Below are 144,179 nucleotides of genomic sequence, written 5' to 3'. Positions count from 1 at the left end.
TTGTTAGAGAAACACATAGCCGCAAATCCGCCTGTAAAAAGGACGATTAGTTTGGAAATAGCAGCCTCAAAGTTTGTTAACTTTTACGTACCCGAGATTAAGAGACAGAAGTAAACACTCAACCGTGTTTTGATAGTGTTTTAACTTAGATAACTTCACAGCTGGAGTGTAGCTTGAGCGAAATATCACTAATGGTAAATTTAATTGTTAGAAAACACATCTCAGTTCTCACACTGGATATATTACGTCCACACCACTGGTGACATCATTAATTACCTTTTAATAAGTACTGTAACTTCTTTTAACGATATAACTAGATTTTTTTTAAAATTTCTTTACCAACCTCCATAGAGCAAGAGCCACAAAACCAAGGAGAATTCGGTTTCAGAGGGTTCCCCGGGAGAAGCAGACCTCGACACTGAACATCGGTACAAGGCAGACAGGATAGCATTGAACCAAACTCCTGTGGAACCACAGTAAAATTATGTGAGAGAATTACGAAAAAACTTGGGATAGAGATCTTTCCAGTCAGCAGTAACAAAACTCAAAAAAGGAGAAAAAAAGTAGTCTACGTATTATAAATTGAATTTAGTACTAATATTTATAAGAATTAGAATTAGAAGAACAAAATTGAATTAAGACCTTAAGGAATGCTAAATTTAAAATTTTAGTTCATATTACATACAAAAATAATTTTAACAAAATTACATTATCAGTTAAAATAGCAATGGTATCATAAACTAATATTTTACACTTAGTAATATTTCGATAACAAAGTACATTGATGTATTCAATTTTCAACTCTTCTCACAAACTTTAAGGGGTTACTCTGAAATAAAACCTCAAAACTTCTAGAAAAGAGAATTTACCTCAATTCTTAGATCTTTTTGCTCTCTGCAAAGTTCATACATACACTCTCATAAATGAGAATGATTAATACCAGCGTTTGATATGGTTTTCTCTTATTCTCATAACAATATGGTTACTCCATAACTATATGTTTTAAATATTAGTTTTCTACATAATACTACCATGTAATCAAAAAATATTTCATGTTGGAATACAACATTTCTGTTAAATCTGTTGTTGTTAGCTATTGTCATTTGACAATATGCTTACTAAAAGACCATTGACTATATATACCATAACGTTATGGTATGTAGTCAATGAAAGACTACTACTGTACTGTTTTCTCTCCAGTACTGGCGAAAATGCCTACTAGAAGGACTTGGACTTGGCCAAGTATTCGGCATTCCAGAGATGGGCCACTCAGCAGCTGAGACGATTTACAAAGAGCAAAAGAATAAACAGACAAAGCTTTTAGATACATTTTATGGCCTTAAACTAGACTCATAATGGTAAAATAAGGTTTATTTGTTTCAATGTATACAAACATAGCTTACAAGGACCCAAAGAAAATAACTCTCACTCTGGGAGATCCCCTGAATTCATAGCGGTTCTACTGCTTTTAAGATGACCTTATTGTATAATACAGTTTAACCATAGTATATATTAAAGTTACTGTTTAAGTATAATATTGACTCACTGTGGGGTCCACACAGCGAGAACATCTACAAAGAAAGTGTTTTGTCTTGGCCAGGTTTATCCTGCGGATGTTTGTGCTCCACAGCAGAACACTGTAAGAGGTCGTGACTTCTTCTCCTTTGGTAATAGCCCTGGCTGCTACTACCTGCAAACATTAACAATTTGATAAAGGTCCACTGAAGTAAATATACATGGAACAGATTAAAAGTTTTGACTGTTGAGTTACCACAATGAAAAGCCTAAACTGACACATATTCTTCCAAAAATTTGTTTGATGGGTGAGTAAGTGGTGTAGAAGTAACTAAAGATATTTTTTGTGTGAAATCAAACAAAATTTGAATAATAATGAATTGCAGTTCTAACACAGGGATTGTACCATTTTGTTTAGAGTCAAAAGGACTATTAGACCATATACTATAGTAAATACATTTTAATCAACCTTTCAAGCTGTTTTAGTGAAAATCCAATTTTTGTTATTTGATGGGTTAGTGATAAAATCACAGTGGAAAATTTAAATTCTGAAAAAGTGAGAAAATACATTTAGATATCGTAGATTAGTAGGTACCCTCATAAAAAATTCATCAATATTATGGACTACTAACAGGTGTAGTCTATAGCTCAGTACATCTACACTCACGGTACCTACGTCCAGAGTGCTCGCCGATTCAGATTCAGATTACTATATGAAGGTATTGTAAACCATTTTAAGTATACAATAACATTTAAAGCATTTTAAGTATGATCCGGAGGCTAAACAACTATTTTTAAACTCAAAACCCAAACTCAAAAATGTTGACACTAACAATACTTTCTCCATATACTTTGTATAGGGGAAGAAAATATTAAACACTTTATAAAAAACTAGAATATGGAATAGAAAGCCACTTCTAATACCTTCATAATTCCATTAGCGTCATAAACATGGCATGTGTTAGGACTGCACTCGTTGTTCATTATGGATGCCAGAGGGTACAGGCCTCGAAGGCTGGTTTGAGCACCGTCCTCAAACACTCGAAGAAACTCGAAAGAGTTTGTGTCCATGACACAGCAACACTGACGCATCCACTCCTCGTCTTCTCGCTTCAACTTGCCTTTCATGTGGTGCTTCATCAAATCAACCTTTAACAGTGACAGGATTGTAAGTTAACAATTTTAAGGAAAACAAATACAGATTTCAAATAAACGGTACTGAAAATTCCACTTAATATCTATTAATTTTTGTACGCTATATTTGTTCAAAATATTCACCTTATTTTTTTAGTAACAAATTTATGAGAAATTATCGTAAACAAAATTAAGGTTCATGGGGTAAAATTCCGGGCGATCCATTAGGTCTACCTATCAAATCTGCTTGACTTGGTTAAAAAGTTGGGGGTATTTGACTTAAATAACTAATTTTCATCAGCATCAGCGAATTCTGTCGTGGCTCAATTAAAAACTGTCTAACCTTGATATAACGAAAATAAACATAAATATAACATTTTACATGATATAACGAATTCTATCTCCTAGAGCTCTCCATAACAAACAAAGGACAACATTTTTTTCACCTCTATACATAATTTAATAATAAAACTTTAGATAATATCTAACCAATATATTATATTGGTAAAAAGTCAAAGTAACTGCCCTTTCCCTACACCTAGGTCAAATAACCAGGTTTACACAACGTATAGTGTAAGAAGTAATTGAATACTTACTTATCAGTTAGGTATAAAAATATGGAAACCTAACCTCAACACCATGGATCTTCCCAGTATTTCCTTGAAGACACTGAACAACTTCCCTGTCCTCTGGAGTTAGGAATAGGCATCTTAAGGGAGTCACAATCCCTACAAGATCTAGACGCCAACAGCCAGTAGGAAGGTCTATGTTGGAACTGGCTAGGCGACACTCCTCTATGTGAAGAGGAGATGCAGCACAGATGGGGCTGCAGACAGGCAGGGGACATCCAGCGGGGCAAGCGGCGACACGCCCCCGCCTTCCACAGGAACTGCACATGGGCTCATCTGGCTTGGCTCTGGGACCTGAATAACACTGATAGTTAGAAAGGCAGCGATTCTTTGCGTTGTTAGTTTTCATTTATCATGACCTTCAAAATGAGGGGTCACTCGATGGGCTTAGCATTCAACATTTTGAGTTTCCTCCGAAATCCCCAATAGGTTTGCGAACCAAGTAGCAATCAGGCTCAAAAAGTACTTTATAAAGTTGTTTTTTTTTGTTTTTTTTTTTGGGGGGGGGGTTGTATTGTAACGTCCGCAATAACCCTTTGAGCAAAATTAACTCACCATCAACAATGAAATTCAAACAAAGGATGCCATAAAGGTGTGCAGAGTTTAGTTTTTCTACTGTGAGCCGTACAAAATTTTCAGGAGGTCACAGACTTGGAAAGCTGTAAGTTAAATTTCACTTCTGAGAATTTCAATTGACTGCCATTTTTTACTGGGTTGAGATAGAGACTCCTAGTTTGCGTTGATGGGTTTCTTTTATCAGGATCTTCAAAATGAGGGGTCTCACCGTTTGAAATTTTTGAGCTTCCCCTAAAATCCCCCATCTTGGAGATGTACACGAAGCAGCGCTTATGCCCAAAAAGTACTTCATAACATGCCATAAAGGTGTGCAGAGTTTAGTTTTTCTAGCGTGAGCCGTAAAAAATTGAAAGGGGGTCTCCAGACTTTTTATTAACCCTGTATATATCTTCAAGAAGAACTGATAATATTGGAATTAATACTAATTTGAAATAAGAACTTCGCCAATATTTCTGAATTTTTAATTTTCATGAGGCCTTTCGCCAGCTATGCTGGCATCATCAGACACATCACAAAACTGAAGGTTATGTTTATGTTTACAAATACAATTATAAATTTTAAAGAATGTAACATATGGGTAGTTAAAAATAAAAACTATTCTGTTAAGTACATTTAGCTAAAGTTACAAAAATAAATCATATATGTTACATTACTAAATTCTAAATTTACAAAATTATAAGTTAATTCTACTTGATATTTCATTTTTATACATATATGATTTATTTTTGTAACTTTAGCTAAATGTACTGAACAGAATAGTTTTTATTTTTAACTACCGGTACCCATATGTTACATTCTTTAAAATTTATAATTGTATTTGTAAACATAAACATAACCTTCAGTTTTGTGATGTGTCTGATGATGCCAGCATAGCTGGCGAAAGGCCTCATGAAAATTAAAAATTCAGAAATATTGGCGAAGTTCTTATTTCAAATTAGTATAACCCTGTAAATTCATCCAAGTGGCTAATCCTAACCAACTAGTTATCTCGATCTGTGTCCTACTGAACTTCTACATAAATTTTAATAAAAAAATTCACTGAGTTTGATAAATCTATCTAAAGTCTGATGATTGTTGGCCATTAGTTTTTGCCAATGGTAATTATGTAACTATGTAAACTAATCCAACCGAACCTAACCTAACCTAACTTAACCTTACCTAACCTAACCAAACTTAACCTAACCTAAACTAACCTAACCTAACTTAGAAACTTAGGTTAGGTTGGGTTAGGTTAGGTTAGTTTAGGTTAGTTTGTCAATAACATGAGTACTGTACCTATGTAAACTAACCCAACCTAACCTAACCTAACCTAACCTAACCTAACCTAGGATAATAACCTTACCAGAGTTAGTGGGTGGGTGGGTATAACTCCCCGGCGGCCGTGAAAAAGTAGTGAGGGCGAAATCTGTAGTGGTAGCGTGCTTTGAACAGGTACTCCGCCAGGTAACCAATGAAATGTTTTTCAGCCCTGCCGTACTTAGGTATAGCTGCCCGGATATCGCGCCAACGTCTCTCGATGTTATTAGTATGTGCCCCAGAATCCGGGTCCACAAAGTTCTTACTGTGGTTCACTGTTAGATATCTGAACCTGCTTCGTAGCGTATAGTACGCCCGCCAACAATCAGTAATTATTATTGATCCCGGTCATCGACATATAAAACTAACTGGATCGGCTGCTAGGCTTTGCGACCCGAGCCAACGCCCGGGGTTGCGTTTTAGATTTTGCAGGCGTCATGTGGGATTAAGCGTCTCGCTGCGCCACATCTTAGCATTGTCGCGGCCAGGACGGTGCACTTTATCCAGCCCTTTACTCTCTACTAAAACGTTGTAAGGCATTTTAATAATCAATTTTCATGATCTTTTGTACAAGTAATAAAAGTGTAAAAATAACGCTGTGAGTAACCGAGTTTGGGTACCACAATTAATAAATATTAACTGACGGCGGATATTTCACACTGAGGTTTCTGATCAAATATAATTTTAATTCCGATTTTATTTTTTTTTATGATGGAATAAAAGTAATAAAATAGTACAATTAAGAAACCTTTATGACTTGGTTCTTTCTTCACTTACTACTCTAACGAAACCAATTATGTTTCAATGTTGCAATACAAAATAGTCTATGTTAAAAAATGGGTTTTATGAGTTTCTCGTAAAATACAAAATATTCTGGGGTAAGGTATTAGTAACAACAAGGTTAGATTGTATAAAAAACATTTTATTTAGGAAACTTTGTAAAACAAAGAAACATATTTAGCCTAAACATTGCTAAAAAGAATAAGCTTATTTAACTTCTGCCGCATACCAAGCTTTGTCAGAGAAGCTTCTGCTGTTTTAGGTTTACGCTTAGAAATTTTGTGGCATATAATTTTGTTAAACATAATACCAATTAATTTGATTAATTTCATGTCATGGCTTTCCTCGCTAAATTCATTATTACCTTTATGATTAAGAAAAACGTTACCAGCAAAGGTTCTACATGCTAATAAAATAGTTTTTGAAGCATCAAATATTTGCCAATCCTTGGAATATGCAACAATTTGATTGTACATGAACTTAACAATTTTCAGTACATCTGGCGAAGCCCTGATTAATTTTCCTTTTTATAGAAAATCAGTAAAATTAGTGCAAGTGCTTGGATTTGAATCGCCAGTTACCAAAAGATTACACTGCATTCTTCACATTTCAGTTTAGGATCCAACTTTCGAATAACATAACCACAAATATAATATAGTACATTGTCTTTATAGTAAGACGACTCTTCTATGCCTTCTAATTCTATATCATCAGCATCATCGGTTTCATCACTATGTCCAACTACTTGGGAATTCGTTGAAGCTCATTACAGAACTTTGTTGATAGAAGTCAAATGATAAGCAATTGCCTTTATCAGATGGCTGGACACTATAGCGAAACATAAGTTTTCTCAAAGCCCACTGGAACTGTTTCACATTTGGATTATTGTTATTTCCTCCTTGAGATCTTATACAGGAAAATAAGAATTCCAGGTGGTCTTGAGAAAACTTGTACGTTAATATGTACTTAAATTCATGCTCCTCTGATAAACTTTTCATCAAAATATTTATCGTGAGGATGTTGGTGATAAAGCCGAGAGCAAACGTTTTCCTGGCATGATTGAGAATAGGAACTTTTCCAATTTTCAAACAGGTTAAATAGTTCAAACATTTCTGTAGCATACCATTTATATACTCTAAATTGTCATTCCGTATCGGTGCTTTGAAATTTGAAAATTAAGACTGAGGGAGGTTATTGTAACACGCACTTGCGCCCAAGGTCAGGTGTCGACAACACGGTTTCGCGCGCTATATCCCACATGCTGCCTTCAATTTGCCCATGCGGCAACCCCGATACACACCTGTATTGGCTCGGAAAGCTCTACACGAGCCTTACGGCCTGCGCGCAATCCAGTTAGTTTTATATGTCGATGATCCCGGTCGGACGTACTTTCGAACAAGTTTAACGAGGGTCTGCCTGGTACGGTCGGGCACAGGGATAAAAAAGCTTTCCCCAGTTCCTCTTACTACCCCTCCCAGTACCCACTGCCCTTTGACTAGCCTACCTCGGTTGTACTTGCGTTTGCCGAATTTTGCTTCGTCGATTTCGACAACGCAACCGGGCCCACCTAACCTTTTTTGGTGTTGTTTATTGTGGAACTGCAGGACCTCTCGATAAAACGAAAACCAGTCAACAGCTGTGTTTGGCCCAATGTCAAGGGTGGTTTGGAGGAAAGTTTGCCGGGGAGGATTTTGGTGGAGCAAGTAAAGTACTATCCTCCAAACTTTAATTTCACATTCAATTTCACCCTTAATAACACGGTGTTTCACAAAAAAATCAACAACTTGTCTTTCGCTGTAACCCGCCCCGTCCCAAAAGTTACACTCACAGTCCACACATGGCAAATTGACAGCCATTTACGACCAAAAACGACAAAAACTAACTTAACACACTACATTTACAACAGAATAATACTAGGGTTGCTTTCAGAGAGGTGAAAGCCAGTTGAGCGGAACAAACGTGATTTAATATTTGTATAAGTAACTAAATGTAAAAAGGTCAATAGATTTATTTACTAATGCTGGTTTTAAAGATTAAAATTATAATAACTCAAATTTACCTCTTCGAGAAGTGCATTATGGTAGTTTTGACCAGGAAAATATTACAGTAGTTGGAATCTGATATTAACATCCAAAAAGTAAAGTATAAAAATGAGAAAGGTAATTTAACATTCAAATGCAACGGCTACATTTTTCACCCTTACAATCGGTTAAAGTATTTAAGTATAAACAAAACAGTAACTATAAAAAAACGAGTATTAAAGTATAACAACAGGAGGGGAAATTTGACATTTAAATTCAACCGTGCAACATAAAATGGCTGGAATGTAGGCCTAAACATAAGTAATAAGTAAAATCGCATTCAGCTGATTTAAGTGAAAACAGAATAATATAATAAGTAGGGAAGACATGCCTTAAATATACAATGTAGATAATATAATTAGAAATTAGTAGCCTACTTCTGGACAGGCCTAGACAATTATCCATACCGTGGTTAAAAGTGTACTTCTATAAGCCCAGGTTTACTTATCAACGGTTGTAACTGGACGTATGTATAGTCCGTGGCTTGGCAATCAAATAACAGTATTTGTATAGGATGGGCTACTGTTAGACTATCAACATTTGAAATAACTGAATTGTTACCAAATTACTGTTTCACAAAATGCAGATTCCATTTTCAGCCCGAGCCATTAAAATGAGGATTTGCCGAACAATTATTAATATTACAGAATAGTATATAATGATATACAACTTTTCACATTCCATAATTATATGTTAGTTTTGCTATGGTCAAAGGTACAAATCCAAATGTTCTCTTTTCTTTTTGTCAGTATGTAATAATTTGCTAGAATCATTGACTTTATATAAAGTCAAAGCTAGAATACTGTAGATGGTTTGTTAAGTTAAGACCATATGCAAGCATTTTTGAAATCGTTTCCCCGTTTAACCTTAACCAACTATTCCATTCCAAAAGTTAAAAAATTATATGGTGCAACACAAATAAACAACCCGATCGCCTACCTATAACCTACACTATACCTTCCTAATCTAACCTTACTTCAAAACACTTAATGTAGTCACGAATACTCATAAACCCCGACCTACCTCCCCACATGCCTAAATCAGTGTTCAATCTGCGTTTTATCAATAAGTGTAATAACTTACTGTACCGTCGATGTAATTAAACATAATATAACCTATGAGGTATTATCGGATTAGATACCGATTTCGATGCGGTTCGATATATCGCTTATTAAATCCTGATTTCTAACATTGGCTGTTTCTAATCAGCTGGCAACACAAATAGGTTCCCAAGAAAGTAGTCACCGGTCCGTATCCCTCCGCTCCTTGTTTATGCTCCGCGCATTGAGAAAGTAGTTCAGTATATTTTCTCGATTTTCAGTGAATTCCGTGCCTTAAAAAAATGTTTTAACGGCATTTTCTTGTTTATTAAAATCATAGGAATGGTTTAAAATCGTTTAAAAGAAAAGTATAGAAAGTTCAGAAATACCTTATGATTCTCTTGTTTACATTTTTCTTGTAAACAAAAAAACTGTCATAGCTACTTTAGTCCCATAAGCCCAATGTTAAAAATTTTAAATTTTAAGTTCGTTTTAAATTGCATTAGCATTATCTAATTGAAATTTGTTTGTTTACAAACCATCTCATTATTAGTCTAAGTAGTCTTGTTAAGTTTGGCTGAAATGTGTTCAGCCGTTATTGAGTGATGGTGTTATATTGTTTGCATTGAAGTTGATCCCAAAGAGCTTCGCTCGCTTCGCTCGCTCCGCTCAATTAAGGAGTGAGGAAGGTATGGTACTTAGAACCAGAAATGTTTACATTTATTAATTTGTATTGTTGTATTGTTGCGTGTTGCAGACATATGGTTTGTGAACCATAACTTACTCTCACTCTGAGTTATCAGCTGGCCTGCTAATGAATACTTCAATAATATTATATTTTTATAACCTTTGTTATTTAAATATGGCCCGCTTTTCCGGTGATGTTTTACTTAATAGTGGTCCGATCGTAATAAAAATTACATATTCTTGTTCAGGAGGAAATTCCGCACAATTTGAGTACCCACAACATGGGTTTTGAGCAAAAAAATATTTTTCCCGTTTTTCCCATTTTCCGGGAAAACGGGACGTTTCCGAAAAAAACGACAATCATTTTTGAAATCAGCGTGAAATTTCGACCATTTTGAAAAAAAAAATTTAATTTAGCGTGAGGTCCGGAGGTCGATATAATTACCAATTGTTGTACAATGCATTCCACTGTTGTAGTTTGCGATTAACATAAAGCTAAAACAATAATTAGAGTTTCTAACTTACCAATGCATGAAACTCAAAAATACCCATTGAATTAATCAAAATGAATCTCACACTTTAACTACTAACAATTGATTAACTTAATATTGTAGGGGGGAAATTATTATGGTGCTTTCCAATAATGATGGGTACTGTTTGTATTTGTAGCCTATTGTAAAATTCGGAAAAAAAACTGCATCAAAAAGATTCTCACGTTTACAAATTAAACCTCTATGTGTGAGATGCTAAGTTTCCTGGTGCAACCTCATTGACCTTTCCATTTCCTGGCAAATTTTGTGCCAAATCCAACCAACTGGCTTTAACTTTTTGGCACCTACCTATCAACACGACCATCAAGAGCGCCTTAAACTTGGCTGTCTGCTCAATTGCTTAGTCTTCTAGTGGATATGGGGCGTTTAAACTGAACAATCATAAGACAATTAACACTTAATAACAGATGGCAGCGTCAGTAAAATATTGCTCTTTCAAGTTAGAAATTTTTCACACCAGTGAGGTTTTATTACCAAAGTCATGATTTAATTTTAGGCTAACACTTAAAATTATTTGTAACGCTTGCGACAAACATAACCCTTCAAATATTATCATCACTTCATATATAGGGATTTTTAGAGTCGTATAACATCAGAAAAATTATACATGTTTAGTAGTAAATCTACTGGATAGTATAGGCTACTGCTACTGCAATTAAGTGGATGAAAATTAAATTTATGGAATATTTTTTAGGTAAACTTTTTATGTTAGAGTATTTCCCTCAATCACAAAGTAGGTTTGCAACCTAAATTTAAAATATATTTCCCTGATGCAATCAGTTAAGTGGTATACCAAACCTACCGCTAATGATGAAAAGCTTTTTCATTGGTGTAGTTTGTCAAAGTTGTGGCCTAACCACAAGAGTAAGCTTCCTGAGTCGGTGCGACAATATTTGCCTCTTAAAGATGACTTAAGTGGTTAATAACCTATTGTAATAGCTCATTGTTTTAAGAACAAAGTATAGTCATTCAGAAGGTATGATAATAAATTAAATTTACAGAAGGTGGTGTTATCCGCACTTAGGAATGAACAAAACTCAGCTCAGGATCAAAAACTAAATGTATTAGCCAAAATGAACTCACAAACCTCAGATGTTTCACAAATATTTCCAGCTAAGTATGCAAATCAAGAGGAAAAATACTCTTTAACAAAGGTGGTTGTTAGAACTGTTGAAACAAATCAATGACACATTTTTCTTCACTTTCAAACAGTAGGCTACAATTCTTCAACGATCACACTCCCCAGCAGCGCATGCCGTCTTCAGCACGTGCTCGGCCTCCTTCACCCCTACTTTGGCCGCATGTTTGATCAACTCATGCGCCTCCCCCTTGCGCTCCAGCCGATGGAACCCCTGGATATGCGCCACCCCTAGGTTGTAGCTAGCATGGCCGTGGCCCTGCTTAGCGGCCTCCTTGAACCAATAGAACGCCGTCGTCTTGTTCCTCACCACTCCTCTTCCAGTGTAGTACCGCTGACCTAGGATGTGCTGCGCGTCCTGGTCCCCCATGGTCGCGTAGAACCTCAGCGCCTGGACGTGCACGTACTCGTACTCGTAGATCACGTAGCCCATCAGGCCAACGAGGAGAATCATCATCGCCAGTTGGAGGTTGGTGAAGGTCACTTCGTCCTCGAGGTACTTCTTCTGGACCGGCTTGGCGTGCACGGGCTCTTCAGACTCTGATTCGGAGGACATTTTAACGTAAGTTCACACAAGATCGATAGACTCAATAAAATAATTGTGGATGTTTGTTTTTATAAATCAGATGGTTAATTATTGTGGTGTTAATTTAATCACAGGTTAAGAACAATTTTTCAGTCGTCTGCAGATAGACATTTACGTCGTTGATTAAATAGTTTGATATTGTGATGAGGTTACAGAATGTGATTACACAATGTGAAAACATTGAATACACATGCATATAAACATTACGTATTGGTAAAGGTATATCATATTCTATAATTTATATGTTATACCTCATATTGCACGTCGAGTACATAGTCATTACTGGTTTGTTTTATGATATTTACGTTTAAGAGGTATTATGGTGCAAACCTTTAGAAATCACACAATTTGGTTATAAATCCATATAGTTACAGTCAAACAGCCGATCAAGGAATAATTGTGTATGCTATCTACTGTATTTATGGCGTATAATACTGTAAAAGAGTTGATAAACTACATTAAACAGGAATATTCTTTCATACGATATTAAATTTTTAAATTTCCACTGTATCCTATAATAGTCCTTAATAAAACTTTTTACCAAAACATTCTTAACTTTCTGATATTTCCCCTATTGTATTAAAAATGCCAACAAATGCAGTACACATACTCTGAATGTTGAAAATTGTCCTAGTGTTTGTCCTAGTTAAAAAAGGCCGAGTGAAATAAATCCTAAAATAACACAAACTAGCGCACTTGTAGATTCTCTCATGGATTCTCTCCATAAAAATAGCAGAGAATAAGCACATGTGACACTACAGTATAAAAACAATCAACCTTTTCAATCATATTCATGTGCACTATTTGCAGCCAAGTTGGAAATATCTTTCCTATTCCAGCTCGAGCCATTGTTAAGATGAGTTTAATCAAGTTTAATGGTCTGCCGATTTCTTGGGAGGCTTTTTGGCAAAGGGCGGCCGCAGGTCTGATTTAAGGGCCAGAAACAGGGAACAAACGACGTTGCCCTCGATAGTCAAACATCAGCTGTTCACTGCCATTTACATCTTACAACCGACGTTGGCATTGTATTAGGCGTCACTTGGCATTCCACTTACATGCCAAATTAGAGTTGAACCGCGCGATTAGCAAGATGGACACGATAAATAAATCTAGTCTTTGGCCTTGACAAAAGTTTATGTTGAGTTTGATGCAGTCTTGTTGAGTTACCACTTTAAGTGATAAACTGTGTAAATCTGTTGCTGTTTTTATATTTATTGATCTGAGTTTTAGTTTCAAAGTAGTAGTGTGGCTAGTATAGTCTGTAGATCGTTGAAGCTTCGTCCATAAGAGCCTGGGTTAAATAGATGAACTCACCATAATAGCTTTGGCTATTGCTAGAAGGACCATTGATATCGTAATCCTGTAGCCAGTTAAAATACCCCCGCCGCAGCAAACCTGCAGACTAAAAGAATTTAAACTTGTCTGATTACATTTTTACTAAAATATTTCCATAAATAACACATATTTATTCCCAATTAAAATACAGTAACATTAGATTTAACGAGTGCATAGGTTTGCTGCTACGGGAAAGGTAAAAAGTGTTTTTTCCAAAGGTCAATAGTATAGGATGAAATAAATAAATTTGCCAAATTTTATAAATATACATCCATAAACAAGTAAACTACAACAGTTTTCATTTTCTCCATAAGAATAACATAGGAATTTTTAATTACACTATTTTTTTTATTTTCTCCGTGACCGTTAGGCATACAACAATGCTTCAATATACTACATTATTTCCATTTTAACCTCTTCAAAACGGTTCCAAAAGAAATTGCAAAATTTGTAGTTTTTAGGGTAAAAAATGGGAAAACCCCATTTTTACCCCATAAACCCCCGTTCCCATGTCCGATTATGCTGGTTCGCGAAGTTTTTCGGCCTCAAACCATAACATTTCCCAATTTCTCTCTAAACCGTTTTGTTGAGCTTGAAAACCAAATAATTTAGTATACCTATTTAAGTATTTTTGTACGGTTATTAGTTTCGGAGAAAATTATGTATAGTTTTAAATTGCTATGTTTCTTATTCAGAATAAGTAAATTGATGCAGTTTATACAGATTTATAGATTTTTATTTCGATCAAACTTGGCCAAATTATTTATTTTATATTAAGCTATTAACATTTTAGTAAAAAAACACACTTTATTACCTTCCCGGTAGCGACCAATTAAACCCAATGTTATTTAAATAGTGACTAAATCTGACATGTTTAAGGAAATATTATAGTGACAATCCAATCAGGCAAATAGAAATTAGCTTACTGCAGATATGCTGAAGCGGAGGTATTTCTTTTTCTTATGAACCATGCTTTATTTTAATGGCTATGCAGTTAATTTACAAAGATCTGATGTAAAGTCTAACTTGCTCACGAGTTATATAAAAACGTCTTTGTCTAGCAGCTCAGAATACACCATAAACTGAATGTAAACCAATTTCTAAAAATAATATAATTTTAAGGCAAGGAGAGCTCTCACAACTTAAAGTCATACACTATATCCCCATACTTGAAAACTTGATGATTTGCGTTGTTTGCTATTGCACCTTCTTGGGCCATTATGTATCCATGATCATAGACAACAAGAATTAAATATAGACCATCAGCTGTGCTGCGGTTACCATAGGTTCTAGCGCACACCGCTGGGAGCGCCATGTAGTTACGTACGCGCTACGTAACTAAACGGCGCTCCCAGCGGTGTGCACCAGAACCTATGGTAACCATGGTAACCATAGTACAGCTGACAGTCTATAGTTCATTCTTTTTGTCTATGCCATGATGCAATGCATTTTAACAATCAAATATTTTGTTCAATTTTCATACAACTTTTGATTTTTTATACAATATATTAGTCACTGCATACAATAATTTTCATACAACTTTTGATTACTTATACCATAGTCATATTAGTCACTGCAATAACATACTAAAACAAATATACAATCAAGTCACAATTAATTCTCATTCCTGTTAATAAGCTTTTTGTGAGCTCAAATGGTATCGGCTTCGTAGCCTACTGTCTTGCAGGTATCCTATGGTTTTATGTAAATCGCAAAAATATACGTAGGCTATTTCTTTAACAACTGTGTTAGTGTAGGTAGTCTAAACAAAACAGCTGACAGAAACATTATTAAAAATGATGTAGTTCGTTTGTGTATGTATACCCTAATTTAAGGGGGACATTTACCATTTTACATATCTCCAATGTAAATAAATTATCGCTAAATAAATAATGCTAATGTTTGTTGTAACACGGAAGGCAATTAGGTGATGTTTCAAATTTTTTTCTATGTTTTATTATATTTGGTAATGGTATGATTGTTGGTAGGCCTGGTATATGGTATAATTTTGGTTGGCATAAAATATGCCATATACCTATTTTAAATTAGGATGAATACAGGTTGGCATGACTAAAATGCCCCCACAGCAAACCTGCAGACTTCCCGAATAGCGAATTAGCATTTCCAGATAGTTATTTGAAATAATGAATTGTACACAGAGTTTATAGTAATATCAATTGGATTTATCAATAGACTACCTACATAATTATTTTCAAATATGTTACCTTAAGATAAAACATTTTTAACACCATTTATTTTAAAACGTACTCTTGAAGTTTTGCAATTATTCAACTCTTCAAGTAGTTTTATTCGGTACGTTTTATTCAGCAAACCAACAAAATAATTTAAGGTATGAAAACCTATTCAGCACTAATGCTGTAATTCATAAACAATTAAGAAAATAGCTCCTCCTCAAATCCAAGCCAATAGAATAAAAAAGGTACTTACCCCAGACTACCGGCCTGTCATGGAACACTAGGTCTCCAGGTTTCAAGTCCCGGGTGGCGAAGACCCCCCGGCCACCGATGTTGGAGGGTTGGATGGTCCAGGAGTCCTCGTCTACGCCAAGTGTTCGTCTCAGGTAGGCTCGGAGGGTAGCCTCTGTTCGGCCACACATTCTCACAACTTACTGACCACTAATCTATGCGCGCCGATCCACCCTGGCGCATGCGCAATTCAGACCACAACACATGACAACTATTGCTTTAGATGTCGTACTGTGCTCTAAAACTATAATCATTAAGTTCTACACGGTATATATAAGCAATACAAAATTGTTTTGAAAATAACTCAGTCAATTAAAATAATATCCGGTTCGAAGGACCAAATTCTTTACTTATTAAGTTATCGTTTCGTTTTTATTATTTTGTGCGTTTCAACGTCAGCTGATATTTTAGTTTTAAAGGGAATGGTCTGGAATAAGCCAAGTTTTTTTTGGAAAATATATACTGTACTTTGGTTTGATAATTATCTATCTTGAAGAATCAACATTATAAGTTTTGGATACAGAAGTAGTCATCCTCTATAGACTTGCTGAATGCAATCTTTTTTACAAAAAAGGACATAGTTGATTGAACAGCTTAACGAGTGCGCTACAGTCTAAAATTCTGTATCGCCCTTAGGTTTTGTTTCTGTAGTTAATGTGATAAATGATGCTATGGTTTACAATACGCATTTTTCAGCTCGGCTTGGTCAAAAAGTATCACAGAAATTGTTAATTTTTGTCAGCGCACTTTGCCGGTGACCCAATTAAACTAACTATGTTTTAATTTTAAAATGGCTACCTACAACCATAGATGAAACATATCCAACCATTGACCTTTCGATGCTATAGCGGACATCCTATCTATATCGGAACAGCTGCAGCTAATTTATTGACTAAAAAAGGACATAGGTGAACGAGGCCACTCACCGTTTCCTAAGGTAACAAATAAATGGTATTACGCCCTTAGATTTTGTTTCTGTGACATTTTATGCCATTGCTTTGGTGAACGATATCTTTCTTTCAGTTTGGCTTGGTTAATTGTGTAAAGTGTTAGCAATACTTCAAACAGGGTTATTATTTACCCAGTCATCAATACATATGTGTTCGTTACTTAGTAATATATTCTACTAGCAGAGTACCCGCCCTTCGTATGGGGTTGGTATATAAGTATAAAACTAGTGAACCTGTGCGGCTCAATGCCCCGCAAAAACATATGAATTTAGAAAACAAATTCATCGTGTTATATATTGACTCGTCGAAAATTAAATACAGTAATAATAAAGTCTTAGAAGGGAAGCAATCCAGCCATTTTCTAGCTGTATGCGTATTATATTTAGTAAATTAATAAGTGTTCAAGTTCAAGTATGTTACATGGTAGTTATTTTTTAAGATTCTTAAAAACACATTTAACAAAACATTTTATCATATCAAACCAATAGGCAGTGAATGTAGCATATACCTATGTGAGGGTCATAAAATGCTGCTTGAAGAAAACACTTTTAAAAATAAACACTGAAAAACAATATTTTTATCACAAAAGCACTTCCATAAATACTACGATTTTAGTCTTAAAGTTACCTTCAGGAATATTACCCTGGTCAGAATTTTCCGTAATGAATATGCTTATCCTACTATTAAAAGATGTAGCCTTACTTAAAACAACATATACAGTATATAGTTGTTGCTCATGACTGAAATTGGTCTGGCTAAGAACATTGCTGCTCTTTAATTAAAGTACTTTTGCTGCAAATGCCAAAGATAACAGAAATTAGCATCTTTCCATTTTAAAAGGTAACTTTGTTTCAGACGGGCAAATCTTTTATCATCGAAATCAAAATATGTCCCTACTCACTTGTTCCATGTTAGGACTTTACTTTCTACTTTACATTGTTGTTAACCGTTCTGATCACACGAAGCCTCGTGCCATTAATGAGCCCCTTTTTGATGTATTAATATCAATAAAACCGCTGACTCCTTTTATTAGTATAATCTGTGTCTTGGCAATCCACTGACCTCTATATTTAAAAACTCAGTTGGATTTTCTAGATGGGTGCCTCTGCCTTCGACTGTTTTCAAGGATCCACTCTTCCCCTTGGCATACTGACAATTAATTACCTAACTTGTAAAGTTCATGTAGTAATTCATTAATACTGTTAGTATATAAAGAAAATTAGATAAAAAGTACTTGGCTTGGTGCTTTCATAACTGCAAACTCAAAATACACCCACAAGTAAAAAAGAATCAAGTTATTGGTTAAAAAAACTATGTTTATGTAAAAACATTATTCACATGAAGTAGATGATTTGTTTGATTTCTCGATCAGCTGTTTCAAAGATTTGTGATTTTAAATACATCAATTATTATAGTAAAGTTTTCTAAATATGGTAACTTATTCTCAACTAAATTTTACTATTCCCAGCATGAAAATAAAGTAGTGAGATCCGTTATGAGTAAAGTTTAAGGCACACAATCATTGATTGAAATGTAGTATACATTAACAGTCATAATACATAGCAATTATTATTTAGTAGACTTTGACTATTTTCAAATAACAAACATATGTTTCTGTAAATAAAAATTATCTCCCTTGTTATCCTTATGGAGAAATACGAAACTTTAAAGGGCCCCAGGGCCTCACTCTCTAATTATTTCCTTAAAAAGAAGGTTTCCTGCACAACTTCACGTTACGCTCTTTCCAATGACACCAAAAACATGTCAATCGGTTCAGTAGTTTCGGAGGAGTAATTGTCACAAAAATCGTGCTTGCGTATTAAATAAGTACTAGAGGTCGTCCAGTGGTCGAAACTCGACCAAAAATATTTAATGTACAGACTTCTTTATTTTCATTCCACACTTTGAATAGAACATGTGATTGGAGTTTCTTCCATTTGTTTTGATTTTCTGTTTATATTTCGTTGTTATTTCGTCACCAGCATGGCAACTCATAATATCCATGTTAAATTTTTCAAAATTTTTAATTCATTTTTTGTGCTTATTTTTGAGCCTATTTAAATTTATAAAGGGATTCTGCACACCTACAGGAAAATAGCTTTCTAACAGTATGCGTGGATTTTCCCTACGATGCACACGAGCTGAGAAAAAAGGTTTTAAAGAAACATGCTTGCCTATTAATATATAGATAGATAGATGCTTATTGCAGTTATACTCAAGCTTTGTGTTTGCAATAAGAGAGGACACAATTTGATAAAATTTGCTTTTTTAAATTTACAGTATTCTATAGTATTACACATACACATCTACCATAGCACAATACAATACCATAGCCATAAACAATCCTACTTTGACAGTTCTCATTGCGAATCACCGTTTTTTTTTAGCGAATTTCCCATATAGGGAATAAGCAATTACCGTAGTACTCATGGACGCGACCTGGACGCGGGACCGATTTTTTTTTTCGTTTTGAGGTCCCTAGAGGCCAAAAACACCATCCGTTCAAATTCATATATATATGTGTCCGTCAGCACGATAACTCGAGCAAAAACTATCCGATTTGGATGAAATTTGGTACAAACGTGTAGACGTACGTTTATTCGAACGAGTTCGCGATCCAGCATGATCGGACCATGGGAACGGGGGTTTACGGGGGGTTTTATGGGGTAAAAATAGGTTTTTCCTATTTTTGACCCAAAAAACATAAAATTTAGCAATTTCTTTCCAAACCATTTTGTAGAGCTTAAAAAAACAAATAATTTAGTATATTGAAGCGTTATTATGCGCCTAATAGTTACGGAGAAAATTCCAAAAAATTGTAAATTTAAAATTCCCATGTTATTCTTATGGAGAATAAGTAAACTGTTGTAGTTTGCTTGTTTGTGAACATATTTTGATCAAATTTCTCACTACCTATTCACATTTTACAAAAAAAAAGTTTTACCCTCCCTGATGCAGCAAACCTAAGTACTTGTTAAACTAATTCTATTTAAATCAAGAATAAATGTTATATTTTTAAGTAGACATTTCAGTGTAAATCCAATCAGTCAAATGGAAATTCGCTTAGTCTGCAGGTTTGCTGCGGCGGGGGTATTTTTTTGTTGCTGCTTAGTTCAAATTAGCTGTTTTCATAAATGCAAAAAAAATAAAGTGCTGCACCCTGTCGGTAAATCTTATAACTTTTTAATGCTTTTCCATATCATAGTACCAAATTTTTTAGTCGAAACAGCTGACTAAATTCTTTAATTCCCTTTAAATGTGAATACTCATAAGGTTAACATGGGGAATTACAGAGCCACTGGGGTGGAGCCCGAAAGGACTTTTGAGATAAGAATATGCCTATATGTTAATCGGGAATGTAAGCTATCATCATGCCAAAGATCAGCCCAATCCGTCCAGTGGTTTATGCGTGATTGAACTTCAAACACACAAACAAACAAACACACAAACTTTCACATTTATAATATTAGTAAGATTAATATTAAAAAATAGTAGATGGTATAAAAAAAATTATAGAAGAAGGGAACAAAAAAAATAAATAACTGAATATGTGAGATGTTTAAAGATGTTGACCAGCAAAACAACAAGACACAATAGGGAGTAAACTTATGCAAAAAAGGAAAAAACAAACAAGAAGACTATTTAGTTTTCTTTATACAATGAATTTACTTCGTGATATTGTCGTTGATTTTTTCGACGTCTGATTTCGTATACAAAATTATGCCTATAAAATAATATGAAAATGATGTACTACTTTTATCCGCGTTTGAAGAGTATAATTTATAAACCCCTGGTCGAAAATAGCGCAAACAATTCTTTATACACAGATGACGAAGGTACACTAATTTTAGTTTGAATTCAGATTGAAATTTGCACGTGCAAATGAAATGCCTTGACACATGAATAAGACCAGCATTTTGGCTTTAGTCCAAGCTAAAACAGTTTGACATTCGGCCTTGAGGAGGGAGATTTGATTAATTCAGGAACCGGAAACGTCACCTGTTCCTCGTCATCAGGTGTGCCAACTTAGACGTATTTAAAATAAACATTCATAGGAAAACAAATTCAATTAAATTATACTTCACGTTGATGATTATATCATTTTGTGAGCTTGTAAACGTAACTTATATTTTCTTTTGTATGACGGATTAGTAGACCATAACCTTGTTGTGTTTGTTGACAGATAAAAAAATGTGCCCGAAAGGTTACAGTTATTTAGAAGGTTTTCATGATCTTCGTTAAAGGTAATTCTCAAATACAGAACACCTTAAGTTGAAATTGTTGCAACATGTCTACCATCAATGATGCAGACAAAATTTTTTATTATTTAACATTCTGCAAAACCTTAAAATAAAATACTATACTTGTAACTACCGATCTACTAAGTATTGATACTTTAAAACAAGAAATCAATTGTGATACAATTTTATGTGTTGAGCATGATGAGCTTCTGTTAACAGTCTAATTAGCATGGCAAACGAAACTGTGACCACAAATGGAGGTACTTCATTATCCAAAACTAATGCATTATGTTAGTGGCATTGTGAATAAACTAATTATAGTGATACATTACAGACACATTACTATTTTATAAATGCAAATTAGTCATTGACATGGCGTTTGGTCACCACGTGATTTGCTCGGTGTGAAAGTACACATAACAGTATACAGTATAGGAGCATTAAGTACTCTTTAAATCCATAAGGATTTAACAATGTCCAAGGTATTCGATAGTAATTTTACAAGCTAGCATATCATTTACTTTTTTTTACAAAGGGTTAAAATGTAGCAGGAATTACTAAACATATTCGTAGAAAGTTACCTGGTGACATCCAAACAACAGACGTATTTAACTCACCATCACAAGAAAAACTAGTAGGCCTACCGATATGGAACAAATAATGTTTCACTTTTCATCTACACCCAAACTTGTTATAAACATTTGTTGACATCATATTAAAGTTATCAGAAATTATGTTGATTAAGGTGACCAAGGGAACCATAGTAATTTATACAGTATATCATTAGAAACTAGATTTTTACCTTAAAACAATGGTGCAAAGATAATTGTGCTGTCACAAAAAATGATTAAACTATATCTTTTGAATGTTATCTATATATAAAGCCAAAAGTACCCATGAACTTTTGAGAAAACTACAAGTCACACCCCCATAAACCATATACTTAAAATGTTCGTCATGACGAGAAACTTTGCCCAAAATTATCCATTATTTCATAAATTGCTTTATAAGGTCGTAATTGCTTTCCAAAGGCAACTTTCCATTTGCCTAATGTTAAAAATACCTCAGCTGTTATTATTTGTTTGTATTACCATTACTGTATTCTGTTTTGTTTATTTCATCTTAACTTAACCAATCAATAGTTTTATTAATACTAATGTAGTAAAACGGGGTGGAGCCCGTGGGTAACAGCTAGTTACTGTAATGCCTCTTGTCTGCTTGTTTCTGTCACCATTTCTGTGTTAAGTCAATTGACTAACACAGACATGAACGATTGAAAGAATCGTCTAGGGAAGAAGAAGGAACCTAAGACAACAAACATTAAGTTTGTATAAAGAGAACAAAGAGGTAGAGGCATTTATAAATTCAACTGAGTGTTGATTATGAACTACTTAATCAGTTCTTATTTAGACGTGTGAGGTGGGTAGGTCGGGTGTTATTTGGATTCGTGACTGTATTAAGTTTTTTGAAGTAAGGTTAGATTAGGAAGGTAAATTTTAGGTTGTAAAGAATTGAGTTGTTGATTTATGTTATCTCTAGACTGTTTTGCACTATGTAAATAGTGCTATAAACACAATAAATGATAATTTCTAAAATGCTTGCATTAGCAAGTTATCTTCAAGTCAAAGACGATGTGAATTACACGTATCATTTCAAATGATAGACTTTGAGATACCTGCTCAATCAACAACTTTATAATTAGTTTGGCAAACTCTCATGTGGATAATTGGCTTAATCGAGAGCACAAAAATAGTTAAAGCGATTGGTCCGCCAAGTGGTGTCAAGGTCCGTGACCGGGTGTGTGTGTGTGTGCGTGTGTGTGTTTTTACACTCTAAACACAGTTTTGAGAATAAAATGTTATGAACAACACATTTAAAAGCTTTTGGCAGATCATATACATTCTCGCAACATTCTTCGTGTCCATTTTTTACGATGGCTAGACTAGTGCCGAATTCCCATAGGAAGCTAGACAGAACCTGAACTGTGTTACCGAGATCTGAACCCATAATGTTCTTTGGTAAACATGTTTTAAAATTAAAAACCACTTAGTATGTTCCATGATAAGTTTTTTCAAATACTTTTGAACATACAGGTAAGATATAGAGATTGAGCAATAATTCTCAGAATTTTATTTGCTACTATGGTAGGCCTATTATTCTTAAAATGAGGTTTAGATTGAACCTTATAAAATGTTTATTGATAAGGAAAAAATACTGCTCTGTAGGTATTGTTTAATTATTTGTAGTCGAAGGCTTGGCAATAATTTTATATGTTCATTTCAATATCTTAATTGGAATTTCATCCCAACCTGTGGACATTTTTTTATAGGAAAACGTACTTTGCAAACTTTTTTACTTTTCTAATATACAAGTAAACATAATTTTCAAACTTAGGGTTTTACGGGTTTTACAATAGGATAATAAAAATCTTCCTAATGGTAGTGCAGTATCTAAAATCAATGCTTAAAGTAAGTTGAAATGATCTATAGTTTCACTTTTTCCAATTGTTTTCTAATAATAAGTCTCATTACCATATGATTTCTCAACAAATATAAACACAAATAAAAAATAACCTTAAAACACAACAATACATCTATTCAATACACAAACAAGAATCAAGGTATTAATTCCAAGTATGAAATTTCACAAGATCTAAAATTATCAAGAAAGTGCTCAAAATTCAAGTTATAATTGCGATCTTGGAGTTTCATCTTCAGTTGAAAGGTATGCTAAGGATTTCTAAAGCTGACCCAATCCAAGCATAATGCTTATTTCTTTGACAAACACAATAGTAGTTGGAAGATAGTATGTTGCTATGATGACAGTAGACTTCTAAGATAACATTATTGATTAATGCAAGCTAAACTATTTCTAACCAAAACCCTAACCAAAATAACAGCTAGTAAATTTATATCCACAAGATTTTATAGTTTAGCAGTGAATGGTCTAAAAATTTCAAACCAATAATTTGATTGTACAGGGTGTCTTGTAAGCAAACAGCTAAACTCAGAATACAGTTCTATGGGTTACATATTTGTGAAGTTCGTGTTTTTGAATAACAAATATTAATCGTTCTTGCCTTGTTTAATAAAAAAATGGCCATTTTTGTAATTTACGTCATGAAAGATGTAAATGTAGGTACACTATTTTAAGTGAAATATAAAATTTAAAATTGGACCAACTTAAAATTTTTCCCAACACAGTTCTATTCCTGAATAAATACTAAGGCTGTACTTGGTTGTATTTACTTATGAGTTATTGTCTTGTCTTATGAGTTAACAGTATAAGTGCGTTGATGTTTGAAGAGTGTTAATAGACATATTTTACTTACTTTCCGTTAATTTAAGAACACGTACAAGAAGATCAAGAAGATACCGGTACCTCACTAAGGAGTGCGTATCGTGGTGCGGTTACCAAGGTCTCATAGGTTCTGGCGCACACCGCTGGAAGCGCAGTGTAGTTTACCGCGTACGCCGTAGGTACATGGAGCTCCCAGCGGTGTGCACCAGAACCTATGATAACCCCAGCACAGCTGATTCTTTTTGTTTATGGAGGTAGGTTGGTATCAAACGTAATTATTGGATTTTTCTGTTGCAGTGTGATGCAAAATTCACAGAATATTGACATGGTAAGTCCACTCAAGTATTAATAGTACCTAAATTAAGATGAATAATACACGGTGTTTTCTTAACGCAACCCAAATTACAAAAGAATTTGGTACTATAAGACACTTTTTAACGACCAAACAAACACATATATTGGTATCTCTGATTCCCTTAATTCATTTCCTATCAGCTGATATGCATTTGCACCTATGAGGTTTGGTGTTATTGTGAAGTTATTATGAATCGCAAACCTAAGTACTTTTAAAATCTATTGTTATTTAAATGGGGAATAAGTATGTCTTGTTTATGAAAATATTTAATATTTTTGTAAAAAATCTATCAGAAAAAGTGAAATTCGCTTAGTCTACAGGTTTGTTGCGGTGTGGGTATTTATTAATGTGGTTCAAAAACGTGCACTTACCTTTTGTGGTTGATTAACCATGGCCATTGTTTGCTATTCCATTATACTTTGTTAACAAAACTTATGTGGTTTGAGGGCAAACGATTTATTTCCCTCCACTCCACTCTAATATTGAAACAACAGTCGACCAGCTGATATATACATAAAGCCAAAATAAACGGTATCAGCAATCTAACACATACTTTCTCCCATTGGCTTGTAAACAACCTTTATCATGGATAAGTGATGAGAGTAACTGATGTAAAGCGATATGGTCAAATCCATAAAGTCACATTGACTTTTGACCCTTAATTTTTACAGGAATGGATGGATGCACTATTTTGTTTAGAATTATACTAATTTCAATTAGAATCGAATTTTTCTAAATATCTTTTTGATATTTCGGTCGAAGTACCTGTTTGATTTGAAAAAAAAAACTCATTAGCTTTGATGGTTCAAAACGATTCTTAGCTCTCTTTTGATCATGAAGCTCTTAATACATGGTACAGGCTAAGAAACATACACTATTCATTTCTCTCTTTTGTATCAACTACTAGTCAATCACCCTGCAGCCATATTCCGTTTATAATATACACCTAAGTGTGCAGTGGTGTCTTGATTAATTGATTAATTGATCAAAAAGAAATGTGTTCAGCATGGTAAGTCCACTCAAGTATTTATAATACTTAAATTAAGATGAATAATACTTAAGTAATTAATAATACTGCAGTTTTTTTTAACGCAACCAAAATTACACGAAGTACTACAAGTCACTTTTAACGGCAAAACAAACACAGATATTGGTATCCCTGATTTCCTTCCTTCATTGCCCATCAGGTGATGTGCATCATATTCTTGAGGTACATTGCTGCGGCTGTACTGCTGAATTATAGAAATACAGACTGTTCAAATATAGAGGTTCTACTGTAAAATTTTTCTATTTTTTTAGTCTCAAGATAACCAAATGCCACTTAAGCCTGGTGTCTGGCTGAGAAGAAGAATTGTAAAAGTTACTTATCCTGACGAAAAAATGGGACCCATACAAGATGAACCTGGTCCATTCCTGGGAGGGGAAGCAGAAAACAAACTTCGTTTCTGTGGCACGAACGAAGTCAATGTTGCTAATGCAGAAACAATTGCAAGAATGGCCATAGGTCTAAAAAAAAAGCTGCGACTCATTCAGGAGAGATTACATGGTGGCTTTGATCAAATTGAGCCTTTTGATTCAAATATAAACACGTTGAAGGTAAGTTTTACTATTTGTCATGGAAATATTGTACATCATGGTTATAAATCTGCTCTTATGAAATATGTGTGGAGTAATTAATTTCTGATTGCGGTATCTTTCTAAAAAATAAGGAATAGTTAAGCACGATAATCCAAGTTGTCTTATACCAAACCCCCAATAAAAATATTACTAGAGGTCGGCCAGTGGTCGAAACTCGACCAAAAATATTTAATGTACAGACTTCTTTATTTTCATTCCACACTTTGAATAGAACATGTGATTTGAGTTTCCTTCATTTGTTTTGATTTTCTGTTTATATTTCGTTGTTATTTCGTCACCAACATGGCAACTCATAATATCCATGTTAAATTTTTCAAAATTTGAAATTCATTTTTTGTGCTTACTTTTGAGCCTATTTTAATTTATAAAGGGATTCTGCACACATACAGGAAAATAGCTTTCTAACAGTATGCATAGATTTTCTCTACGATGCACACGAGCTGAGAAAAAAGGTTTTAAAGAAACATGCTTGCCTATTAATATATAGATACTAACATTTTAAACAATCTTATAATCAATTGTTTTCATATTAATTTTGAATTCAAAAAAAGTGTTTGGCGTTTATTATTATTTGGTGTATGATCGGTAGGAACAAATCAATTTGATATAGAAGAAAACAAGGCAATTTGATTTGTATATAGTCTTAAACACTCATTATTTTTTACTTAAAATATGCATTGCCTAAGCACATTTCACAAATGAATACGGGTTTTACGGATTATAATAATTTTCTAATATGCCACCATTTTGTATTTACAAGGGTTAGAAAGCTGAAGTTTCCCTGAATTTTTATAAGCATACTTTATAAACTGTGTAAAGTTTCAAAATGATCGGTCTAAAAATGGGCAAGAAATATAAAATCAAACGTTTCAACCTTTTCGTGAGACACCCTGTACAATCTTGGCTATAGAACAGCTGATTGAGCTGAAAAACCAGCAACAACCCGACATCTACATATCAGCGACATTGCTTGATTACCTACCAGACGGCAGCACCGTATTAGTTGCACTTTTCATTAACGTTCTCTTATGAAGAACTGGATCAGAATCGTACAAAAATACTAACACATTGATATTTTACCATCATTTCGGTTTTTGCAGAACAATTAACAACCCATTTGTTTGTTTTAAGGCTTTGGCACCAGGGCAAACTAAGATGTCTAAAAATCAAGTAAGTATCTAATTACACTCAGTTATATTATCAGTAATATTTCAGTTATATTTTGAAATAAAAATAACTTTATGTTAAATAAAGGTCTATAGCTCTTTTTAAATTTATCTATATATTTAATACACAGTTGTAACACTGTTTTCTCAGTAATTACTGAACCGATCCACAAGATCTATGTGTCAAATTAAAGGGAATAATGCATAGATTTGCCGAACTTCATTAGAATTAACGTTCTTTCTAAGGGTTAAGGCCTACAGCCCTTCAAAGGGTGAGTCAATACAATTCTTATTGAAGAATATAATACACAGTTTATAAATTATTCGTCAGCTGTTTAATTTTTGTCAGACATTTGAATTTTGATCAAGGAAAGTGTATTTTTGTACATTATTTGTATGTTTTGGTGTAAATTTTGTATTTTTGAAATGTTTTAGTTTTCCTGCGAAGTGATCTGAAGGAAAGTGGTAATTGAGTTTAAGTTTGAGTATGGAATGTGAAATAATACCCATAGTAGGGGACGGAAACTTATTGTTTTGATCAATATAATTTATTCTTCTATAGCCACCAGAACAATCATGGGGAAATCCGCTTGCAAGTTGTACAGATAATTGCTAATGAGTGGGAAACATTTTATCGTAGTGATTAATCTTACTCAAGATCAATGTTTGACGTTCAGCAGTACCAAATTTTACCTTCTCGAGATGTCGAGTACGCTGGGAATACGTGGAACTACAATTTATCAGTGAACTATATCCTATTTTTCACTTGAGTACTCAGGGAAGTTGCTTGTGAAACTGTGACTTACAATTTCGGTTCTGGCGAAGAAGTATGTGACTTGATGTTTAATGGCAATGTTGACTCGGGTCATTATAGCGTTATAATACTTTATAATTAACCCCAAGGTGTGAAAAGTGCAAAAAGAAAAAGAAAAGGTTTAATCATTAACTGGGCGTAAGAGACATACAGAACGAAAAAAACACGTAGAGAACCATCGAACTAAAAAGGTAAAGAGCAGTGATGGTGTTAAATGTGCTCTGGAAGTCCCTAAAAATACACCAACCAATTGGGGTAGTTAAATTGGATTTTTCACTACTGCAAATCTATGAATTTCCAGTCAGAGCAGACTAAAAAGGACACAAACATATTCTCCTTTGTTGTCACAAAGGGAAGGTAAAATGAGCTCCTTATCAACATTTTGAGCTTATGGAAAATCTTATCAACAAGGCTACAGCGACTATAAAAAAGTATTAAGGGTCAATAGAAACAAAAAACTAATAATATCATACAAATCTGCATTTGAAATGGCGAGTTCTAAGTCGCATCTGAATCAACATCTTTCTGGTAGTGTTAGTCTATACATCGGATTGAACCGTTAATACCCTCTAACATTGAACAAAGTATACCCAACTTTATGTATACGATGTAAATACAGCTGTTACACACAGAATGGGTCAAAGATTCGTGAAATGCGACCGACTGCTGATGCGTGATTTACATGTAAGTGACTATCTTTATTCCTTAACAACAAATGTAATGAAAACAGCGAATACAGGAATATACTTGAACAAATTATCTCCTTAGCATAAGTAGCTGCTTATTAGGTTATCAGCATTGCGCAGTTCGTATACTATTTATTTTTCAAACGAAACTCGAATTAATATAAAACATTCATTTGGTTAAATTAATATATCGGTTTGATTACATAAAATAGTTTACGCAGGCAAACTACCTGTTCTATTTCATATAAAAAATTACGCAGCCCCTAAATAAAATACAAAGATAAACAGTATTTGTTAATCATTATGTGTTTTATTGCTGACAATATTCCCGTGGCGGAGCACGGGCGGTTAACTAGTAATATTTTATTTAGTGGTTGATAAAATGAATACCAAACATTTACCGAGTAATTTGGGACCAGAAAGGACTTGGTGACGTATTAACATCCCGAGATATATACTTTTTAATAAAAAAATGGGTTCTAAAAAGTTAAATTTAATACTGTGTCAGTTTTTGTATTTAATCTCTAACTAGTCCATTGTTAATGATCAATAGCTCAAATGAAAGCCTTTTTTTTAGGCCAGAACGAATACAATAAAAAGTGCCTTAAAATGTATTGTTATTTTAAAAACAACTAGTGCACCGGTTGCTAAAATTCAAGCAATTGCAAAGTATTACAGGTGTTATTTCATAACGAATAACAGTCATAATTTCCGATTACTTAAAGGGTCAACTCGGAAATAGTTTTTTTAATCACTCCACTCCAGTTATCAAAACTGAAAACGAACTCACACTGAAAAAGAACTCTCTTAAGTGTATCATGCGTTTACTATGAACCGCTGTAATTAATACAAATTATTCGTCTGTATCTGTCTGCAAGTAAACAAAATATTTTCTTTATAAGAAATACATTGGTGTTTTGATGGCCTGTGGGGCAAAGCTCAAGCACTTTTATTACACAAATTAGTGAAAGTTGGGGCGTATACACAAAAAAATACTTAATTTTGACACATGTTTTGTAAAAATCTATCCATTATTAACAGAGGAGTAGTGTTTCGTAGAAATCACCTTCACGTATTGTACGTATATAAGGATCCTTATAGCACATGTTTCCAATTGACCACCGAACACAGTAGTCATTTGGACAAACTGAAGGAAGCTATTACAGGGGCTGCTTTACTTAATCCCTTTGATTTTGACTCTCCAAGAACTATTCAAGCAGATGCAAGTAACTATTCTCTTGGTTGTTCCTTGTCCCAAAATGGGAAGCCTGTTATGTTTGGATCCAGGTCACTTACTGAAAGTGAAAAGAACTACGCACAGATTGAGAAAGAGCTTCTCGCAATTGTATATGCTTTTGAAAAGTTTCATAACTTAGCCTATGGACATTTCAGCATTGAAGTACAAACGGACCATTCTTCTTTGCTATCAATTTTCAATAATCAAATTCATCAAATAAAGAACAATCGTTTAAGAAGGTTGCGGCTGATGTTACTTAAGTACTCATTCAATGTGAATTTTGTTCCAGGAAATAAATAATGAGACTATGGCAATACATCGTTTCTTAACTCGTAAACAGAGAGATGGAGTAAGTTTGGATAAATATTTTATTGATTTAAAGTCACTTGTAGTCCCTTGTGAATTTAGGGATCAAGAAGATAAACTCCTACGGTCCCAAATCATAGTTGGAATTTCATCTGTGAGCGTTAAAGAACGCCTTCTAAGAGACGATGTTCTTTTAGAAAAAGTAATTGATTACTGCAGATGCGTAGAAACAGCAGAAGAAAACCTGAAGCAATTATTGAAAAATGATCAGCCAACATACATTGATGACGTTACTATTAACAAGACTCAAAAACAACAGACGAATAAGCTACATTACAGCCAAGCGACAAATGGTCATTCCTCAATGATCTGTCCTAGAGCTTATGATACCGATAATGAAGTTACAAATGTTCAAGATGTGGATATTTTCACAAAGGTCAACCTTGTCCTGCACAAAATAAAGTATGCTTAAAATGTCAAAAACCCAATCACTTTGCTAAAGTATGCAAGACAAAAATATACAATGGCCATCAATTAGAATCTACTGCTAGAATTGATGAAACACAGTCAGAGGGGATGCTTAAAAGTTACATAGTGTTAATAGATTATTACTCAAGATGGATTGAAGTTGAGCGTATTCGAGATAAAAAAGCAACAACTGTCATTGCTGCATTGAAGCCAATTTTTGCTCGTTTTGGAATTCCAAGTATTTTTGTAAGTGACAATGTCCCATTCAACTTTCAAGAATTCATTGCCTTCAGTAAATTGTGGAAGTTTGAAGTAAAGTTTACTAGTCCCCATTATCCTCGCAGTAATGGACTCGCAGAGAAAGCAGTAGGCATCGTTAAGTCAATGTTACAAAAGTCAAAGCATGAAGTATAACCAGCTGTTTCAAATATTAGTGTAAATTTCAAAGTATTCATCTGTTCAAATGTAAACAAACATTTTCTCCCTAAGACTAAAATGGGAACTTTGAAGGCCACTGGGGCAGAGCTCTGATGGAATTCTAAAGTTTTTTTCTTGTTTTATGCCAAAAATGCATGCTAAGACCTTTCTAACGACACCTTGGACATGGTGATCGGTCGCACCACCGCTCCAAAACAATTATGACAAAAATGACTAGCGTATTAAATATATAAATTATCTATAAATGTTCCTTATCAAAATACCTTTTAACAACTGGCCATAAAAAAAGTCTCTTCTTCCTTAAAACACATACCAAGTTTTATAAATACCGGTTGAAAAAATCCAAATATAAAATTGTTTATGTAAAAAATACAAAATGGCGAATATTAGGTGAACAAAGCGATTTTTGAAAAAGTTTTATCTTTATTTTAAATTAAGGAATCACTACGTAAATTATGTGCCAACCTTTTTTGAACACACTGTATATAGTTGGTCATGAATCAAACATAGGTCCAATAAATATAATGGGAAATGCAATTACCCCCGCCACAGCAAACCTGCCAACTAAGCGAATTTCCATTTTGAATTGATTTTCAATTAAATTTATTTAAATATTAGATTTAAATACCTAAAAAAACAATGTTACATTATTTTTGTTATAGGCCTATTTTGAATGTCAGGTTAAGTGTAAGAAAGGGCCATGTGGCCCTAACTTTGCCTGAAAAAATAAACAATTTTTCATTTCATTTAAAAAACCCCCCTACTTTCCCTATAGGGAAATTTTCTAAAAAAACAGTATGAAGAGGTGCTGTCTTTTGGCTGAGCAATAACATACACATAAAGGCGAAAACAGGATGTACAATTGTATAGTGATTCAGTGGATAAAATATGCTGTGGCTCGTGCGTAAAAATCTCTCATGTGAAGCAAAGGAACATTTCCACACTAGTTACACAAATATAACTGTTGTACAGTGTCAAGTAATAATATCAGGCAAAAATTACCATAGGTAAAACAAATAGTTGATTCTTCAGATGTGTTAGGGCAAGGAATTCAAAATTGGGATGGTTTTCGGACAATATTTACATAAGCAGTTACTGATTTTTATCTTGACAGCGCAGAGTAGGTTTGCTATGGGTTTGTTGTAAGGGTGGGTGTTTTTTATTGAGAAATATTTACATAGTTATAAATTTTCATGGTTTTTCTAGTTTAGGGTAAATACAAACGTTACAAATATAATTATTGTTTTAAATTTATTTCTTACTGGTGTGTAAGTTTTTACTTTTAATATAAGTTTTTACTTTTTTCTAAATTATAAGTTTTTTTACAGGAAGTGTGGATATGTGAAGATGATTATGTAAGTAAAATTTGAGTTGGTTATTATTCTATTTGAAATTAATTATCCTAAAGTAGTGGTAAGTAGGATCAGAAGAACGTCTTTTAAAAGTGAACATTATTAACATCTAAAAATAGTCCTATGTAAGAGTTTATGATTATGAACACACAATAAACTAAGTATTGTTGATAAAACGGATAAACTCTTTATTATGAATAATTCTGATTACAATTACGTTTATTTTCAATATTATGTTACAAAAAGGGAAATTTATGACAAAATGACTCTAAACATTTTTCATTTTTAATTTCAATAACAAATTATAATGCCTTTTGTTTTTGTATATTATAATCGGAAATAAGATACAATAGGTTTTTGATTAATTAAATCTTAAATTTTACAGAATAAGGAGCAGCATGGTGAAATACTTCAAAGAGCTGTAAGTATATTCAGAAAATAATTTTTATAGTTTTGATGAAACGATCTTGTAAAATGGTAGGCTCGGTTTGGTTCAAAAACTTAAAAAAAAAAACAAACCGATTTTGGTCTGCTATCCCAGGTAACATTTTTGAGCTGATCTAAAGTAAACAAGTCTGGCCTGCAGACCCCTAATAGTATTATTTGGAAATAAAATGAAACTATCCATTATGCAGGGTCCTAGCTACGTAGGTTTATTTGTCGATCCGGTCGTTGAAAACAAAGGGCACTTAGTAATTTTTTTCAGGCGTTATTTAAAAACGAATAAGAGTAATTAAGAGAGAGTGAATAAGAGTTTTGATGAATTAAAAGATGCAACTCGAAGATAATGTAATCAATCACTCCACTCTAGTTATCGAAACTGAAAACAAAATCACTCTGAAATTTAACACTCTTGTGTGTATCATTTTGTGTTCACTATGAACAGCTGAGATTATTACAAACTATTCGTCTGTTTAAGTAAACAAAACCTTTTTCCTACAGTCACCCGACAAAGTTGGCTTCCTTGCACTGATTATAGTACATAAAGCTGTTAATTGCTGCCTTTACTTACTTTGTCGCACCGTTTATACTTTGTCGCAACTTTTACATTTTGTCGCACGGTTTATACTTTGTTGGACACCAGGATTCCAACCAAACAACACAAAACACTGAGGTTTTCTTATGCACGTAATCCGTGCACGCTTGGAAATAGGTTGGCAACACTTAGAGACAATACTACTATGATCAGCTGATTGACTATTGATACTACATTTTAACATGTCATTTCGTGTTTATATTCGTTCGACGCTTGGTTTAAACATAACCTAAAGTGTAGCATTTAAAAAATTAATTACAAGTGAGATTAACATAAAAAATAACGAAATCAGTGATAGTGATTGTGAATATATGTATAGACTAGAAGAAATAGCAGAAACTGCAAACCATATTTCATTAAACCTGTTACCTGAAAAATCAAGAAATGAGTATGAATGAGCGTACGAACTGTTTTTATTTTGGTGCGTAAGTAAGTAAATTACAAAATTGCCAGAAAATGTTCTATCGGCATATTTTGCAGAACAATCTACTTGTTTATTCTGTTTATACTATTTATTACTGTTTATACGTGTACTCTTGAAAAAAGTAAAGATACAACGACTACAATCAGCTGGTGCAGTATTTCCCATTCCGTTCAACGCTTGGGTTTAACCATTGACTAAGGAAACAAAAGGAAACTTTGTTTCCCTTGTCTGTGGTTTAACTTAACTAAAAAAACGTGTTGTATAATGTTTGAAAGAATAATTATTTATATGCTTTAAAGTGGTTGTAGGAAAAATATAATGTGTAACACGAGCGCCACATCCAAGAGGGACATTCCAACGAAAGAACAGGTTACATATATTCACCTATATATATGACGCTATTGTCGGTGATAGCGTGATAGGACATTTACACTTTATATATATTGTCGAGAAGCAGACATAAGATTAGGTGTTCTATTCATTTGAAGATAAAAAATTCTATCTCACTTCTTATTCGGTTCTTTACCGATGGACTTAAAACGCTCTGTTGTACCCATTGTAACCTTTGACTCATAAAACCTTACAGATTCGTCACCTCATAAATCTATGCTTGTAAAAAGGCTCTAATGTCTGTTAATCAGAAAGCTAAACGCTATAAGCAGGGCCCAAGTTTGGTTGTAGCTGACTCTGGCAACTACACTATCATAGTGAATTTGGCTGACTCCAGTCAGAGTGTTGTTGTCATACCTATGTCATAACACGCGATAGTCCGCAATCATTTCAAACTGACTAGGAAGGAGTTTTACGTAAAAATTTCCATTGCCATGACTATCCAAATCATGAACAACACAGACATCTCAAACACAGATGAATTTCATTCTTGTGAACACATGGACAGATGCGAAGGAAGTATTGCTCATCCCAGAACCCGTTTTTCACACGTACAGATTTTTTAGGTTTTGTCAAGCGTTTGCTTTTAAGTAGAAACTATATCTGCATCAAAAACCCATCAACAGAAAAATCGTATATGACCATAACATTACTTAAAATATGGTGTTCAAGGAGGTCCTGTAAAAGATGTAAATAACGCAACACTATGTTTTAAAAAGTTAATGACTTAAATTTACCCCCACGTTTGTATATTCCTGAAAAAAGGACCCATGCCTGAATGAACGACTCAGTATTAACTGTATGTTCCATACTTGAGCAGAATACACCACTGAAAAGTATGGGTACAGTGGTAATACTGCGCTTTGGGTGGCTAGTCAATATTTAAATCTTATTTAAGTTAAAATTGGCAATGTATGCCTAAGCTTGTTAGGCAAATAATAAAATAGTGATATAATCATATCATTAATGATAATAACTTAATTGATTTTTAATAGTAGCTCAATATTACAGAGGAACGCACCGGCAATGACAAAGGCAGCACCATTTTATCAGGCAAGTTAAAAACTACTTGATGTATTGTTTATATTTGTAGCCCCTCATTTAATTTTATATTTCCAATTAATTGAATATTTCCATCTAATTTGAAGATTAGATTTTTTCTACCAATCTTCAGTTTATAACACTAATTTAAAGCGACAGATGGTCATTTAACGGTAAAAAACCTTATTTTTAAATTTTTACATTCCTTAAAATAGCTCCAAAATTGTCACAATAATACAATACCCCTGTCACAGCAAACCTGATGACTAAGTGAATTTTCATTTGCCTGATTATATTTTAGCTAAATCTCATGAACATGTCAGATTCATCCCCTATTTATATAACATTACTTTAACGTCTACATAGGTTTTACTGTTCAAGGGAAGGCATTAACGCTTTTTTCACCACACTATGACGCTTTTAGCTTACGTTAATTGGTGGCTAAAAGTTACGTTTTGCTGGCCGTGCCAGCTGTCATCGTCATTTGGGAAACGAGCAGGTTTTTACATTCCTAGGGCCGCGAAATCAGCTGCCCGCTTAATTTCTTAAAACATTAATGCATATTAAATACACAATCAGTATCCATAGCATTGCAATTGTTTTATTGTCACCGCTGCCTAGCAACTATTTATTTTTATTTTTGCTGATTCCTCTCATGTGTGCATTATTATTGTGGTGAATAATGGTATTAGGGTATAGTGTGGTGAAAAATAGCGTTCGTACCACGGACCGAAAATAGTTGTGCAGCTCTTGATCGTTTTAAGTTCTCGACTTCGTCTCGAACTAAAAAATTATCTAGAGCCGGCAAAACCTAATTTTCGGCCCTTGGTACGAAATATACTATTTTCATCATCCAGCATTCAAAAATAGCCCATTTCCATATTTCTGATATTTTCAAAAATTTTCAATTTCCATACACCTAAATCAAATAGCGATCAGCTGACTTTTCCTTAATAAACAATACTTTCGCTACACAAACAATACTTTGCATCATCAAAGACGTTGTTGATGCCATTTGATGATGTCAACTTTGACATCATCAAAGTTAGTTAGTGATTTATTTGTTTGTTTTGGCAGTTTTTTATGAAGTGTACAGCCATTTTGTGTTTAGATTAGAAAGATGAATGGATTACGAAATTCATATATTTTTAAGTTTGACAAAGTATGTGATTGTGTGGCTAAACCACTATCGCTTATAATAAATAAATCCTTCAATGAAGGCAAGTTCCCAGACAGGATAAAAACATCGAAAATAGTCTCCATAAAAAAAAAAAAAACGAGAGAGATGTAGTGGGTAACTATCGACCCATAGCCGTACAATCTGTGTTCTCAAAAATTTTTGAGGTAGCCTTTCTACGCAGGCTGATCCCATATTTAGAACAACATCCTATCAAATAGTCAATTTGGCTTTCAAAAAAAGAAGTCAACCACAGATGCTGTTTTTGCCCTGCTTACTGCAGTATATAACGGAATTGATTGCTCAGAAGTGGTTTGCAGCCTATTCTATGACATGACAAAGGCTTTTGACTGTTTACACCACGAGACCTTAGAAAGAAAGCTGATCAAACTAGGCCCAATAGACGAGCCCCTAAAATGGATTATGTCCTACCTAAAAGACAGATCTCAAGTTGTTACGGTGGTTGTTGTCAAGGGTGGTAATGGAGTAATGAAGCACTATAAATCTAAGATTCAACACATCATTAGTACCGGAGTTCCCCAAGGCTCGAATCTGGGACCGATCCTCTTCCTCTTATTTGTCAACGACCTACCTGAATCTATACATGAAGGCAGAATATGGATGTTTGCTGATGATGTTTGTCACTTAATCACTGATGTAAATGTTAATAATGCCATTGAAAGAACACAATCTGACATAAATGAAATGAGTAATTGGTGCTCTGAAAATATGTTAGTATTAAATCAGGGAAAGACTAACCTACTCCAATTCTACATTACAAAGATCCCAGACTTCAGTGAGTTAAACTCAAGAAAATGCTGAAGATATTCTTATTAAATAAAGCCTATTATTCAGTAGAAGAATTCTTGAAGAGTGAAGGCCAACAACTAACATGACGACCACGGCTGAAAAAGCTTCCAGTGGGATACATACAAGTATGCAAGTAAGTAAGTAAGTAGGCTTTTTCATCGTGATAAAAAGTATCGTTCCATACTCGGCACGAAAGTCCCATTTCGGGGCGAGATAGTGTATTAGTAGTGAAACATACTATTTTCTGTGACATTTTGATAGTCAATAGTATTGTTTTATTAGCCTAAAAGAAACTTAAAGATAGAGAAAGACGTAGTACTGTGCCTTATTAAGCTTGTTATACTATTTTCATATTGGAAGTCAAACTATAATTTTCTTGTATGGCTTACAGGGGACAGAAAACAAGAAGTCACAAACTGGTGTAGATGTGAGGCCAATAACAAACCAATGGAGAGGAAACCAGGGGCCACAAACTTGTGTTGATGTGAGGCCAATATCAAACCCATGGACAGGAAACCAGGGGCCACAAACTTGTGGTGATGTGAGGCCAATACCAAACCCATGGACAGGAAAACAGGGGCCACAAACCTGTGCTGATGTGAGGCCAATACCAAACCCATGGACAGGAAACCAGAGGCCACACACTTGTGTTGATGTAAGGCAACTACCAAACCCATGGACAGGAAACCAGGGGCCACAAACTTGTGTTGATGTGAGGCCGATACCAAACCCATGGACAGGAAACCAGAGGCCACACACTTGTGTTGATGTGAGGCCATTACCAAACCCATGGACAGGAAACCAGGGGCCACAAACCTGTGCTGATGTGAGGCCATTACCAAACCCATGGACAGGAAACCAGGGGCCACAAACCTGTGCTCATGTGAGGCCAATACCAAACCCATGGACAGGAAACCAGAGGCCACACACTTGTGTTGATGTAAGGCAACTACCAAACCCATGGACAGGAAACCAGGGGCCACACACTTGTGTTGATGTAAGGCAATTACCAAACCCATGGACAGGAAACCAGAGGAAACCAGACTTATAACCTTCAAAGGTCCTAAATAGTTGCAGGTCTCAGTATCACAATGTTTGCACTAATATAAGTGGAAAATGTACACATAAAAGTGGTTTTTCTAAAATCTTCAGTAAAATACATTGTTTTTTACTTTATATCTTTAATTTCCAAACTTTGCATACATTTAAATCACGATTAAAAAGTTTAAAATTCACTTCAACCCATAGTATTAATTTTAGCTACATCCGTGATCACCTAACCCACCCAAATCGTGAACTTATGAATTGCTTCATTCATAAAAAAATCTGCTCAATTGGTCAAGTAGCTTTTACGTTATTGACATCCAATATTTTACATAAAATATTAGTTCCTCCTATTCAAGTTATTTACTTGATCAGACCAGAAGTATTAACAGGTTACACAACCCAGACATTATTTTTGGGGAAATCATATAGAAACAAAACAAAAAAAAAATTGTATAAACATATTGAAGGCGAGTTCAGGATAAAACTATATTTAAGAATATACTCAGAAGTGATATTACTTTATTAAATGGATATTAAAAAATCTTTAGTTTGAAGAATCTGTTTGTAGGTTTGTAAGTATCACAGAGCTTTTTCGTTTGATAACTAAGAGTAGAAATAGGGAAAAGGTAAAACACAAACACATTATTTGTTACTTTATGTATACAGACTTGTCATAAATATAATTTACAAGTGCAAAATTCAGTGAAAACAACCAAATAAGTACAGACTCGTCTTTTAAACGATATGTAAATGAGTAGCAATAGAAATGTAAATTTCTGAAACTATACACAATTCCTTAACCTAATATCATTGTTCAGCTTAAGGCCAATACAAAGAAATCGGAACGAGAGTTTAGAGTTCCAAAGCAATAGGCCTAGTTATTTACAATTCCACACGTGAAACAGACAGTGGTTACGGTGGAAAATGTCTAACTTATGTAATTAAGGATGACTATTCTATTTCTAATTCTGAAATACCTTTAGCAACGAATCAATCGTGATATGCTCCTTACTGCAAATAGTGAACTTACTGGTCCCTGACGCAATCTAAGCCTACGCCTTAGTGTTCGAGTTGAAAGCTAATACAATCTGAAGTAAATTTTGGAATTTAATTTTTTAGCCTCCGGATTGCCAAGATACAATATAAGCGGTATAAATACCTTTATTGTACTTACTTACTTGATACTTGATACTTGATACTTGGTTACTTCATCCTTAACCAACAAAGTTGGATAGATTGCGTTTATTTACATTTAAAACACAAAACATATATATACAACTAAGCAACAATGGCGGGTATGGCGGTATTATTTACAAAAACCAGAGGCTCGTCAAACATTTCTTGCCAGGAGTATAGCGGTCTACTGAGCAAACTCTGGCGTAGCGTTAGCTTAAATCTCTTTTTGTCAAGTGCACGAACTCCTATCGGCAGCGTATTAAAAAGCCGAATAGCAAGTGATGGGTAGGAGTTAAGAGTGTGACTGAGGCGGCAGCGGGGCAGGTCAAGATCACATGCTCTGCGCGTCCCATAATCATGCTGCACGCTTCTAGTCATGAAGGATGGTTCATTTTCTTTCAGGAGGGCTAGGATGTTAAGCACGTATTGGCTGTGAATGGTCAGGATGCCAAGCTCCTTGAAAATAGGCCGACAATGGTCAGTTGAACTTGACGATGTTATTATTCGTACGGCCTTCTTTTGAAGTAGCAACAGACTTTGGGTAGCGGGGCTATGCCCCCACACAGCCAGACCATAGTTTATGTGGCTATGGAAGAGAGAGTGGTAGACCATTAGCAGATAGGGACGAGTGATCTGGTACTTTAGTTTTCGTACAAGGAATAGAATTCTGCTTAATCTAACGCATACCTTCTCAATATACTGACTCCAATTGATCTTTGAATCAATCCAAAAGCCAAGTAGTTTGACTGCCTCATCGTCATTACCTTTCTTGAGAGTGCAGGTGATGGCTTGGGTTTTCTCATCATTAAGTTTTAACCGGTTTCTTGCAAACCACTCCTTGGTTTCCTCAAGCAAGTAGGATGCCTCAGCCTTCAGATCAGTTAGGTTACTGTGCCTCGTTAACAACGTAGTGTCGTCTGCAAAAAGAAGTGTGCGTCTGTTGAAAGATAGGTCATTTATCATAGGATGGGTCCTAGCACAGATCCTTGGGGCACACCATGGTGTAGGTCTTTGATTTGAGAGGAGGCTCCTTGTAATGACACAAATTGTCTCCTGTTGTGAAGGTAATCACAACCGGAGGTTGCCAATAGCAGACTGGACTAGCGCGTCGTTGCAACATCGCCCGTTCAATAATTTTCGAATCTAATAAAAATATACTAAACAATATTTTCAAATTAGCTGGTATTATTAAAATTGGCAACAGCGAGGGGTCCTCATTGGCTCCTTCAAAGTCACGTGGTAAATAGGCACCTCAAATGCGACTCTCGTGAACCGTACTGTAGGTTACTTTCTTGTTAGGTTATCAGTAGTTGTTTACTATTAAATTCTGATGGTAGAGTAGAAAACCAGTTTGTATGGACCAGTTTTATACAGCTTTTTGGTAAGAAATGCGTTTATTCGGACACGTTGAGAGTTTTCACCCTGTATTGTGTGATTTGATGTAGATTTTGATCTATATCTTAAGTCCGGTTAAGTTTAAGTACGATAATTGATATTGAGTCAAGAAAACCATATCTTCTGACTAAACTGAGACTAACTGTACAAAGGGGATTCCTAAATCTCGATGGTGTTTAGTTAAAGCGGTTATAACACTTTTCAACTAATATTTTTGCTCTTATTAGCTTATTATCTTTATTTAAGTTCTGTTTTCTAGGATATATACAATTTTGTAGCACTTGGTATGAATTGCAAAACAATTTAATAATCTCGAAGGCAAAATGTGGTAGACAAACTCTTAAATTTAATTGGTGGGAATGAACTTGGCAAATTACCCCGGAGTGGTAAAACTATTGTTTTGAAAATTCGGTAAACTTATCAGAAATTGTAGTAGCTTTCAACTATAAAACAATCACCTTTACATCGTAGACCAATCAGATCCTAACAAGATTCAATATCTATTCTATTAGAAAATGAAATATTGACGGTCACACCTCTTATATTCACTTTAATGTGTTCACCCTGTGTCCAAAAACTGTGGTTGAAAATCTATTTACAAATGAATACGAAACTAGGATTTTCACTTCAGGCGTTCCACCTTCCAGTATTGAAGAATGAGGTTTGACTCTATAGTTAAGTTTGTCGAAACTGAGAATTTTATCAAAGCTCATAGAGTCATAATGTAGAGAACAATTACTGAAACACAGGGATTTACCTTATGTTATGATTAATTTGATATACTTTTAATACTTTTTTTGAAGACAAGAGTACCAGAGAAAACTCTTTCAAAGCTGTGGATATTACAATATTCTTATTCAAACGTTTGTTTTTCACTACTAAGAGTGAGCTGATATAACTTAACATAACAGGCTTAATAAAGCTATTTAGTTTTATGGATATAGTTAAGAATGTAAAAGAGTCTCAGTGTCGTCAAACATAGAAATGAAGAATGTTATTATTTTTATATTTTTTCCTTCTTCTTAATAATTTTTACTTGTTTTCAATTTGGACCGTAAGCTTGTATACCTTAAGAGATAACTATAATATATAAATCTGAAAAGCGTAAATTAAACACAAAGTTCTAAAGCTTGGTTATTCGACACATACCTAAAACCTCAACAAAATTATAGGAACATCATTAACACTAAATTAATTTAAGAAGTTAACAATATTAAACTTTATAACATTATCTACAAACCCATAAAATTATTAAACTTTTCACAGTTAACGAACATGTACGCTTAGAATTAATTATTAAAATATGCACAGTAGATAACATATCACTTTATAAATTTCAACAAGGTATTAACCTATACGATCAAGCGTTTTACGCACAGATGGTAAGCTGTACATATTAATAGGCCCTATATATTACACAATCCTGGATCACACGAAAGATTTTATTTATATATAGTTTTATTGTAACAACGATAGTAATTTATCAGTGGAACCCGCTCTTTCCAAACCATGAGCGTGTAAATCTCATGCATAACAATGAACAAAATCAATGTGACTGCTACACCGATAAAAAATAAACTGCACGAACACAGAACATTAAAACATCTATTTTCAAACATCCATGATGATGCAAAACTGAAATGTATGTCGTAAAAGTATGATGGCGGCTCTATTTTATATTTCAATGGAATTTGTGGATTTTATTAAAGATAATTCCATATATAATGTTTTATTTAAATTAATTCTCAAAAAATTATTTTATTCATTTTAAGCTATTCAGGTTCACTTAAACTGGAAAGCATTATGGATTGAAAAAGTCCAAATTATTTTAATCCGTATACAACATTTGGATCTATAGACATAACATAGTAGTCTATGAATTATGAATAGAACAAATTCAACACATGATTATTTTGTTAAAAAATATCAAATCGGATTTTGGTTATTGACTGATTTCTGGGGAAATACATTATTGATCAACACCCTTAATGTATTGCACGAAGTACGTGGTTGCCAGTAGTTATGTGGTAGTTATCAGTATACATGTTCATGTATCACTGTTAGTTCAGAATAACAACTGTGATACAATCACAATATGTATACTTTAGTCACACTGTAAATGAACCAGTGAAATGCGACCGACATGTAAATTGTCCGCTTTAAGGTAGGGAATGCAGGATGCATTTCTTTTAAATTCTCAAGCTAAATAGCAAAGAATAAAAGTTTATCTTAGCAGTTTATCATATTGGCAAGGAATTGGGTAAAATATTAAATATGAAATATAAGGAAGAACTATAACATGAATAATTTGATAGTGTTGGACAAAGTTTTTTTTTTCACATTATCTAGCACACATTATCTTTAGTAATGGTAAGTTAAACTCTTGAAAAAATTAGAACTAAACAAAAAAAATATTGTGTTGTGACATTTCAGTTTTGTTCTTGGTATTATTTACACACGGATACATAAAGATTATAAGCGTACGGTTTCGACCAAAATATAAAAATACAAATTTAAAAAAACCAATCACTCGTTTTTAATCGTTATCTTCAGTATTTTTTTCGAAAGTTCATAATACAAAACTGATTGTTTCATATACAAAGAACACGAATACTTCCTGTTGCTTATAGCGGATAGAATCAATTCTCCGAAACGGAACTAACCAAGAAACCAGAGCTTTCAGCATTGAAAATAACCCCTAAACTTGTTAAGTCTTAAAATTACATTATTTAGAACGACCCTTAGTACATTTCGTAAGAGATATATTTTCTACAAAATAGCTCTGTATATACTATGAAAAGCTGGTGTTCTTATTACCACTCTAAATGCACAAGTGAAAACTGGCCTTACGCAAACGATAACGGTATAATATTGCAGGTAGGAAAATTACAACGAGAATCTCTAGTTTATGTACAAAGGAAGCTGTACAGTATTACTCACGATTATGTAGAAAAGGTTTTTTATGAATAAAAGAGTGATTAGAAAGATGTTTTCAAAGTTAACTAGTAAACGATTAAATTTAAAATACAGTTTATTATTTGTATTGTTGAGGACAACGTATTAAAATAACTAAACTAAGCTTGAAAGAAAGTTTGATTCGTAAACCCAATTTTTACTAGTAAATAAAATTTTTGCATGCCACCTGCTGAAGTAAGTCTTTATGTGAACTCTATCTATGAAATATCAATACGACGATCTTAAAGTTTGGTCTATTGGCCCTCGTCACATTTTTAAACGTATACAGTATAAGCAGGGCTACTTAATGAAAGTAGGAGAAATTATACACATAGTTATAAACAATGTTGGATGAATTATCAAAATGTTGAAAAAACGAGAACCACACTGCATTTCTGGACTTTCGGATAATCTAAGTGTACTAATCAAGTGTATCGTATTAGTTACGAACTATTTTCTTTAATTACAGTACCTTTTTCATACCATTTCGCAGTGGTACACAACAAAACAAACTTAACTAAAAAAAACAACGTTTAATAGTTTTACTAAACTACTTAAATCTTGAAATTTGTCTTTTATAGCGTATTAAATAACAAATCTGAAAACTACAGAGAGAGAAACAATGAAGACTTTTTACAATAAAACTTTGTACAATGCGATTGAGAACATAGAAAATTCACTATCTTACATTGTTCAGGCTGTGAGAAGAAGAAGTGCATGAATATATCAGCCTACTTGATATCAGTCTAGCATGGTAGAATATACACATTATACATAAGCGTCAAGCGGCTTAAGGATAAAGCTACACCATGGTACGCAGCCAATGGACGAAGGCTGTTTTGATGCTATTCTTCAACCTTCCCCTCGCTTTTCTGACCCTCTTCTTCTTGTTTTCTCCTTTCTTCTTCCTCTGCTTCTGCCGCCGCCGCCGCTTCTGCAGCTGCTCTTGCTGCCGCATCTAAAAACAGTAGGAATTAGTCTACTAAAGTAGTCATTTTTGATGTAAGATATTTGTCATCCTTTTTTTCTTTCGCAGTCTGGACTTTTAGTTCAGCTTCATGCCTTTTTATGTCATAAAGCTGATATAATAAAATGATCTATTCCCAAACTCTATTTTGGAACAAAAGAAAAATTTATCTAAGGTCCATTATTCACTACTAAATTGTAAAGCTTGGTTAATTACGGCGGGCGAAAAAGGAGGTAAACCCCTTATTGTTTTGAGTATAATAGATAGATTGATGTTTCTACTCATAACCATAAAAACAAATAGTAGTGTTGAGAGAAATAAACTCAAACTATCTTTCACATAAGAGGTAGATATCCTCCCGAGGAGGAATTAATAGGAAGACTACAGGCTTTCATCGGATGCCCGAATCTGTAGGGTCTATCAATGAAACAACTGTCTGGGGTGTGACATTTTTCGACTTTCGGTTTCGGATGAAGTGCTTCGTGGTATCGGCCTGTCCCTGTTGGGTAAGATAAGATCTTTCCCATGGTGATGCAAAGTTTCATAGCTTGTACTGAAAGTGCATATCCACTTGTTCGGAACATGTCTCGCATCATATGTGAATCTCCTCATCTACATAACGTGAACATTTTGGTGACCTAGTTGCTAAAGGCTAATTGAATCCTATTAAATTGGAATAAATTTGAGCTATGTAATATTGTATAGACAAAATTCTTTTTGTCTATGGTAATACACTTTTTTTGAAAAAGTTATAGAACACCTTCATTCAAGAAAAATATATTTAAGTAATTAATATCATTGTCAAGGAGTACTTTAAATAATAAGAATACTTTAAAGTGTAGTGAAAGAGATTGAATTCGTATCCTGGTATTTGAAAATGATTTCAAAATTGGCTTAGTCAAGGAACTCTTCTTTCTCTAGACCACTCAGCTTCTTTTGAAATAAACCTTCTCTTTCCTGAGTGATTTCTTTATCCAATCATTAAAATAAATTAAGTATTTTGTATAAAAAATATTATAAAGAAATAATGTTACTAGACATCGTGGTAAGTTGAAATTACTTTTTGTATGCAGATTCCGTTTATTAGGAATTACTAAAATAATAATGATTTAAGTTTATGTTGTTAATGTTTATAAAAAACATTTAATAAAACATTTTTTTACAAATATGTACTTTCAGATGTATTATTACAACGAAAACGCAAATTCAGCCTTTTAAACTTTACTTAATCACTTTAGGTATTAACTTTATACATATACAGAATGTTCCGTAAGGAAGTATTAATATACTTTGAACAGTTCAAATAAGGCAAAACAAAATTAAAATTAAGATAAACAGTTTTTTTCCAAAAACGCCTGGGTAGCAAGATATTTACAATAATTTAATTTATTTTTTTTTTAACTTATATCTTAAAAACTATATGCTATTCTTATGAAATTTGGTACCGGCATACGATTTTAAGAAGCAATAAGTTGATAAACAAAAAACTACATATTTTAAAAATAAAAATAAGTAAATAAATACAATTTTTTATTTTTTTAAACGGTGACTGTTTTATTATTTATAACAACTATTTAAAAAAATAATACTGATTTTATGAAAACTGTTTTATGGAACTTTAAATAATCATTTAAATTTATATATCGAAAACCGAAATACAGTAGGCCTGCAATAAAAAAATCTTGATTTATAGGCTATTTACTATTTTCAAATTTGTAACTTGGTATTGTTTGTTAGATGATCTTACAGTAAATGGTAAATAATCGCGTACTTGAATTTTTTTCACAAACCCAACCAATCTATAGAGATTTAAGTTGTACAAACTAAAAACGATATTTTGAAATCCAAGTACATATAATTTCAATGGTTATTTTAAAAAAAAAAAGATTAGCATTTCCTAAAACCATTGTACACAATTTTATAAGGATATCTTAAATACTTTTAAAGATATCAATTAGAAGTACAGTAAAAAAACAAAAGAGACGGATATTGTTTCAACCAGAAGTTTCAGAAAAATTTACTTTTTATTTTTTTTATCGTTATCCATTAAACATATTTCTGAAATTTATTGCACTTACCTACGAGACACCCGTAGATAAATATTTACGAGTAAAACTAACAGATCAAATACATACCTATAACTGCTCTTTCTTTCCAGATCTTCTTGTTTTCCGCGAGGCAGGTTAACCAAGGCTTTTTTATTGTGAATGGAGGCGGCGCATCGTCACAATTGATTTGTTCTGGAAATTAAACTAAAACTGTATATATTATGTATGAAAATATAAATATTTTAATAAAACTGTGACAAAAGGTACTCCTTATAACCTGTTATTAACTTCTTATAATTTGTAACACACAACTAGACAATCGATAAATACATTTGTTAAACTATATGCTTAATGTATATAGCTTGTTTGGAATAAGTTTGGATGGTAACGTGAGATCTAATTACCCTTTTAAATTTCAGACGTGACAAGTACATGGTTCTTTCCAGATGAAAATGCTATTTGAGTTTATATTTTGCTTTTAACTGTTAATTAGAAACAGATAACGGACTTGATACTTTACACTGGAATAATGAGTCTATTTAGCATTACTCAAAGTGAATGAGAGTTCTTACCATGATGTTTTCTCGTGTCTTCCGAGACTGACACTGATCTCTTGACTTCCTTGGCGGCCGCAGGGGCGACCACGGGGGCGAGGATGGCTTCTAACATGTCACTACAGACTGACATGCTAGGGTCCACGATGAACTCTATGAAACCTGCAACAAAAGTGGCAAATTCAGTTTCGGCTCTATGGATATTTTTATGTTTCCCATCATCACTTCTCGAGGAATCACATATTCTAGCCCGGAACTGTTTACAAATTATTTCAGGCTAGTCCTAGAGGGTCGTGGCATTATCACATAGATACAATCAATTGATTGGCGGGATTTGAACCCAGGACCTCGGGCTCCGAAGCGCCGATCTCTACCACTAGACCAGCTTAATCCCCACTGAAGACTTGCATGTAGAAGAATGGGCGCAGCAGTAATAGGTAGCATAGGTTCATTTAATATCATGAAGTTTATCCTGTTAAGTGTTTTGTGTCTTAGCCACAACTTCTTACTTTTAACTGAGTGGTAATATTGCCCGCCTTCAAACCTGAAGGTTGTTGGTCCGATCCTAAGAAATGCTGATTTTGGATAGTTTTGTAACATAGTTTGTTCAAATAATGATTTAATATGACGAAAAATTTAGTTCATCACAAGGGCAAAATGTGTCTTTTAAACCCACGCTAATTTTCCTTCAGTAAAACTTGAACTCCGGTCGAAAGGAGTCACTTTAGGCCATAGATGAAATACAGTATGTATTAGTCTAGATTTTAATTTAGGTAATTCTGAGCAATTACTTGGTCAACCACAAACTTTTTCATACTTTACTACGGTCATAAGGATGTTCTCAGAAAACAAGAAACATATCATTCAAGCCCCGCAAGGTTAGGTATGGCTAGGTTATGTTTAGGTTAGGTTAGGTTAGGCTAGGTTAGGTTAGGTTATGTTAGGTACCTATATGTTTCTTGTTTTCTGAGAACATCCTTATGACCGTAGTAAAATAGGAAAAAGTTTGGGGCTGACCAAGTTGACAAAGTTTGGGGTGGACCAAGTAATTGCCCAGAATTGCATTAATTTACGATGCAAGTTTTGTTTCCTACAAACCTATTTGAGACTCCGCGACCAAGGTGTTTTTCCTGTCACAGAGAGGGCTGAATGGAAGTCCTAACTCCTTCTCTCGGTCTCCTTGCAGGAAGAACTCCTCCAGTAGCAGCGACGTCCACTGGAAGTGCAGATCCCACTTCTTGGCAGGATGTGAGATATCACAACAATGGAGAACTAGAGATAACGCCTTCGCCTTGTCGATGCTGCCATTGAAAAAAATTAAATATTAATAGGTAATTCAAAATTAAAAAGAGTAAGGATACAACTAGTAGCCTGACCCGTACTTTGTAATGAGGTGCGTACCTAGAGTTATGAAAAAGTCCTATAAAGCTGATACTAAAACAGTAATAATATTACCAGTGATTGTAAAATTTCACATACTCGTAGTATCACTAATAAATTATGTCACTACACAATAAATAAACTTAATAATCCAAATAGTTTTACGGAATATCCATCGGATTAGGCCATTCAAAAATAGTTTCATAAATTAAACAAAACTACCATTTTGTAGTAAAAAAAATTCTGAGACATACTTAAACAATGAAAAATTTAATAAGGGAACAGTTATTTTATTGGTAGTTGTCTGAATTTTCATTGTCCTATGTAATTTATTTATTCTTCTTGTTATTATTAATGCAATTGGGTTACTCTGTGCAATTGGGTTATTCTATGCAATTTCTTTTAGTTTATAATAATGTAATAAACAGAACAATTGTAAATATTTTTTCTATGGACTTTGCCTGTTAGATTTTGCAGGAGGAAACTTGTATTCTAAATCAATGTTAAACATGATTTTTTACCTTTTCTTTGGAAATTATAGTCATAGTTTTACTCTTATATTAGTTTAATAGATTGTGAAAATATTACTTAAGTTATAAGTTCTGTTTCATAGGACAGATTGTTTTTAAATTCACTGAGATATTTCAACGCAAGAAGGCATTTATTGAGGCACAATTCAAAACAGTTTGGAAAAAGGTGTATTTATATTGGTTGATTCTTAAAAATTTGTATTAAATTATATACAATTGTGACCAAAATATTAATTTATTTACCTTGGTTCTTGAAGAGAAAGTAAATTCTTCATGTTCTTGAGTTGGTGAAAATGACAGCTCATATCCGTTGCCAGTACTGTTTCTATCACTAAAGATCGGAATTCCCTGTATTCTTCTCTCGACATATTACTCAAAATATTGCAATCTTCTTCTTTAAGAACCCTACGACATGAAAACAAGTTCAGAAATGATGCTGCACAACCCAAAGAGAACAGCAAAATTAAAACATTCAAAATATATAAATATAAGTAATTCAAGCCCCAGTTAACGTATTATTGGTTCCCCCATATGCAGTATTTTGAATTTAAAACTACTCTAAAGCTAAAAAGAGGTAATTGCTTTAATAAGTTGGAATAAAAATGTGAAACAGAAGAAGCGGAAAACCTCCATAGGAGGGCAACCTGTTGATAAATAAAAAATAAATAAAAATGCCTTTATTTCCGAGCGTTTCTAAGTACAATTTAACTGTTTTACAGAGTAACTGAGGTAAAGTACTAACTAAAAATACAATACTATTATAATAAAGACGTTGATCGAAACGATTTAATGGTAGGACTAACAGGCATACTACTGTTATATGAAAAGAGCTATAGATAGTGGCCTAGTGGCAATATGGTCGACAAACCAGGTGTATGAGGAAATAAAAAAGAGGTCGGTAGGCACCACCTGAGGTAACCCAAGTTTTTGTTTAAATTATTATCACACGCCGGTTCATATAACCTATTTGAGATTATTTTCGCATTGAAATATGTGAGAGTTTTTGTAAATAAACATGATTTTCACCTGAATGAGGCACTGAGGTGGTGGTTCTCTAGAACTGCCTTGTCGTTGTACAAGAGCGCCGTGTCCGTTCCACTCATGACGTGGAAATTGTTAGTCGTCCCCGTGTGTTCGTAGTCGTGTATTAGAGCGGCGATCAGTGTGGCGAAGATTTCTAGGTCCGTCATCCAGTTCTGCAAGCAGGGATCAGTCAGTAAAGCTACAAAGATGATCTTATTCTACACTCAAAAATTGGGTTAAAATACGCGAGGTGGCGTCTCCATCTCAAATAATTGATAAATTGATAAATGTTGAGAGAGTTAAAATATATTTAATAATGGTGTCAATATTATCCACTCGGCTAAGAATGTTTTACATTTCTTGCAGTAGAAGCGTGAGTTTTTTTTTAGCGTGTTCATTTCAGATTTTTGTATAAATTTGTAATTTTACCACTTAAATTTATCGATGGCAACTATATACACTTATTTCATGATTATTTCCAACTTGAATTCTAAAAAAAAATTAATTTAACCTATTATTGTCTTGATTTACAAAATAATACAGTAAATAAGAGTTTACTAAACAAAAACAAAAACAATCGGTACGGACAAACTATAAGTGACTATGTTCCCAACTTGTTTTATTCAACTTATCTTTAAATTTTCAACAACCCTCATATAAGTAGTTGGTGAGAGTAACTATCTATATATTAATTTGAAACTGTTTTTCTTTGTGACAGCTATTTTGAGAGAACGGCTGGGCGTAGAAACTCGGTAGAGGTGTCAAAAGAAAGGTCCTGGTCTGTAGATGAGCCATCAAAAGAGAAACATGGAGAATTCCCTCGGGGCTCTGTCCCAGTGGCCTTTAAATTCCCATCCCATGTTATTCTTATGGAGGAAAACGAGGTTTTTGTCACAGCTTATTTGAGAGAACGGCTGGGCGTAGAAACTTGGTAGGGGCAAGACCCCACTACACTACAGGCCGGAGCTACCCCCTCCATTTCGGGTGCTACGTCACACCATCGATCTCTATTAATTAATAGAGATCGATGCGTCACACATGTCGCCGAACTGAGCCCGCCTCCGCGCCTCGCCGCCTGACACAACGTTGTGCGGCACCAATTCCCACGTGCTCTGTGTTGTTTTTGTTGTTGTATGATGAAGTTTAGTGTATTTAGTCATCATGCCATCGTCGTGTTGCGTCTAGGGGTCTCAATCCCGGGATCCCGGCCGATTTTTGATACCTAGAAATCCCAGGATTGGTGACTTTTAATCCCGGGATTAACGGGATCGCAAAACCTATGTTTATATTTAGTTTTTTGTGAATTTGGGGACTTTTACTTACGGAAAATAAATAAAAATACGTCCAATAACACTTGAAACACATATACTCTTTATTTTTAGGACGATACAGTAAATATATTATATGAAATGGTATAATCAATGATCTATTTTGATTGGAAAATTAAATTATCATTAAACTCAATAGGTGAACGAATGTAAATTTATGTTTCAGTTTTTAGACGATTTGGATATACTTTCTGCAAATGTTATTACATTCTAAGAACTTAATTAAAGTAGGCCTATAAGTTATTTTGAGTTTTACTTTTGACATTAAACGTAAACAACGCAATTGGTGTAGCAAATATAACATTGTAATCGGAAATTGATGTATTATATTCATTGAAGCCATAAAATATAACTATAAACACATCATTATAATTTCATTATAATTATAAAGATTGCTTATATTTAGGGTCTATAAATTTATCTTCGTATTTGGTTATTAGTGTGGTGATTAAATTTCTTACAATCCTAAATTACGTTTTTCATATACACGCTACTACATAAGCAGATGGTTTATTGTTTTACAGTATCTTTATTGTTTAATTGCTGTCAGTCAAAATAACATTTTTACGCTGCTACTCGTGATTCTTCCCATTTAATCTTTTCATCTTAGATATCTTTAATCTGTATATTAGCATAACATATAGGCTACGTGCGATTGCGATTTTTAAATGTACTTATTATATTCTAGAGTGACATATCAACATGTATACACTGTAAATAAGAAAGACGGGTGATGAAAGTTCTGGCGAAATTCCGCAGTGTAACACTGGTAAGGCCAGTTTAAACATTAAAGTACTCAACGAGGGGACTTCTCGCTCATTTAAAATGGCTAAAAGTTAAAAAATCATAATATTGTATAATCTCGGGATCGGCTGAGACGAATCCCGAAATCCCGGGATTGGATTGAAGGCCCGGGATTGAGACCCCTAGTAGTTAAAAAAAGCAATTATACTACGAAGGACCCCTCAGATTCCCGCACGACGCTGCTAATCGTGAAAATGGTTAAAATCAATTCATAGGTCTAATTTTCTCTTTTCAATAGGTCTGACTTATTCCAAGTCTTTCAATGACAAATTAAACAGGGATAAGGCAAAAAAGGAAAGGATAGTAAAAATAAAAAAAAACATTAAGAAAATGAAATCAGATAAACTAAACCCCGAGCACAACTGAATTAAAAAGTACTGTAATAGAATTTCTACAGATAAATAATATATATGTATATTGACTTTAATATGTCTTTATTGATGTATTAACAACGGTAACATATACTGTATTGCTGTTAAGATTGAAATTTATGTGATTTAATAAATATAATGAGAAATAAAACGTTCAGATATATTTATTTAGTGTTCCATAAAACAAAAATGTATTTGTTTAAATTAGTTCTATATAATTTATTTATCATAGGCCTACAAGATAACAAACTAATTTATAGTACAAAATATTATAGAGGCAATTATGACTGTGATATAGTATTTTTTTAACCATCAAATATGAAAACATACAGTTATTACTTATATCACACGTACAACGTTCTTAAGTGTTGTTTTATTATCAGATTAAAAAATATATGTTAATCATTGGAGATCCAAGAGTTACACCGATGCAATCGTCAGTTTATGCAGATTACAATGGTATATAATACATATATTTTACTAATTTATTTTGACGATCAGGGGCAGTTTTATCGAAGCGCGACACCAAACCCCGCTTTATCCCCGTGTATTGCTGGCGCTGAGTTTCGGCGACTTGTGTGACGTCACCGCGGCTTGACTCCGGCCTGTAGTGTAGTGGGGTCTTGGTAGGGGTGTCTAAAGAAAGGTATTGGTCTGTAGGTGAGCCCTCAAAATAGAAACGAGGTAAATTTCCTTGCGGCTCTGCCCCAGAGGCCTTTAAAGTTCCCTCTGCAATTTTGTTTCCATTTCGACCATATGGATAATTTTACACTAATTTTAATGAACCAGCTGTTAATATTAAAATTGTATTCAAAGGTCTACTGAAACTGTCAAAATTAAATGTTTACATTATTATTTATGATTTTAAATGGATTCTCCACCGCATGGCAAGTTTTTTATAGTTTCAACAAAATGATGAATTTATGATACGTTTTAAATGTTTTGTTCAAAAATCTATGCATTATTGCTCTTAGAAAATTTTAAATTATGACATAAGTGTGACATATCAATTTCAAAGGAACATATAACTATTTCTTATCGGGTTAGCTTATATATTGTAAGGTTGGCACTTGCTATTTTCCTACTTTCAATCACCATTTATTTTTAAATTCAAGAAAGAACACCTGAGATTCATTTATTGGTATAACAGTTTTTGATAATCGGGTTGAAAATTGTGTCATAAATGAGTACGTTGAGGATGAGAGCTGTGTTCAAGTTTTGGAATAGACTAACTACGGAGTCTATGGTTTTGGTAAAGTATGTGAACTAATGTCAATTCAGGTATTAAAAAAAAATGTGTACACAGTTTTTACTTTTATGTACACATGTAGCTAGGTCGAACAACGCATCTAAACCTCACTACATACAAAACATTCGGAAACACAACAGGGTTCACATCGTACACATCACATCTCATCGCATTTTCATAATTTGTTACCAAGGCTGGACTAGGTTATGGATTTGGTTCCGCAAATGTTCAAGATTTGTGATAAAATTTCCTACTATTATGGTTCATTCCAATCCACGAAATATATGCACAGCTTTATGTGATCTATAAGGCCAAGGCAAAACTACCCTATAAGTTAATGAATTATCAAGTAAGAACAGGATGATTAAATGCATGGGTCGATGTGGCAAGAGAAGGAATTAAAATTGCTGACATCGAAGTAAGAATGTTACTGCTTTCTGGAGAATCAAATATTTTTATCAAACAAAAAAAACTTATTTAATATGCTGATAGAATTCTGTATTTTTATGACCAAAGATGAATATTACTTATAAATCCGGATACAATCTGAATGGTTTTCCTAAAGCAGATGGAATTAGTGGTTAGTAATAAATATTGACTCTTTCCGTAACATGATAGATTAATTATATGAACTCATTCTCCCATATAGTGAAAGTGGCCTTGGTATGAAACAAACCCATGAACAAACAATTATAAGACTCCTAAAAACCTTTTGGGCAACCTAAAGCCGATAAAAAGGTAGGAAATATTGTGTTAAACGAATTCATCAATCACTTTTTTTAGGGAACACAATCGTCATACTTATTATTGCTTATCTTCCCTTCATTTAACTAAGATTTTAATGACTTCACTCTATCCATCACAATTAGCTGAATTTACATAAAACCTCAAGATTAACCGTCGATTTCGACGGGGTTCCACTAGTGATATATGATACATATTTAGTATGTAGATCTGTTCACATGCACATACTCACAAACATCACTTTAAAACATTTTTTTGGGGTTCAGGAGTATGTTCACCGAAACTTCAACTCAAAAATCTTGACGAAAACAGTACTTTCTCCTTATACTATGTATGGGGGGGGGGGGGAGTAAAAAGTGCTATATTTACCATGAGGCCTGTTTGACAGAGCATATAGTGGACGGACTGGGCCACGTCGGCGGCATGAAGATTGTTGTGGTAAGGGTTCCCATACCTCAAGTACCCTTGTTCGACCCTGTTGAGGAAGTTTTCTATTGTCTGAAGACTTATCTGTTTGGGACAAAATAAAAACATTAGTGCAAGAATGCCTTGATCATAGGTAAATAAATATATAAACACACATTTGGAGTAGGGCACTTGTTAGAAAAATGCCTGGTTATGTAAGGTAATGGATGTATGTATAGGTCAAGCAAACAATAATTGGCCTATTGTTCAAATGGATTAAAGAAACCACTAATTAATTAACGAGCAATCAGAGTCCAAAATTGCATTTTGGATGTTGCAATACTTCCCAATTATATCTATATGGACTTTTCCCTTTTTTGTCCTGAATGCGCAAATGTCCTAGGCTAATAACCCGGTATTGTTTTCCCCAATACTTAAGGCTAGGCCTAGAGGTTGCGGTAATACTACTAAGGTCTAAAAAATTCATTGGTGATGGCGGGCTGTGTATCCAGGACCTGAGAGACCAATGTCCCGCGCTCTACCACCGTAAAATATATTTTTAAATAAATAATATAAAATAAGCTATCGATAGCAGAACACTTTTTGAGGCTTAATAATTTAAGTACTCTAAAATTTTATCTAAAACTCGCAACAATTATAATGAGGAAATTTTTTTAATATTTAGGCCTTGCGAGTGTCAAATGAACGTTTTTATCCATAGAAATGCAGAAATGCAAAAACTTATTAAGAAGTTAAACTTGGTATGCTTTCAGACGAAATTATCTTATTTCTAAGGGGTTGTTTTAAGGGATATGTGTATATTATGTTATAGTATGTATGTTTGAATTACTAATGAATAAAGCACTTTAAAATAAATTAGACCTTTTTGATTGAAAGCCACATAAAAAATTAATAACATGAAATAGATACGTGATAAGTAAAAATGATTATAAAACGATTCCTTAATACTTCTTCCTCTAATGAGTAATATAAAGGTGTGATAATTTCTCCCTAAGTTTAGGATGGAAATAATAAATATTTACATACGACGGTGAAACATCAATAGTAAACAATTAAATTGACCTTTAGATACTGTTAGTTTATCATTTAGTAAGATCTAAAGCTTTATTTATGTATTCATTTACAGTTTTGTATAAGTCCGCAGATATAAAATGCACTTTAAAGTAAATTTTACAGTGCGGTATATCAATCAATGGCTACAAAATTTGAGGACTAACAGATTTAAAATTATGTTTAAATATTATAAATCAATCTAATTCATTCATAGCAATTTTGATCACCAAGTTTTTAAAACTTGTTGAGGGGGCTTGTACTCAGAGAGAATACAACTTTACATTGATTTTGTATTCATTTTCTTAAAGAATAAGTAACGTAAGTCTTGTAACGTAAGTAAGTAAGTCTGTATAGATTTATTAATATATTATTAATATTGTTAATGAAATGTAAATAAGTAATTTTATTTGTGCTAAATCACCATATATTTAGTGAAGTAACAATAAACTTAGACAATAAACTTAAATTTTTCTTCAACTACTCAGTTGAAGAAAAATTTAGGTTTATTTCTGTCCGGGACATGTAGAGATTGTTTTTATGTTTTCTATATGTTTATTGTTACTTCACTAAATATATGGTGATTTAGCACAAATAAAATTACTTATTTACATTTCATTAACAATGAGCGAGTGCTCAGGCTAATAAATACAAAATAGACTATAAATTTTCTATCTTATTTCAGTAGAAAACAAATATTCACTCTTAATTAATTTTATACAAGAAATGAATTTACTGACAATTAACACAATTATTATTTGAATATTTTTATTGAATATGAATGTAAAATTAAACCTACCTTAAACTTAGACAGGCAGCCGTATCTGTTAAGAAGGTCGTATCCGAGATATCTGACAGGCTGGTTCTGCGCCGCTTTGCCTAGGGAGAATACGTCGAATGACCAGTCGTCTAGGGACTGAAACAAAAAAACAACTTTAAGGTAATCAATTACAGTGGAAACTTGTTAACAAGACCATCGTTAACAAGTTACCCTCGATAACAAGTGTCATTTCCAAATTCCCTATAACTTAATACCCCTAATAACATGACAAACCTCGATAATAAGTCGTCTTTGATAACAATTGTTATTTAATATTCCCCGAGAGTCTTGTTATCAAGGTTTTACTATTATAAAGGCCGTGTAATTTTCAATGTAAATGTCTGTAAATGTGTAAGTGTGTGTATGAATGTAAATGACTTATGAGACAGTTAACTAATATAGAATTAGCCGTTATCACATCGATTCTCGTTAAATTACTAACTTTAATCCTAAATTTGGGAAAATATTTTATCAGATTTGGTGTAGTTTAGATGTAGTAAATGGGGTGGGTGGCGTTTCCTGTGAGAAATTAAAAAAAATAAAATCTGCATTCCCATTCTAAAGAGTCCTACTCTTATCGTAAAACTTTGTTTAAATAAGTTTATTTATAAGAAAGTAACTATTTTTAGGTCAAGTAGCTTCAACTATGCTCCTAAAAAGGTGAAAGACGTAAAAAGAAGAGAAAATAATTCTTTGAAGCATGTGAAAGAAATGTGAACACCAATTCAAGAAATGTATATTGCTTACTCTTAACACGATTAAATTAACTGTCTGTTGGATTAAAATTGATAAATATCAAGCAATTGATGCAGAGTAGAGGTGAATAAAGCACATATAATTTTAAAAACAATTTTGCATCATAATACAAAGTTGTTTCGTTAAATGTATTCAGTTAAGTATTTATACAATTAATTTCAAGTTTAACGAAACGGAAATGGTTGCATTATTAATTATTTGGTACTATTAAAATAAGTAATTATAAGTTTTAAGGTAGATTTTTATTCCAATCTCATACATAATTTAATTTATGCTTTAACATTTTTAGATTTGTTTGTCATTATATCTTGTTTTGTTGTTGTTGCCATACAATCCTGATCTTGAGAATTTCTAATCCAAGGAATGAACCAGGATAGTAATATATCTAGACAAAATATACAACAACAGCACATTAGTGTGGTCTAATGCAACAAATAAATTTGGGAATAAATATATTATGCTTTTAGAGTAGAAATCTTTCAGATTATTTAATATGATAGTTAGTTCAGTACTGTATCTAGGCAACAAAAACATGTTAGTTTCAATGAAACAAATTGTTATAATATGGTCAGAAATATTTTATAGTCAATCATTAAAGTAAATATTTATTTACATTTTGTATAGGATACCTGTAATAGTAGTATATACACCTTATTCCTATTTTTAGTTTTTCTCACTGTAGTATTTGTGTCGATGAATCAAAATAGAATTTAAAAGAATTAAAAGTTAAATACTAATTAAAAGAATTAATTAGTATTAAAAATCTATCCCATTCCTCCTGTACCAAAGTCCATGACCGGAATCCTAGGTTAGCAACCCCCCTTTAAACTATTCACCATTATCTTATGTGTCATTGTAGGTTTTGTGGGAAATAAACGCCATTCGCGAAACGAAACCAATAGTTATAATGTTACAAACTTTCATTACACATACCTTGCATGGTATTGTTTCATTTACATCACTATTTAGTAAAAGTTGTGTAAACGAAATATACGTTTTTGTAAAGGTGATATATGGTAAATTATTGCGCGTAAAATTACATTTCGGTGTTACAAAATAATTCCTGTAATAAAAAAAAAAACTATTATTTTTAGTCATTAGAGTTTGAATCCGTAATTATATATTAATATAACTTACATTTATAAAAATCTAGCAGTATTTATTGTTTCTGATCTTAATTATTTTGTGTTTTAAAGCGTGAAAATTACTATACTCCAATTTAAAAATTGTAATGACTAAGCCGAACATACTTTGATTTAATGATCAGTACAAAATTGAATCGGTTAAATCGTTATACAGTATAGAACTATTAAAACTAAAAATTAGATATGGTAAAATTTTAAAACTTTTAAATTTTAATATAGTGAAAGCGTGAAAGTAATTAACAGAGTAACCAAAAGCTTCCGTTGTGGAGCCTCAAACCACCAAACCTGTATTACTTTGGTGGTTCAACACCCCACATCATATGATGGCTTGACTATGGAAAAACTTGCAACAATTTATAGGATCGCTTAATAGACAATGTTGGTTGGCATATTTAAAGTTGGATTGCTGGCTTTTATATTTCAGTCTAATCACCTTAAGTTAAAGTTTATTTTTTTTACAAACCTACGACATAGCGTAGGGTTTATTGAAATACCTTCCTTGTAAATTTTATTGCGACTTATTGTTAGCAAAATTGTTTATTCATATTTTATTAATAAGACCAAATGAAATACTTTTTAGTTCCAACTAAATTTTAATGGATGATAAGTTATTTGGTAAACGAAAATTTTCGCCATGCCGAATCGAAATGTAACTGGATGGCCACTTTTTAAAGTTGCATCGTATAATTTGGCTGTAGATATTATCTATGTAATAGATTCTACAGCATATTCATTTAAAATGAATTTTCAATATAGCGTTCTTTCCTAATCTTAAAACAAACGGATAATTCAGTTTTCAGGATGTTATGTATGGCACCTGTTAAATCAAGTTCTGTGAACGTAGGATTAATAAAATACCCCCGTCACAGCAAACCTGCAGACTAAGAAAATGTTCATTTGCCTGATTTGATTTTCACCTATTTTAATAACATTAGGTTTACAGTAATACCTAAGTAGGCTAGCTATGTTCGCTACTTCAGGTAGGATAATAAAGTGTGAGTTCGTAAAATATCAACAGTTTAGTAAAAAATTAATAAATTTGCAAAGTTTGATCACAATACAGGATGGTTGAAAAGTAACTTGCACCCCCCCCCCCTAACTTTTCAACCATTTGAGATATTTGAAATCGGTTTGCGGCAACTTGTTTGGATATGAAATAATTATGGTAAATTTTGAAAATTTTGCCCTTAGGGGTTCGGGGGTAGGGGGTAGCTCAAAATGTTGAAATAGCAAGTATAGTCGAGTTTGGTATCATTTTGTAGGTCTTGACGAAACATAACAATTAACATAAAGAAAATAGAAATCGAAGCATTAATAACAAAATGGCAGCTAAAAATGATTGAGACAATGGTTATTTAAAGTAATTTTGAACTGCCATTTTGTTATTAATTGTCCGATTTCTATTTTCTTTATGTTAATTGTTATGTTTTGTCAAGACCTACAAAATGATACCAAACTCGACTATACTTGCTATTTGAACATTTTGAGCTACCCCCTACCACCGATACCCCTAAGGGCAAAATTTGCAAAACTGACGATAATTATCGTAGCCCTTTATATCCAAACAAGTTGCCGCAAACCGATTCAAGTATCTCAAATAGTCAAAAAGTTAAAGAGGGTGCAAATTAATTTTTTTACCACCCTCTTGGTTATTTGGATTTGAAACGTTTTTGGGCGCAATTTTGTTGTTAGTGGACCGATTTTGGTTTTCCTTATGTCAATGTTTATGTTTCGTCAAGACCTGTAAAATGATACCAAACTCGACTATACTTGTCATTTGAAAATTTTGATCTACTCCCTACGCCCGCTACCCCTAAGCGCAAAATTTTCTAAATTTACCATAATTATTGTAGCCTCTCATATCTAAGAAGGTTGCCGCAAACCGATTTCAAATATCTCAAATGGTTGAAAAGTTAAGGGGGGGTGCAAGTTACTTTTCAGCCACCCTGTATCTATCTATATATTAATAGGCAAGCATGTTTCTTTAAAACCTTTTTTCTCAGCTTGTGTGCATCGTGGGGTTAATCTGCGCATACCGTTAGAAAGCAATTTTCCTGTAGGTGTGCAGAATCCCTTTATAAATTTAAATAGACTCAAAGATAAACACAAAAAATGAGTTTGAAAATTTGAAAAAATTAACATGGATTTTATGCGTTGCAATGCTGGTGACGAAATAACAACGAAATATAAACAGAAAATCAAAACAAATGGAAGAAACTCCAATCACATGTTTTATTTACAGTGTGGGGTGAAAATAGAGAAGTGAGTACATTACATATTTTTGGTCGAATTTCGACCACTGGACGACCTCTCGTATCCATAAATAAGCAAACTGAAACCGTTTACTTTTTCTCCCTAAAAATAACACGGGGATTTTAGTTTACCATATTTTTATTTTATCCATAACAAAAACTGTACAAAAACACTTCCATCTATATATAAAGCCAAAAGTACCCATGCACTTTTGAGAAAACTACAAGTCACACCCCCCATAAACCATATACTTAAAATGTTCGTCATGACGAGAAACCTTGCTCAAAATTATCCATTATTTCATAAATTGCCCTATAAGGTCGTAATTGCTTTCCAAAGGGAAATTTTCCATTTATCTAATGTTAAAAATACCTCAGCTGTTATTATTTGTTTGTATTACCATTACTGTATTCTGCTTTGTTTATTTCAGCTTAACTTAACCAATCAATAGTTTTATTAATACTTATGTAGTAAACGGGGTGGAGCCCGTGGGTAACAGCTAGTATAACTTAATTACTAATTTATTTTTTATGTTCTACAAAACAGTCGAGAGAGAAATTAGAAAATTTAAGTTTTGAGGGTGAAAAATTGTTTCCAATTTTTAACTTTTTAGTGAATTTTCCATTATGGCTGCGCGATAACTAATGCAAAAATTATCCGATTTTGAAGAAATTTGGTACAATTGTGCAAACCTACGTTTATTCGAACGAGTCGGCGAATCAACGTGATCGGACTATGGAAAGGCGGGTTTTATGGGGTGAAAATAGGGTTTTCCCATTTGGAGCATAAAAACAAAAAATCACAATATCTTCCCAAACCATTTCGTGGAGCTAAAAAAAAGAAATAATTTTGTATATTGAAGCGTTGTTTCATGCCTAATGGTTACGGAGATAATTCAAAATATTTTAAATACAAATTTCCTAAGTCACTCTTATTGAGAATAAATAAACTGTAGTTATTTATGAATATATTTTAATTAAATTTGGCAATTTTGTACATTTCATACTAAGCTATCAACATTTTGATTAAAAAAATAATAAAAAATAAAAAAAAAACACACCTAAATACCTTTTGTGTAGCAGCCCACTGATGGACGAAATAAAATTAAATGTTATTTAAATGGTAAATCAATCTGACAATTTTAACGGAATATTTCAGTAGAAATCCAGCCAGGTAAATGGAAATTCGCTTAGTCTGCAGATTTGCTGCGGCGGGGGTATTTTAGTTATCTAGGATCTTTAAAACCACCTAAAGTGAGATTGTTAACAAATCCTATCCTTACTTTTGATGTAAAACTCGTATTTTTTTGCTTGATTGAAACAATGAGCTTGAATGTAAACTACATGTAACTCTGCAACAACAATCAATAGCAACTAACTATCGACTACTACAATCGAAAAGTTCAACTGACTCACGTTTGCTGGTTTACTGTAGTGATTGGAACGAACAACAATGTAACAGCTGATGACCTCGTCACCAGCTGATTGTATTTGAAACTCATGCACCACAATGAACGTATTTGAAACATGATCATCAGGCTAATATGACGAGTTCTAATAAAGTTCACACATATTTATTTGTCCCTTATATTTAACAAGCGTTTAGTTTGACTACCGAAGTCATGTCTTTGCATAAAACCAATTATGTTTTCAATTGCTTTAAGTTAAGAAGTTTTCCTAAGTCTAGAATTAAGTTTATCTAGAATACAGCAATCCTATGGGAAAAATGACATGTTATTATTCACTAATTTTATTTAATATAACTGCAGGGCAATGGTCCTATTGTATATTTCCTGGACGTAATGGACTTGCCAAAACCAGAAAAAACTCTTGTAAATAAATTGTACAACCACTAAACTTTTTCGCCCTGCAGTATCTTGCATGCATTACAATTCTACTTTTGAGGCTTATAAAATTCAATATGTTCATTAATTTTCAACCTTTCTAATTGATTTTTGTGAATATTTCAACAACAAACTATTTATGACATTTATGTTTATTTTCGTTGATCATTTTACAATATGTTACCCTTTTAGCTTATCCTAAAAAATATGGCGTATTCGAAAAAGAATTTCATCAGCACTTTTCGTTGGTAGCTCAATTCAAATACGCTCATATTTATTCCAAAAATACCTGCAAATTTAACATGAGTATTGCACCAGTAAATTATTTTACATAGTTAAAGCTATTGCCCTAGTTTTTTTTTATAAGAAGTGTGACTAAGGTTTCAAACTATCCTGTTCCGAACATTAAAAGGTAGATATTACAATTAAAATGATAAAGCTTGAATTTAGTACTTATCAAGACACACAAGAAAGCTACGTACATGTCAAAGAAAAACAAATTAGTTTTACCACTAATAGTAATAGGATCTTTTTAAAACGATATATGACCAATGAAAGTTGTTATGAACATATGAAGCTATTGACACCATAGCAACCTGTAGTCTTTATTGTCAGGGATTTTGTTCTAAAATAATATAACACAGTTTACTTTTATTTCAACACTCTTTTTTACTTTTCTGATATTCCAATCGAGTCATCTCAAAAATGAAAAACTAATAAATTGACGATGGAAAAAGAATGGGAGAGGTGTGAGATTTGTTACAATGGGAGTTTAAAAGCTAATCTTCAGCAAACATTTAGCCACTGCCTTGGGTCTTATACCGCCACCTCAATACGTTCTGCATTCTATTGTGTGACTTTATAAGGGAGAATTCTTTTATAAAAAGTCATTGGTCTTAATGAGGTGTTAGTTCTCACTTCTTCTAGTTACACATTTTCTTTTGTCGTTTAAAAAAGCTATGGCTGATGATCGAAACCCGCAAACAAAGAGGGGGGGGGGGTCTTACCTTATATTTTTGGCAGAACTTTTCTGTATGAATAATAAATGTTTTCTAAAATAATTTTTTCATAAAATCTAATACAATACTAGAGATACATGAACTGTTTGAGAAAAATATTCATTTAAATATTAAACATTCATGAGACTCTCTCGGACTAAATATCATTTATTGAGAACCACCATGATGGCTTAACTTTTTTACCTATACGATCTAGAAATGGATGAGAAACAATATGTAATACAAACTTTAATATATTATTACTGAACCTAAAACGGCTTTGTATATATATCCAATTTAACGGAAGGATATCTATGTCAAGATAGCTTGCCTGAGAACTGCAATACAAACTGTCCACACAGAAACTATTTTACCCCCCCCCCAAAAAAAAAAAAATCTTACCAAAGTTTGGAAAGCTATTGACCTGTTCCTGGGAATCAATGTTCTATAAAAGCGGTTACACAAATGAAAGTGTATAGATCAGATACTACACTTCGATGAACATCTCGGTAATGTTTTAAGGTTACAAGATAACTTGTTGAACCAGAAGTGCACAAGCCCTGGAGATGTACAGTTAATCGCTTCTCAGTTGGTTACAAGCTACAATTCGCAACAATACGTGTCTAAACACATCTAATGCTATTAGATTAACGTTTATAATTTGCCGTTTGAAACGAATTGTTGGTTGTAAAAGAAATGTATAACTGTATTTACTCATAACTTGGTTTATTTTTTTTTGTCAATAAATTCAAGTTAAATGACTGATAGTCGTAAATCAGTATGTGAAGAAAGAGAACATATTAACGGATTTTGCGATTTAGCGTTCCCTAAGATAAAGGAGACATTCCTATAAATTGTAAATATAGATAATCTTAGCCTGTAATATTATTAGTAACTAGCTGGGTAGCTTGGTGGTTATAGTGCTCGCCTGGTAATCAAAAGGTCACCGGTTTGATCCCGAGAAAATGTTAGTAGCTTCTTGATAGTTCGAAATTGAATCCAGCTGTCCTTGATCATCGAGCTTTTAGTAAATGATCCTGGCTAATGAAACAGCTGATCTTAGTAACAAAGCTACAAAAGATATCCATTCTACACTCCTCCTTCACTTATATTTGGGTTAAAACACGCAGTTATGCACCCAGATAAACAGTTGATTTAAATAGGCATACCACTATCATTTCCAAAATAAAAATTTAAAACATTTGTCACTGAATTGTGATTTTAAAATTTTGGAATTGTCAAACAATGTTTCATGTGTGATATACAACTTTATATTTTAGGTCCCAAAGCAAATGAAAGTTAACTATGCTTCAAGATCACCCATATACGAGTACAGTAATTAAAAACATAGTAGAGGTTTTACCTTGGAGAAAATATATTTAGCACAGCCGCATTCTCGACTTGAATTGAATATTTGAAGAAAATAATACATCTGCATTATGATTGAGTAACTACTATTACCTGTTAAATATTTAAATCAATTGGCAAACTCTATTAAATAGCTATTAACTAAAGAAAATTAGGTATCGTAGAGGCTGATTTTATACTATATGGATGGGTTGCAACTGCAAGTAGAACAGGCCCCAGATCAATCATGACAATGAGGGGCTTAAGCTTAGACAATTAATCATACATTGTATAGATATGATATACAGGGTGTCCCGTATGTAAACAGCGTAACTCCAGGAAATGGTTTTACGGGTCAAAATAAAACTAAAATAATCGAACAATAGTTTTTTTAATGACTCATAAACTAAGTATATAAATTATTTTCTACTTTTTAGTGGGTTTAAAAAGTTTTTTTAATCATACAGGATACGGGGTGTCTGGTCATTAGTGTTAACTAGGTGGCGTTCGCAAAGGCATCCACAAAATTGAGCGGAGTCATCAAGGGTTCATATTATTGTTTTTGTCATACTGCAGTAAAATCGGTCGTTTTTAATGCATGCGTTGTGGGTCTAAATTCCAACATATTTCCCTTTAGGGAGTAAAAATACTTTTTAGCCTCTATGGAGTAAAAATCAGCTATTGTCAACTCAGTTGTAAATTTCTATTGTAAACGATTGCTTGTATCAAAATATATATCGATTCATGCTTCGTAACAATTTTAAACTACAGTCTACAGTCTCTTCCCATAGCATTTTAGCATTGCAGATACATTAATCCATTCCCACACTCAACACTGCTCACCTTTACCACTTCCTTCACCACCCCCAACGTCGTGGATCTGTTTCCCTCTCTTCCCATAGCATTTTAGGATTGCAAATATATTAATGCAATTGCCAAAGACTGTTCCCACACTCTGCACTGCAACCCTTACTACTTCCTTCATCACTTTCTACGTCTCGGACCTGTTTCCCTCCCTTTCCTCAGCATTATTGGATTGCAAATACCTTAACCTATTGGTCATAAACAGATCCCACACTCCGAACTACTCGCCTTTACTACTTCCTTCACCACTTCCTACGTCGCGGACCTGTTCCCCCCCCCCCTTCCCATAGCGTTTTAGGATTGCAGATACGTTAATCTAATCGTCATAAACAGTTCTCACACTCCGGACAGCTCGCCTTTACTACACTCTTCACACTTCCTACGTCACAGACCTGTTTCCCTCCCTTTCCATAGCATTTTAGGATTGCAGGTACCTTAATCTAATCGTCATAAACAGTTCCCACGCTCCGGACAGCTCACCTTAACTACTTCCTTCACCACTTCCTACGTCATGGACCTGTTTCCCTCCCTTTCCACAGGGAATTTAGGATTGCAAATACCTTAATCTAATGGTAATAAACGGATCCCATACCCCGAACAGCTCACCTGTACTACTTCCTTCACCACTTCCTACGTCGCGGACCTGTTTCCTACCCTTTCAATAGCATTTTAAGATTGCAGATACCTTAATCTAATCGTCATAGACAGTTCCCACACTCCAGACAGCTCGTCAGCTCACCTTGACTCCTTCCTTCACCACTTCCTACGTCGAGGACCCGTTTTCCTCTCTTCCCATAGAATTTTAGGAATGCAGATACCTAAATCTAATAGTCATCAACAGTTTCCACACTCCAGACTGCTTAACTTTTTCTACTTCCTTCACCACTTCCTACGTCACGGACCTCAAGCTAGTGTCGTCATTTGATTATATTTATTATCCATACCGTTTCTGTACTAATATCTGTGGAATAATGCTGTTAGATATTTCTTTATCTACTGCATTCAAAAGTCAACAGCTGATCATATGTCTTTGTTTATGTGTCAAATACTGCTTCCATAAGGATTACATTGAAACTTTGAGACCCAGTGGGGCGGATTCCTGAGAGACTTTTGTAACGCCATATAGATGTTGGCACTCACCGATATGGTCTGAATCACCATGCAAAATTTGAAAACGATTGATTCAGCCGTCTAGGAGGAGTTTGCGTATTACGAAATGCATAAGAGTCGACGTATAAGAGCTTCGCTCGCTTCGCTCGCTCCGCTCAAAAAAAATTGTTGGTGTAAGTACAAAGTAAATGAAGTGTGATGATGCATACACGAGGTTCCAAGTCTAAAAATTGGCTTCCCAAAGAACTATTTAATTTTGTTTTTAAATAACCATGTTTTTAAACACAATACAGCAATTTTTCAATTACCTGTAAATGGATTTGATTAGATTATGTAATTATTTTTGTATTCTAAATTAAATCTTGAATGAGAATAATAGCAAATGATGGAGGATCAATCGTAAAAACTCCATTGTAATAGTTCCAAAATAAAAATTAATGTCTACAATAAAGATTTAAAAACATTAGTGTATTGAATTTTTCTACACTCTGTATACAAGAAGGTAGCAAAGTATGCTGACAACTGTGCCATTTTATAAGCTTTCCAACCATATTTTACTTTTTTGAGGTTTCTGCTCATGTCCGCTTTAGTGGTTTGAAGACTCCAAAACATGGTGTTTTTTAAATTTAAAAATAGATAATAGGCATGTATTTAGCAAAACTTGTATTGGTTTCAGTTTGAACCGTAAAAACATTAGTTCCCTGTATTAAAAGATTTTTTTTATTGTTTAACTACAAATATTCCATTGCCACTTTAAAACGCATATTTAATTTAAATAGTTTTATAGATATCAAGTTAAACACTTAAAACAATAATAATGGTTTAGTTTACCTCTGTCAATATGGTCCTTGCGTAGTTTGTCACTACTGCAGTTTCGTGCTCGTGGAGCACATCATCAGGTGAAGGTCACAAAAAGTTAAAACATTTTCCTTACGTGAAGGTCGTCAATTAACACACCGAAAAAACACATAACACACGAACGGTACGAAAAAACATTTAACTTGGCCAATACATTAAAGACGTTACACACGGGGTCCGGCGCCGGTAGAAGGCAAGTCATGCCGGACCCCGTGTGTAACGTCTTTAATGTATTGGCCAAGTTAAGGGCGTTTGGTCAAAAATTTGATGTCTTATTTTTTGTTATTGTTCAATTGTACTAAAAATTAGGGATACAAATATATAAGAAAAAATTATTTATTTTGAATATTAAGCGAGATATGGAGCTTGAAAGTAGTAAATTTTTAATCTTTGGTACCAGTTCACAGGGAGAATGGGTAATGCGATTCGCACCAAAATTTGCATTCAGGTGTGGAAAAATAAGATAATAATCACTAGCTATTTAAAATTAAAAAATTAAAAAAAATTTATTTTTTATTTTTTATCATTTTTTTAATTAAAAAGAAATTTAAAAAAATTTAAAAATAGCTCTTTGTTTTTGGGAAAAATGTATCTGTATGTTGGAATAAAAAAAATTTTATATGTTAACTCGTTTGGACTGTGAATTCGTACCTTTGATGCCTTGCGCTGTCGGAGCACTACTCGTTGAGAGTGTGTACACTAACACCGGGGCTTTAGAATCCTACTAATATTATAAATGAGAAAGTTTAGATGTATGGATGTATGTTTGTGACAAGTGAACGCGAAAAATACTGGTCGGATTGGGCTGAAATTTGGCATGATGATAGCTCACATTCACGATTAACATATAGGCATATTCTTATTTCAAAAATCCTTTCGGGCTCCGCCCCAGTGGCTCTGGAGTTTCCCATGTTAACCTTATAAGAAATGGAATTATTCAATCTTACAGCTGTTTCAATTAAACAAGTTGGTTCTGTTCTGTGATGTTCAATAGCATTAAAGTTACATGGATTACCAACAGGGTGCAGCACTATTATTTCTTTAACATTTATGACAACAGCTAATTTGCAACCAAAAGGTGAGTGAGCGTAGCGAACGAACTTCAACCTGGAGGCGAGTTAGCGTAGCGAACGAGCTAACCTGAAGGCAAGTGAGCGCAGCGAACGAGCTCCAACCTAACGGTGAGTGAGCGTAGCGAACGAGCTCCAACCCAAAGGTGAGTGAGCGTAGCGAACAAACTTCAACCCAAAGGTGAGTGAGCGTAGCGAACAAACTTCAACCAGGACGTGATTGAGCCATGCGAACGAGATAATCTTGAAAATTAAGAAGTTAAACGGGGCAAAGCCCGCGGGTTACAGCTAGTACAAGGATAAACGTATTCTTTCAATGTTAAAGGATGTTAATAATTACGTGATGTTAAAGTATTCTAAAGCCCCGGTGTTAGTGTACAAACTCTCAACGAGTAGTGCTCCGACAGCGCAAGGCATCAAAGGTACGAATTCACAGCCCAAACGAGTTAACATATCACATTTTTTTTTATTCCAACATACAGATACATTTTTCCCAAAAACAAAGAGCTATTTTTAATTTTTTTTTAATAAAAAAAAATAATAAAAAATAAAAAATATTTTTTTTTTTAATTTTTTAATTTTAAATAGCTAGTGATTATTATCTTATTTTTCCACACCTGAATGCAAATTTTGGTGAGAATCGCATTACCCATTCTCCCTGTGAACTGGTACCAAAGATTACAAATTTACTACTTTCAAGCTCCATATCTCGCTTAATATTCAAAATAAAACATTTTTTCTTATATATTTGTATCTCTAATTTTTAGTACAATTAAACAATAACAAAAAATCAGACATGAAAATTTGCGACCAAACACCCTTAAATGTTTTTTCGTACCGTTCGTGTGTTATGTGTTTTTTCGGTGTGTTAATTGACGACCTTCACGTAAGGAAAATGTTTTAACTTTTTGTGACCTTCACCTGATGATGTGCTCCACGAGCACGAAACTGCAGTAGTGACAAACTACGCAAGGGCCATATTGACAGAGGTAAACTAAACCATTATTATTGTTGCTGTATGGTCCAGAGGCTACCCATCATGAAACTTAAAACAACTACGGCATATATCTCCCTTAATAGGTACCACAAAATTGTATTCTTTAATTTTGTTTTATATTGACCAATAAAACCATTTCCCGGAGTTTGGCTGTTTTACATTCGAGACACTTTGTATGGACGAAGGAATATTATTGAAAATAAAATCTACAACTAAATAAACTACCCAATGTAATCTTCAGGAGAGAAACTTTATGTATATTTCCATCATAATAAATCACACAGAAGCATTGCTGTCCTCTTTATAAAGTGGTTCAATGAAGACAACAGCTGGGTCCATCCAGGGCGCTCTTAGCGCTCCACATCGGTGAAATATTGTACCTCCCTCTCCCAACGTGAAATTGTTGCTTGCATATTACAAACAGCACTTATAGCACAGAAAATGGATTTTTTTACCATCGCTATGGGCTGCCGTGCCCTCTATCTAGTACTAAAGCATTGAAGAACCGTCGGTCACCTGAACTAAAATCATTTTAAGTTTTCCTCTTAAAAGTAATCAAAGTAACTCCCTGAATAAAAAAAATTGGTGATTTTTGAAGGAAATATTTTTTTTGTGTCAAAGAGTGATGAAGTGTTAACAGTAAAAATGTTTTTCTAAAGAAATTACATTTGCAGTGTTTTTGTGTACGTGTGTATTTAGCGAGCATTCTTAAAATTGTGTAAGGGTGATTCCACTGTTATTGCCCGACGTCTAATCGATTATGGATGTTCGTCATTTAACAGCAAATGAATACACCCCCGCTGCAGCAAACCTGCATTTCATCCGATAAAGAATTTATCAAACGCAGCCCAGAACACGTTATTTACTGGTGTTTTAACTACTAAAATTCAATGTCTGAAACAGTTAGGTTTGAAGTAGTATGAAATGATAATATTGTAAATGGTTTATACAAAGCCATATATCAAGAGAACTATAAATATTTTTAATAAAAAAATAACCAGCTGTTGCCATTTTTTTCTATTAAAAACAACTTATTTGTATAAGGCAGTCACAGAATGCGCTAGTTGATGAGTCATCACAAAATTGCTATAGCTCACAATAAGTCGTTCCATCAGTTTGACTAAGTAAAAAAGTTTAGTATTCGATATAGGCTAAGTCAGTAATTTATACCAGCACAATCAGCACAATCTATCAGTGTCATCCTACGATGGTTTTGGCAAGAAAACAGACGTCAACTTTAACATGGGGATGACATGTATTGCTGTATCAATAGTCAAAGGTTGTACTTATAAATTGTAAATACGTAATTATATGATCTCCAAGTTTGCTGTCCTTCCCGTTGTGAGACTGGATAGAATTTTTCATTTTTCAGAAAACAATTTGTAAATATATTTAAATCTTGTGGCCATGTCTAATGAAAAACATATTTAACCTTAGATGCCATTACTCGGCATAAACTAGCCAATTCGTCCATTCAAATTAACTCCTATCTGATAACTGTATACATAACTCATGTATAGTAAAAAAACGTGTCATACATACGACCAACAAAGCTTTAAAGTGGTTCAACAACACACGGATCGTGGCAAAGTGCATGTTGAATACTCGGAGCAAACTAAACATGAAAATATAGATGTGCGATCGACAACCGGGTATGCAAAGCAGCCGATATGTTTGTGCAACTAAATGTGTTTATCGCAGAGAACATCCCTTGTTGGATTTGGCTCTGTCGAATCAGGCGGAAAGCGCTGATATGAGTTTTATTTGTACGTGGATTTCACAGCAAGATTCAACCAAACAATTCACCCCGTGGGAAAAAAATATTCATTTGCTTTTTGTTTTTCGGATATTTGTATTAATGAAAGTGCATTTACATTTTTTTCGCGTTACCAAACCACCCATTGGATCAGGAGTTGGTTTATATGCCTGGGTTGGTTTCTGTATTTTTCCAAACTATAAATAACTTATGTTCCTTGGTCTTTCGAAGTTGCAATAATATGAGTATTCGAACTTTTATGATGATTTGTTTCAATGAAAAAAAAAAAATAGATAAGTTACAATGCATTTACTAGTTGATGTAGCTCATCCCTGAACTCGTAACCTACTATATACACAGAGAAGTAAGGTACAGAGGAAACACCCTTGGGACAACCTTGCACTTTCAGCTCTAGCATGTTGTGCAGGAAACATACTGTTTTGTGACGGGCAAGGAAGAGCCCAAACCAAACGGAGGGCAATGTGCTGTAATTTCTATCAAACAGGTGGAATTTCTATTCACATGGTAGCGTAGCAGTGTTGGACTTTGTTCTATACACCAGCACTAGTGCTAGACACCACTTAAAAGTACCATGGAGTGTATCCTCTGTTCCTTAATTCTCTGTGGGCTATAATACTTTAAACTAACCTAACTTAACCTACCTTTAAGACCTCGACGATTTCCGGTGAAAACTGCATAAACCCACTGGCGGCCATTCTCCGATAGATTCGGTCAACGAATATCCCTGCTCGGATGGCCTGGGCGACTGACCGAAACTTGGGCTTCTCCTCCTTCCGACACCTCGTAGGTGCCAGCTGTCTCGTGAATGTGGAGGTGAGCCATTCTCGTACTTCGGCGGGAACCGCGTCCGGCTGTACCTCGGACAGCTCGTCATCCTCGTCCGCCAACCTCCTGTAACCAACGGACCTTAGTTACCAAGGGAAGACATGCTGGGGAGCCATGCCACGATCAAACAACAAAAGGAAAATGCAATCGGTGTTCTACTTAGTCTATGCGTCGCACGTTCATTTTAAAGTATTGGTGGTATAGTAGTTATGGGTGCGCATCTGTGCGTAAACCTCATATCTTGATGCATCATAGTTAAAATAATTTAAGGGATTTGGCTTATGAGGATTTTTTTAGATTGTAAATTATTAATATACATATCGGGGCTTTGGTCGTGTTAATATTTTCCAAGTTATTCAACTAAGACTTTAACTTCCCAAAAACACTTAAAAATGAACGTGCACCTTATTTTTCAATAGAAAATTGACGAAGAGTATAAAGTGTAAATAACATATCACGATTAGATTCAATAAAAATGCAGGACGCTTATAGTTCAGGAAAGTATTAATACAATGCGATACTGTAAATATGCTCCACAATGAATCCACTATTTCTCCTACTATAGATACTAATGTAGAAGTGAAGTATTATAAAAATGGACAGTAAAAACTATAGATTAGTATTTTTTCCAGAAGATCAAGAATCAATTTTCCACAATTTTATAGATCTAGGGTTGAGCATATTCCATCTCGGTAAAATTCTTAAGTACATAGTTTTGTTTATTCCTTGCCGAAAAAAAACATTTCGTTCGCATTTAATGTGCTGTGTACCCATTAGCACACATAAACACAGTCCAAACACTGGTTTAACAAATATTTCTCTTATTATACAAGAGGAAAAGAAGGCAAACAATGTAGCACGGAAAGATGATTGGAAAATTATCCAACCACGAGCATATGCATTTTGCTGACATGGACTGAAGTAAAAGTACTGTGAAAATCTCAAAGTTTTAAGGATAATATTAAGTTTACGACGTTAAATTACGTCATTAATATATTTTTTTGAAAAAGAGAAGCCTACTATTAGCACACATGTGAGGCGCACTTCTTCCATTAGGAAGAAGTGTGCCTAATATAATATTTCCATATATTACTGCGTGTTTCCTAATATTTTCTATTAGGAAAATATTATAATACAATGGAATCCAAGCAATAATGCTAACAATAATAAATACACAGAATTTTGTAAACAATGGCGTTGCTGAAATAGTTTTGGAATACCTTAAAAATGATTTAAAAATATATATAGTATGGCTTTAAATGAAGACGAATCTTTTAGGTCAGTTTTCTCGCCTAAAATGTTAATTCATCTGAATTGGTCATCTTCTGCTAAAAGTGGGCTCCAAACCATTGAATCTTAATATTATCGAAAGGCTAATAGCTTTTGGTGATTGCCAGGATTGAGCTTGGGCTTCCACAACATGAAGCAATCGCTTTAATGGACAAGTCTATTTCAATTAGAGAAAAGATGAAACTATTTTAAACTTTACTCATAATGAAAGACATGGGACGATAAAAAAGTAACAAAAACATCCTTATGGTTATCCGTTGGAACTTTCTATGATGTTACCGTAATATTTTAACGTGCTAGCAATAGGGTAATATATGATGCACGTGTAGGTAGTTCAAATGGGTGGGCATTAATTGTGCCAACTAACCTGAGTAAGGTAGTCTGGTATTCCTGAATTGCGCCAACTACTCCAGGGAGCCACCCGATACGTTCATTAACTGCACCAAGTGGCGGCCCTCTTTGACGGTATAATTAATTGAGTAGGTTAGGTTCGGTAGGACATGTAAGCAAGGATATTCGTTCTGTCGGAAACTCCCCACTCCCTTGACTTAGCGCAACTAAAGAACATTTTTGAAACTCTTTGAGGGCTTGGCGTGGTTAAGGAACTCTTTTGCGCAATTAAAATCCTAACCAGTTAAAATATATGAAAAAAAAATAGAGAATGGAACAAAATAATTTCGAGACAACTGTTGTCAATTTTTAATCACACTTACTTGTATGCCACAAATTTTCAGGATCAGCCGTTGCCAGTTTTTACGAATATAATTAGTTGAGTAAAGTAACTAAAAGAGCGTGACTCAATTATTTCAATTATAATGCATTCCACAGTTAATGATGCTGATGTATCTTTGGTAAATCATTTACAACGAGTTGTCTGCAGATTGAACTCAATTAAAATGTTTTTATGAACAAGAAAATTCTTATTACAGTATCACACTCTGTCAGATGCTTAACTCAATAATATTTTATGTAAAAAAAAAACAAAAGAATAAATAAATAAACAATTGAATGTCTGAATCATTGTAGGGAAACAGACATCGAGCCTTAAGTGCTCTTAAGCATATATTACATACTAGCAGAGTACCCGTCCTTCGTCCGGGGTTGATGTATGTTTAAGTGGTGCTTTTTTAAATCCGAAATTAAAAACAGTGTAAAATAAGATTAAATTCCAATAAATGTACCTATCAAAAACTTTTAACTTACTAATTACATTAAAAAAAATTCAAACAATAAAACAAATAAAAAATTCAAAGCTTTTACTTATTTTAAATGATAAAATCAAATATAGACAAACAATAATTTACAACATCTGGTTAATATTATGGTTTGAATGACATGAAGACATATTAGAATAGAATGTGAACTCTACAGGAAGTGTCAAAAGTTATAATATAGGTAGTACTACCTCTGGATTAGAAAACATCATAACTAATCTATGGGTTGTAATATGAAATTATGATTCAAAAATTTTTGAAAAAGCAAATGGTGTGAACGATATTTCTCTGAAAATTGCAAAGATATACAATTAATTATCTCCTTGAGAAAAAAGTTTCAATTTTTAAGGTGTGTGCCGTACTCTAAACACATAAATGTTCAAAAATGTTAAAATGATTCAAGTAAATGTGAACTTTATAATTTCACAATTTTTTACACCAAAATCTTTCAATACAATCATTCACATTAGCAAAATTTTAAATAATTAATAAGGGTTAGATACAGCAACAGATATACGATCTCACTTATTTCATAAAATCAATAATCAATGAACCATCAAATATAAGAACAACATGTCACATGATTGTAGAGAATATTATATGCCTATTTATAAACCAGCTGTGGAATTGTGAATTAATGTGGTTTGACAGTTCAGCTTATTTACATTTGGGTGGCATAGCAAATTGTAAACACTGTATGTGTTCTTATGGCAGCCATGGAGACCAATCAATATTTACTTTTAAAATCCTCACCTCAGAACTTTTAAAGCCAAAGGGGCAAAGCTCACGGTCAGTATCGAAGTGAGAATAGTCCTATAATGGTCCTTGGTATGGTAACTATATTTTTGTAAAATTTAAGCCCAGTCAGTTCAGTAGTTTATGCGCTTATTAGTAACACACATACAGACAGACACCACTAGATTTTTATATAATAGTATAGATTTATTATACTACTGTACAACCTTTTTATTAAGTATACAACTGACTACAAATGGCTTATAACGTGATAATGTCATGTAATATCACTGTGGTCAAAAAAGCAAACAGTCTGTCCAAATCAGGGGTTTCCTTTGGACGTAAACAAAGTTTGAAAAATGAAGCAAAGGTTTAAATATGGCAAAACATTGAAAAAAGTAAATAAACACACGGATATAGTAAACGGGTGCACAGTAGTAATGATGATGAAACATTTAAATATTATTAAGACAGCGTTGAGTATGTGTGACGATTTTAATTTATTCTACTGCACTGACTTAAAGTAGGTAATTAAGAAATTCATTACACATGTCTCTTCACCGAGCTATAGCCAGAGCATGGACTTTTGTTTGCTTGTGTAAATTTCGCATTGTATTAGTATAGTTTCAAAAAATCTGTTGGCTCAAACAGAAAATATTGATTTATTTTCAAACATGTATCTCAATGTTGGTAAATGCAATACTCATAAGGTTCCCAAATAACTTTGTTTCGTGTTTAATAAGAAGTTTGATCCTTATATACTTAAGAAATTAAGTTCTTATCTTTTAGGTTTAAAGTGGATTCGTTACCATTGTTGAAGATGAGATTACATAGTATATCTTATGTATTTACAGTTAAGATACTTTCAGTATCGTAGATACCTAAAGTCGTAGACCGTTTTGTGGTTTGTAAATTAAAACAGTTTTATCTAACAAGGCCCAAAAAGAGGTTTGCCAAAGGCTAGTTTATTATAAGTAATTTAATAACATTAGAAATTAATTACCATGCATAAAATATAAATTAAGTAGCCTGCTTAATGTGTCTTTACAATGTGTCTTTCATGCAAAGTAAAAATTAGAAAATTAAGTAGATAAAAAAGAGTACTAAAAAAACTAGCTGTTACCCGACGGGCTTCACCACGTTTGACTTCATAAGTATTAATAAAATTATTAATTGGTTAAGTTAAGTTGAAATAAACAAAACAGAATACAGTAGTAATACAAACAAATTTCACACCTGATTTTAATAAGGTAATAAATTTAAAGAATAACAAACAAATAATTACGACCTTAATAAAGGGAAATTTATGAAGTAATGTATAGTTTTGCAAGGTTTCTCGTCATGACGAACATTTTAAGATCGTTTATGGGGGGTGTGACTTGTAGTTTTGTCAAAATTTCATGGGTACTTTGGGATTTATGTTTGAATATTATATGTGAATAAGCATTATTTGAAGTTATTTTATTTAGACAATACCGAAGGACTGACTGACAACGAGTGTGTAACCAGCCAAATGGCAATTATTCTTCAGTTTTTCAAATATTGGTAGTTATACAATTATCATATAAATTAATCAAAAGAGCCTCACCTACTAACAACTGAATCAATCCATTTTTACACCAATAGCCTTAAGTAAAAACAACATTTCAATTGAATAACAAAGGTTCAAAACAACTTTTCAAGTAATGTGTTTTAGGGGACTTAATTTCGATAAAAATCTTAAGTAAAAATAAATGGAATGTGAAAATAGACAGTTATTTAACTGTTCAGTATTGTTTTGAATATAAGTATCTTCCGAAAAACAATATAAAATACATTCCTCTTTCTGGTTGGTTGACTTTGAAATTAATATCGTATGCATTATTTTCCCACTACTGTATAACGGTTGACGAGTCCTTCGAGCTACCGCTACAGTTCTATATTTATAGTGACAAAACATTCAAAGGAAAATATTTCATATAAAGAAAAGATTAGTTAAAAACTTTTGGCACATTGAAACATCTTATTACTGTAGTTTCATATAGTAAAAAAAAGTTTGTATAGGTTTTTTTACTCATGCTAGATATTTGTTTGCGCAGCTTTATCTGTTGAAATTGTTTTTATAGATCCCTCGAAGTTAACTGCTTTCTTAACTGCTTAGAAACTGTCGAATAACGCCCAAAATGTTTTTAAGATGATTCAATGTAGAAAAATAATTCAGTAATAGATACCTTACTGGACTACCCAACCAAAACGTTACTGAATTATCAAAACACAATTAGATTAAACAATTACCTCTTACAATGGTTAAACGCAAGAATCAGGTTTAAATATGGTGAAGCACTGAAGTAGTGGACATCCTGCAAAATGCTAATCAATGCAAAACTAACTGGGTAGACTAGTGAGTTTACAAACCGAATTGTTATCTATGACTATTCTTCAGACAACATTAAAATAATTTAGAGTAAAGTTGCTGATGATATGCAGAATGATGCTGGGTTATTCATGCAGAAACCAGGAATTCATGGGTCAAGACCTAATTCATTCATGTGCGGCGATATAAACAAATTATAAAATAAATAGTGCAAATCCAATAATGATTTCCTTTACTTGCATGATTTTTGATGCAAAGTTTACGAAGTAAGACTTATTCTACACGATGCAACTTAATTACTTCAATCGCCTATTTATGTATAAACCCCCCTAACCATCAAGCGGTAAACTATCATTGCCTCTTGTATAAAAATTTATAGCTTGGAATCATCACTGGAAATATTTCAAATAGACCTGGTGTCTTATATTAACATCCAAAGTTTTAAAGTGAGTTTCATGTCAAATTAGGTTTGAGTGCACTGATGTTACTCAACTTGTGTTTCTTAATGTGGTTGACTATTTGGTAATGATGAAAGATGGTATTTTAAAACTAAATAGCGGAGTCCACAGTTTGTACCATTAGTTTAAACGGAAAGAAATAATTGGAAAACCAAACACCTTTTGATTATTTTGGATTAAACCACCTCAAAACTTTAACGACACTTGTATTAACAACATCGACATGAGCATGTACAACTTGGTCAATGGCAATCAATTTTCTTTTTCTTATTCATATCGCATGCTGTACGATAATTAGTGTATTACGATCATGTCTTGCTGAAGTAATACACAATTTTCTTCATACTCCAGCATACACAGCGGATTAAATATAAGCGTTGTGGATCTAAAGGAGTCAACTAAAGTTGAGGAGATCAGCTGTAAACGGTTTAGATGTAAAATTCGTTTGCTGATTATACAGAGTGTTATTTATAACGCCCAACCCAAATTAGATGTACTGTAAGACACATTCTAATGACAGCCTCATATTTTGGTATCACAATTTTCTTTACTCCATTGCCAATCAGCTGATATGCGTTGCATAGTTATCAATGAGGTTTAGTGACTCTGGGATTTTTTTGTAACTTGAGTCGCGGCCGGCTCGATGTAAGCGTGCACGCATCGCGATGGTTTCTGTCTATAAAAACGTTGTAAATATAATGTGTTTTTGTTTTGTGTCCAGTAAAACTTTATGTATATAATATAACGAATCTTTCTACGAGGATTGGCCTGATGATGCGATTGTTGTCACGAAACCGGTCGTCGAAAGCATAAAAGGATATTGAACATGGTAACAAGTTAATTTTATTTTATATATTTTTTTGTAAATAAGACACAACATGGTTTAAATCAAATCAGTCATCTGTACATTCACTTAGTCAGCAGGTTTGCTGCAGCGGGGGTGTTTTTGTTAACTACAGATTCGGTTACCTTAAATTGGAACTATTGTTGATATTTTATAAATTTAATGAAACCGAATCTGGGTTAAACAAAAATACCCTCGTCGCAGCAAACATGCAGACTAAGCGAATTTCCATTTGTCTGATTTGATCTTAGCTTAAATCTAAGTATTCCTTAATTTGGATTTGGTTTCCTTTAATTCTTATATGTCAATAACAGGTTATTTATTAGGTACTGAAATCAAATCTAGAAACTTTATTTCAAAACGTTCTTGGTATAAAACCGATGATTTACTTTCAACGTATTATTCAAACTCTTCGAGATTGAGGAATCGCAATGATGTGTCTTATTTACGATAGATTCCCATCCACACTAAAGATAACATAGATATATAGGATAGCATAGAACTATGCATCAACGCATATAAGGTGATCGGAAATGAAGTAAAGAAAAAAAGGGATACTATGGTTGTCTTGTCTTTGAAATGTGTGTCACAGTACTTTTAATTTGGGTTGTGCAAAAAAAAAAACACCCTTTACAAAATGGGTTGGTCTCGATTAATAAATACGTTTATTTTTTTAAGATTAATTGTGTTTATATTTCACTTAAAAAATACCAAATCATCGATGTTCAGACAAATTGAAAATTAACAGAATATCAGGAAGGAAACACTGTGTTGGTATGGCTATAAATATGTAATTTGGATATCATAAACAGCAGTTCCTATAAAATAGGAGAAGGGAAAAATTAAAGACTTTACAAAATACACAATGGTAGAAATTTATGTTTTTTAACTATTTAACTAAAATAATGGCAATGGAGCATTATGACAAAAAATATAGTTTATCTGATAGAAAAAAGTCTCTTTTCTTTTCGACCATTGCTCATTTACCAGCCGAAAGCAGTCATTTTAGGCTCTGATTATTCGAATAAACTATTATCAAGTTCTTGAATTTTCAGTTTCATAGCAAATATGTATCCTTTAAAAGCTAGTAAAAAACTTGTTTATAAAACTATAAAAGATTCAACAGGTAGTTGCTTTCACACGTGTTCCTAGAACGGGTTGTCATGTGTTAATTAGTTATTTATTAATTAAATTATACTTATACTATAATTTCAAATCTACATATTGTGTCACATCATGCTCTTAAGTGAAACCATTAATCTAGAAATGATGTTTCCAAAGTTCAAATCAATCATTAGGTACTTAACATGTGAACATCCCAATTATCATACTTTAACTGGCAATGCTTAAATGGAATTCGTCTCAAGTTTAAGTTAATTTAATTAAATGTTTTATCTAGTCAGTAATTAATCATTGTAATTGACGTATTTAATAGTAAAAGTTAACCTAAAATATAAGTAGTCTAGTACCACCTCATCTCTGCTAGGACCCTAAGTAATAACACTGGTTAAACTCACATTAAAGAAGAAAAATAGTTTAATTGAAATCATAAATTAAGTAAATGAGCTGAACATGTCGTAGTATGTGTTTTCATGAAGAAATGCATATAAGGTAAGGAAAATTGTAAAAAATGATTTATTAAAAACTAATAATATTGAGATACTATTAACATTTGCACTAATTACAGTGTATGTGCCTAGCTAGTTCACTATTCTCGTATTAGTGATAGATAAGTGAATGTGCACTAGTTTTGTACTAAACTATTGAGTATTTGACTCGTGTGTGGTTCGTTCTAAAAGGGGGAAATAAGAAAATGGGTAAGCAATGCAGACATGAACTGGAATATTCCAGTTACACAAACCTCGATGACTCCTCGCCCTGCTCCTTTTTCCTCACTGAGGATCTAAAAACCAAAAGAACTTTAGACAGGTGTATAAATAATCTGAAGATATGTTCGAAATTGAGACAAAAATACTGATTAAAATCTGAAGCACACCGAAGACCGACACTGCATATGTCACATGATATGATGAGAAAAAGTAAATTACATGGGGACTTAGGCAAACAAAAGTTTAAAGTGCATGCAAGTATTTGGAATTTTATTAATTGCAAATAATTAGTATGGATATAAGAAATTAATTAAATTTTTAGTGTTCTATGTGCATTTTTGAAATCCGCTAGACACATTTTTTTGTCACGCTTAATTCGGAAGTGGTTCGATCTTTCTTCGTTCTTTTAGCATCATAACATAACATAACACGTAAAAACCAACGAGTCTGTAGTCACAAAAAAGATTAATTGTCATTTACTTTAAACATAAATGTTACCCTACATTAAATATAAACTATGGTGAATTTCAGTTTATTTAAAATACTGGTTGAACACTATTGGATCGTTGAAGGTATTTTTTATACGTTTTCTAGTAAGAAATTTGAAAATTATTTAACCAATTATTACTTCAATTTTTTGTTTTTCAAAGATTAGAGCTAATTATTATTTTGGTAAATGATTTGGCAACTTTAAAAATTAGCATTTATGTCATGCTGCATTATTTAAGTCGATAGTTTACATTGACACAACTTTTATTAAAGAATTAAAAGAATTATTATTTAAATGAATATTTGAAATTATCTAATTTATTATTATGCTAATAAATAGTAAAATCTTTGTCTACGTACAAAAATCATCATTTGCACGAACTTGTGTCATAATAACCTCTCATAATTATTGTAAAAACTTGTATACATTTTAAAATATTCATCCTGAATAAATAAATGCATGTAGTACTTACGGTACTAGAGAAACAAAAGGTACAATGATGGAACAGTAAAAGATTTTTAAATAAAAACCAAATTACTTTTCCTACGATTTTGTTGAGTAGAATTACTCGAACAACAAATATGATTCAGCTTGATATATAAAAAGGTTTTTATGAATCAAAATTGTGTCAACATTAGAAATTTGAGTATTTAATTAGTACGAACAAAATAAATTCATTCATATAAAACATACTTTGTCTCTTGAATTAAAGACACTAAAGACGTACTAAAATACTTAATTTTGAAAAGATGCAGAGTGATAAGTTAAGTACAAATTTAAAAAAATATATCTTTGTAAAATTGTTTATTTTATCAATTTGAATCTTTGACATTGAGTCGTATTTTATCACCAAATCCCATTTTCGACACGGTTAAAAAATCTTCATAACCATAACAGTTTTATAAATAGTACATAGTGTTAATAACCTACAATATTAAAATTAAAATGATACAAAAATGATGGATTCCAATGTCATTCAAAGCTAGATTAACTAAAACTTAAGAAGTAAAAGCATAGAGCATGAAATAGGTTTCCGTGTTGTGTTAGATGTAAAAATATTTGTAAGTGCTGATTAGATAAATTTGCATGTTTAGTAATAATAATATGAACTAGATAATTTGTAATGTATTTAAAATAAAATTTTTGATAAAAAGCTCATCCATGCATATTATCAAAGTAAACAATATACATAAACGGTAAGTCTATTATTTTTATCGAATAGTCTAATATTCACAATATAATCTTAATTAAACTCTAAACATGATTGTCTAATCTATACTATACCTTTATAACTATATTACACAGATCACTTATATCTATCCGTATGTTAAATTCTGCACACCTATTCAACACAATAAAGATCAGAGAGAAGACAGGGAAGAAAGAGATGGTTCATTCGACTGTAAACACAAACAAGAACAGAGTGCATTCAGCATTCCATTGAAAGAGACATTGAACAGATTGACAGGATCGTGCAACTGGCAACACTTAACGTACCTGAAGAAGGAGATCCCCCTAACCGGACGAGGAAACGCTTTGGAAATTGGAAAGGATTGGAATTTAAAGTGCTCAATCATCTTTTTTCTAAAAAAAGGTGTCAGGGTTGGTTTTACTAATAAGGAATTCTCCGTGCTGTGCTTACTATTCCTCGGGACCTAGATTGCATAGCCAAGAAGGTGTGTTAACCTGACGGCCCAGACGGGGGTCTTGAGTTTTCTCTGGGTGATGTTGATTGTCGTCTCTCCTTCAGAACGGTCGGTGGCAGCTTTCGTGTCAGATCGCCTGTGCCATATCATCATTACACTAACAGCCGGACAAACACTAGCTAGACACATTTAGTACATATGGCCCTTCGATGATGGATATCCGTATGGGCAATTGGGGTGCACCATGCACAAACCTAACGCCTGGAGACCTGACAAAGAAGATGCAAGAGAATGTAACATATAGTGAATCGCCTAGAACATTGGATAATGTTATGCGAAACATATTATGTACAATTTGAGTTCGAATAAACCTAATTCCTCTAAATCGTTAGGAGTAATTTGTTTTAAACACATTTTGTAGAACCATTTCATTGGTACATCGGTTAAATTTTATTTGAAAACGTTTTGGAACTTGAATAGCAAAATAGAATAGAACCAAATCTAGTGAAGCTGTTGAAATAAATGAACCATTCTTACAAAATTAGTCTAGTTTACTAGATGCTACAACAAACAAAATTTTTTACAAACACTTTTGTCAATTTAAAAACGCATATTCTTTTGAGCTTTTTGACATAAATACAATCAATTCTCATATAAATAACTGAAATATTTAAACAATACTACTTGAGAAGAAACAATCATCTACCATAATTAACTTACATAACCACGTGTACACAAAAATTCAGTTATCCAGCGACCAACATTTCTAAAACATCGATGTGATAGTTTGGTGCTGATAGTCAGAAAAACGACCATTCTTCGTTTAATAACTAAACATATAACACGCAAACAGTCTAACTTACTTAGTTTCATCGATGAAGACCGCCTCCAGGACTCTGGCTGCGTACTGCAAATTCTTTTGCAATACGTCAGCCGAGATCTCTCCACGTTCTAACTGTTTTAGTAAACAACGCAACCTGAAACAAGAATTGTTGTTGTAATTATTTTTGGTTAAAGAAATATCCAGCACTCCGAAGACTAATGTAGCTTCTGAAATATCTTTAAAGTTTGATTTGTCTAGTATTGTTTTCGACTATTATATAAATATTGTTTAAATATTCTAACACATAGTAAATTCTCAGTACAACTACTTAATTTATTAAAAGCCTGTTCAACCAAAAAAATATCTACATCCTAATACCAGCAGGTGTCTTGAGACTATACAGTGTGATTGAAAATTCCTGGAACGGTGTAATATATTTTTTTTACCATTAAGAAAACACTTTAGAGCAGCTCGTAAAACTTAGTTTTGAAATAAAATAAAATAATTTTCATTTTTTGTTTACTATTAATATTACTTTTCATCTCCCCGAAAGACAGTCTACGAAAACATATTCGGGAATAAAGTAAACCAACTAAGATGCTCAAAACACATAGATTTTAATAGAGCCAGTTTTAATAATCCATCGTAATTTTTTATCAATGTATTAAATGAGCATTAAATTGTTGGTTATGTTAAATAATGAGCGGAAAATTATTATAGAATAAACTGAGATACCTTTTGTTTTTTATTGCTGACTAGAACAGATTTTCCCCCAAATCATATGCAGAGTGTCCCATAAATATAAGAATAGGTTTGTCGTCAATATTAAAGATAATTAGAAACAAAGTTTTTTCTAAAAACCGAAAAATAAACTAAAAAAAATAAAATTTATATCTTAAAAACTATTAAATATATATTAATGCAATTTTGTATACGATTATAAAAAATTAAAGCTGATTGAAATGAAATTGTCATAAAGTATTAACATTTGGTTTAAAGATGGCATAATATTATTTACTTTTATAATTCGAATTTAAAAAAAATCATATAGCTGGCTCGATAAAAAGTTGCCAAGAGCACTTTTATTTAGCATCCAGTATTTTCCGTAAAACAACACTATATTCAAAAATACGTATTGATAAGTAGTTATAAAAACAAAAAGTCTAAGCTAATTCTTTTGGTCTTAAAACAGTGATTTCTCGTATATAATATCTTTTATATTCGATAATTATAAACATGGTGTTGTTTCATAGGAAATGTTAAATGTTAATGAATAGTGTTCATGACACCTTTTTACAAAATCAAAAATATTTTTGTAATTTTAGTTATGAAAACTAAAACGACTACCATTTTGAAAAAGGTAAGAATATTTTAATCAAAATGCTTATGGTTATTTTTTAATTGAGTAGCAAAAATTCCATAAATTTACCGTCATAAGATATCAGATAAGAAAAAAACCCGGTTATCCCACTAAAGAGTGGTTTTTGAAAAATACTTTATTCTTAATTTTATTTTTTTCACCCAATACACCTATTTTTGATATTTTGTAACTTGTGTGACACCCTGTATTGTTGTATTGTTATCTATTTACACTCACCTAGCCGCGGCTTTATCACAAGCGTCGGGTGTGTCTATCGCCGGAAGGTTGTCTGTGGTCAAATCATCACTATCAACACTTTCTTCTTCACTGGTTGTTCGTTGCTGTTTTTTGGCACTACTTCGTCTAACGATTGTGAGGGAGCCTTGTTCTGGAACAAGGGAAACAAATTTGAGGTAAATTGTTTGATCCTAACCATACCAGTGGTTTGGACGATTATTTATAACATGTTAGTCTATAGTCCATACATAATTGAAACCCACTAGAACAGTAAGATACAGTTTTATGCAGAGATAATCGAGCTACCTAACTATGCTATCTTATGTCGATATTCATTTAAAGCTTTGCCCCATATACATCTTTCGAGTTTTAACTTAACAACGATTACTCATTCTTCTGGCACCCTGAACTGGCAAAACAAAAATGTACATATTTTTAACCCTCGATCATTCTTTCACCTTGGCTTCGCCTCGATCGTAAAACTTGACCTCGGGTCAAAAAGAGTCCTTTAGGCCCTAGTGATGAAATATACTATTAAAGGTCTTGGGTTTTTAGCGAATTTCCCATATAGGGAATAAGCTATTACCGTAGTACTCATGGTAAGACCTGGACCCGGGACCGATTTAATTTTTCATTTTGAGGTCCCTAGAGGCCAAAAACACCATCCGTTGAAATTCATATATATATATATATACTAGCTGACCCGGCGAACTTCGTATCGCCTAAGTTATAGGTTTCCCCTAAGACAGACCGATGGAAAGAAAGTACCGTTACGTTTAATTTTCAAGATGATCTCGTTCGCATCGCTCAATCACGTCCTGGTTGAAGTTCGTTCGCTACGCTCACTCACCTTTAGGTTGGAGCTCGTTCGCTACGCTCACTCACCTTTAGGTTGGAGCTCGTTCGCTGCTCTCACTTGCCTTCAGGTTAGCTCGTTCGCTACTCGCCTCTCTCGTTCGCATCGCTCAATCACGTCCTGGTTAAAGTTCGTTCGCTACGCTCACTCACCTTTGGGTTGGAGCTCGTTCGCTACGCTCACTCACCTTTAGGTTGGAGCTCGTTCGCTGCGCTCACTTGCCTTCAGGTTAGCTCGTTCGCTACGCTAACTCGCCTCCAGGTTGAAGTTCGTTCGCTACGCTCACTCACCTTTTGGTTGCAAATTAGCTGTTGTCATAAATGTAAAAGAAATAATAGTGCTGCACCCTGTTGGTAATCCTTGTAACTTTAATGCTATTGAACATCATAGAACAGAACCAACTTGTTTAATTGAAACAGCTGTTAAGATTCATTAATTCAATTTCTCATAAGGTTAACATGGGAAACTCCAGAGCCACTGGGGCGGAGCCCTTTTAAGAATTTCGAAACGGGAAATAGTTTACGTCCGATTCGCATACCTACAGAATTTACACACCAAATTTCATAACGATCGGTGAAGTCGTTCCGGAGGAGTTTGCAGACAAACACTGTGACACGAGAATTTTATATATTAGATATATATATATATATATATAAGTAGATATATTCATGTCACTTCTGGGCCAAAAAAGGAGCCACTCAAAAATTAAATGAATTTTCCTATTTTTTTATACAATATGCTATATTTTTTACCCTTTTAGGTCAATTTCTAACATATTCATATTTTTCTAGAAAAAGTATATAATTTTGATGAAATTTTCATGAATATGTCTATATTTTACATAAAATTGACTACAAAACAAAATGTTTTTAAAAACAAGTAAAATTTTAAAATTTAATGAGTAGTTTTTATACAAATTTAACTAAAACAGTTTCTTTATCTTTGAATGTTTTAATTTCAGTAATAATTAAGTTTAAATCTTTTTTATTTAATTCTTTAATTGTTTTTTCATCAAATATATTAATAAATCTATGAGGTAAATGAACTTTACATTTTTCTAATTCAACAATAATTGTTGGTCCATATTTATCTTTAACTTTTTCAAATTTTTCTATTTTATATTTTGTATTCAATTCTAAACTTTTTATTGGTTTATATTCTTTGAATTTACATTCTCCAATATTATTAATCTCTTCTAATAGATCCATTTATTACAAAAAAAAATTATAGAAATTTTAAACAGTTAATAATTGAAATATATGAAAAGAATTTTAAATATCACACAACAGTTTGTTAGAACTGTTGTGTGATATTTAAAATTCTATTTTTTTAAATAATATCTGATGTATCACTTATGTTATCAGAAAAACCATTATGTTAATTTATTATGCATGGATCATTTAAAGTTGATAGATGTTTTAAGAATTTAAAAAAAATATCATCAAATTCTGGTTTTATATAAAAATTCAATTCTAAAAGTTTAAAAATCATTGGTAATAGTTTTTTAAATGATATATTTCTTTTTGTAAAACTGAAATATGCATTAAAAATTACTGTAATATTTCTTTTATCTTCAAAATTTAATTCAAAATCAATATTGAATATTTTGTTTAAGAATTGATAGTAAAATATCCAGTTTGTATAATTTCTTTGTTTTAAGAATAATTTTATATTTTTAGGTGTTATTTCAAAACTATTGTCTAAAATACATAACGTATAGATTTCATTGATTAATTGTTGTGTGCGATATGGTTGAAAATGATTAAATTCTCTTAAAATATTTATAAGATGTTTGTTTTTATTTTTTCGTTTATTAATCTTTTTTTCAAAAATAATTTTTTTACATATATTACATCCTATATAATTTTTAGTAATTGTAAAGTTATTAAAATTACGACATTTATAACATATATCCATTTATATATAAAATGTTTATATCTAAATGGAAGAACTTATTCAGTGTCATAAATGTAAGAAGAAAACTAAAAATATTAATCCAGAAATTGTTGAAATGAAGAATGGTTTGTTTAGAATTGCTACTAAATGTTCAATTTGTAAAACAAATAAAAGTAAAATAATTAAAAAGGAAATTAAACCAATAATAAAAAAGGAATTAAATAAAAAAGATCAAAAAATTGAAGCTAAAGAAATTCATGCTCTAATAAGAAAAAAATTTCGAAAAAGAAAAATAGTTACATTAGGTATTGATGATTTATGGGCAGCTGATTTAATCATTATGAAAAATTATGAAAAAGAAAATGATGGTTATAAATACATGTTGAATGTTATTGATACATTTTCTAAATATGTTTGGTCAAAACCATTGAAGAAAAAAGATGGAAAACATGTATCTATAGCATTTGAACAAATAATTAAAGATTCAATAAAAATTGGCCATAAACCACCAAACTTATTACATACAGACAAAGGATTAGAATTTGTAAATAAAGAATTTAATGGAATTTTAAAGAAATATAATATTAAAATGTATCATACAGAAAATGAAGAAAAATCAAGTATTATTGAAAGATATAATAGGACTCAAAATGAAAAAATGAAAGTTTTATTTGAAATTAATAACAATTTTAGATGGATTGATATTCTTAAAGAAATAGTTAAAGAATATAATAATTCATATCATTCAACAATTAAAATGAAACCAATTGAGGTAAATAAAGAAAATGAAAATGATTTATTAAATACAGTTTTTAAATATATCCCACCAAAAATAATTACAAAATCTAAATTTAAAATAAATGATAGAGTTAGAATAGGAAACAAAAAATCAACTTTTTCAAATAAATATAAAAACAATTGGTCAAGAGAAATATTTGTTGTTTCCAGAATTAATAATACAAATCCTGTTACATATAGTATTAAAGACTTGAATGATGAAGATATACTTGGTAGTTTTTATGATAACGAATTGAAGAAAACTAATTTGTAAAATTTTATACTATATAAATGGAGAAGGAATGTTCAAAGTGTAAACAATTAAAAAATATTAATAATTTTTATAAAAATAAAAAATATAAAGATGGATTACTTTCATATTGTAAAGAATGTGATTTAATTTATAGAAAAAAGTTATATGATAATATTATAGTAGAAGAAAAAAGTGAAAAAGTATGTTTGAATTGTAAGGAAACAAAAGATATGGAAAATTTTCATAAACATTATTATAGTAAAGATAAAAAATTTGCAATTTGTATTGAATGTGTTAGAAAAATGATGAGAGTCACAACCCATTGTGAATGTGGTAGAGATTTAAAATGGCTTAGTTATCTTCAAAAACATTTACAAACTAAAATTCATAATAAAAACATAAATAAATTAGAAAATTCATAAAAATAATATTAATTTTTGAAAGTATTATTTAAAAAAAATTACTGGTTTTAAAAAAAGTTTAAGTTTTATTTAAAATACTTTTATAATTTTTAAATTAACACATAAATATTTATCTTAATATTTATATTTTACAACAATAATTTTTTCAAATAAAATTATTCTTAATAAATCGTGCACATTTTTCTTCTAATAAATGGAGCGTACAAATAAAAATATATTATGCCCTTATTGTAATAAGAATATATTATCTAAAAATTATAATAGACATTATAATTCAAAGAAACATTTTGAAAATAAAACTAAATATGAAACTGAAGTTAATAACTTAAAACTTTGGTGTAAACAAAATAAAATAGTTGATTATCAAAACAAAAATTTAGATCAATTAAAAGAATTAAAGAAGTCATATGATCCAACAAATTATTCACTATTTAACAGTGAAAAATTAAAAGAAATTGCTAACAAATTATCTGTTAGAAATGTTGACAATTTAAATAGAGATGAACTAATTAAAAGATTAAATAATATCAAACAAAATCCTAATAATCTAAAATATAGATCATTACAATTTATTCAAAATCTATCAATTAAAAATGGTATTAAAATAAAAGATAAAACTAGAAAAGAATTGATTGGATTATTAACTGATCATTTAAAAAATAAACCAATTCTAAAGGAAAATGTAATAAATATTCAGGAAGTGTCATCATTAAAAGGTTATTTTCAAGAGTATTATTTAACAAATTCAAATGATGATTTAGATATATCTGAATATTTAGAATCACAAAGAAATGAAATTAAAAAATTGATTGAAAAACAAGAATTTAAAAATAAAAGAGGTCAGTTATCATTATCTTGTGAATATGAAAGACAATTAGTAAATGGTGATAGTCAAAAAACCCAAGTGTATTATCCTTTAAGAAGTTCAGATATATTAAACACTGATGAATTTATTGATGATCAATTTAACAAATTAATATTAAGAGAAAATTTAAATCAACCATCAAAAGGATCTGGTTGTCATTAAAAAGATGTTTAGATTTAAATTTAAAAATTAGTAAACATAATTCATTAAATGGTGGTTCATATGTTGAATTACCAATTGAAATAAAAAATAAAAAGTGTTGTATAAATTTCAAAAATAAAGATGAATATTGTTTTATTTATGCAATTAGATGTGCTATTGATAAATATGAAGATAAAAAGTTTGATCATCCACATAGAGTAAAACAATATAAAAATTACTTGAATGATGAAATTTTTAAAGAATTTGATTATCCAATGAGTTTAAAAGATATAAAATTATTTGAAAAAAGTACATTTGATTCTAAATATAATTATCCATCCATGTCAATTAATGTATACAGATTTGATGAAGATAAAAAGATTGTTCCATTACAAATATCTGAAAATTACAATGCGAGATTAGATATTGATCTATTGTATATAAAAAATGATAATAATTCACATTATGTTTTGATAACAGATTTAAGTAAATTTGTTTCTACTCAATTAACAAAAAGTAACAGACATAAGAAATTCATTTGTAGAAGATGTTTAACACATTTTTACAAAAACAAAGATTTAAGTGAACATTTAATAATTTGTAAATCTCTTGAACCTTGTCGACCAATTTTGCCATTTCCTGGTGAAACTGTTAAATTTGAAAATTATTGTAAAAAACTTGAACATCCTTTTGTAATTTATATGGATTTTGAAAGCATTCTGAAAAAGATTAATACTTGTGAAAATAATCCAAACAACTCATATACAAATAAAATTCAGAAACATATACCTTATGGATTCACAATTTATTTAGTTTCTAGAGTGACTAATAAAATATATAAACCAATTTGTTATAGAGCAAAAACAGATGAAGAAATGAAAAATGTACCAAATAAATTATTTGAATACTTAGATGAGATTTCAAAGTATATAGCTAAAAAATATAATTCGAAAAACAAAAAGCCTATGAGTTTAACTAAAAATGAAGAAATTGAATATCATAAAGCAAGTGTTTGTCATATTTGTGAAACTAGTGGTTTTGATAATGATACAAGACGAAAGGTAAGAGATCACTGTCATTTAACAGGAAAATTTAGAGGTGCAGCACATTCAAGTTGTAATTTAAATCTAAAATTTCCACAAAATATACCTGTGTTTTGTCATAATAGTTCAAACTATGATACACATTTGTTTATCAAAGAATTAGCTAAAAAATATGGTAAAATTGATTTAATAGCAAATACTGATGAAAAATATATAAATTATTCAGTAAATTCAGGATATGGTTATGAATTTGAAGATGATAAACCTAGAAAATTTGTAAAATTCTCATTTGTAGATACGTTTAGATTTATGGCCTCATCAATTGATAAGTTAGCTAAAAATCTGAAAGAATTTAAACACTTGACTAAATTTATAAAAAACATTGATATAATTGAAAAAGATGATGAAACATTTGAAATATTATCTTCTAAAGGTATATTTCCTTATGAGTTTATAGATGATATTGAAAAATTAAATTATGATAAAATATTAGATAAAGCACAGTTTTATAGTTCTTTAACTGATGAAAATATTAGTGATGATGATTATAAATACTATCTAAAAGTTTGGAATAAATTAAAAGTTAAAACATTAGGAAATTATTCTGATTTATACAATATTCAAGATGTGATGCTATTAGCTGATATATTTGAAAATTTTAGATCAGTTTGTTTAAAGAACTATCAATTAGATCCTGCACATTATTTAACATCACCATCATTAGCATGGGACTCTATGTTAAAATTAACAAAAATAGAATTAGAATTAATAAGTGATTATGATATGTATTTGATGATTGAAAAAGGTATAAGAGGTGGAATTTCTCAATGTGTTACAAGGTATTGTAAAGCAAATAACAAATATACCAAAAATTATGATCCTAATAAACCTGAAAATTACATGTTATATGTAGATGCAAACAATTTATATGGATGGGCCTTAAGTCAAAAACTACCATATAAAGATATTAAATGGATGAATCCAAATGTATATACAACTGATGAATGGAAAGAAACTATATTAGAATTAGATGAAAATGCTGATTATGGTTATATTTAAGATGTTGATTTAGAATATCCAAAGGAATTACATGATAATCACAAGGATTTACCATTAGCTCCTGAACATTATAATAATAAGCTTTGTACTACATTATTTAATAAAAAAGACTATGTGGTTCATTCAAGAAACTTAAAATATTACTTAAAAAAAGGATTAAAATTAAAAAGAGTCAATAGAGTGATTTGATCAAGACAATTATATGAAAAAATATATTCAATTGAATACAAAATTAAGAGCTCAATCAAAGTCAGATTTTGAAAAAGACTTCTTCAAATTAATGAATAATTCCGTATTTGGTAAGACAATGGAAAATGTTAGAAATAGATGTGATATAAAATTAGGTAATGAAGAATATTCATTAAAACTAGCTAAAAAACCAAACTTTAAAACATTTAAGATATTTGATACCGATTGTATTGCTTCTCACATGATTAAAGAAAAAGTAAAATTTGATAAACCAATTTATATAGGATTTTCAGTTTTAGAATTATCAAAGCTATTGATGTATGAATTTTATTATGAAAAATTGAAGAAATTTGATCCAAATATAAAACTATTATATATGGACACTGATAGTTACTTTGTGGAATTAAAGAAAGATCCTTATAAAATTATTAAAGAAAATATAAATGATTTCGATACAAGTGATTATAAGAAAGATCATGAATGTTTTAATGAAAAGAATAAAAAAGTAATTGGAAAATTTAAAGATGAATTAAATGGTGAAATTTTAGAAGAATATTGTGGATTAAGATCAAAGCTATACAGTTATGAGTTTGATAAGAAAAATCTAGTTAAATGTAAAGGAATCAAGAAAAGTGTTGTAAATAAGTCAATTAATATGAATGATTTTAAGAAATGTTTGTTTGATGATGTGGAACAATATAGAGAGATGACATGTATTAGAAGTTTTAAACATGAATTATACACAGTGAGAATTAACAAGTTAGCTTTAAGTAATAAAGATAATAAAAGATTTGTATGTGAAAATAGAGTAGATACATTACCTTGGGGACATAAAAATATTACTAAATGAGCGATCAACCACATGCATTAATTATACCAAAAGAAGTTTTAAATATAAATGATAACCAAATAATATATTTATATCCAAATATGACTTATGGTAAAATATTTTTATTTAGATATAAAAGTTATAATATATATCAAAATAAAGAAGATAAAAATTTAAAACCATATAGAACTAAAATAAAAGAATTTATTAAAAAATATTTTTAATAAATGGAAATAATAATTATACCAAAAGAATTAATAAATAGTAAAAATGATCAAAAATTATATTTATATAAAACAAAAATATCAAATAAACATTTAGTTTATCTTTTTAAGTACAACCAATATTATGTTTATCACTTAACATTTAATTTTTGTATTATGCCATTTTTACATATAGTTTTAAAATACGTTAAAGATAGTTTTAAAGAAAATGATCAAAATATAATTAATATGTAATATTTATAGTTGAATTATTACAATTTATAGGTATATTACTTTTTTCCAATTTATTAAATTCTTTCTCTTTTATTAAGCTATTTTATATCATTTTTAATAGAACTATATAATTTACATTTATCATTTTTATAATTTATTTCTTCAAACTCTATATTATTTAGTTTTAAAACTTTTATAAACTTATATTTTTAATTATTTAAACAAGTCACAATATTAGTGACTTGATTATTTCTTAATAAATTCTATAAAATCTATTAGTTTATTTAATAATTAAACCTTAAATAAACCTTTACAAACTTGTTTTTTTAATCAATTAATCTACTTCAAGATTTTTATGGTATAAAAAAACTTTAATAATTCTAATAAATTTCATGTTTTTTAATAGTTTATTTAATAATTAAACCTTTATAAACTCATTTTTTATCATTTATTCACGCGTCGCGATTTTTGCGACGCGTCAAATATTTAATAAATTCCATAAATTTAATAATTTATTTGATAATTAAACCTTAAATAAACCTTTACAAACTTGTTTTTTAATCAATTAAACTGGTTGCAATTTTAGTGACTTACATCTTAATAAATTCCATAAATTCAATAGTTTATTTGATAATTAAACCTTTATAAACTTATATTTTTAATCATTTAAATCTAATTTTATATAGAAGATTCTTTTTTTAATTTTAAATACACAATCGATCTTACATTTTCATTATTCAATAAATTTCCTTCATTATCTTGAATAGTAATTTTAATATTTTGAATTTTATTTACATTTTTTAAAGGAACATAATTAATTTCATTTGGCTTTTCACTAATCTTTAAACCATATTCAATATTTGGAAAGAAAGAATATAAAATTTCAGATTCTCTATGTAAATGTAAATGATCTTTATGATTTTCAATGCTAGGTTCAACTAAATTACAATGGATTTCAATAACATCAAAAGGTCTTAATTTTGGTAATTTTATTCCTTTTATTAATACATTTGGTTCAATCATTTCATCTTTTAACCCTAATAGATCAATTATGAAAGCTGTGACTATAATTTTAACAGGTGATTTTATTACAATAAAAGGACCATTGTTTTCTAATAAAAATTCATTTTCATTAAATTTATCATATTTATTTTTAAATTCTGTTAAACTTTTTGTAAATAATTTTTTTATGTCTTCTAAGGTGTAATATCCTTTCTTTATATTAAAATATTGATCAATTGTTTTGTTTTGATCAATAATACTAAAACCATATATATTTTTATAATCATTTGGTACATTTAATATAAAATTATCTGAATAAAATCCACAAAGACCAATACTATAATTTCCATCTAAATGAATTGGATGTTCTAATCTTAGTTCAATCTTTGAAGAATTGCCTATAATTTTAAATAATTTCATCTTATTTAAATGGAAAAATTTTTAAAGGAAAAAAATAAGATAAAATTTGATACATATGATGAAAAAATCAAGAATAATCAACCAATTAGATTGTTAATAATAGGATCAAGTGGTTCTGGTAAAACAACATTACTATTAAATTTCATCTATAAAAGATTGATACCATACACAAATTTATATATTTTTAGTAAATCATTAGAGCAGCCTGCATATATAAAACTACAACATAGATTTAAAAATATTGAAATGAACATTAACAAAAAAGTTGCAAATTTCTTTGGTTCATGTAAACATATAATTTCATTAAATGATTGTAAACCAAATTCATTAATTGTTTTTGATGATTGTATTTTAGAAAATCAAGATAAAATAAAAGAGTATTTTGTAATGGGTAGACATAAAAACATATCATGTATTTATCTTTCACAATGTTATTCAAAAGTTGACATTAAATTAATAAGGAATAATTTAAATATGTTATGTATTTTTAAGCAAAATAATCATTATGTAAAACAAATTTTTGATCATTTTGTAGGTTCTGATATGTCATTTAATGAATTTAAGGATATTTGTAATGATTGTTGGAAAGAAAATTATGGATTTTTAACTATGAATTTGATATTAAAAACAAATGAAGGAAAATATATGAATAAGTTTTCTAATATAAAATTTTCTTCTAAATAAATGTGGTGTATGCTTGATTTAATTGTTGATAAAATATTTGTTATAATAATATTTGCCTTATCTTTAGTGTTTATTTTTTTAATTAAATTTACAGAAAATAAAAAATGATGTGTTTGTGTTTAATTTTAGATTTACTTATTATTTTTGTTTTATTTATATTAATCATTAGTGTAGTGTTGATTGTGCTTAATCGACATAGTTTATGTTTATGTTAACATGGTTTATGTTTATGTTAACATATTTTTTCTTTTAATAAATGGATAACATAACTGTTGACAAAGCTAAAAAGTTAGATGAAATTAAAAAAAAATTAATAAAAGAATTTAAAAATCAGATTAAAATTGATGAAAATTATGAACAAATTAAACAAAAAGCATATGAACCAATAACATCTGCAATTGGTAAAGTAGAAAATAAAATTGGTGATGTTTTAAATGAAAATAAAAATTTAATGGATTTAGTACCTATTGTTAATCAATTTGCAAACATATCAATACCACAATCTGAAGAAGAATTTATGTTACCTTCAAGTACTCCATTTAGACCAATAAGAGAACAAATTATTGAAGAAGAATCAACATTTATAGATCCAAATATTGTTTCACCTCAAATATTAAATAAAATCATTGGTCCAATTGCACAAAAATATTTACCTAGAGCAAAAGATGATAAATTTGGTTTGTATTGGGATAAACATAAAAAATCATTTATGATTGGTGATAAAATAACAGTAATTGATAATGATGATTTACTTGTTAATGATAAAACATATACTGGCACTCAAGGTTTATGGAGATTATTGACATATAAAGACAAACCAGATGATAATTTATATAGTCAAGATGATTTAAATAATTACTCAAAAATTTTATGGGAAACAGATTCAATTTATAAAAATAATGATCCAAGTACTAGAAAACCAAAATCAAGTAAAGGTAATAAATATATGAATTTGATTAAATTTATTTGGGATTCTAAAGGAAATATTGAAGGATCTGGTATAAGAAAATATTCAGAAAATAAAATTGAATACAGATATATTGATGATTTAAACAAATTAGAAAGTATAATCAATTATATATATGCTCAAGAAAAAGCTGGAAATAATAACTTTATCAATGAAAAAAGGGCTATTAAAGATTTTATTTCAAACAAATTAGATGAATTAATTGAAAAACCTGATGGTATAAAATATTTAAAAAGAATATTACCAACTATAACATCACCAATTATAGGTTCAGGATTATTAAATGATTTTATAAATAATTTACCATTTGAATTGCATGTACCTGGTTTTCAATATCTAGGACCTGGAACTAAGCTACAAAAAAGATTAAAAAGAGGTGATCCTGGAATAAATGATTTAGATAAAGCTGCTAAAGAACATGATATATTTTATAGAGATCATAAAGATACAGAATCTAGAAATGATATTGCTGATAAAATATTACAAGATAAAGCATGGGATATAGCAACATCTAGTGATCATGATATAGGTGAAAGATTAGTTGCTTTACCAACATCAGGTGCTATGTGGTTAAAAAGAAAATTTGGAATGGGATTAGAAATAGGATTAAAATTTTAACCTATATAAATGGAGAAAGTTAAGGTAAATTTAACTGATTATCAAAAATCTAAAATTAAATCTGCTTTTAAGAAAAATAAAAATTTGACTATACAATTTGAAATAGATCAATTTAAAAATGGTAATGATGTATTATTATTAACTAAAAGACAATTGAATAAATTAGAAAAACATAAAAAATTAAATACTGGATTAAGAATTGAATTTTCTTATAATCAACTTAAACAAATAAAAGATGGTGGTTTATTAAATGAAATATTAAATGTTGCTGATTATATTCCTGGCATAAATAGTTTAACACCAAAAGTTAGAAGAGGAGCTAAAGTAGTAAAAGACAATGTTATTCCAAAATTTAGAGAATTTATAAATTGGTTAGATCAAGAATTAGCTAATGTAAAAGGATCTGGATTAGATGAAAAAAACATTAAAATATGTTAAGAAAAAAATTTCAACCCATTGACTTTAGCTGATTTAGAAAAATTATGTCAAAATATTAAGAATTTTAGAGGTGTTTTTATGAGAGATATGCTTCCAAAAACTGTTAATAAATTTGAATGTGGTATAGTCAATTTAGATTCATTTTCTGGTAATGGAACTCATTGGATATGTTATTATAAAAAAGATAAAATTAAATATTACTTTGATTCTTATGGAAACATTGTTAATAAACCTTTTAAGGAAATTGTTAAATATTTAGGAAAAGACAATATATTTTTTAATGATTCACAAATTCAAAATTATGATGATCCACCTATATGTGGTCATTTGTGTGTTTTTGTATTAAATGAGTTGAATAAAAATACAAGATTTGATAACATAATCAATAAATTAATTCTTAATAAATATGGATTCATTAAATATATTTGATCTATTTGGTAGACAGAAAAAAGATTTAATTGAAGTAAAAAATGATTATATTAATTCAAAATTAAATTCCATTTTTAATGATATTAATAAGGATTTAAAAAACCATATTAAGAAAACTAATAATTTGGTTAATGCTATTAGTTTATCTAAAAATTATTTAAGTATTAATTCTAGAAGAATTGTTAATGTAAAACCAAGTATTAATGATTATGATGTTGTTATAAAATCTGAGTTAAATGAAGTTTTAAATTCTATTATTAAGGTTGGTAATGATCATTCAAAAACTAAACAGGATTTAAATGAATTGGTTAATTCATTATTTAATCTAAAAATGTATGTTGAAGATTTAGAAAAACAACTTGAAGATAAACTTGCTGAAAAAATAAGATTAGTAACTGCTGGATTAGCACAAATATTAGAAGATAAACTTAATACAGAAAACCAAGAAGATTAATAATTTTTACTATATAAATGGAGTTTATTTACTGTCTTAAATGTAAACAAAAAACCAATTCTAAAGACATTCAAACAATAAAATTAAAAAATAAAAATATGGTTAAAGCAAAATGTTGTATATGTAATTCAAAGAAAAGTAGTTTTACAAAAATTTCCTCCTAATAAATGGCTCTATATAATTCATTTGATTATTTCATTATCAGAAACCAATTTCTATTAACCAATGAAGATTGGGATATTATTTCAGAAAAATATGAATTGAATGATGAGATGATTAGATTGTTTCAAAATAAATTGAATTGGGAAAAAATTGCTAAATATCAAATTTTGAATGAAAAGATTATTACTGAATACATAAATTATCAGTTAAAAGATCATATTGATTTGATTTGTAAATACCAAACATTATCTCAAAACTTTATTGAAGAATACAAATATATGTTGGATTGGGAATTACTTATTGAAAACCAAAACTTATCTGCTAAATTTATTGTTGATAATGTTAAAGAAATTCAATATTTTAAAGATAAAAATGATTATGATACTGTTGATTAAACATTTTTCAGTTGATTAAATAGATTTCAGTTGATTAAAATTCAAAATTAATAAAATTTTACTTGTTTTAAAAAACCTTTTTCTTTCCATATTTTTTCATAAATTTTTCCTTAATAAATGGCTAATACTTATGAAATTGAAAGAGCTGAATATAAAAATTTTTATCCTTTATCTAAACTACATTTGAATGAACCAAACAAAAAAACTGAATTTAATATTGATTTTGGTGATGGATTTTGTTCATCTAAGTTTCAATTTTATATTTCAGGATCATTAAAAAAATCTGATGATAAAGACTATAGTGCTACAGATAATGTAAAGTTGATTAATAATTTTATACCATTCTTATTTTCAAAAATTGAAATTAGAAAACATAATAAATTAATTGAGGAAATTGAATATCCTGGACAATTGAGTACAATAAAAGGTACTGTTACTTATTCAAAAACAGAAGCAGTATCCAACATTTGTAATGGATTTCAATCAGATTTCAAAAAAACATTTGAAGCTGTGGGTAATCTATCACATTTTGGATTAGGTTTCTTTGAAAATGTTAATGTTCCAATATACAAAGGAGGATTCAATATATGTTTTGTTAGATCTGAAGATAATGATGCTATTTTTAGATGGAAAACTAAAAAAGTTGATGGAACTTTTGATGATACTACATTACCAAGTGCTGGAAAAATAATTATTGATGACTTTTTTATTAGAGTTCCAATAATTGAGTATAAAACTACAAGTAAAATTCAATATATTAATGAAATAACTAAAAAAGAAAAAATACTATTTCACTTTAATCATTGGCAATGTATTGAACAAAAGACAATAACTGGAAAAACAGTTAGTTTTGATATAACAAATATTTATCGAAACATCTATAATCCAAAATTTATAATAATTGGTTTTCAAAAAGGTAGAACTAATGATCAATTATATGACACTTCAAAATTTGATAGTATGTATATTAAAAATATTAGAGTAAAATTAAATGGTCACTATTATCCTGATGAATTAATAAATCTAGATATAAATAATGGAAAATTTAGAATTGTATATCAAATGTATCAAGATTATAAAAAGGTTTATTATAATAATAGTAAAATGTATTATGATCCAACAGAATTCATTGAAAATAGACCATTGTATGTGATTGATACAACAAAAACTCCTGTTAATATTTCTGGTTCAAAGAATGATATTATTATAAATATGGATTTTGATTATGATATAACTGTTGCTAGTAAAACTAATTGCTATGTGGTTGTTGTGTCTGAAAGATTATTAGAGTATAATGTGATTAAAAATGATATAACTGAAATCAAATAAAATTATTATAAAACCACCATTTATTTACTACTTTTTGACATATTTTTCAAAATATTATTATATTTTATAAATAATGAGACTACTATTGTTAATTTAAAATTTGTTTCATAAAAAAATATTAATAAATAAAAATTTTTGATTTTCAAGGTCACAGGAAATGAATATTTTAAATTTTATTATTTAATAAATTTGTACTTACCTTATAGATATATCATACCAAATTTCATGTAAATATCTTAAAAAACAAAAAAGTTATTAAGGTTTTTAGTTTAAGGGTAGTTCACCCTAAATTGGAAAATTTTAGTAAAAACATTAATTTTTAACATAATTATTCATAATTTTTAAGTTTCAGAATTTTTTGATAATTTTTTCAGTAAAATAGTTTAATAAAAACATACATTAGTTCACTTTTCTTTGATTTAGTTCAGTAAAAGTGCACATTTTCCAACTAATCAGTAAAACACTTGAACAAAATATGATTCCGATAAAACCACTTTAGATAAAATAGTTCACTTTTAGAGAACATTTTCTTTAAAAGATAAAAAATAGTCCACTTTTAGTGAACTGTTTCTTTAAAAACATTTTGTTTTGTAGTCAATTTTATGTAAAATATAGATATATTCATGAAAATTTCATCAAAATTATATACTTTTTCTAGAAAAATATGAATATGTTAGAAATTGACCTAAAAGGGTAAAAAATATAGCATATTGTATAAAAAAATAGGAAAATTCATTTAATTTTTGAGTGGCTCCTTTTTTGGCCCAGAAGTGACATGAATATATCTACTTATATATATATATGTGTCCGTTAGCGCGATAACTCGAGCAAAAATGATCCGATTTTGATGAAATTTGGTACAAACGTGTAAACCTACGTTTATTCGAACGAGTTCGCGATCCAGCATAATCGGACCATGGGAACGGGGGTTTGTGGGGGGTTTTATGGGGTAAAAATGGGGTTTTCCCATTTTTGACCCTAAAAACAAAAAATGTTGCAATTTCTTTCTAAACCGTTTTGTAGAGCTTAAAAAAAGAAATAATTTAGTATATTGAAGCGCTGTTGTATGCCTAACGGTCACGGAGAAAATTCAAAAATAGTGTAATTTAAAATTCCCATGTTATTCTTATGGAGAAAATGAAAATTGTTGTAGTTTACTTGTTTATGGATATATATTGATAAAATTTGGCAAATTTATTTATTTCATCCTATACTATTGACGTATGGTCAAAAAACACTTTTTACCTTCTCCGTAGCAGCAAACCTAAGCACTCGTTAAATCTAATGTTATTTAAATAGTGAATAAATATGTCTTATTTATGGAAATATTTTAGTAAAAATGTAATCAGACAAGTTGAAATTCGCTTAGTCTGCAGGTTTGCTGCGGCGGGGGTATTTATTAAATCTGAAAATACTCGTAAAAATATACAATTAGGGACATATTTTTTTAGTTCGCAATACTTACTGGAGAGTTGTCCGTTTCTATTGATGGACGGCATCTCGCCAGTCGGGGAAGGGGCGTCCTCCTTGGTAGGGGGTCGTTCTGGAGGACTGGCCACTGAAACAGCATCAAGTACATTAGTACGACAGGAAAATAATAAACGAGGGATAAATCTGAGACGGAGGAGTGGTAGGAGAAACCTGAAAGAGAAAGTAAGGGAACCCAAAATATGCTGGGAGGAACCAGTGGGCGCTATGAATCTTGAGGGAGGTAGGAAGAAACAAGATTGACACGAGGGAGAGTAAGTGAGAAAATAAAGGGAAAAAGGAGAATGAAGGTAGAAAACGAAAAATCAGAAAGGAGCCAAAGGAATATAAGGAGATCAAACAAAAACCGTGCGGGTAAGATGAAAAAGTGGTAGGAAAATAATATACATATTAGATTTAATTAGATTATCCGGTGGTAAAAAATCTTCATCTTTAAACAAAATAAGATAACAACGTTTAAGCGACAACAGGAAATACAACCGTCGATCTCGGTGGCACGTACCAGCTTATCGTGGAGTTTTCAGTCTTGAATATTAATGCTACTGCTGAGACTGATAATGATGCGAATTTCGCTTACTTCATAACAAAATTATTAAATACAAACTTAGACATTGTATTAACGAATTGTTGCGAAGCTAGATAAACAATGTATTTAAATTTATATGTTCGATTTTATCTCTGAAAAGTCTCATGATTATCTAATCGCCTTTTAACAAGAACAATTGACCTGATAAACTTGTTACATTTAGGGTTTTACTATCCGCGTTTTATTATTTTTAAATTCGCGTTACAAATGTTAATTATGTTAACTGACTACCTAATTACCCATGTTTCTAATGAGATTATTCATTCATTCCTTAGTCTATACGAAACAGTCAAAGCGTAAACCACATTACTAAAAACATGTCTAGAATATACAATCAAAATAGAAATTATAAAAAAACCAATTACGTCTTATTGCAAAATGTAACCACACGAATATAATCACAGACCGTACCGCACTATTTTCTATCAACATCTTTACACATATTGTAATTTAACCCGAAACATCACTTTTCATAGCCCTAATTAAAAGCAAAAATATTAATATGGAATATTATGTTTCCACCCCTACCCACTTTGTTTTAAATGGTTGAAAAGTATGTTAGATGCTTTGAAGGTTTCTAAACCCATTAAGGAATGAACTGAAGTTTATACTACATATAATTTACAATACACCCTTAAGAAAGCAAGTATTTGAAGGGCTTAGGAGAGGAATGTTATGAGTTAATATTTTTGGCGTTTTTGTTTTTTCGTAAACTGGTGATAGGCCTGAAAGTAGTTACGTCTTGGTAAAACCCAGGGGAATAATAAAGCGAGACAAAATAAACGGTGTTTGTGTTCGGTCATAACCTTGGTGTGCTTACAGCCTATATGTATGATCCCATTCTCTCCAATTAAAAAGTGTACTTTGCTTTCTCCCTAAGAATAATAAGTTTGATGTGTAGGGCGTTTGGCAAACATTAAAAAAAAACTCATTTTATTGTAGTTTAATGTTAAACTAAATCGCATTTAATCAATAAATAATATCATTGTGAATTGTAAGCAATGTAAAACGATTTGTAGGCCTGATGTAAACAATCAACAACTAAACTCATAATAAACCCAACGTTTTTACATTTTTACTGATTTTATACCTCCTTTTCATCCTTAACTTCAACGATTTACTTCCTATATAACCTATAACAACCTGAGAAATGGTAAATTTAAAAAAATGGCTTTGAAAGTAAAAATTACTTAAAGTATAACTACAGTTTTTAATCTTGAAACTTTACAAATTATTTCCTGTCATTTTTGCAAAATCTTCCTCTCCCCCTTCTTCACGTGAGCCCTTCAATGGTTATTGCAGTTAATTAATGGCTTTTTCGGTTGGTAACGAAAAAAACTGTATCTGTTTTCCGAGACTTTCCCAATCCTCCGTGGACCATAAAGAGCGTTCAGTCTCTGACAACGTTGGAAATGAACCGATGGTTCCACTGGGATTTGTGAACATGTTCAATGTTCATGGCTTCCTAACATGTGAAAATCGAAGTAACAGTCTTAATAGAAGATTTGCCGTGTATCTTAGAAAACTCATAGGCATCCTACCTAAAAAATAAAAATATAATGTATATATACTTTTATATATTTATTTTTCTATACTGGTAAACGTTTTGAATTTTACTGTTAAAGTGCAGCAGATAAACTAGTTGAAACGAGTGCATATATTAAATATGCTTGACAAAGTCAGCAAGTTATTAAGTGATTCAAACTATAGAACGGGTAACTGGATTCGTATAATTATTCATTCAAACAAGCTCTTACTTAGTTTGTATTCTTGTTCTACTTAGTTTTCAGTTTACTTAGTTACTCAGTGTAGCTTACCCCTTAGCACGACTTTATAATGTATTCAGTCAGTTTCCACTTGTACGAGTTTTTATTACGATGAATACTAATAGTGTTATTGATAAACGCAAACCTAACGAGATTAAAGAGGTTGGGTTGATGGTATGTTTTGTTATCTAGGTAAAACATTTTTTTATTTGCGTGGTGAATGAATCTAAGCATACAAAGTAGGTGATCAAGTTAATATCTTTTGTAAAACCTATTAATGGTAAAATTAGATAAATTTGTTCACACTAAACAAATATTAAATTTTTTCGAAACCATTATTTTTAGATGAACTTTGATCATTCATTCAAACTTAAATTAATTCAACTTTGAACATTAATTTCCGAGTCATGCTTTGTTTTTATACAAATAGTAGAACAATTATATACATTGATTTTACTCCAAGCAATGTTGTACTAAAATTGAACAATTTAAAGGTGTAAAAGAATTTTTTTAGAAAGCGGACGAATGTTTATATTTATCTAGATGGATACATATACATTTGGTAAAGTAAAAACTAGATTGCATATCGTGTTACAATTCATGCTAGGATTCAAACCACAGTTGTCAAATAAATACTTGTATTACAATTTTCAAACAACTTTTCAGTTTGGATGATTTCTTTACCATAATGTAATGAAAGTTTAGAGAAAACTTCAACAACAGAACTTCTTTCACAAAAATGTAACGAGATTTACTGCTAGCAAAGTATCTGATGAAGAATTATGAATTCATGGAGTTTCATCACTTGATAATTAGTTTGTAAGTTGGCGAGTCACCAATAAAAGCAGTCACTTAGCAAACTTTGCCTATGAATAAATGCGGAGTGAGGAACGGAAGTTATATGTTGGTGCGTTTCATAAAATGCTTTGATAAAGAATTATTTAGGTGGCTGTATTGTATTATAGATTGAATAGTTGTATTATAGCCCCTTATAGTTTGAGCTCGAATTTAGAGAATGATAGACAAAGTCCTTATGCAAATAAGTTTGTATATTTAGGTACATTTAGGAATAGAATGAAAATATAAAACCCACAGCTAGTAAAGAGGGCCACGATATAATATTAGACAAATTTTAACAATTCAAACACCGTCCACCAAAAGGGTTGTAAACATTAAAACCCACATTTTTATTACTGTATTTTATTGATTATTATTTTAAATCTGATTCATTTCTGAAGGTTATAAAATAAAAGTTGTAAAGTTAAAAGTTGTTGTTAGTTAAGAACTTTGTGATATGAACTCGAATTTCAATACTTGATAGTAGCATGAGACAACAATTTGTAAAGAAAACTAACCTAAGCTGGCTAAAACCCCAAAATTATCCCAAATGGACCATAATCAGAATCAGTATCAGAACATACATATATATATATATGATAGGTATATAGGTTTATAGGTATATATATAGGATAATTGGTTTATATATATATAATAGGAAGAAAACTGCACCAAGAACTAAGTACAGTAATCTATTACAAGAATATTCAATAACCAGAATATAAGCTACTTTTTCAGAAACATACATATTGTTGCTAAAGTAATTATTTAAATACTTTTTGTTTGCACAAATATTCAGAATTACATTCTACTATATACCGTTAAATACCCTATTATCCTTAAGTATTATAATGTTTAAAAGTAATATAAACGTTTGAGTGTGTAGAAGATCTCTGGTACAAGTTGACTGATGGTAGAAGCAGCAGCTCATGAATATATCAATTTGTGATTCTCTCATAACTGCCAAATACATGGAGACAACTGTTACTGTATTCGATTCGTATTACTGTGTATTTAATGTAAATGTATTTTAAAAAAATAACTCGCTGAAAAACACATTTTAAAAATATATTTCGTAGGTTTCAACAGTAATTATAAATATAACATTAAATACATAATATTTTATTTATGTAGTATATATAAACTATTGATAATTTGTATAAATTTGGTATCATGTAATTAAATTTATGTTTCTTTATATATATATTAAAATTGCCTTACTCAACCTCTCAAGGCAGTAATTTCTTCACTGAAATAACCGTGTTAAACTTATACATAACAGAAACAAGGCAAAATAACTGAATATAGCTTCATGAAACAATTATGTACGCTAAAGAATTAAAATTGGGTAAAAGTTTGTATCAACGTTACTGATCCCATTCGTAAAAACAAAAAGTAGTTTAAGAATTACATATATTCGTAGAAAACCCAAATTTAATTTGAGTGGTAATTCAACATCTAAGACAACGTTTGAAAAGTGTTTTTCAGATTTTTCTTCATCGCTTAATCTATGTCCAAAAAATTTTTACATACAAAAATTGCATCAAGATGAAATTTAAAAAAAGGAAACAATTTATTACAAATATATATCTTGGCGATATTGTTTTAGAAGTGACGAACAGTTGCTACAGGCTTGTTGTTAGACATGTTTTGACAAGAAATCAGAACATTCCTTTGTTGACTTTCAAAGTTACAAGGTAACTAAACAACTCCAGCTTCCTTAGGCGTTGTCTCCGTCTCTCTCACTATATAGTTACTGTAACTAGATCTATTTTTTTTTTAAACCTTAGAAGGAAAACTAAATTAAACTGTAATACAACCAGAATAGTTACAGCGTGTAGCAGTTAGTGTCGATTCCTACATTAAATTAATACAACCTTATGTAGAGTAGAATAGACAATTTTAAAATAAGCTATCTATTGAAATTCGACTAATAACTACAGTATTTGATAGTTAGTACACTTAGACATACTATTTTTAAATTGATGTTTAACTTTTTACACATGAATATAACAAATATTAGAATCTGCTAGTTTCTACTTATATTTATTTGGGTAAGCTTTGCAAATCCATATTTAAATCCAATTTAAAAGTCATACCACAATGAACCATATACTTAAAGTATTCTTCATGACGAAAAACCTTGCGCAAAACTAACCATTATTTCATACATTGGCCTTTAAGGTCTTAATTCCTTGCTAAAAGGAACGTTTCCACATACCTAATGTAAAAAATACCTCAGCTATACTTATTTGTTTGTTATTCTTTTAATTTCAATCAGGTGTGATTATTTGTTTGTATTACTGTATTCTGTATTGTTTATTTCAGCTTAACTTAACCAATCAATAGTTTTATTAATACTTTTAAAGTCAAACGGGGTGATGCCCGTGGGGAACAGCTAGTTATACATTACTATGATTTTGGCAAAAATAAATTCAAACTGACGATTTGAAAATACTTTACAATCAATTATGTGCGACACACAAAACACAGCCACATTTTGAATAGTTCTCCAATAATTTATTTTTTAGAGTTGTAGGCCTACAATAATTTCAAATCATCCCTAATTTTGTAAGTCTAGCTGTTGCAATCATTGGAAATTGTCTGAACTTTGCTAAGACAATGAGTTGTCCATGTTTGGGCTAGCTATTCACTTTACACTGTTTCTAGTAGAGCCAATTAAATGGTCTGACCTATTATTATTTTTAAGTTATTGGCGGCCTCTTTTAGCCTTGCATTACCCGTCTATAGGACCACAGAGGCCTGTTCATGGAACGTATCCTACAAAGTAAGGGGGCTGAGCAAGAAGTACAAAAGTGAACTGTACTGATAAAAAGTAATGGCAGGTATCAGGATTCGAACCAACGACATCGCTGCCTGGAGCCCGAAGTCCGAGGTGCTTCTGACTGAGCCACCAACTTAACTTCCACACCCTCTTCATTTCTTTATCAATATACTGTAATCACATTGGTGGTTACAGATTTCCAAGTGCAGCCTTCAGGTCAGCTAAAAACCATTTAACTTTATTTTGATGTACTTTTAGTTTACTATACACCTATATTCGTTTAAGGTAAAATTTCATGTTTTTTTAGGTATATTTCTGTACTAAATAAATTCGAATGAGAATTTACATTTGTTTGAATTTTACTGGGTTTGAATAATAATATACAAAATTGTATTATATCTATCATTTGACGGATAAATGTTTCTAATTTACATTCGTCACCTCTTATAGTTGACTCTTTTATATAAATGTTGAAAAAACATCCCGGGACAGTTTTCAAAAAGTAATAAAGACTCCTACCGGAACGTCATCCTGATGAGGTAGTGCGTCACTAAATAATGTGTTAAAATGATTTAAATGCACAGTAACTGTGTACCAGGTTTTCAATCTCTACCTTTGTAATTTTTTTGAAATATTTAACTGTCCCGGGACTTTTTTCCAGCCCGTAAAAGCATACTTAATTTTACATGTAACTTAATTCTCATCCTGAATTATAAATGTAATTTTCCATTAATAAATTAAATTGATCATTACAGATTCATTGGGTGTACCCTAATCAATCATTACGAAGTGACCTCCCAAGTTCTTTTAAACGTAAAAAATGAACTTTCTTCTTGTAAAAATCAATTTTATAATTTTAACTCTTCTCATACCAAGAAAATGCTTCTTAACTCAGATGACTTTCTACTTGAAGGGTTCTATGGACAGTTTCTCATTAGCAAAGTCCTACCGTTCCCATGGTAACGTCCTAGGTTGTAATTAAATCAACTGAAACTTCGTATATTTTACGTTTCAGCCTCTCATGCTTAAGCTTGTATACCAACAAACTATAAAGGACAAGCAACTAATTAAAAATAGTTGTATGTTTCCTTAAAGGTAGAGAATTTATAGTCTGTATAAATTTAGTAATAAAAGTTATAAGTTAGTGTAAATACTTGTAGTTTTATAAACAACGTCTTTAAAAAGATATACTCGTATAGGTTATAACATTACAGAGATAACCTATATTGAATGTTTATGTTAGATTTTGATTTAAAGACTTTAACTGAGTACATAAATGTGCATGTTTTAAAATTTTAGGCACAGGTCATTTTTTAAGAACTTTAAAACACTATAAAATAAAATACCATGAAGAGGTACCACTATGACAAAGATTTTCCTATGCAGCACTGTGGAAAATCGTAATATAAAGACTATATATTTATCTATATCTTGTACGCAAATTTTTCGTACACAGATTCAAATATTAATCCTTACCTACATTTTTGTTTAAGTTAACATTATTTGCTGGGACAGTTACACAGTTTTAATGTTATATACTACTGTTATAACAAGAGTGGGGCTGTTTAAGGGGGTTTTGAGGGGGTTATTGTACCACAGGGAGAAGCCAAGACTTGTAGGGAAAGTCCCAGATGTGCAGCTAAGGAGAACAAACTACCCTAAGGAGCCTTGTTGATGTTGTGTTAACAAAACATACAAGTTCGTGTTTATTTTCTTGGAATTTCACCATAGGATGATCTTATGAATACAAATTGCTAACAAAGTTATAGTAAATTACCAAAATAGCATTGTGAAATATGTAAACATAGTATGTTGCCTCCAGTTTTATCATTTCGAGGAAAACTTTATGTAGTAGGTGGTACTTCATGATAAAAAAATATGTTTAGTAAGTTTAAGTTCATTGTAGGACTTTGAAAATTAACATACTGTGAAAACACTGAACTTCATAAATTATTAAGCAGTTAATAATTATAATAGGTTTGTATATATATGCAAAAAGTTCAATAAAGTAACAACAATTCACTAATCCTACATACAGTATTTGTAACACTGCTCCTAAATTGAATGTAAAATAAGTACTCTAAAGATTACGAAAACCTTCATTATACGATAAAAGTACAATAAATAATCAAGTGAAATTTTGATAGTTTGATTTTTTTTGGTCAGCCTTTCCCAAGTGTAAATTTTTAGGTTTTATTATTTTCTGAGTACAATTGTATCCAATGAATATTTAAGGCAATCCAGTGTAAGGCTTTATATTGATTTTTATTGAACTTGAGACTTTATTGACTTTATTTTTTGAATTTATGATGAAGAAGGAGTGTTATGATATCTGTTTCTTTATGTATATAAACAAATATGGATTAACAAAATTACTTTTTAACAGTCCATGATTTTTTCAATCTTAATTACTGGTATATATATATATAACTAAACGTTAAATAATTTGTAAGTTTGGACAATTGTGACTCAAAAGAAACCCATGTCTCGCCTGAGAACGGAGTTAGATTTCAGATCCCGAAACGGTGTGGAACATGCTTTTACACTAACCATGATGTAATAATATCGTCTGCAATCATGTCTTGCATTGATGGTCAAATATTGGAAACCTGTCAATTATTCATTAATAATCAGTTTGATTAGGTTTTGTTTTTGCTGGTATGTTTCAGGCATTGTACCACAAACTTAAATAAACAAAAATTGGTTTTAAAATCTCATTAAAATTAATAATCGTATGATATTCTATTTTTTGCATAATATCCAGGGATTTTTTACCTGGGTCATTAAGGCACGAGCTAGGTTGTTTTTTACATTACTTCAGGCTAGACATAGAGGCTGAAGCAATATAACATGGATAAATATATTGGTGATTTGGCGGGATTTAAAACCTGGACCTCAGGGACTTAAGTGTCGCCCTCTAACCACTAGACCAGCTCCTCCATACTCTCAAGGCGGATTAGGCCTGCCCATCGTTTTACTTTTTTGTTGTAAGAAGGGGTACATTTTTCTAGTTAATGTTTATTGTCATACGTATTGCTAAATTCACCAAAGCTAAAAGTTGCCTTTGGCTTATTTCCCTACACGTAGAAATGGTCTACGTTGTTTCTGAATGTTCATCACCAAACGCTAAATGTTAAAAAAATAAATGTTTCAGCCAAACCTATAACTAGTAAATCAATTTCCTGTTTAATAATATTTGAACTATAAAGGTTAACTTATGTGATATTTTTATATATCTTCAGATCCTTGTACACTTTATAAAATTAATATATAAACATTTATTCTGTAGGTTTTGAATAAAAACAAATTAAACTAGGTAATTAATCTTTGATTTTATAAATAGTCATTGATTTCAAACAATTAAGATAAAAAATATTTAAAAAAAAGAGTACACAAAGGCCTACAATTTATTAAAAGATTCATTTTAAACCACTGTTTTGATTTAAAAAGCAAAGTAAACCGAAAATGAGAGAATGTCAAAGGTTAAAGCGCTGGAGAATCGATAGAGGAGTACTCTACGAGCAGACTCCTTTGTTGTGATTAAAAATTAATGTTTTGACTATCGAAATTAGTAAAAAAGTAATAATTAATTAGTTAGTGTAGAAGTAAACTATTTCTAGTTTATAATTCAATACAGAACACTTACATAGAAGCCCATACCAATTTTCCAAGCCACTGTACGCAAAATATACCAATACGCATGTATTTGAAAATAATTTATTAAACATCACAATCAAAGCGATTCTATGATAGCAAATGGTAGAGCGGAATTATTTATCAGCAGTTATTCAATAAAACACAATCATAATATATCATCATGCAATAATTAGGTCAGTCAATAAAGGCCATATGAAAAGGGTCATATTAAATAAAGCCATAACAAACATTTGTGGGGCTTCAGTATCAATTTCAGGAATATTATTAACAAAACTAATTAGGATTTGCTTTGAACGGGTTTCTCTCAACAATCACAGAGTGATGTTTTAATGAATCTCTAATCTAGATCGGCTCAATACTCATGGAATGAATAAAGCTATAAATGAATTAAATCATTGACATGACAGGAATTATATTTGTTAGTTTCGTAATTAAATAAATAATCTGGTTTACAGTAGAAACAAGGTAAACAAGGAAGGTTACTGTTGTATATTAAAGAAAAAAAGGTAATTAATGTAAGAATAAGGAGATGTATGTTAACGTGTTATTCCATATTTTTTATTATAGATGGTTTGTTTCGTTGGTAACACTGTGTAAAAACGTGTTTTTCGTCGGAGTCTTCATAACAGCTACTGTATGGGTCCACAACCACTTACTGTGCCGTAATTGTCGTAATAAATCCAGTGTAAATCAAATAGACAGCGATTTTAAATAATTGATTAAAATGTATTTTTTTATTTAGAGGAAGATAGGTTTACTACTCATAATATTTAAGAAAATAAAACGTTACACTCCTATATAACATGTGATTTATATAGTTTAATCAGTTTAGATCCCCCACTGTTGTAGTTAATTACATTTACTTATAACAACAAAAAACCAAGCACAGAAATTAAAAATAAATATTGGTACTGTTGTCTTAGAATTTTTGTTGAAAATGGCCAAAGTTTTTGAGGTACTGTTGTCGAACGATTTTCGTTCAAAGAGGCCAAAAACTTTGAAAACCCAGAAGATTGACCTCGGCCTTTTAACCTTATAAAAAAGCTCAGTAGTGGTAATCTAGGACAGTAGAACCAAGTTGAGAACATTAAAAAAGCTATTGAGACTCAAAATGAAACTGACATTTTGTTATTAGCATTGCCTCCTCTAATAAAAACTCTGCCACGAGACAAAGTGGCAACACTGCGTTCCTGGCCTACTGAAACAGCTGTTTCACTATGGACAATAGAGCGTCTGTGTGTAATGTTTAATTTAGATGTTTTAGATTTGTTGTTACCATGGCAACAGGCCGGCCTGTGCGACGTTGCCACGCACCAACACCACGGCCTTGTAATACAGAAGGCTGTGATATTAGTCAAGCACCATTATCACTCAGTTTGCCAAATGACTTGTTAATCAGCTGATCTTATAAGTAACAAGGCAATACTCTTGCTTATGATTTTAACAAGCACCCGAACGTATATCGTATGTTAACAAAGTAACATTTACGTTACTATTAAGATGTCATTTTTTGCGGCACCTGGTTGACAATGGCTTAACTCATTTGCTTTCAAGTAACAACTACAACAAACCCTTAATGGATGACAAAAGTATTAGCTTGTCTGAATAAGGAGACTTAAATATGCTTTGCAGTATAGAAATTCGTAATTTAATTGGATATATCCTAAATATAAACAAATATTTTAGTAATGTTTATAGCATGGCACCGTCAAAACATCTGATAAACAAATTAATATATGTGTTGACGATGCCAGCATAGTTGGCAAAAGACCTCATGTAATAAAAATTATAAAATACAAAATTACAAAAAAAATATTAAAGTATTAATTAAAGACATATTTCTACCAATATTAACAGTTCCTCATAAAAATTATATTTATTGTATTTTAATTAAAATATATATTCAAAGACATATTTCTACCAATATTAACAGTTCCTCATAAAGATTATAATTATTGTATTTTAAGTAAAATATATATTCCATTATTTCCAAAACATTAGATCATTTGCATAACTATTCATTACAAATTGTATTTATGCATAAATTATCAGCAACTCCACAAATTTAAGGCAATGTTAAATCTTTATCTTTCACAAAAAAAACCACTGCAGCAAAATTACAAGATGCATGAAAAATGAAAAGATTACAAGAATGGTATGAAGTAACTCTTGAAAAGAGTTAGAGGTTCGCATAAATACATTGGTCGCTTCATTAGACCACATGGAGCTTATCTGAACGTAATAAAAGTCAATGCTAAAGGGAAATATATCTGGGCTTTAAGACAGTAAAATACCGGCTGTAATGGTACTCTGACGCTAAGAGGATAATTTTTAAATGAACAAATTTGTAAGAGTTTCTGTATATTAAAAAAGGGGATTCTCCTATAATAACGCAAATCTACAACTTTGATGCACTATGATTGTCCTATTAAAACTAAATTTCAATTTATAATGATAATTTAAATCTCTTAACTGTTAAAAATCCATTTGAATCCAAAACATATTATCTTAGGGGATATGTAATTTTATATATTAAAATTGTTTTGTGTGTAAACTAGTGGTAATTAAAAGCAATGACATTGAATAAATAATAGTTTTCGTTACCAGTCCCTAAAGTAGACTTTTTTGGGACGATATAGAAATTTGATTAAGTCACAAAAAAGCATTTTAGGACGAGCTACGAACAATATTTTGAATTACATTGTCATATATTATAGCAGAAAATATAAAATATAGCCAAAACAGTAACACTGAATGAATTAGGTTATGTAAAAAACAAAAAAAGTTTGTTTATATATTGTTGAAGCATTTTAAAGGATCAGAACAGCTTATTTGTTTTTGAGATAACCATATGATTTTGTAAAATTTTACAGACTAGTCCACAAAAAGCTATCTTAAGGGTCTCAAAACGAACCGTAAGACAGCTGTTTTTGAGACAGTGTAATGAAACGTATTATATGTTCGTGTTAAACCATATGTTCGTAACATCCAGGAAGTTTAAAAGCATATTTTGAATATCTACGTGAAGGAAAATTGAGGTAAAATGATAATTACAAATAATTAGAGCATTGAAAATACTTCTTCATTCGGGAAAGGAATTTAGCAGTGCAGGAAGCACATAAAAAACATACAGCACTCAACAATAAATAATGAAAACACGTGCATGGCAGATTCTACTATTTTAAAAGTTTTGTTTGTTAATTGAACCACCACCCCTAATTTTTATTATCTCTTATCATGTGAAGTAATAGGGTTATTTATATTTCAAAATGTTAATCATAAATACCGAGTCTCCTTCAGTAACACATTAGTTTAAACCTATACTATCTTTTTTAATAAATAAACTTTGCAGCATATGAATCATCATATCTAGCTTAACTGGTTAAAAGGTTGTGAAAATATCATTTAATAATCTAGATATGATGTAAAACGTTGCCCTCGTTGCCTAAAAGCCTGTCCGTAACGCACTTTGGCCATTAACCTTGTCGCTGTTACTTTTACTCGACGGTTTCAATAGTTAAAGCGCATTTTTAGTATTTATAAATAAATAACTATCATTCATAAAAAAATCTAAAAATATCTAAATCAATATTTTTTATACCCCACAGTGAAAAACCTGCGAAATTTCAATTTGCATGATTTTATTTTTGCTAAAATAGTTCCTTAAAGTTGTCAGATTTATTTCCTTAAGTAAAATTCGACTAAACGAGTAAATAGGTTTGCTGGCACAAGGAAGGTAACAAAGTGTAGGTGTTTTTTTTAACTCAATAGTCTAGTATAAAATAAAAACAGTTTGCAAATCTATAAACAAGCAGAAATACATCAGTACATATTTTTTTAAGAGTAGGTCTAACATGAAATTTTTAATTTACTGTTATTTTTAATTTCTTCTATAACCATTAGTCTTGCAACAAATCTTAAATATAACTTAAATTTGTTGTTTCTTCGATCTACAAAAAGGTCAGATGTTAAGGAATCTAGACATTTCATGTTTTGATGCTCTAAAATAAGAAAATTCGATTTTGACCCCATAACCACCCGTTCCCATTGTCCGTTACAATGGAAGGTTTACATTTGGCTTCTGGAGACATCGAAACAGCCAAGTAATATGGTCTCGGGTCTAGGTTCATAAATTTACTAGTAGTATATTATGATATGATATTTTGGAATATTGAATGTAATATTTCAATTACAATTACTATCGTTAAAATAACTGTGCCTAAAACAAAACTGTGCTATTCACATGTAAACTATATATTGGTAGCATATTGTATGAAAACATGTTAAAAAAAAAAAAAAAAAAAAACTATACTATAGAGGAGAAAGCAAAATTTTTAATAACGGTTAATAATACAAAAACATTTTATAACTCAAGCTTGGTTAAAGAAGTAGAGGATTCTTACTACTCTCTATACAGAATGTCCATAAAAAAAGTTTTCAGGACTTTAGGATATGAAACCTCATGCTAAAAAAATAAAAAGGGTCATGTGAAGGTATGTCCGAAAATGCATATTTACCACCAAATATCAACCATTTTGATATTTTGTACATAGATATCTTTATCTCAACCAAAGATTATAAAACTTGGTATGTATGTCAAGGTTGATTAAACCTATTTTAGAAAATAAAACTAAGTTGGTCCAGTTAGAAATTTAAAACTGGCAGCCGTTTTAACTTTTATAACTTAAATAACTAAAAAATGGCAAACTCTATGAATAAATATCACACACATTTTCATTTAGCGTTCAATATTACTTATCAAACGACACCAAGATAACAAAGATTGGATTACAAATTACTGAGATATAACGTTTTTTTTTTTTTGTAAAAGTAAGGCAAAATGAAGTGCACCCTGACTAACTTTGCCTTATTTCTACGCCAAAAACGTTCTCCAGTTGTTTGAAATTCAATCTTTTTGATCTTGACGTTTGATAGGGCATTTTAAATGCTGAATAAATGTGTTCTTCGTATTTCCCCATAGAATTAGGTTATCAATCAAGATATTAAAACTATGCTAATGGTGAGCGCAGGCATTGCTGTTGTTGCTGAAAAATCTATATAAAAATAACATAATATTCAAAAGTGTATTCAATAAATAGCCTAGTACATACAATTCGGGAATTTTTTCCCTTCTCTAAATCAACAGTTTGGATGTATAAAGCTGGTTCGTTGGCCAATACTAACTCCAAGCTTAGTTTCTGTTCTGCAGATTTTCAAAGTAATACAATTACAAGCACCGTTGCCATGACATTCTCAAGCAGAAGGCTTGAGGCTAGCTCTGGTGTTGATAAGGACTGTAGAGGCTTCTTTGAACTTCTTGTCATTTTTACAAATTTATCAGACTTGTAATTTTACTTAAAAAAAAGTTTAAAAACTCTTCTATTTTTATTTTCTTTATGACGCAACAAAGATCCTTTTGTGTATGTTTCATAAGGACTTCGGAGTATTTTATGGTACTTATAATTTTAATGTTTTCGTTGTGATTTGGTTTCAAAGCGTGAATATGGGTTAAAATATACCTTCGTATTCGTTATATTTTGTAATATGTTGGATGGCTATTGTAATCTTTAATTTTGGATCAGTTCTTTTGACGTTTAATGAAGTATTGTAACATTTTATATCTTATAGAACGAATACTTTGTTGGGGTATATCCAATTAATACACAGCTGCACCATACGTTAATTAACAATATAAACACAACTATCAAATATATATTGCCATAGATATAAAAATGCGTTTCTATATCTTTAACGTCATAACAGATATTAATTGACATTAATTAGCTATAAATAGTTAATAGGTATTTGAAACATCCACAATGATTTATAATCCAGTATTAATGTAAGACTCAGCAAACCACCTAAGTTGGTTTCAACTCTGTATTTCGTATCTACCATAGACACGCTATTCTAAGCATATAATAGCATATATATTGTCGATAGCTTGAACAATAAGTTACTTCGGAATAATGAAGCATTGTATGACAAATTGTTAAGCAAGATTAACTGTTTCTAATTCAACACGTGTGTGAAAAGATAAAGATATAAAAGAAAAAGAAATAGATAGAAAACCTTTATTTTCAATAACAAAAAGTGTGATGCCAACAAATATTTTATAGTATAATAAGTTATTTAGTTTTCTCCTAACACACTCCCGCACCAAAAAGAAGACCATCAGCTTGTAGTTAATTTTGCTAGATGTGAAAATGTTATCCCAACATAATGAAAGCGAGTGTCATAGTTAATATGTTTGGTAACAATTAACTTGACCAACCCATATTTTAATTTTTTAGATATCTTTTGCACATGAAACCCCAATCGCGCACTAAGATTTTTCGATTTATGTTATCAAACATAATTCAAGACAGTGACTCACACTTGAGAGAAAGTTTCATTATTTATTAATTGTATCCATATAATTAAACTATACAAATAGTTTACTAAACTACGATGAATAAACCCACTCATTCATTGCGTGAATTTATGGGACCATTGTTACTAAACAATGAGCCTTTTACGGTTTTGTAAAATTGCTGTTTATAAGGCCCAAAAGAGTATAAATCCATCACTGACAAAACAATTTTTCTCTTAGTTGTTGACTTTGATGGCTTGTCATGTGATATATCAATAATAAGGTATTCTTTGTTTGAAGTTGTGCATTTAATTCTTATCTACATTTAAAAGGTATGTGTATGTCTGTATATTTATTTCCAACTTTATCTGTAGTTAATTATTTTGTTTGCCTAGCAAATTGAACGTGAGTAATAGTAAGGATATTTTTAATCTCAAGTTGTGTCAATTGGTTAAGGAGTATCATAGATTAAAATGACTTTAATACATATTATAACGTCTGGGGTTGCTGCTAGTTTAGTGGGCATCGCCTTGGACTTTGTTGGGCTACGAGTTCGTTTCCCACGGGAAATATCTCAAAACATTTTCACGTATTAGTTTACTCGTATAAGCATTTGCCATTCCTATTCTGTAAAGGCAACTGGCGTAGCCACATTTACCATTCCTATTATGTTAAGCCCACTGGCGTAGCCACCATTCGCCCTTCCTATTCTGTAAAGGCGACTGGCGTAGCCACAATTCGCCATTCACTCTGTAAAGGCCACTAACGTAGCCACCATTCGCCCTTCCTATTCTGTAAAGGCGACTGGCGTAGCCACAATTCGCCATTCACTCTGTAAAGGCCACTAACGTAGCCACCATTCGCCCTTCCTATTCTGTAATGGCCACTGGCGTAGCCACAATTCGTCATTCACTCTGTAAAGGCCACTAGCGTAGCCACCATTCGCCCTTCCTATTCTGTAAAGGCCACTGGCGTAGCCACCATTCGCCATTCCTATTCTGTAAAGGCCACTGGCGTAGCCACCATTCGCCATTCCTATTCTGTTAGGGCCACTGGCGTAGCCACTAAAAGGATCAGTAAAGAATATTCATTAACTGAACTTAAACGAAAGTTCATTAGCTTGTTCCAGTTAAGTTGAACTCGGGCCAACGAAAAGGAGGGAATAATAAAGGAAACTCCCCACGGTTTATGTTATCAAGTAACTAATTGGAAGACAAATATCCCGGCCTTCGTTCCAAGATAACAATTCGCTCTTGATTTGCTCTCGTATAATTCGTTATAACAGATATTACCACATTTATCTGTGTATTTGACATACTTACTACGATAGTTTTCTATTACAGTCAAATTGGTTTATTACGTAGATTACAATTATAAATATTGTACTAAAGTTTAATACCTCAAGGTTTATTAATGAGTAAACATTCTTTGTAAAAGTGAAGCTATGTATATATTTTTTACAAAATGCGTAAGAAAAGTGATAACAATTTCATTTAAAACCTTTATTGAACGATAGTAAGAATTGACGCCAGACTAAACATTTACTGGAGTAAGTAGATATAATAGGACAATATGACCCCACTTTCGGCGTTTTAGAGGCACTTTTAGGGCACTTTTTATAGGGGAAAAATGAGAAAAAAATGGAAGAGCTTTTTTTGGCCACTTTTTTTAAAGACCCAGCTCTCGACCTATACACCCCTATATAAATTTTCTACTTTTGTTAATACTAAAAATCACGTCTGGAATATGGCTCATTTTTTGGCCACTTTTTTAAAAGACCTGGATCTCGTCCAATACAAGCCTATATAAATGTTCAAACTCTATTAAAATTTCAAATCCACATCCATTCCCATGTATATTTTCAAAATCATGTGAGGTTTGTGCGTGAACTCGGGCATGCTTATGGCTTATGACGTGCTCCCTTGGACATCCTTAGTGGAAATCCATGAGTTCTGGCTACTTGGGAACCCAAGCCATTTGACATACAACGAATCACCTTTTTTCCTAATTATCTTCTCTACCAAATACATGTCCTTATACTTGGTCTTTAACAACTCCTCTGTATAGAAGCCTCCCCTGATTATATTGCCATTTTCATCTTTCAAGATATAAGTCACAGGCTTTGTATTCTTAACTTCTGCTATTGTAAATAGTTCCCCTGTCCAATTTGGAGTATAACCTTTACTAAAAACATGTTTATACTTGGAAATCCTTACGCTATCACCTACCTTATATCTTGGCTTTTTAACTTGCTCTACTTTAGAAGTCAACCTCTCATGTACATATTTACTATTCTTAACATTTACTTGGTTAGGCTTCATTCCTATAGATCTATGCACTTTATTATTATATTTTCGAATTAACTTTGGAAGTAAATCCAACCATTTATAACTCCCCTGAGCACTAAATTCCCTATATAACCAATTCTTTAAAGTTCTCTGAAACCTCTCCACAATTGCAGCCTTAGTTGTAGAAAATGTGTGATAGTGATTAATATTTAATTTTTTCATTAGTTTGCTAAAATATTGATTAAAAAATTCTTTTCCATTGTCAGATTGAATGTTTTTAACCCCCTTTGGTAGAATGGTTTTAATGGCTTCTGTAACCACTAACCCTGTCTTATTCTTTAGTGGAGCAGCATAAGCTTTTTTAGAAAATGTATCTATTAAAGTTAAAATATATTTATTGCCAGAATTTTCTCTAGCATAGTTTTGCATATCAATTAAATCTATTTGTACGGTTTCATTTATATCTAATACTTTGAAAGACCTTCTAATGAAATTCTTTCTTGCAGGTTTATGAAGTTCGTATGCAATTTCATTCATTTTTTATAACATCATCCTTTCCTGTAACTCTAAATACATCACCATTAGCCCCAATCAATAGATTATCTTCCATTCTTTTAAATACATAGTTTTCTGGTATATATGGTCTATTATCTATATACTTAAATCCACTCAAAGATGTGGGGTCAGCAACTAATAAATCAGGATTATATTCCATCAAATTAAATTTTTTTTCTCCATATACAAATTTTGATCCATCATAATGCATAGATTGTGACATTAGACAAATATCATCCAAATGTTCCCCCTCTGGTAGATTTCTTATGAATTGTTTTTTGGCATCCCAACATTTTTCTTTTTTATCAAAAGTTATAGTCTGTTCTTTTATAACACAGTCAGTGTCATCAATGGCAGGTTTAACACGTACTAACCTTTTACTATTAAAACTCCAATAGCCTGCTTCCATTTTTGGAACTTGTGAAACATTCACAGCATCTTTACTATCTGTACCTTCCATCAAATTACTAATTTTCTGTTTCTTCGCATTCCAAACACCATTCTCTGATTCTAAAAATTCATAATTATTATTGTCTTGTACAAATTTACCATCTTCTTTTCGTATTAAAGTCTGTTGTAAAGTGGGCACATCATCTAAACTTTCACCCTTTTCCACATTAGTAATTTTCTGTTTCTTAGCATTCCAAATACCATTCTCTGATTCTAAAAATTCATAATTATTATTGTCTTGTACAAATGTACCACCAGCTGTTCGTATTAAAGTCTGTTGTAAAGTGGGCACATCATCTAAACTTTCACCCTTTTCCACATTAGTAATTTTCCGTTTTTTAGCATTCCAATTTTTATTCTTGGATTCTAAAAACTCATATTTAGTTTTACCTTGTAAGAAGACATCACCTTTTCTAGTTAATGTCTGTCCCAAAGTTGATACATCATCTACAAACTCCCCATCTTTAACATTACCAAGTTTACGGTTTAAACCATTCCAACTATCGTCTTGTAAATTTAAAGTAGGTTCACTACTAGCCCTGGGTTCTGCAGGCTTATTATATGGATTATATAAACGATAAAATTTATCTATAAACATATTTTTATTTAATAAATAATTCCACTTTCTCTCAATTCCTCAATAATGGAATCTATTTCATTATCCACTCCTGAGTTACCGGCTTGGCGACTTAGCCAAAGAAGTCTTAACCTATCTACAAGCTCATTAGGATCATCCCAATAAATATAGTCTATTTTCTTACCAGTCACTTGTCTCAAACCTTCACCAACAGATTTAAAAAGAGGTTTAATTATATTAAGATATTTAGTATGTCTATTACTTGAAATTGGTGCACCATCTTTGTAACTCTTTAAATGTCCATTTGTAGCTTCCAAAATTTCTTTATAATTTTGCAAATCAGCCGGAGTATAATCCTCAGGTTCTTTTAAAGTTAACAATTGCCACAAACCTTTTGTCCCCTTGTAGGTTTTATTTGCAATTGTAACATCATCATTGGCAATATCAACTTCCTTATTTCCAATAAAAAATTTATTTGCTTCTCGTCTAATACCATATGTAGTGTCTGTCATACTACTTTTACTGAGGTAATTTCCTAAATAGTCTGATGCTAAAAGACCAAAATCTAATTTCTGTGGAGTAGATTGTTGTAATGGTTGTAATCTTGGTATTATTGGTATTCTAGATGGAGTCATTGGGAGAATCTCCATTCGAGGCCTCTCTGTTTTGGCGATTTTTTTTAATTCTTGTAATGGCTCTATTAAAGGTTGGAATGTTTGGAACCTCTCTTCAGCCTCTAGAAACTTGCCACGTTTTAAAGCTCTATATTTCTCTCGTATTTGATTTGCAGAGTCAACCAATTCTTGTTGAATGTTTTTCATCTTTTATTTACATTTTATTTATCTCATTTGACAAAGGATTGTACTCAAACACTTTATCATGTATTATCAAACAATATGCAGATGTATTTGCTGGCACATTTTCTGCAGTTTCAATCTCTAATTTAATATCAACAATTCCTTCCTTTACTGTTTCGTTCTGTCTAGAACAGTCTATTACAATTAGTGGATATTTCTTCATAAACTCAGCCCTACTAATCATAGGATCTGGGATAGTATTATAGTAAGTCTCTCTAAACCTCATAAACATCTCATAAGCTTTAGAGACATCTCCATTTTCAAAGTCGAGATTTAAATCACTATAAGGATAATATTCAGAGTTTAGAAATACTTTGAGATTTTTTAACTTACAGTGATCAAATTCATCAGTTCTTTTTCGTGCACTATTATCCCTAGCTGTTTGGAAACCAAATATAATATACCTAGGCTTCTCCAAACTTGAAGATGTCTTTACTGACCATGTATGTCTTGTAGTATTGGGATATGATGGAAGTTCATGCAACTCTAAGCTTCTAAATGCAATTTGCAAATTTTTATTTTGCAGTAACATCTTTTGTAATTGTAACTTCTCCCCATCTGATGGTATTACATGTGGCATCACCCATTGAATTGAGTTAAGTGTAATTTTGGGAATCGTATCAGCAGTGCCACTGGCAGGAGCACTAGTGGTTGTTAATATACAATTCAAATCATTTTTGGATCTTTTCAACACCAATTCTTGTTTGACATTTACTAATACCTTATTAAAATCCTCAAATACACCCATTAACAGTTCTAATGGCAAACAAGTACTAAACTTGCCACTTTTATGGAACTCTTTTAAATTCGTGTCAGAATCAAATGCCACATTTGACAATTTAGTAGTTTTATTGTAAGAGCTCAATATTTTCATAAGACTAGAAATTCCTGGGTTTCTTACAATGTCTATTTCTTTACCTGCGACTTCATATCTAATTTCATCAAATAAGAATGCAAATGCATTATTTATAAAATGACCTTTATCATGATTTTAAATTTCTCCCTTAATATACAGATAACTCCTACACGGGAGAGTTAGCAAATCTTGATTATTAATACATATTCGAATTTCATCGGAATTATTTATTGCCAAAGTGTTGTGGGGAACATAGGAGTGATTTGTAATTTTAACCACACTATCGTCGAATTGGGATTTCCCTGTAACGTCTAGAAAATCTTCCATTTTTATTAATAGAAAATTTTAACTTTAGTCCTATTGATCGTAGGAACCTAGCATTTTGTACACTTATAGATAAATTCTTATAAATTCTCATATCTTTTTTATATGACAAGTAATTGTAGTTTCTTCTCCATTAAAGTCAATTGCCTTGTCATGCTGATCGGCAAATGTAATACTGACAACATCTAAACTTCTCTTATTTACAGGAAAATATATAATATTTCTTGGAACTTCAATAATTTTGTAGCCAGGAGGAGCTTCTGGATAAAAGCTATGTATGGTGTGTGATTTGTTTCCGTTTAAATAGGACCCGTTTGCAATATTACATTTTACTCTAATCACATTTACATTATTAATGTTTATTTTATTTGTAGATTCAAACTGAACACCAGGAGTAGAAACACCTTTAAATCCCAATAAAACAGACCCTAAACATGGTTTTGTAAAATCAAACACGTGGCTAGAAAGTAATGTCGCTTTCATAGTTTTATTATTAGCTGTAAGGAAAAAGTCTGGGATTTGCTTTTGAATTTCCTTTGCAAGCTCAACCACCTCATATGTTCCTTCAGAAATTTCTATTGTAACTGGAGCTTTGTGGTCATAATAGAAAACATCATCACCTTCTTCAATGGTTAATTTGTTGCCTTTAAGTTGATTTAATTTTGGAATAAGCCCTTTGAATAAAAGTTTGACTTTAGTATTAATTAATGCTTCTCCATTCTTATGTATTATAACTTTAAGTTTACCATCTAATAACTGGTTTAAATCATCAACTAAGATCTCTCCCTTTGGTAATGTTTTTTTCTCTACTTTGTAATATGTTAAAGTATTAAGTGGTTTTTTTACATTAAATATAGAATTATAACTTTGAAAATCTACTAATCCAATTACATAATCATCATTTAATTCTATGGGAGGAAAGAACACTGACTTTAGCTCTGGCTCTGTACCCGAAAATGTTATAGTAAATGAATCCATTTTTATAAACAAAAATTTTTTATGAATGATAAACATAAAATTCCACAAATAGAACTATTTAAATCTTGTATTTGATCGGTTGTATAGAATATTTTATGTCCCTCAAAATATTTAATTACTTCTTTTGGAGGTTGGATTCCAAATGGGTCAAAATAAATTACAATATCTTTATTTTTACGATATGCTGTCCAATGTGTGCCAGATGAACTGTCTAAATTAACTATTCCGCACTCTTTTACTTTTGGTGTTAGATTTTTTAGCTCGTTTTTTAGGTATACCCCCCGGAAGTGAGGCACGTCTTTTGCGGCCTCTAACAGCTGGTAGTTGTCCATCTTTTTTATTAAATTTTAATCCCATTCCCATTTTTGCTTTTGCCTTCATCAAATTTGTCACCGCATAAGCTGCAGCTCTTTCAGCAAGATTTGCGTCATTTGCCGTTACTCTAGTCCAAGCTAAGTCTGCTAATCTCATGTCTGCTTTGTTCCGAGCAGCGGTATCGGGATTATTCATGTAGAATATGTCATGCTCTTTACAATAAGAGTCTAGCTTATTTTTTGGAGGTACATTTTTGGCTAAATTTTGACGTATATTCGTTCCAGGTCCACAGTACCGATATGATGGTATGTGAAGTGGAAATGGAAGATTATTTATAAGAGTATTCAATAACCCTCGACCCCTGTAAGGCTTTAAGAATAAACCTTTGCCCTTTTTACATGTTTTCTTATTATTTTTCACCATTTTTATTATATAAAAAATGTCTTTTATTCAACAAAAACATAAATTTAAAATAGTACATACTAAGGAAAATATACCAAAGAAGTTGGGTCTATTTCCTACCAATATTCGATGTGTTATTTGTGGTCCAAGTGGAAGTGGGAAGACGGTTGTAATTTACAATTTAATTGTGAAAAAGGAAGGATTAAAATTTACAAACTTATATTTAATATCTAAATCTTTAGAACAAGAAAAATATAAAAAAATAATTGAAATATTTAGTTTGTGTGACGAAGTGAAATTACACACGTTTACTGACTGTGAAATCACACCAAATGATGTAAAATCACAGTCAGTTGTTGTATTTGATGACATAAATAGTCAAAATATTACACAATTTTTTTCAATGGGTCGACATAAAAATATTAACTGTTTTTACTTGTGTCAATCTTACAGCAAAGTACATAAACATTTACGTGATAATGTAAATTTCCTAATATTATTTAAACAAGATGATTTAAATTTAAAACATGTATATAACAATCATGTTGGTAATGACTTTTCATTTAACCAATTTAGAAATCTCTGTCATCAATGTTGGGATTAAACTAAATATGGCTTTTTTGTAATAGACAAAGAAAGGTCAAAGAATAATGGCAAATATAGATTTATGTTTGATCAATTTTATAATGACCAAGCGCAAGAGTATTGATGCCATCTTCCAGAATAAACCTCTTGTCATCGTCAAACGATAGTACTTTCTTATTCATAGTTAAGGTTTGAAGATGATGATTTGTAGATTTAATTCTTGTCACATTCTCATAATAATCTTGCCCAGTTGCAAGACAGTTTAAATAATGTTGATGTCTGAGGAGATGTTTAACTGTAGCACCATCAGCTCCTTTAGCTTTTTTGACCTCTAAAGCTTGCTTGTCTTCTTCATATAACCATTTTAGAGGAATATAAGAATATAACTTTGGTCTTAAACCACAATATTCATACATAATATGACCATCTAATTCGTCTTTAAACTTGCCAGTGACTTTTTTATTTTTATCAGAGTATAAGAAATGGTCTTTACTATATCCAGAGGTATCAAAAAAGTGCAAGTCACATTCTATTTCCTTGTAAAAGTCCTCTGTAACTATAGAATACATTAAAGAATCTGTATCTGTCATAAGAAATCTTTTGTTCTTAAATTTTGACATATAATTATAGTGGAAATCATACATTATTACTTTACTGATATCTAAAATGGTCATTCCTAAATATATCGGCTTATTAAACTTTACAACTAATTTATTTAAATGTATAGCATGTAAATTGTTATCGAACTTTTTGCTACAGTCGAACCTTGGATTAGTGACATATTTAGTTAATAGTGACTCATCCTTGAGATATATATCACGAAACTTGCGTTGGTTCATAATTGTTCGACCAAAGAGACTATTATTTAACAATTTGTAAAAGTCTTTTTCAAAATCATTTTTAGCACATTTGCGTTTTTCAATATTAAAATTAATATAGGGCGCAAGCCATTTAGACTGTCTAAATTTTAAAATTCTATGGTATTTTGTAACAATCAAACCCAATTCTTCATATTTTTGTAATGCTTTATAATGTAAAATATATTTAGTTTTGTCATTTAAATTAGGTATTAATTTGCCATTCATTTTCTCAGGTGCTAATGGATAGTCATTATGTAAATCATGTAAGCTTTTATCATATTTTAAATCAACTTCTAAAATGTATCCAAACTCATCATTTTGATTGTTTTTGTATATTTTGTAGTCTATCTCATTCGTCCAACGAAATCCATCCACGGGTAGTGTCTCACACATAGCTGTGGAGTATAGCGAGTTACAATCTAAATATACTAAATACACACTCTCTTGTTTGGGGTCATAATGTTCACCCATATATCTATTATTGGCTTTAGCGTAACGTGTGGAAATCATACTGACTCCTCCTCTGATTGCACTTTCTATGAACAAATGCATGTCAATATCTTGAAATAATTGTAATTGTATGCCAGTCATTCTAAGACAGGCTTCCCATGTTAGTCCTGGAAGTGAATACATGTGTACGGGGTCAAGTTTGTAATCCTTTAAACACAGGTCTCTAAATGTCTCAAACACATCAGCCAGTAGCAATACATCTGTTTTAAGATATAAATCATGATATTCTTGTAAATTATGTATATTAAAATGGGTCCAGATATGTTTTGCATGTTCATATTCGATGGGAGAGATATGTTCTTTAGTTAAAGTACTGTAAAATTTTTCAATTGGAGGTAGAGACTCTGCAAACTTATCTGGTCCTGTCATATATTCATAGGGAAATACGCCTTTGCGTTGTAGTAGTGGATTGTCTATAAATCTAAATGTATTTAAATTGGAAGCTAATTTGTATAATGGAAGGGACAGAAAGTTATAGGAATCTAAAAATACTAAATCATCAACAGAGAATGAAATGTACTTTTCCATATCTTTGGCTATGCAATTTAATTTACGATTATATTTTCCCAAGTGTTGCATTATTAAATGTCCATCGTAATTTTTCAAGTTATGGAAGAATACTGGTATTTTCTTTGTTACTTTATAGTTTAAATTACAATCATTGTGGGCAGCTCCACGGTATTGGCCATTTGAATGACAATGTTCTCGTACCCTATCAAAATATAGAGGCTTTTCACAAATATGACAATGTGTTGAGTTTTGGAAAGATGCCTCTTGCTCAGGAGTCATTACAAGGGGAATATATATCGCCATTTGACTTTTAATAAAATCATAAGTCTCAAATAATCTTTCAAAAAACACATCCATAACATTTGCACCACTATATAACTCTTCAGAAATAATCTTAGAATCTTTTACTACGACAAATGCAAATCCCGATGGAATATGTATATTGGAGTTTATAAAGCACTCAAAATCAGCATAAATCACAAATGGGGCTTTAAGTTGATATTTATAATTTTTAAATTGTAATGCATCTTGTTTAGACATTTCCACTCTTTGTGCATCAAAGTTCTTACAATATGTTATATGACATTCTAATTTATCTTTGGTGTAAAAATGTTGTAAACAAAACTTGCAAAAATACTTCTTGTGGTCTTGTTTCGTAGACCGTAGCATTAACCTATCAAAATCACGAATTAAACAGTAATGTGATTTACGACCTTGTAGTAATAATAATAGATCTATGTGAGCATTACTATTCAGTTTGGTTCTTCTTAATGGATATATAAATTTTTGGTCTTCAACTCCAAATACATTAACACTTATATTATTTTGTCTTTCAAATTTATCTATATCAGATATTTTAACAGGATACTTTATGTTTGTCATATTTAACTGATTTTCATAGGGTGCATATTTCGATACCCTTTCAGCATGTTTAGCATTCCTTGGATGTAAAGCTGCTAAAATTGACCAAAGGAAGCATTTATTATCAGCATTCTTTATATTTAAAACTGCTTTTGTCAATTTAATACTTTTTGGTGTGGGGATATATGACTTTGGAGTTAGGGGCTTATACTTGTAAACGTGCAACTGCCAATATTTAGTATGGTCATAAATCCATCCACTGCCTTCGGCTTGATATTTGTGTATGGAAGCATCAATCTTTAAAAGAGCATTTTCAATTTGAGGCTTTAAATCTCTCTTCTCAATGGTTAAGGTAGTAAGGCTTCTAAAATCTGCAATACATTCTTTCTCATTAACTAATTTTCCATTTTGATCTATTGTATATTTTATAAATTTGATTCTCCTTACTAAAGTCCATTTTATCGGTAGAGGACAAGACTGAAGAGTACTTTTAAGTTAAGTTTTAATCGATTCACCAACAAATTTAATCATTGTATATGGACATTTGTTACAAGAATTGATGTGTCTTTTAAAATGACCAACAACATTTCTTTTACAGAAATTACAAGTCTTATGAGTTTGTAATATATGAGATTTTAGAGCCATGTTATTATCACAGATTATATCACAAACTTTGCACAGTTTCACCTTCATTTTATGTATTACCTTGTAGTGGCGAATCAGGTTGCTTTTTTTGGAGAGCGATGCAAAACAATGTTGACATGTAGTCTTCATTTTTATATATGTAATTAAAAAATAGGTTGGCATCTTCTATATAGTAGAAATTACATTTTGACAATTTCAATTAATGAGAAATAATAATTTGAATTAGAATTTTATATTTTAATATTCAAAACAATTTCATACAATAAGATTTGGCAATTGTAATTTTCTAAATCAAAACTAAATCCAAAATCTTAAATAAAAAATACTTTTTAGCAATTCAGATTGCTGAGTCTATATATATACAGAGTGAGTGTTACCTATTTTAAAGGGGACTTGACAAAATTATATAGTATAATTCAGCTAAGTTTTTAAATAATAACTTGTACACACTTTAGACTCAAAGTCCCCCGGTGCATAAAATTTGGCTATGTTTTTAAATAATAACTTGTGCACACTTTTGACTCAAAGTCCCCCCGTGAGTGAGTTTGGCTAAGTTTTTAAATAATAACTTGTGCACACTTTTGACTCAAAGTTCCCCCCGTGAGTAAATTTGGCTAAGTTTTAAAAAAATAACGTGTACAAACTTTTGACTCAAAGTTCCCCCGTGAGTGAATTTGGCTAAGTTTTAAAAAATAACTTGTATATATTTTTGACTCACTTAAAAATAGTAATAACAAAATAAGTTACTTTTTTGGATAGAGAAGCAGCACACAGTTGACATGTAACTAAAAAAACTAAGTTAGCATGTTCTATATGGTGGAAATTACATTTTAGACAATTTAAATTAATGGGAAATAATAATTTAAATCAAAATTTTAAATTTTAATATTCAAAACAATTTAATACAATAAGATTTAGCAATTGTAATTTTCTAAATCAAAACTAAATCCAAAATCTTAAATAAAAATACTTTTTAGCAATTCAGAATACTGAGTCTACATATATACAGAGTGAGTGTTAGTTATAGAGAAGACTATGTTACCTATGTTAAAAGGGACTTGACAAAATTATATAGTGAGTATAATTCGGCTAAGTTTTTTAATAATAACTTGTACACATTTTGACTCAAAGTTCCCCAGTGCGTGAAGTTTGGCTAAGTTTTTAAATAATAACTTGTGCAAACTTTTGACTCAAAGTCCCCCTCATGAGTGAATTTGGCTAAGTTTTTTAAAATAGACTTATATACATTTTAAGTTCCTTAGTGACTGTTCAAAATACTCTAAGTGTTTAAAAATAGATTTATATACATTTTTATAAGTTCCTTAGTGACTCAATTCGGCTAAGTTTTTAAAAATGGACTCGGGAAATTAGCTACACTCCTAAGTTAAAAGAAATACAGAGTATGAGTAGCCTACAAGCATCAATTACATCACCAATTGATCCCATGACCCGACACGCGACAACATATTACATTAGTCTAGCTTAGATGTCAAAGACTTACCATAACAAGAAGATCCAGGTGGAAGAGTTAGTGATGATTCCGTAGAATGCCCCCCTTATATACCACAAAATTGTCTAAATTAATTTAGAACTTAACAATGGAAATTGAACAAACTGAAATTGAACAATTGAATAATTGAGGTCAATCAATCAAACATATTTGGCAATTGTCTAAACCTGCCCCAGACAGACTGGCGCCAGACAGGCAGAGAATGTTGACAATTGGTTTTGATTGGGGTCATTAGGTTACACTCACAGTCATTCATTTGAGTCAGGCATAGTTTACGCATAGCCATAAGCATGCCCGAGTTCACGCACAAACCTCACATGATTTTGAAAATATACATGGGAATGGATGTGGATTTGAAATTTTAATAGAGTTTGAACATTTATATAGGCTTGTATTGGACGAGATCCAGGTCTTTTAAAAAAGTGGCCAAAAAATGAGCCATATTCCAGACGTGATTTTTAGTATTAACAAAAGTAGAAAATTTATATAGGGGTGTATAGGTCGAGAGCTGGGTCTTTAAAAAAAGTGGCCAAAAAAAGCTCTTCCATTTTTTTCTCATTTTTCCCCTATAAAAAGTGCCCTAAAAGTGCCTCTAAAACGCCGAAAGTGGGGTCATATTGTCCTATTATATCTACTGGAGTATTTAAGTATTGACCTTTAAGAGCGCGTGACTTCGTCCCTGAGGTACTGGGTTCAAATCCTACCAAATCACCAATGAATTTTATCTAAGTGATAATGTCGCAACCAACAACCCTGAAGTAATGTGAAAAACAATCCGAGGCTCGTGCCTAGCGTCCTAAGACAAACAAATGAGTCTTGTTATTCAAGCTACATTAACACTATATCTCTAGTGGTAGAGTAATTACGAAAAATTATAATATAAAAAATAATAAAATGAATGAGGTGCTTTTGTTAAGATTTGTAAGCCAACAGTTAATTGAATAGCCAATCATTAAATGCAGCTAAGACTAGTTTCAACAACAAAATAACAAATTGTTATTTAAGATACAAGTATTTAGCCGATGGCCTGAATACAAAAATCCAATATTGACGTCAACCTAAATACAGAAATCCGAATTTGAAGTCAATATCGAACCGTGAGTTGTACAAAGGGCCGATATGTCTGATAACCACTGTTCGTGTACAGAATGATAACAGCCGACCTAATATACGTCGCAATTTGACACGTCAATCCAGAACTAACTACACAGCAGTTGTGCAGTCAGCTGATATGAGTGATAAACATCACTCGACACTGCTACTGTCATCATCATCAATCGTTACTGTCAATTATTCACCCGGATAGGTTTACCATTCATGAGAGTTGTTACGATGCATAAACGGAAAATTCTCATGCAGAAAAGTTCAGGTAATTCTTGCAAGAGTATTCGAATATATTGATACATCTTGGATTTGTACAGTTGAAACAAATAATGAAAAACAACGATGTCACTTCTTATTACTTGTAAATTAAGTGTTTCAAATCGATACCTGTACACTGACAAACAAAATTAATTACCATACTAGTTTTTATCACCAGAAACTAGACTTTTTGACAATAATAATGGTGCAAAATGTCTCTGCAGAGTTAAAAACAAACTTAACCATGACCATGAATTTTGCCAAATTTGTCTGATTTTCTCTGGTACCATTACTGTAGAGTGTAAACAAACAAAGGGTCGATCAAAAACATGCAAATTAACCTAGGCTGGTTAAAGAAAGTCTCCGAAGAAAATGTTAATTATTTGACTGTAGTTTAAGAATAAGGAAGTATTATAAGTAAACTAATTGATTAAAATTTCTTTCACTTTAAAAAATTGGTTAAATGGTTTGCTAAACTATAGATCCTGATCCTAGCCACTTAAATACTGAGCCAATTTGTATTTTGGAAGTTCAAAATTGACTCACTTTTCTTAACCTTTTGGCTTTCAATAAACAATAAAAAAAAATATATATATATATATATATATTAGGCATAGTTAGTACTAAGCTACAAAAGAGAAATATATCTTACTTTTTTAATACTAATCTTTTACACAGCATTTATTAGGCTATATACACTTCATTCATTATAATTGTAAAGTACCTACCTCATAGTTTATATTTATTTGTATAGTTAAAAAAATCGGTGGAGCAACAGACATCTAAGCTAATTACATGGCGTGGGAAATCTGATTTGGAAGATGTTGGACAGTAAATATTTTATCAGTACCCTTATGCTTTTATTAAATCTACCGGCTCACACCTTGCTTCGCTAGGATGTCTACGCATAGGCCGAAGCCTATGTAGTCAAGCAAATGCAAGGGTAAAAGAAGGCACCATCACTTGAAATTCTGTTGGGTCTTAGTCAAATGATGATTAAAATGCAGAAAGTAAAAAAATAAATTACACTCTGCTGCATTTTAATATAAATATCAAAAACTTATCAAATTCTAAAATGGACACTTAATGAAAACACCTCCTACATTTAATAACTTGTATTTAGAATATTATCTATAATATAAAAACGAAACAGTGTTTTTTTATTTCACGATTCTGAATCAACCACTCGACGGATATTCATGATTTTTTGTGTTGAAAGAAAGATAGTTTTGAGAACTAGGGAATGTCGAAGCCATCATTTTAGTTTAGGGTCCCAGTTTTTTAGAAATTAAGTTTTAATTTTTTAAAAGTCTAGCAGCCGACGCTAAGATTCTAAACTAGCTTTTGGCATAAAATAATACGCTGAACATAACAGCTGTAAACATTCAGCTTTTGTGTCACAAATTCAGCATTTGGATAAAAATGTAAAGATATACTTAGGATTGACTAATTTATACTATGTGTAATGCTAATCATTGATACGTTCAATTCTTCTGTAAGAGGATGACGGATTAATTAAATATACATAGTAAAATACTAGGATGTTCAAATTATTTTTTAAAGCAATCTTTGTAATCTTCGATTTGTTTTAGAGCAATATAATTTGTTTTAACTAACAGCTGGTTATATAAACTATGGAACTATGAGGTTATTTTATTTACTCTTATTTTGTCATTGATTATAGGAAATAAGTAAGATTAGTAGAGATAATTAGACCACAGTTTAAAATAGTTTAGACCAAAATTAATTAAACCACAGTACAAATCGAGGCTCTGTACACGAGTCTTAATAAAAAAGGATGGATGCAAATTATTTTACTGCTCCACTTTTCAAGGAAAGATTAGAAAAATAACAATGTTTACATGTTTTAATTCTTCATGGTAGCTTTTTGTTTACAATTAATTTTTATCTGCTTTAACTTGTTTGGATTAGGCCCGGATTGATGTCATAAAAAGAAGATCAAGAATAATCAGGAATCACGATTTTAAATTACCACCACAACCTCAGCCGGGTTTTATACAAAGATAAACAGATGGATGACATAGATTGGACACAACGTCAACATTGACCTAGGATACTGCAATTAGACAAACCATTCATTGATGAAATCGTGTTCAGTTGTGGTTACGTTTGGGGCTATATCAGCGCCCCCAAACGTGAAAATATCACTTTTATTTTAACTATGAATATATTGTAGTTTAATAACTAATATGGGAAATTACGATGTACATTTATTCAATGAGGGTGGGTAATTATCAAGGATAGAACTGATAACGGTATGGATAATAAACATTGACAATTACATCATTAGCTTTACTGGCGTGTTTACTTTTTATATTCCTGCTACATGTGACAAGTTCTTTTTTTTTCAAATGAATGTTATTTGAACCAAACAGCTGTTTCGAAACAAACTGTTATTAGCGAATTTCCCTATAGGGAAGTAGCTATTACCGTAGGTGGCATGGTAAGACCTAAGCCCGGGAGCGATTTACTTTTTCATTTTGATGTCCCCAGAGGCCAAAAACACCATTCGTTCAAATTTTTATATATGTATATATATATATATATATATATAGGTATATATATAGATTTATATATATATATATATGTGTCCGTGAACGCGATAACTTGAGTAATTTTTGTCCGATTTTGATGAAATTTGGTTTAAAGGTGTAAAGCGGGATAAACTTGAATGAGTTCGCGAACCAGCATAATCGGACCATGGGAACAGGGCATTACGGGGGGTTTTATGAGGTAAAAATTGGTTTTTCTCACTTTTGACCTTCAAAACACAAAGTTTCCCAATTTCTCTTTAGACCTTTTTAAAGAGCTTAAAAAAACAAATAATTTAGTATATAAAAGTATTTTTGTACGGTTATTGGTAACGGAGAAAATTAAAAAAATTGTAAATTTAAAATTCCCATGTTATTCTTATGGAGAATATTGTAAAATATTGTAGTTAGCTTGTTTATGGATATATTTTGATCAAACTTGGCAAACTTGTTTATTTTGTACTAAGCTATTAAAATTTTACTAAAAAACACACTTTATTAGTTTCCTTGTATGTATCAGCAAACCTAGGTACTTGACCTATAATGTTATTTAAATATATTTAATTGAAAATCAATTCAGACAAATGGAAATTCGCTTAGTTGTCAGGTTTGCTGCGACGGGGGTATTGTTTTTACTTTTCTTTGTTTACACTTATTTATTTAGCAATTAATGCAGTGAAATTGATATATGTTTATAAGGATAGGATTTTTGTTTATAAGGATAGGTGTGACGATTACTTTTGATGTTAGGACACCAAAGTTAAATTATGTGTACTGTGAATTGTATTGGATACTATCGTTTTATTTTAGGTCGTTTCATTAAGACCTACTGGAAATTGTGTATAGTGGTTGTATTGTGATGATAATAATTATGGAAGAGGCAGGTACCTATGCTATGGAAGGTGGTATCGTTGACTAGGTCTATACACTTCTCAATTGACTATTACTCTCTCTACTGTAGGCCTACTTATAATCAGTGTGCGTCTGTGCGAATCAGCTGCAAATCTCACCTCAACGCTTTTCACATCGTAAAATTGCAGAATTGCTGTTTTATTGTAAAATTATCGGATTTAAAATGCATATCGTATAGGCCTATGATGGAATCAAAAAATATTTGGTCACACAACATTTGTTTACAAGATAATTTTAAACATGAAAAGAAACTTTGTCTTTATATGTGTAAACTAGCTGATCTGAATTGTACACGGTTTTAACTGACTACTGAATTCCCGTACGTAGGACGGGCTAACACCTCGTTTTTATAAAAAAGTAATGGTATACGATGACTAAATAATTGAAAGCAAACTGTCCGAATGCTGTAAAGTTTTATAAAATGCATTTATTCTTTCCCTTTATGTATTGGCAGAAGCAAGTTGTGACAAATTGCACGGAAAGTAAAGTTCTTTGTGAGCTAATGAGGTAAGCGGCGATGAATAGTCATAGCAAAGTAGAACACTTCATCAGCTGACGCTCACTCAAACTGTTTTAGTCAGTTCTGTATTCAATTGTATACTTTAGTCATTCATCAAACTTGAATTTGTTTAATGTTATATTCTGTATTTAAAATTATTTGAAAGTAGTTTTTACCAGATATATTTCCATATCATTAAAAGCTCAAAGATTTGTAAATGTTACAAAGTTAAAGATGTGATAGCCTAATATTGACGTGATGTAAATGTTACAGTTTTATTCCAGAATGCTTGAAAACTAAAAATTAAAAATTGAACGTTATTGGTTAACCGATAAAATAATTTAAACCATGTATAAAGTATGGCAAAGCCTGTAAGATGATTACTACTAATCTAGTAGGCATGCAATTCTCCCATAAGATTAGTTCTCTTCAAATGATTAGAGCTGAGAGTTCATGAAACGTAGAGATAGTTTGTTATTCTATAATAAGCTACCGAAAATATGATTTCATGATAACGGCAGAAACACGCCAGGGTGGTATTTTAAAACGAAGATGTATGAAGGATGAGTGTTGAATGAATAAGGGGACACATTTTCAGCTGACTAAGATCAGCTGCTACTCGAGCGAGTCCCATCAATCAAGAAAGCGATTTCTAGTTTTTACTCCAAGGATCGAACCGTAAGCCAACTAGGATATATGTACTACTATAACTTTGAAAGCTAGGAGACTAAAATCAGCTACATACACGTGCTAAGCTATAATGACCATATTTATCTTAATGAATAATTTTATCATACATTTTTTTAGGGTTTCTGTTATTTTTTACTATAGGCGTAATGGTATTACCCATCAAGAATATCGGATGCTAAATTAATTACTATTGTTTCAGTAGTAGAATTTATGGCTTGGTGTAATGGTAGTAAAATTTCAGAATTTGTTATATAAAAATCTATAATAACAAGCTTTATTCGAACTTCGTGATGAGGTATGGGAATGAGACAGAATACGACGAATTAGGCAAATTTTTTAGCCAAGTGGTTGTGAGTGTATCCTATAAACGTGCAGGTCACCAATGGCGGTTTTGCTATTTTTCTTTATGTAAGTAGTTTTTAGCTACTTCCTCTCTACATCCCTTAGATATTTTAATAAACAAAAGATACATCGTTGCATAGCATTCAAAAGATTTAAATCATTGGTAATCCCAGAGAATACATACAATTATGAATTGTGAGATCGACTCAAAGCTTACTAACCTTGATATTGTAAAATTATTTGCGAATCTGTGATGAACCTAGATAGTAATGTTGTGGGATCATGTCCTGGTGCGTTAACTTTATCAGGGAAAATATGTTTTACTATTTCACTATCCTGGTGACACCTCATTATTAACTAGTATACATTAAATACGTTTCAATTATCGTGATATTCACACTAATCATTTGGTAGTTAGTAATCATTAAGAGTTAGTCAAGCGCCAACTAGAAACTTCATAAAGTTTCAAACAGATCATTTATCTTCGGTGTTGTATATGGTTGCAGTACAAAAGACAGTAATTAAGAGAAACATTGTTTTGTCAGGGTGATGGATTACTTTACAAAACACCTATTTCGTCACTTAAGAGGTAAATCAATTTTTCACTGCCACTCTGTTTGATTTTGACGTTCATTGTCTGGCAGTTTTGAACAAGTTCTGGGGAATGAACAATGCAATGAATAATTAATAACTTTCGATGGTTTGGGCTTAAATTAAATATATTTAGATCATGATGTAATCGCAATGGCCTTTCAATCGTCTAAATAAACCAGTAGAGGTTTAACCTACCTGATTATTCTCATCCTGTATAAATAAGAAAAATGCACGAAACTATAAACACACAAGAGGAAATTCATAAAAAACAAACAGGTTGACCTGAAGTTGATTGGACACAAGACGGGGCACCGGCGGGGACATCATTAGCAATTCGAACCTGAAGATGTGCTCAATTTTTGACTTCACGAAACGGCTGATTGTAAGCTACCGTTTTGACAACAACCATGTAATTTAAACCTCTTTTTTAAGATGAAAGTATATATTATTAATGGGCTAAACGGGGAAAATACGACTTTCTACTAATGAACAAATTACGAAAAAATGTATAATAGGTTCTCTTTATTAAAATTGTTAAACATTATTTCAACTGAACTTCCTATCTTATAATAAAAAATAAAACTGCAACTTAGAAATTCATAGATTTTACCCGTTGCCTGCAGGAACAAAATATTTATAAACGAATATTTGTATAAAATAATCGAGTGTTTTACAAAATGAGGTTACTTTATCCGAGAAGACCACTTCGTTATGAAGAAGTTTGTGTACAAGTTGTTTATTATCATTCAACCTAATTTTTTAAACGAGTTATGTCAAAGCGTGGTTTTGGGAACCATCCTATAATCACTCGATCAATTCAATAAGACTGCGAAATACTTCATTTCCTTTTTTTATGACCCACTTTCTTATCCTAGGACGCTGGTTCTAGCCAGGATCTGTTTCACAGATTACTTCAAGTAGACCTAGACGTTTATGGAATTATCACATAGATAAAATCCATTGGTGATTGGCGGGATTTGAAACCAGGATCTCAGATATCGTAGCCCCACACTCTACCACTACTGTAGAAATACTACTAATAATAACATACTAATAATAACTCCGATGACGTACGGTATGTGGAATATTTTATTCATTGAATGATCAACCAAATTTAGCAACTAACGCAATTAATGTCATTATTGTTTTTACACTTATTACTCTTTAAACAATGCTAAATGTTTAAAATATTTATATTTCACCCAATTTATCGCAGTTAGATGAATTAACGTAAGCCTTGAAAGTAACCGTCGATTTCGACGGGTTTCACCTTGTTAACCAATTTAATAACTGTAACGAATATCGACTGCTAAAACAACAACTATAAGGTGCCTCTATATATAATAATTGATTTGACCCGCTTTAGCTTGATTTCGTGACTTATATTTATAAAACAATAATGAACAATAAAAGAAATACTCAGTGCCAAAAAATCATGTTTTTAATATTAAATTTTTGCTTTTCATCAAAAATATACCATGTGGAATGTTTTCCTATTTGAATCCGTCCATATTTGTATATTTTTTAATTACATTCACGTAGCACTGACAAAAGCGTTTTTTCTGTTAGGTATTGAACAGGTTATTATCAATCAAGTTTTACAAACCGTCTTCCATTATATTCGGGGAAAAAGTTTGGTGTTGGATAACATCTATACCTACTAGCCTAAACCAATACAGATAAAGCCACTTTAATATTTCTTTTATATTCACTACATTGTGGTAGTGCAAACCCACCTTTAAATATCATAACACAGACTAATGACATACAGTCCAATAACTAAACAATATTGTTTTACATAAATAACTAAAATTTCCTTGTTAGAGTTACTAAATCCTGAACAATTCTATTTCAAATAACAATAATATCCTTGTTAGAGTTACTAAATCCTGAACGATTCTATTTCAAATAACTATAATTTCCTTGTTAGAGTGACTAAATCGTTAACGATTCTATTTCAAACAGTTAAGTTATGTTTGAACGAAATAAATGTAGTGCAGGGATGAAGTTTTAAACGTGTCAGACAAAACCCAGCTGTTGATTTTGAGTGATCGACGCATCAATATTCATCGTCGATGTGAATATTCAGTCTGCAACACAAAGCTTGTGCAACATCATTCATCGATTTTAGGGAAACAAAATTAAACGTTTAACATCATGCAAAATAGTATTATACAGTTAGTGCAGACAAAAGTTAAATCTTTTGATTTAGTTAGCTGTGAATTCAAATTGACATTTTGACTGCTAAAGGTGACATATGTAAGAGGAAATCTTGTTTGTATTGCATAATAAATTTTTAAGATATATCCAAAATCGATACTGTCCATAGTTGGAATATACTCGGAATATGGAATATGAAATTCCTTGGAAAATGCAGGAGTTCCAAGAAATTTAATATAACACATTCCAAGTATACTATTCTCAGGAACCATTTCTCAGTATTTTATATAGGAATCCATAATTATAAAATGAAATTACCTAATGATTAAAACCCATCTGGAATTAATGAGATTTTCAAAGATTTTGTTATCGCATTGAGTTCACCAAAGTTTAATTAATTAGGAAAAGGCTAAAATTCAACCCCTAAGTTTGTGCAGTAAACTATGTTTTGGCTAGTTGTAAAGCATGTGAAAAGAATACCGCTCCTGATTTTCAACTGTCACATTACTAAATAATTGTTTCCTGAAAATTTTAATTTTTAGTGTATTTAATTTTGAAGTAGTTATACAAGAATAAAATATAGGAGCGTCGTGTCATAATTTCTTAGATTGATCCACATCTTTCTCCAGTAAACCTTCGTAAACCTTCTTGTGACCTTAAGGTTGTCTGAACATGAGGCCAACAACAATGTAATTAATTATGAGTATCATCACATATGTAGAATGTCAGTGATTAATTGTTGTCTCAAGATTAGCCATAATTGAACAAGACATGTAAATAGATGGCTGGAGTGGCAGTGTTGCATCTAGATGAGGTATCTGTTCGGTTGGTTAGCTATCTTGTTTATTACTTTATAAATATAATACGGAGATCTAAACACAAGAGTAAGATGTGCAAATTTTATCCTTCGTGATTGGAAGTAAGTGAATAATATAACAATAATTATTAGTGATCTTCATGGATAATGAGCACAACTAATTTGGAGTAAGCCATCTTTATTAGTGAGACCGATTGGGGTCACCGACTTGGTGACATCATCATGAGCATAGAGGATTGTACATAAGTGGTATGACAATATTATATAACTATATTACATATAATATATAATAATAGCACCTTATAAAAATACAACGAGTGTTGTTAAGACTTTTTACGCGAGTTGCGTACACTACTTTACCTACGACATTGTTTTAATTGCTAAAATCACTACTCATAACTTCTAAGAGAGGTTATGTTTTCGTTTACAACCTCTCACTGCAACAAAACATTGTATCCAACACTAATTTGTACCAATCAACAATTAAATTGGCCTGAACAGCTGATTAGTTGAAGTTCGAATCATTACAAATTTACTTCTTTTCTCTCAATCTTTGAACCTCATTGGTCCGTTACCTGTGTTGTTAAGTAAAACTATGCTGCTATGAGAGCAAACAATGATGTTATGAGAAGCTGTTATATTCCAAGAACTGAGCTGAAACGGCTACTTTAAAAACCGGTCGTAGGCAAAGCATAAACGTTCAATCAATGTTACTTTAGTTTGCTAACGATGCAAGGAGTCATGTAAATGTTTATCAATAGTGCTCCAATATTGTGACGTAAGAGGGTTGTGGTAAACCATCTCCACCACCTTCCACCCCGCCACTCCCTTACCAACACTTAGAGCTCTACTTCAAAGTAGGAATAGTCCGACACTGTCTAGACAATCTCTAAGAGCAAATTTTTCATTTAGCTGTCAATTAAAGGCCAACATGTTTGTGGAAGATAAACCTACTATTTTTTACAAAATTTTGTCATTGAAACACCTATATTAATCTGTGGGTATTATTGATAGTAGTTATATAGGGTATCTTGCAAAAATGAACAAACTTTGTCACGTTATTCAGAATGCCAGAGGACAAAAAATTAATAAAACACGGGTCCTGTCTCATTCAGTTTTTGTTGTGTCGGTTTATATGTGTTTTTTTTTTTTTTTTTTATATTCATAGCTCCTTGATGGTTTGAGCTTAGGTGTTGAAATTTAGGAAAATGATTATCTTATTGGCTTCTATCCGTGCACAAAATATGAATAAAAATTCTTTAACAGTTGAAAATTGTTGATCCATCTAAATATTTGATTCCAAATTCCATGAAATCGTTAATTTTACAATATAAACCAAACCGTTTGAATACCGTTTCCGTTTGTTTACCATTTTTAAAT

General features: G+C 31.5%; 3 protein-coding genes across 5 annotated transcripts in view; 1 reads left to right on the top strand and 2 right to left on the bottom strand.

The window, feature by feature from the left end:
- The window catches only part of LOC129001571 (SET domain-containing protein SmydA-8-like), an 18,204-nt gene extending 2,232 nt beyond the window's left edge, over window positions 1-15,972 (bottom strand). The window contains exons 1-5 of the mRNA XM_054428912.1: window positions 15,797-15,972; window positions 3,280-3,572; window positions 2,440-2,664; window positions 1,547-1,690; window positions 344-463 (exon numbers count right to left, since the gene is read on the bottom strand). Of these exons, the coding sequence (XP_054284887.1) occupies window positions 344-463; window positions 1,547-1,690; window positions 2,440-2,664; window positions 3,280-3,572; window positions 15,797-15,965 (951 nt within the window). The 5' untranslated portion in view covers window positions 15,966-15,972. The remainder of the gene's footprint in view (window positions 1-343; window positions 464-1,546; window positions 1,691-2,439; window positions 2,665-3,279; window positions 3,573-15,796) is intronic.
- A 16,793-nt stretch (window positions 15,973-32,765) lies between these two features.
- Window positions 32,766-38,803, top strand: LOC129001624 (uncharacterized). Its single transcript, XM_054428990.1, has 4 exons — window positions 32,766-32,788; window positions 33,171-33,206; window positions 35,647-35,688; window positions 38,055-38,803. The coding sequence occupies exons 3-4, from the start codon at window positions 35,662-35,664 to the stop codon at window positions 38,712-38,714; spliced, it is 687 nt and encodes a 228-aa protein (XP_054284965.1). The 5' UTR covers window positions 32,766-32,788; window positions 33,171-33,206; window positions 35,647-35,661; the 3' UTR covers window positions 38,715-38,803.
- A 547-nt stretch (window positions 38,804-39,350) lies between these two features.
- On the bottom strand, window positions 39,351-103,863 carry LOC128999701 (dual specificity calcium/calmodulin-dependent 3',5'-cyclic nucleotide phosphodiesterase 1-like). 3 transcript variants are annotated; one of them, XM_054426336.1, is made up of 14 exons: window positions 103,783-103,863; window positions 86,653-86,803; window positions 85,096-85,209; window positions 84,273-84,368; window positions 82,129-82,170; window positions 73,190-73,439; window positions 57,510-57,626; window positions 55,604-55,744; window positions 50,742-50,911; window positions 49,959-50,120; window positions 48,904-49,106; window positions 47,824-47,967; window positions 47,339-47,443; window positions 39,351-45,194 (listed from the first exon to the last, which is right to left on the bottom strand). In XM_054426336.1, exons 1-14 carry the CDS (start codon window positions 103,814-103,816, stop codon window positions 45,082-45,084), a joined length of 1,842 nt encoding a protein of 613 aa, XP_054282311.1. In that variant the 5' UTR covers window positions 103,817-103,863; the 3' UTR covers window positions 39,351-45,081. The 3 variants fall into 3 exon arrangements, with proteins under 3 accessions (XP_054282311.1, XP_054282312.1, XP_054282313.1); XM_054426337.1 differs by lacking the exon at window positions 82,129-82,170; XM_054426338.1 differs by lacking the exons at window positions 82,129-82,170; window positions 84,273-84,368.
- Between the last annotated feature and the right edge of the window lie 40,316 nt (window positions 103,864-144,179).

The sequence above is a fragment of the Macrosteles quadrilineatus genome, unplaced genomic scaffold (genome assembly GCF_028750875.1).
Source record: "Macrosteles quadrilineatus isolate MER2022 unplaced genomic scaffold, UCM_ALF_1.0 Scaffold_8__2_contigs__length_117827958, whole genome shotgun sequence".
Lineage (NCBI taxonomy): Eukaryota > Metazoa > Arthropoda > Insecta > Hemiptera > Cicadellidae > Macrosteles > Macrosteles quadrilineatus.
Note: the sequence above shows the minus strand (reverse complement) of the source record. Positions and strands in the feature narration are given on the sequence as shown.

Coding starts and splice junctions, on each gene's coding strand:
- LOC128999701 (XM_054426336.1), bottom strand. CDS start 103,816: ATGCCGTCCATCAATAGAAACGGACAACTCTCCA. Junction 82,171..84,272: donor ACCCCCGTCTGGGCCGTCAG/GTTAACACACCT, acceptor TTTGGTTTTTAG/ATCCTCAGTGAGGAAAAAGG. Junction 45,195..47,338: donor GAAAGAAAGAGCAGTTATAG/GTATGTATTTGA, acceptor TACTGTTTTTAG/ATGCGGCAGCAAGAGCAGCT.
- LOC129001624 (XM_054428990.1), top strand. CDS start 35,662: ATGACAAAGGCAGCACCATTTTATCAG. Junction 35,689..38,054: donor AGGCAGCACCATTTTATCAG/GCAAGTTAAAAA, acceptor TATGGCTTACAG/GGGACAGAAAACAAGAAGTC.